Source organism: Salmo trutta, chromosome 30, assembly GCF_901001165.1.
Source record: "Salmo trutta chromosome 30, fSalTru1.1, whole genome shotgun sequence".
Lineage (NCBI taxonomy): Eukaryota > Metazoa > Chordata > Actinopteri > Salmoniformes > Salmonidae > Salmo > Salmo trutta.
Genome location: NC_042986.1, coordinates 21,347,996 through 21,461,156, shown reverse-complemented (window position 1 = coordinate 21,461,156; position 113,161 = coordinate 21,347,996). Strand labels below are relative to the sequence as shown.

At 42.6% G+C, this 113,161-nt stretch overlaps 3 protein-coding genes, 1 long non-coding RNA gene and 2 pseudogenes across 15 annotated transcripts; 2 read left to right on the top strand and 4 right to left on the bottom strand.

Annotated features, from left to right (window-relative positions):
• Positions 1-2,233: 2,233 nt before the first annotated feature.
• Positions 2,234-12,511, bottom strand: LOC115168234 (UDP-glucuronosyltransferase 2C1 pseudogene; annotated as a pseudogene).
• A 2,504-nt stretch (positions 12,512-15,015) lies between these two features.
• Positions 15,016-34,214, top strand: LOC115168878 (deleted in malignant brain tumors 1 protein-like). Its single transcript, XM_029724404.1, has 10 exons — positions 15,016-15,064; positions 17,139-17,474; positions 22,699-23,000; positions 25,472-25,832; positions 26,336-26,677; positions 26,791-26,844; positions 27,605-27,906; positions 28,145-28,219; positions 33,331-33,739; positions 34,192-34,214. The coding sequence occupies exons 1-10, from the start codon at positions 15,016-15,018 to the stop codon at positions 34,212-34,214; spliced, it is 2,253 nt and encodes a 750-aa protein (XP_029580264.1).
• Positions 34,215-36,360: 2,146 nt separating this feature from the next.
• Positions 36,361-71,801, top strand: LOC115168230 (plasma membrane calcium-transporting ATPase 3). Of its 6 annotated transcripts, none has more exons than XM_029723309.1 (23): positions 36,361-36,822; positions 38,936-39,574; positions 41,201-41,398; positions 41,745-42,002; positions 42,297-42,422; positions 49,596-49,727; positions 51,901-51,951; positions 52,288-52,326; positions 52,650-52,811; positions 52,998-53,212; positions 53,450-53,692; positions 54,446-54,687; positions 55,196-55,430; positions 56,068-56,247; positions 56,399-56,486; positions 56,590-56,696; positions 57,007-57,198; positions 58,474-58,687; positions 59,240-59,451; positions 60,021-60,128; positions 60,739-60,921; positions 63,258-63,344; positions 70,420-71,801. In XM_029723309.1, exons 2-23 carry the CDS (start codon positions 39,358-39,360, stop codon positions 70,843-70,845), a joined length of 3,915 nt encoding a protein of 1,304 aa, XP_029579169.1. In that variant the 5' UTR covers positions 36,361-36,822; positions 38,936-39,357; the 3' UTR covers positions 70,846-71,801. The 6 variants fall into 6 exon arrangements, with proteins under 6 accessions (XP_029579169.1, XP_029579173.1, XP_029579170.1 ...); XM_029723313.1 differs by having other exon boundaries at positions 63,258-63,411; positions 70,420-70,595; XM_029723310.1 differs by lacking the exon at positions 51,901-51,951.
• Positions 71,802-72,498: 697 nt separating this feature from the next.
• Positions 72,499-83,274, bottom strand: LOC115168232 (bile acid receptor). Of its 7 annotated transcripts, none has more exons than XM_029723321.1 (12): positions 83,171-83,269; positions 79,969-80,038; positions 79,682-79,802; positions 77,608-77,976; positions 77,290-77,430; positions 76,857-76,987; positions 75,717-75,815; positions 75,502-75,601; positions 74,941-75,057; positions 73,739-73,831; positions 73,227-73,340; positions 72,499-73,011 (listed from the first exon to the last, which is right to left on the bottom strand). In XM_029723321.1, the coding sequence occupies exons 3-12, from the start codon at positions 79,776-79,778 to the stop codon at positions 72,797-72,799; spliced, it is 1,476 nt and encodes a 491-aa protein (XP_029579181.1). In that variant the 5' UTR covers positions 79,779-79,802; positions 79,969-80,038; positions 83,171-83,269; the 3' UTR covers positions 72,499-72,796. The 7 variants fall into 7 exon arrangements, with proteins under 7 accessions (XP_029579181.1, XP_029579177.1, XP_029579175.1 ...); XM_029723317.1 differs by having other exon boundaries at positions 72,499-73,014; positions 79,682-79,823; positions 83,171-83,268; XM_029723315.1 differs by having other exon boundaries at positions 72,499-73,014; positions 83,171-83,268.
• Positions 83,275-86,200: 2,926 nt separating this feature from the next.
• LOC115168828 (uncharacterized) lies at positions 86,201-87,481 on the bottom strand. Its single transcript, XR_003870757.1, has 3 exons — positions 87,405-87,481; positions 87,044-87,081; positions 86,201-86,733 (listed from the first exon to the last, which is right to left on the bottom strand). It is a non-coding gene; the product is annotated as an uncharacterized LOC115168828 (long non-coding RNA).
• Positions 87,482-103,290: 15,809 nt separating this feature from the next.
• Positions 103,291-107,473, bottom strand: LOC115168229 (lysosomal amino acid transporter 1 homolog; annotated as a pseudogene).
• Positions 107,474-113,161: the final 5,688 nt, after the last annotated feature.

Genomic DNA, 113,161 nt, shown 5'->3' with positions numbered 1-113,161 from the left:
ATGCCCGACCTTAAATTAAGCCCAAAAAGCAAATATTTGTTTTCATGAATTTTTTTCAATATAGCCAATTTTGACTTTGCAGTTGGCCCATCTAGTGGAATTTACTCTGACATTTCTTACGTTAAAGACAAACGTTTTGAGTTCAATATTGATTCAATACTATCTTTGATCTGCTTTCCAAGTCATCTCAAATTTTACTACAATTGCTCATTTTGTTTTATGCAAATGTGCAAGACCAAAATAATAGATTTATTTTCAGGACATGTCTGCATTAAGGATTCTATTATGTTTGGCTGGCATAGATTCATCTTTGTCCACAGTTCAATAGCCTGCAATCAGACACAATTTAACATGGTTAAGTGCTACCCCAGTTAAGAGCCTCCAATACTTACTTTAGGAAATTAACATTGAGCAAAGACTGCCATTTTGACTATTTAATACAGTTCAGTTGGCTATACCTCTGGCATACCATGTTGAATACCTCAGTTTGAATTCTTTCTGATGACGTGGTTTTCTAGGCTACATTTTTTCTATAGGTTGTGTGGTTGGCTTTCATAGATGCAGCAAGGTCAAAAGCAGTGATGAGTGTGGGGAAGTGAATGTGATTGTTGCTGATTATTTTACACTTCATACTTGTTTGCATTGTAACACAATGTTCTCAGTGTCATATAGGCTACAGCAGGTGTCTGCCTCTGTTAAACAGTGTATACTGTGTACATCTGTTACGTTGAACGGATGTTCACTATCCAGAAGATTCCTCCCACATGAAAAGGTAATATAGTTAAATCTAGAGTGAAGTATCTGTAATTTTTGTATTCCCCTCATTTTTTAATTTGTTGGTAAATGAATGTTATAGCCTACAAGATGAGCATTTTTCACACTTTTGCAGAGCAGCAATTATTTTTTTTTTATGGAAGATGAAACCACTTTCAAAAATCACTCTTGATTTTAACTCTAGTTAATAAAATGATCAGTGACATTCCCCTTTACATGGTCATAGTTTAAAATAGCTAGTCCTAATTGGTGCTAAAATCAAATCTTGGTACATAAAAGGTTCTGTCTGGTAGTTTGAAGTAAGAACGCCAGACATTAAATTAGGATTGTTTAGCAATATGACACATGCCATCTTTTATTTTAGTATCAGTTTTACTGCTACCTTTTCTTGCTTTTAATAGGAGAAAAAAACATTTAAAAGGAATTCTAACCAAATTATCTTTAGATAGATAGTTGTATAAAAAAACTCCCCTCGGCCAACTAAAGTTATTGAGGAGTTTGCCATACCAACCCTTGGGCACATGTCAGAAAAGGACACACCACACTTTAAAGCCACTGTTACGATGGGATATGTTTTCCTAATGGAATATAGCAAAGTTGCAAAGTGGTATCTATTGTACACAGTGTACAAAAAAATTAGGAACACCTTCCTTATATTGAGTTGCACCCCCTTTTGCCCTCAGAGTCTCAATTCGTCGGGCATGGACTCTACAAGGTGTCAAGCGTTCCACAGGGATGCTGGCCCATGTTGACCCCAGTGCTTCCCACAGTTGTGTCAAATTGGCTGGGTGTCCTTTGGGTGGTGGACCATTGTTGATACACACGGAAAACTGTTGTGTGAAAAACCCAGCAGCGTTGCAGTTCTTGGCACCTACTGCCATACCTCATTCAAAGGCACTTAAATATTTTGTCTTGCCCATTCACGTTCTGAATGTCACACATACACAATCTATGTCTCAATTATTTAAAGGCTTAAAAATCCTTCTTTACTCTGTCTCCACCTCTTCATCTACACTGATTGAATTGGATTTAACAGGTGACATCAATACGGGATCATAGTTTTCACCAGTATTCACCTGGTCAGTATGTCATGGAAGGAGCAGGTGTTCCTAATTTTTTGTACACTCAGTATATAGGTTCTATATTAGTTTTTAAACATCTGACTTAAGATAGATTGCATGTCTGATCATGATCCCCGGAAACTTGAGACAACTTTTGTAACCTGTAGATAATTCGTTAGGTTATATTTAATTTGCTTTGCAACTTTTTTAATGCATTTTTCTTGCGTAGTGCAAGCAAATGGGACTGTTCTTAAATTGGAGAGATGTGTATTGTCAATACCATACAGCTGATGGGCACTTTATTTTTTAACTGTTTAAAATATTTAGCTGTACCACACAAACATTAGTCAACTCCACCACTCAGAAATCTAGGACATAAAAGCAAAAAATGCATCACATTGTTGTGTCGACCATTTTATTTTGTAATTATTTTGTGTTGACCAAGAAAGAGATTGTGGTATTATGTGAGTATGAACATGGTTATAGGTGATTGGTACATTTTAATGTCTGTAAAATAAAAAGTTATTTAAAAATCTATAAAGATGTTTGTTGTATTAGCAATATTGTGACATTGACAAGATTGCATTGATTTAACATTTGCTAAACTGCTGTTTTTGTTTTATTACAAGAAAAAGAGTGATTGATTAATCATCTATAGTCTCATTTTGATCAAAAGTTTCATGCCCATTTGTCTTGTAGTGGATTTCAATTGCACCAGATAATTTGAATGTACTGTCGAATGTAAAACAAATTCTTCAGAAATTACTCCAGTTTTTCCTTTTTCTTTCGGCAAAGAGCCCTGCCTAAAACCTTGCAAGTCATTAGCGTTAGTAACAGGACAGAGGCTACAACAGTCAGGAGAAGTACCAGCACATCCACATTGTGGTAAGCATACCAGGGCATCTTGTAGGACTCAGTGCGCAAGTGTGCTGCACCCTTGTGTCTCATAGCAAATTCTAGCCAGAAGATGGCGTTGTCCATTGGTTTGAGAGGTGTATCATGGTGGAGCTTTGACATCCTGCGCATATTGTCTCTATAGGGCTTACTCTCGTCCAGGATGTCTGTCAGTGCCTGTGTCATAGGCTCCACCTTTAGGGCCGTCACCTCGAGAACCTTCGCCACACCCCTGGCATGTAGACGCAGCATGTTGTCAAACTGGTCAAAGATGAGAGGAAGGCCTAACATGGGAACCCCATGGTAGATGGCCTCATAGATCCCATTGGTGCCCCCATGTGTCACAAAGGCTCTTGTTTTGGGATGGCCTAGTAGGTCGTTCTGAGGCAGCCAGTTCACCAACAGTGTGTTGTTGCCTAGAGTAGAGGGCTTCTCTCCCGTGTGTCTCCACACCACCTTCTGAGGCAGGAGGGCGAAGGCAGCTGCAATGACCTCTGAGATCTCCGGTAGGAGGCTACCCAGCAGACTCCCCAAAGACATGACCACGACCCCATGTTCCCCCGAGCTCTGCATAAATGCCTCTAACTCTGCGGGCAAAGGCTTAGAAGGCTTACACTGGAAGCCCCCCATGTAGACCACGTTGGGCATGGTGGGGCGTGGGAACTCGAACACAAAGTCCACTCTCATCAGCCATAGGTCAGCCCCCTGAATGAGAGAATAGATGTTGGTGTTTGGATCGATGAATTTGTTGATCACACCCTGGTATAAGGGTCTTGTTATGCCATAATCAATATAAAGAGCGATTCCATAATGCAAGAAGTTTTTCAGTTTGTTGGCAAAGCTCATTTTATCTGTGACCAGTGACCCGATAGTTGGTATGTAAGAAAGGGGCGAAGGTGCAATTGCAAAGTGTCCCTCTGCATTAGTGATCCAACGAACGTTAAGCACAATAGGAAGACCCAAGTAATTCCCTAATACAACTCCTCCTGCAAATCCAGGATCAGTCAACATTAAATCAAAGTTGGCTGCCTTTAGCTTCTCCATTAATTGTTTGTCCTCCATGGCTAAGAGGGCCATTTCAGCACTGCCGCGATGGGCCTCCTCCAGCAAATTAATAGTCTCCATCTGTAGCTCAATGAAGGACAAAACGGAGCGCTCTCGTGTCCATATCTCCAGGCTCCTCTTCAGGAAGTATGCCATGTACTGTGGGTCCTCCAGGCTGCTGGCCCCGGGCACCAGCACTGTGACGGAGGAGTAGTGGGGGGCGTGTTCAGGGATGTACCAGCTGGTGGACGAGCGGACCACCGTTAAAGAGTGCCCCCGCTGGTGCAGCTCTCGCAGGAGGATGTCCATGTTGAGCCAATGGCTGCCGTCCACAGGGTACACCAGGATGTTGCCAGCATGGCTCTGAGCTGGGAACACCCACAGGAGACAGGTCAGGAGGAAGAGAGCAGGATGTGGAGGGAAGCAAAGTGGGGCTGCAACGGTGACTAGCATGGTTTGTCTGGAGAGGACAAAGAATGTAACAAATATTGTTGCTTTCTGTGTTTGAACAGTCAAAGTGTTTTCATCCACCCCCCTCCCACCACACACACACACATTAAGTAATGCGACTAGTTGCTTACTATCTCTAACATGAATTCAATGCATTGGTTGCATATGTTCTTTTATCTTTTAGCTACATTGGTAACAGACTGCCATTGATAAAAAGATAAATCAGTGAGATACTGCAACTTTAAGATTGCCCAGCAGAAGAGGATATGAAGCAAGCTAGGCAGATATGTTGGTAAGTGAGGCCATTATTGAGAATAAATAGTGGTTAGGCCAGACAAAATTGATTCACTGTTTAACGGATTTAACCACCCAGAAAAGTGAGGCAAGCGGGGAAAAAAAAAAATACATTAAGTGGATAAGGAATAACTTTACCACATTGTCCTAGGCACTTGTGCAGGCTCTAGGCCTAATGTGAGCTTCAAGAGTTATATTATTCCATGGGAAAACCTACACTATTTTTCTTAAAAAGAATGCAGATGTTACAATGTTGTTATAACCATGAGAAATGAAACACAATGGGAAGTATAACTTGTAACAGTTTCTTTATTCCTGATTATAAAAAGTGCAATCCAATCTCATAATTGAATGTGATGTATAGGGCAATAGAGTAAACTATTTCAAAAAATCTAATTACAGAATGATTGACAAATGTGTAATAAAATAAATGTTTATGTATAATAAGTTAATTACCTGAATGCATCTCTATAGCCTATAGGCGTTAACAAAATATTCATACAAATATGATTAGGCCTGTCATAGACTAGGTCTTGTAGAAAGAGGGTCAATCAAGTTAGGTCTGCCAAATTAATGTAGCAATGTAAAAAAATACACATATCCAGCCGTAGTGTATAGCCGTAGTGTATAGCCTATCATTTTTTTTATATAACATGCACAATTAGAAGCATCAGTCTATATAGAGCAAGCTTGACTAAATTCGAGCCCAGTAACTTTGCTCAACGCATCCACCTTCGATTGTCTCGTCTGGCTGCCACGAAAAGGCCCCACCTTGGAGACCGTAGATCACATCATTGTGGATCTGCGCAAAGCGTGTGTGCACTTCAAACGCGTTCCGTCGTGGTGTGATCGGTTGACCTACTACTACTGGTAGTACCGGTAAAATTTAAGTTATGAATCGCAAATCACCATACAGCTAACACACTTAGATTTCATCAATCAATTTGACTTCAATTTGGTTGTCCAAAATACTATCAGTCCAAAATACTATCAGCTTGCACTGCGTCTTTGCTGATGAATACCCTGATCTCTGGCCAGTCAATTGGTTCAATGACATTGTTGTTTCGTCTATTAATCACTTCTAATATATCTGAAAATTATGCATTAACCATGCATTTAACCGACTGTTTGTTTATAATGAGGGACGTCCCACGTTTAACCTGGACACATAAATAGTAGGCATTTTGCGCTGGCTTCAGCCATGACAGCATGAGAGAGAAATGAAAGATCTGCAAGTGACCTGCATGTGCGAGCCTGTGTGTTTCACTGTCCCGAGACTCGAACATGATCTGAACACGTGATCTGAGGCTGTTTGTTCTCTTGAGCGTCAATTTGGGAAAGCCTCAAAGGAGAGCGGACAGTGCATTACAAGCAATACATATATTGCCCATATACTTGCGGGGTGTGGAGAAAAGTAAGGCGGGGCATCCATTAAACAGTAATTCAACTTTGTCCGGCCTTAGATTATAAAAAATGAGACTAACATTCAAATAGCAGTAGTTGTTGTCCAGTGGAGGCTCTTCCCAAAAGATAGAATTTGTAGATAACTGGCCCTCTTTCTGGGATTCACCCACAAACAGGACCAAGCCTGGCCTGCTGAGGAGTGACGGACTCCATCCTAGCTGGAGGGGTGCTCTCATCTTATCTACGAACATAGACAGGGCTCTAACTCCTCTAGCTCCACAATGAAATAGGGTGCAGGCCAGGCAACAGGCTGTTAGCCAGCCTGCCAGCTTAGTGGAGTCTGCCACTAGCACAGTTAGCGTAGTCAGCTCAGCTTTCCCCATTGAGACCGTGTCTGTGCCTCGATCTTGGTTGGGCAAAATTAAAAATGGCGGTGTTCGCTTCAGTAATCTTACTAGTATAAAGACCTCCTCCATTCCTGCCATTATTGAAAGAGATTGTGATACTTCACATCTCAAAATTGGGTTACTTAATGTTAGATCCCTCACTTCCAAGGCAGTTATAGTCAATGAACTAATCACTGATCATAATCTTGATGTGATTGGCCTGACTGAAACATGGCTTAAGCCTGATGAATTTACTGTGTTAAATGAGGCCTCACCCCCTGGTTACACTAGTGACCAAACCCCCCGTGCATCCGGCAAAGGCGGAGGTGTTGCTAACATTTACGATAGCAAATTTCAATTTACAAAAAAAAAAACAATGCCGTTTTCGTCTTTTGAGCTTCTAGTCATGAAATCTATGCAGCCTACTCAATCACTTTTTATAGCTACTGTTTACAGGCCTCCTGGGCCATATGCAGTGTTCCTTACTGAGTTCCCTGAATTCCTATCGGATCTTGTAGTCATAGCAGATAATATTCTAATTTTTGGTGACTTTAACATTCACATGGAAAAGTCCACAGACCCACTCCAAAAGGCTTTCGGAGCCATCATCGACTCAGTGGGTTTTGTCCAACATGTTTCTGGACCTACTCACTGCCACAGTCATACTCTGGACCTAGTTTTGTCCCATGGAATAAATGTTGTGGATCTTAATGTTTTTCCTCATAATCCTGGATTATCGGACCACCATTTTATTGCGTTTACAATTGCAACAAATAATCTGCTCAGACCCCAACCAAGGAAGATTAAAAGTCGTGCTATAAATTCTCAGACAACCCAAAGATTCCTTGATGCCCTTCCAGACTCCCTCTGCCTACCCAAGGACGTCAGAGGACAAGAATCAGTTAACCACCTAACCGAGGAACTCAATTCAACCTTGCGCAATACCCTAGATGCAGTTGCACCCCTAAAAATTAAAAACATCTGTCATAAGAAACTAGCTCCCTGGTATACAGAAAATACACGAGCTCTGAAGCAAGCTTCCAGAAAATTGGAACGGAAATGGCGCCACACTAAACTGGAAGTCTTCCGACTAGCTTGGAAAGACAGTACCGTGCAGTATCGAAGAGCCCTCACTGCTGCACGATCATCCTATTTTTCCAACTTAATTGAGGAAAATAAGAACAATCCGAAATTTCTTTTTGACACTGTCGCAAAGCTAACTAAAAAGCAGCATTCGCAAATGGAGGATGGCTTTCACTTCAGCAGTAATAAATTTATGAACTTTTTTGAGGAAAAGATCATGATCATTAGAAAGCAAATTACGGACTCCTCTTTAAATCTGGGTATTCCTCCAGGGCTTCATTGTCCAGAGTCTGCACAACTCTGCCAGGACCTTGGCTCAAGGGAGATACTAAAGTGTTTTAGTACTATATCTCTTGACACAATGATGAAAATAATCATGGCCTCCAAACCCTCAAGCTGCATACTGGACCCTATTCCAACTAAACTACTGAAAGAGCTGCTTCCTGTGCTTGGCCCTCCTATGTTGAACATAATAAACGGCTCTCTATCCACCGGATGTGTACCAAGCTCACTAAAAGTGGCAGTAATAAAGCCTCTCTTGAAAAAGCCGAATCTTGACCCAGAAATTATAAAAAACTATCGGCCTATATCGAATCTTCCATTCCTCTCAAAAAATTTTGAAAAAGTTGTTGCGCAGCAACTCACTGCCTTCCTGAAGACAAACAATGTATACGAAACGCTTCAGTCTGGTTTTAGACCCCATCATAGCACTGAGACTGCACTTGTGAAGGTGGTAAATGACCTTTTAATGACGTCAGACCGAGGCTCTGCATCTGTCCTCATGCTCCTAGATCTTAGTGCCGCTTTTGATACCATCGATCACCACATTCTTTTGGAGAGATTGGAAACCCAAATTGGTCTACATGGACAAGTTCTGGCCTGGTTTAGATCTTATCTGTCGGAAAGATATCAGTTTGTCTCTGTGAATGGTTCGTCCTCTGACAAATCAATTGTAAATTTCGGTGTTCCTCAAGGTTCCGTTCTAGGACCACTATTGTTTTCACTATATATTTTACCTCTTGGGGATGTCATTCGAAAACATAATGTTAAATTTCACTGCTATGCGGACGACACACAGCTGTACATTTCAATGAAACATGGTGAAGCCCCAAAATTGCTCTCGCTAGAAGCCTGTGTTTCAGACATAAGGAAGTGGATGGCTGCAAATTTTCTACTTTTAAACTCGGACAAAACAGAGATGCTTGTCCTAGGTCCCAAGAAACAAAGAGATCTTCTGTTGAATCTGACAATTAATCTGGATGGTTGTACAGTCGTCTCAAATAAAACTGTGAAGGACCTCGGCGTTACTCTGGACCCTGATCTCTCTTTTGAAGAACATATCAAGACTGCTTCAAGGACAGCTTTTTTCCATCTACGAAACATTGCAAAAATCAGAAACTTTCTGTCCAAAAATGACGCAGAAAAATTAATCCATGCTTTTGTTACTTCTAGGCTCGACTACTGCAATGCTCTACTTTCCGGCTACCCGGATAAAGCACTAAACAAACTTCAGTTAGTGCTAAATACGGCTGCTAGAATCCTGACTAGAACCAAAAAATTTGATCATATTACTCCAGTGCTAGCTTCCCTACACTGGCTTCCTGTTAAGGCAAGGGCTGATTTCAAGGTTTTACTGCTAACCTACAAAGCATTACATGGGCTTGCTCCTACCTATCTTTCCGATTTGGTCCTGCCGTACATACCTACACGTACGCTACGGTCACAAGACGCAGGCCTCCTAATTGTCCCTAGAATTTCTAAGCAAACGGCTGGAGGTAGGGCTTTCTCCTATAGAGCTCCATTTTTATGGAATGGTCTGCCTACCCATGTGAGAGACGCAGACTCAGTCTCAACCTTTAAGTCTTTACTGAAGACTTATCTCTTCAGTAGGTCCTATGATTAAGTATAGTCTGGCCCAGGAGTGTGAAGGTGAACGGAAAGGCTGGAGCAACGAACCGCCCTTGCTGTCTCTGCCTTGTCGGTTCCCCTCTTCCCACTGGGATTCTCTGCCTCTAACCCTTTTACAGGGGCTGAGTCACTGACTTACTGGTGTTCTTCCATGCCGTCCATGGGAGGGGTGCGTCACTTGAGTAGGTTGAGCCACTGACGTGGTCTTCCTGTCTGGGTTGGCGCCCCCCCCTTGGGTTGTGCCGTGGCGGACATCTTTGTGGGCTATACTCGGCCTTGTCTTCGGACGGTAAGTTGGTGGTTGTAGATATCCCTCTAGTGGTGTGGGGGGCTGTGCTTTGGCAAAGTGGGTGGGGTTATATCCTGCCTGTTTGGCCCTGTCCGGGGGTATCATCGGATGGGGCCACAGTGTCTTCTGATCCCTCCTGTCTCAGCCTCCAGTATTTATGCTGCAGTAGTTTATGTGTCGGGGGGCTAGGGTCAGTCTGTTACATCTGGAGTATTCTCTTGTCTTATCCGGTGTCCTGTGTGAATGTAAATATGCTCTCTCTAATTCTCTCTTTCTTTCTTTCTTTCTTTCTTTCTTTCTTTCTCTCGGAGGACCTGAGCCCTAGGACTACCTGGCATGATGACTCCTTGCTGTCCCCAGTCCACCTGGCCATGCTGCTGCTCCAGTTTCAACTGTTCTGCCTGCGGCTACGGAACCCTGACCTGTTCACCGGACGTGCTTGTTGCACCCTCGACAATTACTATGATTATTATTATTTGACCATGCTGGTCATTTACGAACATTTTAACATCTTGACTATGTTCTGTTATAATATCCACCCGGCACAGCCAGAAGAGGACTGGCCACCCCTCATAGCCTGGTTCCTCTCTAGGTTTCTTCCTAGGTTTTTGGCCTTTCTCAGGAGTTTTTCCTAGGGAGTTTTTCCCAGCCACCGTGCTTCTTTCACATGCATTGCTTGCTGTTTGGGGTTTTAGGCTGGGTTTCTGTACAGCACTTTGAGATTTCAGCTGATGTACGAAGGGCTATATAAATAAATTTGATTTGATTTGATTTGAAGGGGAGTACCATCCTCCAGTGAATTTCGTTTAAAAAATGGTTAAACATTTAAAAGGTTATCCTTTATAGATAAAACTACTAAATATATTTACGTCACCAAATAATTTATTAAACACACTTTTTTGCATTGAAGGTCTACAGTAGCCTCAACGGCACTCTTTAGGGTAGCACCATGTTGTAGCCGGAGGACATCTAGCTTCCGTCCTCCTCTGGGTGCATTTACTTCAATACAACACCTAGGAAGCTCATGGTTCTCACCCCCTTCCATAGACTTACACAGTAATTATGACAACTTCTGGAGGACTTCCTCCAACCTATCAGATCTCTTGCAGCATGAACTGACATGTTGTCCCCTCAGTCAAAGGACCAGAAAACGAATCTAGTACTGAAAGCATAAGCTACAGTAGTTGACTCAAAGAGAGAGAAAGACAATAGTTGAACAGTTTTGAACAAATTAATTTCTTCCAAAATGAAAGACAAGAAGGAGAGAGAGATTATTATTATTTTTTCACTTTAAGTTTCACTTGCTTAGCTAGCAAATGCAGGTAGTGAGTTTAGCCTACTCAAGCACCCTGCTCAAACAGAGGGATGCTATGTTAGCTAGCTGGAAATGACTATCCAACACAACACTGGAACTCCTCCAAGTCAAGGTAAGCTTTTGGTTTGACTAATTTATTGCCACCGGGGCCCGCCGGTGTAAGTGCTAAACTACTTACTGACTACACTAACGTTACTGCATGATCATAGCGGGTTTACTAATGCATTAGTTGTATTAGCTATGTTGACTATGACGTTACTTTAGCTAATATGGTGACAACGATGTAGGATGTGTGTAGAGGTTAAGATATGGTTTGGCTTGGAAAGGTTTTTTGCCTGGTCACGTACAACTGATGTGTTGTGGATTGAAATCCACAAGCAAAGGGAAAAGGTGAGAGGAGGAGAGCGCATAGATGCGAGAAGGAATACAACATGGCTGCTATGAAAGTGAACTGTGTTTACATGTGATCAGGGGTGCATTCATTCCGCTGATTCTGTTGAAAAACTTTTCTTAAACAGAAGCAAATGGAACAGAACAGGAATATACATACCTACATTTGTCCAATAGTAACTCTGGTTTGCAACTGTTGGATTAATGATTACACCCTAGATCAGCTAGATGCAGGCAAGAGTGTGCAAGGCAGTATTGAATGTATCACTGTCTGTCCATGTGTCACTGTCTGTCGCCTCAACATTTTCTCTCAACCTGTGTGCATCTACGTTGTAAACTTTCATTCATAGGCTAGGTTGTAGCAACTTCATGATGGGTATAGAGCAAATTTGAGTATCATGTAGTAGCCTTAATCTATTGTAGTTAAATTGAACTGGGTGAATGGAATATGAATGACAGTCACCCAATATGCTGTAATAGAAATAAGGCCATGCTCATGAAAAGTATATATTGTCCTCCCTCATCTTAAACTGCACTGACTGCCACTGTTGTAGTCATGGTGTACACTTGAACCGAAGTTGGATCCCTCCCTTCACCTGACACCAACCTTTGTGTGAGCCACAATGGACATGGCCAAACAAGTTTTTACAAGATAATGGACTTTTATGTGATGATATACACTGCACATAGATATCTCATTCAGTGTAATCAGAATTTAGTTGTTTGAGGGAGGGGAGAACAATGTGCTCATAAATGTGAAGCTCTTTAGGCTTGAGGATGTTATGTATAGGTACCAGTAGACCTTTGTTACTCATTTGCAGAAAATCATAACATTTTGCATCCACTTGTGTAACATAACTTTCCCTGAACCCAAAGTAAGGGCGGCTCTGCAAAAAGCAGGGGCTGGACCACATTTATTTTAAGTTATTTGATACAGTATTATGGATATTATTTTTCAAAGAACAGAATGTAACACACACACATACTATACCAAAATATAAGGCCACATCTTACCTTGGGTAGGAAGATATGATGAGCACCTTGTTGAAAGTGGCCCCAAAGAGCCCCTTTAAGTATAAGAGTACTTTGAAATAGGGATGAATATCTCCAAGGCAAAGAAAAATGCAATCCTATCAGTGGCTGTTTCTTCACTGCTGCTCAACACAGTTTTTCAGAGACTACTACACCAAACATATATGCCGCACTTTGACACACCACAGGAAAAGTACAAATGAACTTTGACCCAGATTTCTGACATTGTCTGGGCCATAGCCAAAGGAGAGAAGTTGTGCCTGATCTGAAGCATGTGTTCTGGAATACAACGCCTGCCCCAAAAACAGATTATGCAGAGGGGATTATGTACAATTCATTCACAATGACTCAGCCTCTCATAATCCAAAAACAATGTGATCGTGAAAAGTGCAAGATATGAGATTTATTCCCATGCAAGCATATTCATTCATAATTAAATATTGTTTCAAAACCAATAGTAAGAGCATTTGCAGTTATATGATCTCTAAAGGGGAATTATATATCTAACACGCAATTTGCGCATCACCAGTTAGAAAACAACTTTGCATAGAGCTTTTTATGACGGGTTTGAACTGAGTTATTGCGGGTGGCGTAATCATATACACTGCTCAAAAAAATAAAGGGAACACTAAAATAACACATCCTAGATCTGAATGAATGAAATAATCTTGTTAAATACTTTTTTCTTTACATAGTTGAATGTGCTGACAACAAAATCACACAAAAATAATCAATGGAAATCCAATTGATCAACCCATGGAGGTCTGGATTTGGAGTCACACTCAAAATTAAAGTGGAAAACCACACTACAGGCTGATCCAACTTTGATGTAATGTCCTTAAAACAAGTCAAAAGGAGGCTCAGTAGTGTGTGTGGCCTCCACGTGCCTGTATGACCTCCCTACAACGCCTGGGCATGCTCCTGATGAGGTGGCGGATGGTCTCCTGACGGATCTCCTCCCAGACCTGGACTAAAGCATCCGCCAATTCCTGGACAGTCTGTGGTGCAACGTGGCGTTGGTGGATGGAGCGAGACATGATGTCCCAGATGTGCTCAATTGGATTCAGGTCTGGGGAACGGGTGGGCCAGTCCATAGCATCAATGCCTTCCTCTTGCAGGAACTGCTGACACACTCCAGCCACATGAGGTCTAGCATTGTCTTGCGTTAGGAGGAACCCAGGGCCAACCGCACCAGCATATGGTCTCACAAGGGGTCTGAGGATCTCATCTCGGTACCTAATGGCAGTCAGGCTACCTCTAGCGAGCACATGGAGGGCTGTGCGGCCCCCCAAAGAAATGCCACCCCACACCATGACTGAACCACCGCCAAACCGGTCATGCTGGAGGATGTTGCAGGCAGCAGAACGTTCTCCACGGCGTCTCCAGACTCTGTCACGTCTGTCACGTGCTCAGTGTGAACCTGCTTTCATCTGTGAAGAGCACAGGGCACCAGTGGCGAATATGCCAATCTTGGTGTTCTCTGGCAAATGCCAAACGTCCTGCACGGTGTTGGGCTGTAAGCACAAGCCCCACCTGTGGACGTCGGGCCCTCATTCCACCCTCATGGAGTCTGTTTCTGACCGTTTGAGCAGACACATGCACATTTGTGGCCTGCTGGAGGTCATTTTGCAGGGCTCTGGCAGTGCTCCTCCTGCTCCTCCTTGCACAAAGGCGGAGGTAGCGGTCCTGCTGCTTGGTTGTTGCCCTCCTACGGCCTCCTCCACGTCTCCTGATGTACTGGCCTGTCTCCTGGTAGCACCTCCATGCTCTGGACACTACGCTGACAGACACAGCAAACCTTCTTGCCACAGCTCGCATTGATGTGCCATCCTGGATGAGCTGCACTACCTGAGCCACTTGTGTGGGTTGTAGACTCCGTCTCATGCTACCACTAGAGTGGAAGCACCGCCAGCATTCAAAAGTGACCAAAACATCAGCCAGGAAGCCTAGGAACTGAGAAGTGGTCTGTGGTCACCACCTGCAGAACCACACCTTTATTGGGGTGTCTTGCTAATTGCCTATAATTTCCACCTTTTGTCTATTCCATTTGCACAACAGCATGTGAAATGTATTGTCAATCAGTGTTGCTTCCTAAGTGGACAGTTTGATTTCACAGAAGTGTGATTGACTTGGAGTTACATTGTGTTGTTTAAGTGTTCCTTTTATTTTTTTGAGCAGTGTATATTTTTTTTGTGTTTTCCCCCTGCTTTATTCTCTCATTTACATAATGCATGTGCATGAATCCTAATTTAGAATTGGGTCTTTAGTGAAAAGGGAGTTTCCTTTTAAGGTGTAACCCTTTGAAATTTTGATCCCACCCCACTATCTATCATGAAACAGGTCTACCCCTCAAGGAATTGAAAGTGGGAAGAGGAAAGCACCTTGAACATACTCATTTGACTCTGAAACAACCATTTTCCAATTAAATTCATTATTTTTTCCAAAGCTTGTATTCTGTTTTGATAAACAGTGTGTTAGTCTTATTCCCAGAGAGGATGCCTTCATGTGGTTTCTTCAAATAGTAATCTTCACGGGTGTTATATAACGTGTGTTCAGTGATAAATAAATGCCACCTTTTGTTAGATATCAGTTTTTTTCTTTGTAGGAATCAGGTGACACACAACAATAGGTAACAAAATCTGTCTATAAAAAGGTTCATACATGACAATACACTCATTCTCAATATTGATCATGACTCTTACACCCAAGCGCAAGTGGTACCTAGCATTTGTGATAGCAGGTGAGCAAATTGTATTTTAACAATACCATTTATGAATATTTATGTTAACTATTTATGAATGTGTTTGTCCCATATGAGCAAATAGTGTGTTTCACAAAATACTTAATGCAAAATTCATATTTTGTGTACTACTTGTATACACAGGGCTCTAAGATTTCATGTAGTAGTTTTGTGCATAGGTTCTTGTGCATAGGACTTTTGACATGGCAATACAATATATCATCTTTACCTCATTGTATGTTTATCATTATTTTCCACTCATGTAGTTGTTTGCACCAATGAAGGAGCATCTCGAGTTCTAGATAGAAGTAAGTATAGTGAAGCAGACTTGTAATTATTTCTGTTATTAAGTTTAATCTTAATAGAAATACAAAATTAACTGTACAGTGCCTTGCAGAAGTATTCACCCCCCTTGGCGTTTTTCCTATTTTGTTGCATTACAACCTGTAATTTAAATTGATTTTTATTTAGATTTCATGAATTGGACATACTGTACACAAAATAGTCCAAATTGGTGAAGTGAAATGAAAAAAATAACTTGTTTAAAAAAATATATATATATTAAAAATGTAAATGTGGTGCGTACATATGTATTCAACCCCTTTGCTATGAAGCCCCTAATAAGATCTGGTGCAACCAATTACCTTCAGAAGACACATAATTAGTTAAATAAAGTCCACCTGTGTGCAATCTGTGTCACATGATCTGTCACATGATCTCAGTATATATACACCAGTTCTGAAAGGCCCCAGAGTCTGCAATACCACTAAGCAAAGGGCACCACCAAGCAAGCGGCACCATGAAGACCAAGGAGCTCTCCAAACAGGTCAGGGTCAAAGTTGTGGAGAAGTGCAGATCAGGGTTGGGTTATAAAAAATTATCTGAAACTTTGAACATCCCACAGAGCACCGTAAAATCCATTATTAAAAAATGGAAAGAGTATTGCACCACAACAAACCTGCCAAGAGAGGGCCGCCCACCAAAACTCACGGACCAGGCAAGGAAAGCATTAATCAAAGAGGCAACAAAGAGACCAAAGATACTCCACAGCGGAGATTGGAGTATCTGTCCATAGGACCACTTTAAGTCGTACACTCCACAGAGCTGGGCTTCATGGAAGAGTGGCCAGAAAAAAGCCATTGCTTAAAAAAAAAATAAGCAAACCCATTTGGTGTTCGCAAAAAGGTATGTGGGAGACTCCCCTAACATATGGAAGAAGGTACTCTGGTTAAATGAGACCAAATTTTTTGCTTTTGGCCATAAAGGAAAACGCAATGTCTGGCACACACCCAACACCTCTCATCACCCCGAGAACACCGGAGTGATGGCAGCATCATGCTGTGGGGATATTTTTCATCGACAGGGACTGGGAAACTGATCAGAATTGAAGGAATGATGGATGGTGCTAAATACAGGGAAATTCTTGAGGGAAACCTGTTTCAGTCTTCAAGAGATTTGAGACTGGGACGGAGGTTCACCTTCCAGCAGAACAATGACCCTAAGCATACTGCTAAATCAACACTCGCATGGTTTAAAGGGAAGCATTTAAATGTCTTGGAATGGCCTAGTCAAAGCCCAGACCTCAATCCAATTGAGAATCTGTGGTTTGACTTAAAGATTGCTGTACACCAGTGGATCCCATCCAACTTGAAGGAGCTGAAGTAGTTTTGCCTTGAAGAATGAGCAAAATCCCAGTGGCTAGATGTGCCAAGCATGTAGAGACATACCCCAAGAGACTTACAGCTGTAATTGATGCAATAGGTGGCTCTGCAAAGTATTGACTTTCACTCAAGTTTTCAGTTTTTTTGTCTAATTTCTTAATTGTTTCACAATAAAAAATATTTTGCATCTTTGAAGTGGTAGGCATGTTGTGTAAATCAAATTACACAAACCCCACAAAAATCTATTCTTATTCCAAGGCAACAAAATAGGAAAAATGCCAAGGGGGTGAATACTTTCGCCAAGCCACTGCCGTTCCATGATGGCAATCATACACTGTAGTTCCTATATATGTTACTATCATATAAATACCCAGTCACTTAATGTGGGACTTAACAAAACAATTATTTTCCAGCCTCCACAGTTAGTGCTGGAGGAGTACGTTTAGTGGATGGCCCAAACAACTGCTCTGGCAGGGTGGAGGTGTATTATGCAGGCCAGTGGGGTACAGTGTGTGATGATGACTGGGACCTTCTGGATGCCAAGGTAGTGTGTAGAGCGCTGGGCTGTGGGGTGGCGCTGGAGGCCCCGGACCAGGCTCACTTTGGCCAAGGCAGGGGGGAGATCTGGCTAGATGATGTGGAATGTTCTGGGAATGAAGAGGCACTGCTTGGCTGCAGCTCAGATGGACTGGGGTCACACAACTGTCGACATTCTGAGGATGCAGCAGCAATATGTGAGGGGCAGTCAGGTAAGTGTGTGGTTGAATTTTCTTAGAAGATTTATCTAAACTGCCAACACCAGCCAGGGGCTTGTGTAATGCTACCATTTCTCCTCTCTCTCTCTCTCTCTCGCTCTCTCTTTCACTCTCTCAGGTCCATCCCCTTCAGATTTCCATTGTGAGTAATTAAAAAATTATTCCCCAATGGGCACAGACATCAATTCAACGTCTATTCCACATTGGTTTAACGCAATTTCATTGTAATGATGTGGAAACAATGTTGATTTAAACAGTGTGTTCCCAGTAGGTCTTTACTTTATGTTTCAATTGCAGAAAACCTCACGATATGCAAAGAAATTATGGTAACATCAGATATCCTGTATATTCACACGTCATGAGAAGAAACCCCTTACTGCAAGGGCATATCGACAGATTTTTCACCTTGTCAACCCAGGAATGCGAACCACCAACGCTATTACCCGCTTGGCTACCTACCGCCTTTGACCTTTGACAATAGCAGGTGCTGTCACGGTTGTCTTCGTCCTCTGACGATAGTGCGAAATCGTCATCAGAAAATGTGGACCAATATGCAGCAGGTACGTGAATGCTCATCTTGACTTTTATTTACTATAAGAATGAACATACAAAATAACAAAATACGAAGACGAACAAATAACAGTCTGGCAAAGCATAGGGCTTTACACAGAACAATCACCCACAAAACACAAACACAAACACACCCTCATTTATGAGACTCTCAATCAAAGGCAGATAGACAACACCTGCCTTCAACTGAGAGTCCCAACACCAATTCACCAGACATAGAAACAGACATACTAGACTCCACATAGAAATACCTAAACATAAACCAACACCCGGAATTACTAAAACAAACACCCTTAAACCAAACACACCACCCTGAACCACATAAAACAAATACCCTCTGTCACGCCCTGACCAAACTACAAACAATTAACCTTATATACTGGCCAGGACGTGACAGGTGCTGTCTGTCTCTTCAGCAGTAGTTGAAGAGGAAAGATTCAAATCTAATTTATTGGTCACATACACGTGTTTAGCAGGCCGCTCAGCAAGGAAGAAGCCACTGCTCCAAAACCGCCATAAAAAAGCCAGACTACGGTTTGCAACTGCACATGGGGATAAAGATCGTACTTTTTAAAGATATGTCCTCTGGTCTGATGAAACAAAAATATAACTGTTTGGCCATAATAACCATCGTTATGTTTGGAGGAAAAAGGGGGAGGCTTGCAAGCCGAAGAACACCATCCCAACCGTGAAGCACGGGGGGTGGCAGCATCATGTTGTGGGGGTGCTTTGCTGCAGGAGGGACTGGTGCACTTCACAAAATAGATGTTATCATGAGGAAGGAAAATTATTTAGATATACTGAAGCAACATCTCAAGACATCAGTCAGGAAGTTAAAGCTTGGTCGCAAATGGGTCTTCCAAATGGACAATGACCCCAAGCATACTTCCAAAGTTGTGGCAAAATGGCTTAAGGGCAACAAAGTCAAGGTATTGGAGTGGCCATCACAAAGCCCTGACATCAATCCTATAGACAATTTGTGAGCGAAACTGAAAAAGCGTGTGCGAGCAAGGAGGCCTACAAACCTGACTCAGTTACACCAGCTCTGTCAGGAGGAATGGGCCAAAATTCACCCAACTTATTGTGGGAAGCTTGTGGAAGGCTACCCGAAATGTTTGACCCAAGTTAAACAATTTAATGGCAATGCTACCAAATACAAATTGAGTGTATGTGAACTTATGACCCATTGGGAATGTGATGAAAGAAATAATAGCTGAAATAAATCGTTCTCTCTACTATTATTCTGGCATTTCACATTCTTAAACTAAAGTGGTGATCCTAACTGACCTAAGACATGGACTTTTTACTAGGATTAAATGTCAGGAATTGTGAAAAACTGAGTTTAAATGTATTTGGCCAAGGTGTATGTAAACTTCTGACTTCAACTGTATATGTCAGAGTGGCATTGGACTAAGATACAGTGACATAGTATGGAAAACAGTATATACATATGAGATGAGTAATGCAAGATACGGAGATATTATTTAAGTGGCTAGTGTTTCACACCTCAAATGTGCTAGTGATGGCTGTTTAGCAGTCTTATGGCCTTGAGATAGAAGCTGTTTCAGTCTCTTGGTCCCAGCTTTGATGCACCTGTACTGACCTCACCTTCTGGATAATTTTGGGGTGAACAGGCAGTGGCTCGGGTGGTTGATGTCCTTGATGATCTTTTTGGCCTTCCTATGGCATTGGTGCTGTAGGTGTCCAGGTGGGCGGGAAGTTTCTCCCGGTAATGCGTTGGGCAGACCGCACCACCCTCTGGAGAGCTTTGCGGTTGTGGGCCGTGCAGTTGCCCTACCAGGCGGTGATACAGCCCGACAGAATGCTCTCAATTGTACATCTGTAAAAGTTTGTGAGGGTTTTAGGTGTTAAGACAAATTTCTTCAGCCTCCTGAGCTTGAAGCGGCACTGTTGCGCTTTCTTCACCACACTGTCTGTGTGGGTGGACTATTTCAGTTTGTCAGTGATGTGTACGCCGAAGAACTTGAAACTTCTCCACTGCGGTCCCGTTGATGTGGATAGGGGGGTGCTCCCTCTGCTGTTTCCTGAAGTCCCCGATCATCTCTTTAGTTTTGTTGACGTTGAGTAAGAGGTTATTTTCCTGGCACCACACTTCCAGAGCCCTTACCTCCTCCCTGTAGGCTGTCTCATCGCTGTTAGTAGTCAAACCTATTACTGTTGTGTCGTCTGCAAACTTGATGATTGAGTTGGAGGAGTGCATGGCCACGCAGACATGGGTGAACAGGGAGTACAGGAGGGGGCTGAGCATCCACCTTTATGGGGCCCCAGTGTTGAGGATCAGTGAAGAGGAGGTGTTGTTTCCTACCTTCACCACCTGGTTCAGACCCATGGCCTCGAGCTTGATGATGAGTTTGGAGGGTAATATAGTGTTGAATGCTGAGCTATAGTCAATGAACTGCATTCTTACACAGGTATGCCTCTTGTCCCGATGGGACAGGACAGTATGCAGTGTGGTGGCGATTGCATCGTCTGTCGATCTATTGGGACAGTAAGCAAATTGAAGTGGGTCTAGGGTGGCAGGTAAGGTGGAGGTGATATGATCCTTGACTAGTCTCTCAAGGCGCTTCATGATTACGGAGGTAAGTGCTACGGGGCTATAGTTATTTATCTCAATTACCTTTGCTTTCTTAGGTGCAGGGACAAAGGTGGCCATCTTGAAGCATGTAGGGACAACAGACTGGGATAGGGAGAGATTGAATATATCTGTAAACACACCAGCCAGCTGGCCTGCGCATGCTTTGAGGACGCGGCTAGGGTTACCATCTGGGCCGGCAGCCTTGCGAGGGTTAACATGCTTAAATGTCCTACTCATGTTGGTCATGGAGCAAGAGAGCCCACAGTCCTTGATAGCGGGCCGCATCGGTGTCACTGTATTATCCTCAAAGAATCGAAGAAGGTGTTCAGCCTGTCCGGAAGCAAGACGTCGGTGTTCCTGGTTTTCCTTTTATAATCTGTGATTGTCTGTAGACCCTTCCATATACGTCTTGTGTGTGTGAGATGTTGAACTGGGACTCAACTTTGTCCCTTTACCGATGTTTAGCCTGCTTGATTGCTTTGCGGAGGGAATAACTACGCTGTTTGTATGCTGCCACATTCCCAGTCACCTTGCCATGGTTAAATGCAGTTCTTTGCACTTTCAATTTTGCGCGAATGCTCTCTTCTATCCACGGTTTCTGATTGGGGTAGGTTTTAATAGTCACAGTGGGTACAACATCTCCTATGCACTTCCTGATAAACTCATTCACCGTATCGTTATATGTGTCGATATTATTTTCTGACGCTACTCTGAACATATCCCAGTCCGCGTGATCAAAACAATCATGAAGCATGGATTCCGATTGGTCAGACCAGCGTTGAATAGTCCTCACGACGGGTGCTTCCTGTTTGAGTTTCTGCCTGTAGGAGAAAGATGTAATCGTGGTCCGATTTGCCGAATGGAGGGAGGGGGAGGGCCTTATATGCATTCTGGAAGGTAGTATAGTAATGTTCGAGAGTTTTAGCAGCACGAGTACAACAATCAATATGTTGATAGAATTTCAGGAGCCTTTTCCTCAAATTTGCTTTGTTAAAATACACCGCTACAATAAATGCAGCCGCAGGATATGTGGTTTCCAGTTTACATAAAGTCCAGTGAAGTTCTTTGAGGGCCGTCGTGGTATCAGCTTGAGGGGGGATATAGACCACTGTGGCTACTATTGAGGAAAATTCTCTCGGGAGATAGTACTGTCAGCATTTGATTGTGAGATATTCTAGGTTGGGTGAACAGAAGGACTTGAGTTCATGTATGTTATCACAGTTACACCATAAGTCGTTAGTTATGAAACATATACCGCCACCCTTCTGCTTCCCGGAGAGATGTTTGTTCCTGTCGGTGCAATGTACTGAGAACTCAACTGGCTTTCGGAGTCAGACAGTATGTCCTGAGAGAGCCATGTTTCTGTGAAGCAGAGTGTGTTACAATCCCTGGTGTCTCTCTGAAAAGCAACTCTCGCCTTGAGCTCATCAACTTTATTATCCAGAGATTGGACATTAGTGAGTAAAATACTCAGGAGCGGTGGGAGGTGTGCAGAAGACCGCCTCGAGTACCTTAATTACTCTGGGGAGAGCAAACAAAGGATCTGCTCCATGCAAGTCGTAATCCTGGTCGTAATGCTGGAAGTTCTGGTGAGTTACCGCCGCTCTAATATCCAATAGTTCTTCCCGGCTGTATGTAATGACACAAAATAATTCCTGAGCTAATAATGTAAAAAATAGTACATAAACAAACAAAATGCTGCAGAGTTTCCAAAGAGCTAGTCGCGATGCTGCCATCTCCGTCGGCACCATCATAACACCATACCATACTCTTTCTCTGTCTCTCTCCCTCTCCCTCTCCCCCTCCCTCTCTCTCTCTCTCTCTCTCTCTCTCTCTCTCTCTCTCTCTCTCTCTCTCTCTCTCTCTCTCTCTCTCTCTCTCTCTCTCTCTCTCAGGTACGTACCCTTCAGATTCAGATTCCCATTGTGAGTAATCTACAAATTATTCCTTACTTTGTTTCAGTTGCAAAACAAGTCATATTATGTATTTGTAAAACAAAAAGTTGGTGCCTGTTACACGTTTCTCCCTTTCCCTTCCTCTTAACTCAAACAGCTGACTTGACAGTGCGCCTAGTTGATGGTCCCAACCGCTGCTCTGGCAGGGTGGAGGTCTACCAGGATGGGAGTTGGGGGACAGTCTGTGATGATAACTGGGCTTTGCTAGATGCCCAAGTTGTATGTAGGGAGTTGAGCTGTGGACCAGCCACAGAGGCTCCTCACCAGGCTCACTTTGGTGAGGGGAGTAGCTCAATCCTATTGGATGATGTGGCGTGCATGGGAAGTGAGGGATCTTTACTGGAATGCAGCTCAGGAGGGATAGGAAACCATGACTGTGGCCATGATGAAGATGCCAGTGTAACTTGCATGATGGGTAAGTCTCAGTATACAAATACAGTAGACAAAAATAGTTTATGTTCAGATGAATTAAGGATAATTTAATACCTGTTTTTCACAATATCTTACTCTCATTGTCAATGTCCCTTCTCCATATTTTCCTATTTTCATAACCTCCAATTCAAGAACAAGAAGACCCATTTAAAAACAGTAAGATCAATTCCATACAACTATATTATAAGTGTGTCATGGGGGGCAGGGTGTGTGATGATGACTGGGACGTGAGCGCTGCTGACAGCTCCACTGTATGTGGGCAATTTTTTTATTTTATTTAACTAGGCAAGTCAGTTAAGAACAAGTTCTTATTTACAATGACGGCCTACCTTGGCCAAACCTGGACGACGCTGGGCCAATTGTGCACCGCCCTATGGGATTCCCTGTCACGACTCCTACCGAAGGTGGCCCCCCCTCCTGCTCGGGTGGCGCCACTGATTCCCTTTTTTGTTTTTTCCCCCTTTTCGTTATTAGGTGCACCTGTTCTTAGTTGGGCTGATTAGCGGGCTTTATTAGCCAGTAGGCCCGCCTGCTCTTTGTGCGGGATTATTTTCATTGTATGCTGTGCGTGGTTACACACTTTTTGTTGCACATTTTCAGTGGTGCGTATGTTTGCGCAAGCTGTGTTTTGTCCCTTGTGTTTGGGGCACTTTGTTTTGTAGAGCTAATACCCTGAATCGCTGTTTTCCTGCACTTGATTCCTCGTCAGAAAACACCCACGCCTTACACTCCCAATCACAGCCGGATGTGATACAGCCTGGGTTTGATCCAGGCACTGCATCTCTTGCACTGAGATACAGTGCCTTAGACCTCTGTGCCACTTGGGAGCCCTTAGGATGGCACCGGATGGGCCGGGTTTGGTATGGGAGGTGGTATTCCCATTCTGCTAGAAAACATGGCCTGTGTTGGAACAGAGGACTCTCTTTGACTGCCTCTCTGATGTGATAGGTCAGTACAACACAACGTATTCTGAGGATGCGAGTGTGGTCTGCTCAGGTGAGATTGAATAGGAAGTTCCGTATTCAATTGTTAGATGGTTCCTGACCCTGAAAGTAGTTTATGGGCCAGGATAAATTGTAATTCATGGTTCAGTTTTCTTTTAACAGCCACGCCAAACTTCAGCTAATTTAAGGCACAGGTAGGTTTATTTATATATATTGCACTTTTCATGGTTATATGCTGTGGGGTCTGAATTTATTGACACCCTTGATAAAGATGAGCAAAAATGACTCTATAAAATAAATAATTAAAATTCTGAACTAAATTGTATGCTCAGAAAAATTGGGAAATTATATTATTTATACTAATAAAATTGCTTAGAGAAAGAGATTTTGTTTAACAAGTAATGTTTTTTTCTCTCAAAAAGGTAGGGGTCAAAATTATTGACACCCCTGTTTTCAATACCTTTCAATGCCTCACCTTGCGAGGATAATAGTACTGAACCTTTTTCGAAAATGGTTAATGAGTTGGAGAACACATTGGGAGGGATCTTACACCAATCACCATACAGAATCCTTCCAGATCCTCAATATCCTTCGTCTGAGCTTATGGCCTGCCCTCTTCCATTCAAACCACAGGTTTCCAATGGCTTTCAAATCCGGAGACTGAAATGTTGATTTTGTGGCCAATAAACAATTTCTTTGTGGATTTTTATGTGTGTTTGAGATTATTGTCTTGCTGGAAGATCCACTTGCGTCCTGGTAGAGGCAACCAGGTTTTTGTCTTAAATGTACTGGTATTGGGTAAAGTTCCTGATGTCATTGACCTTAACAAGGGCCCCAGGACTAGTGGAAGCAAAATAGCCCCATAACATAAAAAATACACTACCATATTTTACAATAAGTTTGGGCTTCCTTTCTGCTCATGCATTTTCATTTCGACGCCAAACCCCACCACTGGCGTGCATGTCCGAAGAGCTTTATTTTCATGTCATCCAACAAATATTAACACCTGGAGTTTGCTAAACGACATTGGCACTTGGATTAGAACCGGTGCTTTGGTCAGATGACATGAAAATAGAGCTCTTTGGCCACACACCAGTGGTGGGGTTTGGCGTCAAAATGAAAATGCAGGAGCAGAAAGGAAGCCCAAACTTATTGTAAAATATGGTTGTGTATTTTTTATGTTATGGGGCTATTATGCTTGCACTGGTCTTGGGGCCCTTGTTAAGGTCAATGGCAAATAATCCTGCAGCAATAGGAAATGTGAATTATTATGTGCATTATACTTCATTTTCATTTTTGTAGAAATTGTTACATATTTCGTAACGGCAAATCAAGTCTGAAATTTCAAAGTGAAAATTACAAACTTCAGAAGCCTTCTTAAACCTCAAATAAACTACAAGTTCTAAATTGCCTGCATTGCAGGAAAGTTCTCCTACAACAGGGTGATCAAATTAAGATCCTTTTCCATCTACAAAGTTTTCAACTCAACGACAGTCCCACACCCTGTCATGTTCACAGTTCTACCTGTCTATTACAGATGGTATTTCCAGAGTGCGTCTGGTCAACGGTCCCAACAACTGCTCTGGTAGAGTGGAGGTGTTCGACTCTGGCCAGTGGGGTACAGTGTGTGATGATGACTGGGATCAGAGGGATGCTCAGGTGATGTGCAGAGAGTTCGGCTGTGGAGAAGCACTTGAGGCCTTTGGATCTGCCAGGTTTGGAAAGGGCAGTGGCTCCATCTCTCTGGATGACTTGGCCTGTTCTGGCTCTGAAGACTCTTTGCTGCAGTGTCCCCACAGTGGCCTGGGTAACCATGACTGTGGCCACCATGAAGATGCAGGAGTCACCTGCGCTGGTAAGATAAATGTTTGTGGCAGGAAGTTTATACATCATTATATTGTATATGTTGGTAATAGGGCTAGTGTTACACTGTAAAAACCAAATTCTACAACAGGTATTTCTATAGACATCCAGCCATTAAACTCCCTGTGGACCATCTTATTCTCTTTTTGCAGTATTGGCTCGATCCAATATGGTATCTTACTTTATTAACTGGATCAAAACCATGTATAAAAAAACCTACCGCCATATTCACTAATGATGTCCTTTAAAAATAATTCCTTCAGTGTAGAGGAACCAGTCAAGTTTGCAGTATTTTGCCTTTGCTTTTTACAATGTTTATAAAGCTATTGTATATGCAAAGAAAAACAAAATGCAAAATGCAAAATTGATGAAACATGCACTCACCTCAGTATTGTTTGTTAACCCAATTGTTACTTATTAAAGCAGAACAGGGATGCACCTAATCTCTAATCAAACCACTTAGTAAATGGAGTTAACAGTTATCTTTGTTTACAGGTCCTACAGAGAACAACAGCATTTCCAGAGTGCGTCTGGTCAATGGTCCAAACAACTGCTCTGGTAGAGTGGAGGTGTTTCACTCTGGCCAGTGGGGTACAGTGTGTGATGATGACTGGGACCTGCTGGATGCCAAGGTAGTGTGTAGAGCACTGGGCTGTGGGGTGGCACTGGAGGCCCCGGACCAGGCTCACTTTGGCCAAGGCAGGGGGGAGATCTGGCTAAAGGATGTGCAATGTTCTGGGAATGAAGGGTCACTGCTTGGCTGCAGCTCAGATGGACTGAGGTCACACAACTGTGGACATTCTGAGGATGCAGCAGTGATATGTCAGGGGCAGTCAGGTAAGTGAATGGTTGAATTTTCTCAGACAACTTATTTAAACTACCAACACCAACCAGGGGCTTGTGTAATGCCACCATTTTTTCCTCCCTCTCTCTTTCTCTCTCTCTCTCAGGTCCATCCCCTTCAGATTTCCATTGTGAGTCATCTAAAAATGAATTACCACTGGGCACAGACGTCAATTCAACGTCTATTTCACATTGGTTCAACGTAGTTTCATTGTAATGATGTGGAAACAATGTTGATTTAAACAGTGTGTTCCCAGTGGGTCTTTACTTTATGTTTCAATTGCAGAAAACCTCACGATATGCAAAGAAATTATGATTCACATGTCATGTGAAGAAACCCCTAACTGACATAACCAGTTTGCCTCAGTGCAGTTTGTGGTCACTTATCACCATAAATCTGAGCATTGTTTATGGTAGGTATATTTTAGGTTCGAATAAGAGATTTACATTTACATTTTAGTCATTTAGCAGACACTCTTATCCAGAGAGACTTACAGGCGCAATTAGGGTTAAATGCCTAGCTCAAGGGCACATGAACAAATTTTTCACTTAATCAGCTCGGAGATTCAAACCAGAGACCTTTCGGTTACTGGCCCAAAGCTCTTAACTGCTAGGCTACCTGTCTCCTTTGACCTGGGGCCTGTAATTCAGCTGGCAGACAATGGCAGGTGCTGTCTGTCTCTCCAGCAATAGTTGAAAGGGAAATATTTAACACCATACGATATTCTCTCTCTCTCCCTCTTTCTCTCTCTCCGTCTCTCAGGTCCATCCCCTTCAGATTCAGATTCCCATTGTGAGTAATCAAAAAATGATTTATTACTTTATGTTTCAGTTGCAAAATGAGTCATAATATATATTTGTAAAAAAAAAGTTAGAGCCCATTACACTTTTCTCCCTTTCCCTTCCTCTTAACTCAAACAGCTGACTTGACAGTGCGCCTAGTTGATGGTCCCAACCGCTGCTCTGGCAGGGTGGAGGTCTACCAGGATGGGAGTTGGGGGACAGTCTGTGATGATAACTGGGCTTTGCTAGATGCCCAAGTTGTATGTAGGGAGCTGAGCTGTGGACCAGCCACAGAGGCTCCTCACCAGGCTCACTTTGGTGAGGGGAGTGGCTCAATCCTATTGGATGATGTGGCGTGCATGGGAAGTGAGGGATCTTTACTGGAATGCAGCTCAGGAGGGATAGGAAACCATGACTGTGGCCATGATGAAGATGCTAGTGTAACTTGCATGATGGGTAAGTCTCAGTCTACAATTACAGTAGACAAAAATAGTTTATGTTCAAATGAATTAAGGATAATTTAAGACCTGCTTTTCACAATATCTCACTCTCATTGTCAATGTCCCTTCTCCATATTTTCCTATTTTCATAACCTTCAATTCAAGACCAAGAAGACCCATTTAGAAACAGTAAGATCAATTCCATACAACTATATTATACGTGTATTATGGGGGGCAGTGGGGTACGGTGTGTGATGATAACTGGGACGTGAGCGCTGCTGACGTGGTCTGCAGACTGCTCCGCTGTATGTGGGCTATACAGTGGGGGGGAAAGTATTTGATCCCCTGCTGATTTTGTACGTTTGCCCACTGACAAAGAAAGGATCAGCCTAAAATTTTTATGGTAGGTTTATTTGAACAGTGAGAGACAGAATAACAACAAAAAAATCCAGAAAAACGCATGTCAAAAATGTTATAAATTGATTTACATTTTAAAATGGTTAATGAGTTGGAGAACACACTGGGAGGGATCTTATGCCATTACTCTATACAGAATCCTTCCAGATCCTTGATATCCTTTGTCTGCGCTAATGGACTGCCCTCTTCAATTGTTTTAGTATTTTACCCCCTTTTTCAATCTTGTTGCATCGCTTCAACTCCCCAAAGGGCTCGGGGAGAAAACGGTCGAGTCATGCGTCCTCCAAAACATGTCCCACCAAACCACACTTCTTAACCCGGAAGCCAGCCGCACCAATGAGTCGGAGGAAACATTGTTCAACTGATGACCGGGGTCAGCCTGCAGGCACCTGGCCCACCACAAGAGCGCAATGAGCCAAGTAAAGACCCCCCAGCCAAACCCTCCCCTTACCCGGACGAGGCTGGGCCAATTGTGCGCCGCCTTATGACAGCCAGTTGTGATACAGCCCGGGATTGAACCCGGGTCTGTTGTGACACCTCTAGCACTGGGGTGTAGTGCCTTAGACCGCTGTGCCACTCGGGAGGCCCTGCCCTCTTTAATTTAAACCACATGTTTTCATGGAAAATTTTGATTTTGTGGCCAATTAATCATTTCTTTGTGGATTTTGCTGTGTGCTTGGGGTTATTGTCTTGCTGAAAGACCCACTTGCAGCCAAGTTTCAGCCTCCTTCAGAGGCAACCATGTTTTTGGCTAAAATGTCCTAGTACTGGGTAAAGTTTCTGATGTCATTGACCTTAATTCACAAGGATCCCAGGACCAATGGACGCAAAATAGCCCCATAATATCAAAGATCCTCCACCATATTTTACAGTCCATACTGTATGGGTTATTTTCTGCTCATGCATTCTCATTTTGACACCAAACCTACCACTGGTAGGTTATTACATACAGCCGAGAAGAACTATTGATATCAGAGTTGCGGTAACTCACAAGCACTACCAGCATTACAACCAGGAATACGACTTTCCCGAAGCGGATCATTTGTTCAAACCACCCAAAGCAATTGAACTGATTCCAGAGAGCGACCCAAAACAACGGCGGTGAAAAAGAGGGACTGGAAGTGGTCTTCTAGTCCAACTTAGGAGGAGCGCACACCACCCACCACTTCCGAGTATATTACTCGCTAATGTTCAGTCCCTGGATAACAAAGTTGACGAGAACAGGGCAAGGGTTACTTTCTGAAGATACATCAGGGATTGTAACATACTCTGTTTCACGGAAACATGGCTCTCTCGGGATATTACTGTCGGAGTCGGTCCAGCCATCTGGATTCTCAGTTCATCGCACCGACAGAAATAAACATCTCTCCGGGAAGAAGAACGGCGGGGGTGTATGTTTCATGATTAACGACTCATGGTGTAATTGTAATAACATACAGGAACTCAAATCCTTTTTTTCACCCGACCTAGAATACCTCACAATCAAATGCCGACCGTATTATCTCCCAAGATAATTCTCTTTGGTTATTGTCCCAGCCGCGTATATCCCCCTCAAGCCGATACCACAACGGCCCTCAAGGAACTTAACTGGACTTTATGCAAACTGGAAACCATATATCCTGAGGCTGCATTTATTATAGCTGGGGATTTTAACAAAGCAAATTTTAGGAAAAGGCTACCTAAATTCTATCAGTATATCGACTGTAGTACTTGCGCTGGAAAAAACACTCAACCATTGTTATTCCAACTTCCGGGATGCATACAAGGCCCACCCCCGCCCTCCTTTCAGCCAATCTGACCACAACTACATTTTGCTCCTCCCTTCCTATAGGTAGAAACTCAAACAGGAACTATCTGTGCTAAGGACTGTTCAACGCTGGTCTGACCAATTGGAATTCACACTTCAAGATTGTTTTGATCACGCGGACTGAGATATGTTCTGGGTAGCTTCCGAGAACAATATTGACGTGTACACTGAGACGGTTACTGATTTCATCAAGAAGTGTATAGGAGATGTTGTACCACTGTGAATATTAAAACCTGCCCTAACCAGAAACTGGATAGATGGCAGCATTCACACAAAACTGAACGTGTGAACCACAACAAAGTAGTCATTCCCTCTGCAAAACAATCAAACAGGCAAAACGTCAGTATAGAGACAAAGTGGAGTCGCAATTCAATGGCTCAGACATGAGACGTATGTGACAGGATCTACAGACAATCAGACTACAAAAGGAAAACCAGCCATGTCATGGACATCGACGTCTTGGTACTGGACAAGCTAAACATGTTCTTTGCCCGCTTTGAGGATAACCCAGTGCCACCAACGCGGCCAGCTACCAAGGAGTGTGGGCTCTCCTTCTCCGTGGCCGACGTAAGTAAGACATTTAAACTTGTTAACCCTCGCAAGGCTGCCAACCCAGACGGCATCCCTAGCCATGTCCTCAGAGCATGCGCAGCTGGCTGGTGTGTTTACGGACATATTCAATCTCTCCCTATCCCAGTCTACTGCCCCCACATGCTTCAAGATGGCTACCATTGTTCCTGTACCCAAGAAGGCAAAGAAAACTGAACTAAATGACTATCGCCCCATAGTACTCACTTCTGTCATCATGAAGTGCTTTGAGAGACTAGTTAAGAATCATATCACCTCCACCTTATCTATCACCCTAGACCCACTTCAATTTGCCTACCGGCCCAATAGATCCACAGACAGTGCAATCGCCATCACACTGCACACTGCCCGATCCCATCTGGACAAGAGGAATACCTATGTAAGAATGCTGTTCATTGACTATAGCTCAACATTCAAGCTCATCATTAAGCTCGAGGCCCTGGGTCTGAACCCCGCCTTGTGCAATTGGGTCCTGGACTTCCTGACGGGCTGCCCACAGGTGGTGAAGGTAGGAAACAACATCTCCACTTCGCTGATCCTCAACACTGAGGCCCCACAAGGGTGCTTCCTCAACCCCTGCCTGTACTCTCTGTTTACCCATGACTGCGTGGCCATGCACTCTTCCAACTCAATCATCAAGTTTTCAGACGACACAACAGTAGTATGGTTGATTACCAGCAACGACGAGACAGCCTACAGGGAGGAGGTGAGGGCTCTGGGAGTGTGGTGTCAGGAAAATAACCTCTCACTCAACGTCAACAAAACAAAGAATATGATTGTAGACTTCAGGAAACAGCAGAGGGAGCACCCCCTATCCACATCGACGGGACAGCAAAGGAGAAGGTGGAAAGTTTTAGGTTCCTGCGTACATATCACTGACAAACTGAAATGGTCCACCCACACAGACAGCGTGGTGAAGAAGGCGCAACAGCGCCTCCTCAACCTCAGGAGGCTGAAAAAAATTGGGTTGTCACCTAAAACCCTCACAAACTTACAAAATTGAGAGCATCCTGTCGGGCTGTATCACCGCCTGGTACGGCAACTGCACCGCCCACAATCGCAAGGCTCTCCAGAGGGTAGTGCGGTCTGCACAACGCATCACCGGGGGCAAAGTACCTGCCCTCCTGGACACCTAAGGCACCTGATGTCACAGGAAGGCCAAAAAGATCATCAAGGGTAACAACCACCTGAGCCATTGCCTGTTCACCCAGCTATCATCCAAAAGGCGAGGTCAGTACAGGTGCATCAAAGCTGGGACCGAGAGACTGAAAAACAGCTTCTATCTCAAGGCCATCAGACTGTTAAATAGCCATCACTAACACAGAGAGGCTGCTGCCTACATACAGACTTGAAATCATTGCCCACTTTAATAAATGTAACACTAGTCACTTTAATAATGTTTACATATCTTGCATTACTCATCTCATATGTGTATATACTGTATTCTATTGTAACGGCCGTCGAAGGGAGTAGACCAAGGCGCAGTGTGTTTAGTGCTCATCTTGAATTTTAATGCAGAAATAGAACACTTACAAAAGAAACAAAATGACAGCCAACAGTTCCGTCAGGATTCCAAACTACTAAACAGAAAACAACCACCCACAAAACCCAAAGGAAAACAGGCTGCCTAAGTATGGCTCCCAATCAGAGACAACGATCTACAGCTGTCCCTGATTGAGAACCATACCCGGCCAAAACAAAGAAATACAAAACATAGAAAAAAGGACATAGAATGCCCACCCTAGTCACACCCTGGCCTAACCAAAATAGAGAATAAAACCCAGTCTATGGCCATGGCGTGACGTCTATACTATCTACTGTATCTTAGTCTATGCTGCTCTGACATTTCTCGTCCATTTATTTATATATTCTTAATTCCATTCCTTTACTTAGATTTGTGTGTATTAGGTATTTGTTGTGAAATTTTTAGATATTACTTGTTAAATATTGCTGCACTGTCGGAACTAGAAGCACAAGCATTTCACTACACCTGCAGTAACATCCGCTAAACACGTTTATGGGACCAATAATATTTGATTTGATTTAATTTGGTGTGCGTGGCCAAAGAGCTCAACTTTCATGTCATCCAACAAATGTAAACACCTGGAGTTTGCTAAACGGCATTGGCACTTGGATTGGAACCGGTGCAATGGTCAGATGACATGAAAATAGAGCTCCTTGGCCACGCACACCAGTGGTGGGGTTTGGCCTCAAAATGAGAATGCATGAGCAGAAAAGAACCCCATACTTATTGTAATATATGGTGGTGTGTTTTTTATGTTATGGGGCTATTTTCCTTCCACTGGTCCTGTGGGCCTTGTTAAGGTCAATGGCAAATAATCCTGCATCAACATGAAATGTTAATTGTTATGTGGATTAGAATTAATGGACATTTTTGTCGGGGTTGATACATTTTTCATAAGGGAAAATCAAGTCAGATTTCAAAGTGGAAATTACAAACTTCAGAAGCCGCCTTAAACCTCAAATACACTACAAGTTCTAAATGTCCTGCATTGCAGGAATGTTATCCTACAACAGGGTGATCTAATTAAGATGCTACATCTGTATATTTTCTACAGCTCAACATCAATCCCACCCCGACATCTTAACAGTTCTACCTGTCTATTACAGATGGTATTTTCACAGTGCGTCTAGTCAACGGTCCCAACAACTGCTCTGGTAGAGTGGAGGTGTTCGACTCTGGCCAGTGGGGTACAGTGTGTGATGATGACTGGGATCAGAGGGATGCTCAGGTGATGTGCAGAGAGTTGGGCTGTGGAGAAGCACTTGAGGCCTTTGGATCTGCCAGGTTTGGAAAGGGCAGTGGCTCCATCTCTCTGGATGACTTGGCCTGTTCTGGCTCTGAAGACTCTTTGCTGCAGTGTCCCCACAGTGGCCTGGGTAACCATGACTGTGGCCACCATGAAGATGCAGGAGTCACCTGCGCTGGTAAGATAAATGTTTGTGGCAGGAAGTTTACATATCATGATATTGTCTATGTTGGTAACTGTACTTACATTTGTGGCACAAATCCTATTCAAGTCATGGTACCTGATATTAAAATTTTTCCCACATCATGTTCAAATCATCTATAGGTGACTTTGTTGATTTTCACAATACATTTTAGATACTTTCGGATGATTTGGACATGATTTACAAAAAATGTCGGTGCCAGGATTTGGATTGGATTTGTGCCACAAATTCTAAAACATTAGCATTTGTAAAACAAGGCCAGGGAAATTAACCAAAGCATGGATTTCTGTCAAACCTTGTCCGTAGACTGTTTACAGGGTAAAGAAACCAATGTAATGTTGTACTATGGGTGAACTATCCTGTTAAGCAGAAATCAGTCAAGAAGTTTTTGCTAGCTCATACGTAGACGCTGTGTAAAAGTCTGTGTGAAAAGTAATCATTTTGATCATTTTAATATGTGGTGACCCTGTGTCAATGTTTCACTGTTTTTCTAATTTTAGGTTCTGCTTCCGGGGCCTTCTGAAAGCATGTACTGTAGAGCTCTCATCCATCCAGTCTAGTAGTAACAATGGTCAACCATAGATACTGTATGTACATTCGAATTCTATTTCTATGATACCAACCGTCTCCTCCTGGGACATACTGGTGTGCAAATCAAACACACTTCTAAAAATACAGTGCGGAAAACCATTATCTGTAACAATTGAATTCTGACCAGAGGGGATTTTCTTGCTTTCAGCAGGGAATGTAACTATTTAAACTAATGTAACTATTCCAACTATTTAAAATCCTGCCTCGTGTATCATTCATAAAAGCCCTCTTTAATGACACAATGCCAAGAAGGTTGCCGTGTCAGAGTTTCCAGACTGAGAAGGTGAAGACAACCCAGGCCAGCCAAGCACCAAAGGCCTTCTAAATTTGAACTCCAATATAATTCAAATGCAATCACATGAGGTATAAGATTAGTATGCATAAGGTGTTGGAAATTAGTTGTATAGTGTTGACAATACTGTAACTTCAATTAGGAAGTGAACTGAAATACAATTCCAAAAAATCATCAGCGAAAGTAATGGACAATTTTTTATTTGTGGTTTTAATTTCAATTCATTACATGATATTTAGACATTTAAAAGTTTGTGTTGACATTTTCTAGTTCTACTAAACATTGTATTTGTTATGGCCTTTGCATAGTTTGCTTCCTACAAGTAACAGGACCTTGAGTCATATTACCAGGCTAGTGTACGGTGAATTATTATAATTCACTATATCTTGGATTAAATCAAAGTAATGAATACTGTATTGTTCTTCCAAGGTATTTACCATTTCTTTATTTTCTTTGGAATTTTACACATATATTCACAAAGTTGCAAGAATAAGTTCACCTGCTAAATTCCTCTCCATCCACTCCATCAATAGAGAGCAACAATAGGTCATTGTTAGATGATCAAGGTATCTAATTAAGCTTTACAATATAGGCTAACTTGAACATTAGACTTTTCCCAAAATATCAATAGGAATATATTTTTCAAAGGCATTTCTATTACATTCTTTCTTTATTGTCCTCCTATTTCTCACCCACAATCACCATAATGGTTTCACATTGTCACGTTAGGCTTATGGGAGGTGCACTGCTGTTTAAGGAATAAACATTAGTCTGACAATCACATTTATGACACGAAAGAGGCCCAGCAACTCAGCGCTTTTCACAGGGTGAGCCTTAATAATCTCTATTTACATTCTGAATATGCAATCAGGAAATTCCATTTTATGCCAGAAGAGGGATACATTCCAGTTGCAGTATGCTAGAGCCGGCAGATCTCAGTTCACATCTGCTACAATTCTGATAGGACATTTAAAGGATTTCAAATTAATGAATTGATTGTGTAAATTGTTGTTTGGGCGTTGCTTAAAAAAGATGGTCTCTTTTTATAGAGGGATGAAGAGACCAAGTGTATGCCAGACTCGTGCAGGTGAAGGTCATGGACTCAATAACTTCCTTCCTCCTTCCTCTTCCTTCTTCCTCACCCCACTCCTGTGTTGGCACTGGGCTATGTTTTATTAATGGGGAAGTTGCTGGCTACATGGCTACCTCTATAATTAATGTAGTTTAGCATTAGAAGGCAATGTGTTCTGGGGAGAAGGACAGGAAAAATCTGATTATGATGAATGGACAGTGCATATCAATGAGACCAGAGAAACAACCTGTCATTTTGTCTATGTGTAGTAAACTACGTAACACTATATGCTCTGATTGTCTATTACATGTTCTGTAGACAAAATGCTTAGCTAATTATTATGATGATAATAAAAACATTTGATTGTGATGAGGCAACATAAACATGTGACAGAGCCGTTTTCAATGTAGGGCTATCAAGTAGCTTATATAGGCCTATCTACCTCCATGAATTGATGAAAGTCATTCTGATTATTATTTATTCTATGATGATTTGATTATTATTTTTTATTATATTGACATTTTGTTTTACCAATGGTTGTCTAAAGCTCAGACAGTCTATATAGGGATATTAGTACCATTATTCTGGACTAACGTGGTTGTAAAGTCTGTGTGAGCAAGGGGAGGGGTTGCAGGGAGGGATAGCTAGGAGCGTCAGCTCGGCAGTCGCAGCATCCATCCACCCCTCCCACTCTTACCCGTCGCATAGAACAGCCCATTTTAATGTTGCCATCATCACAGGACGAGTGCGGTAAGCGAGGAATCGTTTCAGCATGTAGACCAAAATTCTTGCTCACCAATTGGAGCTTATGCTATATTATCAATTAGACGAACAAATTACAGCAACGAGAATAATTGGGACCAACGACCAGAATAACAGTAATAATATCAAATAGCTACCTGCGGTCCTCAACCGTTAACTTATGCAAACACGCTAATATCTGCCTTCCATCATATCATTTTATTCCGCATTAGAGGAATTAGACATAGACGTCTGCACAATTCGGTGCTATACATTGTTATCTCCTGACCAGAAACAACAGATGGAACATCACGTCGGTATAGTCTACATCCTTCAAACGTTTTTGTCTGTCGGATATGAAGTCAATTTAAAAGTAAAGAACATTGGATTTCTTCTTTTTCTAAACTCTCCTTTGACGTCCTTGGACATGGCCGGGTGAGTATTTTTATCTCAGTTCAATGGTGTTCTAGCATTATGGTGGACTAAGGATAATATGGCATCAAAATGCCTCATGATATTGGAGTGACCTGTGAAAATGGCGAATATTTGCACCATTTATTAGACCTAGGCCTATTATTATAGCCTATACCTTTCTCGGTAGAACACTGGTATTGATAGCAGTCATCCAAAATATTATGGTACAGGTAAGCTATAATAATGAGATAAAATGTATTAATGAATCCAATATAGTGAATTGGCTACGTTATCTTTATCAATACGAGATGCTATAAAACATTTATTTGTCAGTTATTACAGGCAATTATAATTGATTACCGGGTAGACTAGGTAGGCTACATTAATGTTGTGGGCAACAGGAATAGATTATTATTCATGGTAGGGCAGCACTGCCATCTAGAATATATAAAATCCCGATTTGGCGTATTCTGGGAATAGGGTATAGGCCTACCGGTCACTTCTATGATTTATATGAGTATGCCGTTATTTTATGTCTGAATGAGTCAAATCCGTACACAGAGATAAATTATTCCGCAAATGAGCCAGTCAACACGGTTATAACCTTGTAGTAGGCCAGCTCACAGATTAAATGTAGCACATTCACTCGGGCAAAATTGTATAATTGACCCACCATAAAGAAACACACTATGTTCCAATCGTTTTTTTCCATGAGCTGCAATTCCTCTGAAATCTGTTGCCTCGAAAATATGTTCTCATTCATATTAGGCCCATCATATCCCCATTCACCTCTGGAAAAACAATTATAAAAATTATTAATATAAGGAAAGGTGTTATTTCCCTACTTTAGTGTGCATTTCTATCGTAAGGGATGGATATCGCTGACATGAGAGAGAATTTGTGCAGACCAAGGTTAACACTGATATCTGAAGGTTACAAGTAAAGGGCATGGTGGATTTTGACAATGTACTAAAACATGCTCCGTCTTGCAAGGGAAATTGATGATTTTTTAAGTTATGATATATAAACACATATGTTTCCATTCACTTTTTGATACTGTGGAAATATGAAAACATCTTAATAAAGCCAAATGCTTCGTGCCACGATGGAGGCAATTTTCGCCTCGCATCACTCGGAGGAGAGTATCCTCTGTATCCCAGATCGCTGAGCATCATGGCTGTGCGCGTCGCCTTGGTAAAAGCCCATTCTAGACATGGATTGGCTATTTCCATACACGCGTCATGACGCTCGTTCAGGAGACTGTACTGTGATAACAAATATATTCTGGAAATGTGTTTAACCTTAAACATGTTGTTGGGATTTTGATGATTCCTGGGCCCATATAGCAAGTATGGGTGGAATAGCATCAAGGGAATGCGATTCACTGTTTGAAGATGAGGAGGAGAGGGGTTATTATGCGAAGGTCATTATACAATACTCAGAATAGTGTAGGTCTGATGCATTACCTAAAGGCTTGTAAAATTCACGAGGAGACAAAATAATCAGATAATTCCATGCACACCTTCAGATTATTTACAAGTGCCTATAAAACATTGAATAGGGCCTACAACGTATAAAATCATAAGGAAATGTACACATTTCTTTGTGATGATTACAATTTGATGCCACGATTCAAAGATGTAACTTAGAGTCATAGATAAATAACATTATGAAGATATTGTATATTTGCATGGGTTTTCATCCCAATGCCTTTCTCCTCCTATTTCTAGTATGAACGTTCATTACGGTTAAGTATGTTCCCCTGATCAGAGAGCCAACCCGCTACTAAGCAGTTAGAGAGGCCATAACATCCTAAATCAATAAACTAAAAATCAATAGACTTTTTATAAATAAATGATGTCTGTTTTTTTGTTTCGTTTGATTTGTGTCCCAGTGAGGGAGGGGTGGGATTGCAGCAACTCCTATTGGCTCATTAATAATTCTCTTTGGTGCAAATTATAGATCACATTTTTATGACAGAGTGAAATCCTGTCATGATGCTGAAATCCTTACAATCTGAGAGTTATTTTCAGACTTGGGTTTATAGTAGCAAATGTTGACAACTCAACATCTAGATAGGGTTTAATGATGTAAGAATATTCCCTACAAAACCCATCTTCTCCATCTTCTCCAGCCTTTAGGTGAATCCTACACTCCACCTGCCAAAGCATCTTTCTCTTCACCTCCAAACGCTTGAGCTCTTCTTTCTGTTTCTATGGATTGGTATCCCCCTTATCATTTTGTTTGATTCTCTTTTCTCTTCCGGGGTTGTGAGACAGACCAGATTAAGGTCTTTGGTGGAATAAACCTCCGTCAAATCACGCGACAAAAACATTTCCAAATGTTCTTCCACACATGCCCTGATATGGAGAATCATAGAAGGGGCAAAGGAGGGAGTGGCATGGGGGAACATTAATCTAAAAATCACATAGTCAAGCATTTCCTACCCTGGCATATCCTGGCCTATCCTGGCCTACCCTGGCCCTTTTCAAAGAAGTCCATCAGAGAATCATTGTTTTTTGAAGAATCAATACACTTCTATTACCACACATAATCATGGGGGACTTAGCCAATAGTTCGGTGGAGTTCAAACCCAAGAAGCGAGGTAGTGGAGGGGGAACAGAGGTCAACCATGCAGGGGACTTTGGGGCCACCCTGGAGGACCTGCGGGACCTTATGGAGCTGAGAGGTGCAGAGGCCATTCAGAAGATCCAGGAGAACTACACGGACACAGAGGGCCTCTGTCAGAGACTGAAGACCTCCCCAGCCGATGGTGAGAGTCTCACTCAGACACACCACTCTCAATGACATACTTCACTGGAAACATACAATGCACTTTATTAGTCTACCTTACTAATAAAATTCAAACTAATAGGTCAAATCAACTGGATTTTTTATGAACAACCAGTTGATGATATTTTATGCTATAGCGCCACTACCATCGTGTTTGCATAGATGGTTTCTACCAGATGTCCTCATTTGTACTGTCCTCATCCGCCTGGTTTTCTATCTGTATTTGTGCATTCCCAACTCAGTCTGCCCGAACAGGCTTTCATGTTATGTTGCTAAGCTACAAAAGCATCAGCAATCTGGTGGGTGTGAGGCAGAGAGACAGACACCTCCTCTCATTCATCATGGCCTCCTGCAGCAAACATAAAATAGGCCTGAGGAGAGATGCTCAAACCACTATTTGAGCGGTTAATGTTTTCAGCATATTGCTATATTTTCACCATTATAGTTTAAAATGAGGTAATTTGTCACTTTTTAGATGATGTTAAATTATACAAGCGCCTATGATTCAACAAACTTCTAATATCTGCACACTTTTATGATGATTACAAACTATTTTTATAATTCAGTAGAGATAAATGTAGGCTGTTTCAGTTAGAGAGATGAAGGGGAATTTGTTCATGAACCTTTCATTACCATGGCAACTGTGAGAATATTGTCTGAATGAGTAAAATGTGACTTTTCACAGAGAGTCAGATTAATTATTAATTTGCATATCTCATCGCCCTGAAATGTTCCTACTCACATGTCTTTTTATCACCAGACTGTTTCACACATCATTTCTGAACTCGGTTATAGTGCGACTACATTTTGACTACCCCCCAAATGGGATTGGGTGAAAGAAAGAGAGAGAGAGAGAGAGAGATGGCTGGGTTGACAGTAGCAGCAGGTGATGTTTGGCAGGGGAGGACATGAGGTGGGTGTGCCAGAGCACACACCCCACAGAGAAGCAGACACACACTGACTTAGCCATCTGTGCCATTCCCACCCCATCTATCTCATTCTACTAAAAAAGCACCCAGCACCCAGTGTCAACACTCAAACATTTATATGTCTGTTATATGATTCATGTGAGTGAGTCTATTGCAATGTATTTTTACAGAAGTAATTGAAAGATGGTTATGCTGTGTTTTGTCTGCTCTAATGTAGACATTTTGAAAGTATTTTATTTGAATGCTCTGTCATAATGCTTACACAAGGTTGTAAGAAACATGGCCTAAACTGTAACTATCTCAAGTTCTATGACCATGTCCTATATAATGTAGTGACTGTTTATGACAACAGTATTTCACATGGCCAGTTTCTAATATGAACCTATTATGAAGTGTTACAGACAAATTCTCTGAAGCATGATGCGCTGAAACGGATTCAGATTCATGGCAGAGACCTGCAATTGGACAAATGTTTGGTTTATGTAGGCATCCTGATAGAACATCCAAATAACGTTTCCCTCTACAGTAATCTTCAACAGTTTCTTAGCTACCCACTTACCTACTGAATTCACACAAGAATCTGATACCCTCTAATAGTGTTTTAAATTAAATCCAGTGAGGTGGATGAAGGGATGCCATGCATCATGTTCAGTAGCAGCATTCCCTGTCCTCTCTAGGCCTATCGGACAACCCGTCAGACCTAGAGAAGCGTGGCCAGGTGTTTGGCCAGAACTTTATCCCTCCAAAGAAGGCCAAGTCGTTCCTGGAGCTGGTCTGGGAGGCCCTACAGGATGTAACTCTCATCATCCTGGAGATAGCTGCCATCATCTCCCTCGCACTGTCCTTCTACCAACCGCCTGGAGAGGAGAGCGAAGGTAGGTGTGACTGACTGTCCAGGTATAAGACTTTGGCCTTCCGCATGCCTTAATAAAGCATTAATGAGCTAAAGCCTAGGCATTAGCTATGGGAGTTAACACAGGTTTTCAGTTCTCTCAGTTAAGGTAACTCATCAGGTGAGCAGAGTTCCCTCTTCCCTCACTTCTCTGCCCTATCGCTCTCTTTCTCTTTCTCTTTCTCTCTCTCTCTCTCTCTCTCTCTCTCTCTCTTTGCCCTCTCTCTCTTTGCCCTCTCTCTCTTTGCCCTCTCTCCCTTTGCCCTCTCTCTCACCTCCTTTCTTTCTCTCTCTGCTCTATCTTTCTTCCTATTTCTCTCTCTCTGCAGCGTGTGGGAATGTGGCATCCGGTGCAGAGGACGAGGGCGAGGCGGAGGCTGGCTGGATTGAGGGCGCGGCCATCTTGCTGTCTGTCGTCTGCGTAGTGCTGGTGACGGCCTTTAACGACTGGAGCAAGGAGAAGCAGTTCCGGGGGCTGCAGAGCCGCATTGAGCAGGAGCAGCGATTTGCCGTGGTGCGGAATGGCACCGTCATCCAGATCCCTGTGGCTGAAATGGTGGTCGGGGATGTGGCCCAAATCAAATACGGTCAGTCCAGGATCAGGAGAGGTCCCCTGATGTAGTATACCTGGTTGGACAATCTATGTAGCTACCTGTGTATAATGCATTTGTAGTTCCTTTTTCTGTATCTTACCGAAAGTCTATTAAGAATCAAACATTCATAACAGCTCAACCATAAATGCATAAATAATACATTAAACATATCTGGTTTTGTGTAGATTTCTATTAAGCAGTCATAACGATATTTGGATCCTTATAATTCCTTATAGATCCTTATAAGTCTCTGGTCCCTTGTCTCCTGCTGCTTCCGCTCCCACACAGGTGATCTCCTGCCTGCTGATGGGATACTGATACAGGGCAATGACCTGAAGATCGATGAGAGCTCGCTGACCGGAGAGTCTGACCATGTAAAAAAGTCTGTTGACAAGGACCCCATGTTGCTGTCTGGTGAGTTGTTTGCATATATTCAGTAGTCATGTTACAGTCGGCCGAAAGAGGCCATGCCAGGGTGTTTGCCTCTGTGCCTCTGTGCAGTATGTGTGTGTGTGTGTGTGTGTGTGCACCCCCCCAATGCAAAATCCCACTCATCTGACTGTAAGAAAGCTTATTGCCTACTGCTCAAAGAGAGGGCAAAGAGGGGTAGGCTATCAGCTGATCACAGAGATAGTAGATTATGTAAACCAGCTACTTAGCTAGCTAGCTAGTTAGCTATGCTGTTGAAACAATCTAACTAGTCTTTGACCCGTGATTGGAGTTTGTTGTGCTGCTGACACCTGCCTCTTAAGCCTACTAACAAATTGAAACCTTCCCTGTTCCTGACCGTGATATGACACATGCAACTCAAAACAGAGCCACTACTTACACTACCGTTGGGCGCCTGTAGCTTCTGCCTGCAGGATGAGTGCTGTCAGTGGGCAGAGGAGCGGGGGAGGGCGACTTTGTGTCTCTGTGTGCTGGCTGCAGTGCCGAGAGGGGAAATCTCATTGCCTCTCCCAGTGAGAGAGTGACTCCTCCCTGTTCCCTGGAGCCTGACAGGGCTAATCGGATTGTAGCCCCTGGTCAGCATCCTGAGCACCGGGTCATGAATCCATTAGACCCACAGGGGACCCTCACTCATCCTCTACCCAATAATGATACTCGGAACTGGACTCTGCTACTCACTCCATAGGTCCACTAGGCTAGGTCTATGCAGAGATCTAAAGGAATCACGCTGTTGTGATGGTGATGTAGACGCCTAATCCACATTGGTGATGGAGCAGGCTAATCCACATTGGTGATGGAGCAGAAGATCAAATATTGAAAGCATTCAGCTGCAGGTTCAAAAATCTCTGAAACTGGAAACACTTATCTCCCTCACTAACTTTAAGCACCAGCTGTCAGAGCAGCTCACAGATCACTGCACCTGTACATAGCCCATCTATAATTTAGCCCAAACAACTACCTCTTCCCCTACTGTATTTATTTATTTATTTTGCTCCTTTGCACCCCATTATTTCTATTTATACTTTGCACTTTCTTCCACTACAAATCTACCATTCCAGTGTTTTACTTGCTATATTGTATTTACTTTGCCACCATGGCCTTTTTTGCCTTTACCTTCCTTATCTCACCTCGTTTGCTCACATTGTAAATAGACTTATTTTTCTACTGTATTATTGACAGTATGTTTGTTTTACTCCATGTGTAACTCTGTGTTGTTGTATGTGTCGAACTGCTTTGCTTTATCTTGGCCAGGTCGCAATCGTAAATGAGAACTTGTTCTCAACTAGCCTACCTGGTTAAATAAAGATTAAATAAATAAATATGTATGATGTGATTTCATCAATCAATATACACAATTCCCTTTTCTTATCATTGATTGTTTTTTTCCCCAGTATCTGTCACACTTACCTCTTGAGGTGCTCATACATCACTTGATGTTTAGGCCACCACACATTGGATGAATGCAAACTCTGTAAATGCTGTGGAATTTTTTATTTATTTATTTTATTTATTTATTTTATTTAACCAGGTAGGCCAGTTGAGAACAAGTTCTCATTTACAATTGTGACCTGGTCAAGATAAAGCAAAGCAGTGCGACAAAAACAACAACACACAGTTACACATGGGATAAACAAACGTACAGTCAATAACACAATAGAAAAATCTGTATAGAGTGTGTGCAAATGAAGTAAGGAGGTAAGGCAATAAATAGGCCAATAGTGGCGAAGTAATTACAGTTTAGCAATTTAGACTGGAGTGATTTCTGCAATTCGTTCCAGTCATTGGCAGCAGAGAACTGGAAGAAAAGGCAAACAAATTAGGTCTTGGCTTTAGGGATGACCAGTGAAATATACCTACTGGAGCGTGTGCTACGGGTGGGTGTTGCTATGGTGACCAGTGAGCTGAGATAAGGCGGAGCTATACCTAGTAAAGACTTATAGATGACCTGGAACCAGTGGGTTTGGCGACGGATATGTAGCGAGGACCAGCCAACGAGAGCATACAGGTCACAGTGGTGGGTAGTATACGGGGCTTTGGTGACAAAACGAATGGCACTGTGATAGACGGCATCCAATTTGCTGAGTAGAGTGTTGGAGGATAATTTGTAAATGACATTGCCAAAGTCAAGGATTGGTAGGATAGTCAGTTTTACGAGGGTAAGTTTGGCAGCATGAGTGAAGGAGGCTTTGTTTGCGAAATAGGAAGCCGATTCTAGATTTAACTTTGGATTGGAGATGCTTAATGTGAGTCTGGAAGTAGAGTTTACAGTCTAGCCAGACACCTAGAATATGTGGACAACTATAAATACCTAAGTCAGAACCGTCCAGAGTAGTGATGCAAGTTGGGCGGGCGGGTGCGGACAGCGATTGGTTGAAGAGCATGCCTTTAGTTTTACTACCATTTAAGAGCAGTTGGAGGCCACGGAAGGAGTGTTGTATGGCATTGAAGCTCGTTTGGAGGTTTGTTAACACATTGTCCAAAAAAGGGCCAGGTGTATACAGAATGGTGTCGTCTGCGTAGAGGTGGATCAAAGAATCATCCGCAGCAAGAGCAACATCATTGATATATACAGAGAAAAAAGTTGGCCCGAGAATTGAACCCTGTGGCACCCCCATAGAGACTGCCAGAGGTCTGGACAACATGCCCTCCGATTTGACACACTGATCTCTATCTGAGAAGTAGTTAGTGAACCAGGCGAGGCAGTTATTAGAGAAACCAAGGCTATTGAGTCTGCCGATAAGAATGTATCAGTTCCAGTTGAAATACATTCACTTTACTTGTTATGACCATTTACATGCTGTGGTTTAGTGCACAAGTTCATAACAGTCCCAAGCCATTACATATGTAAGCAATCATCAACATCAAACATATTTAGCAGTATGCTGAGCTATTCCACTCCCTGGTATTAGGCAGTGTGAACAGTGTTATTGAACAACCCCTGGTCTCTTGTGATAAAGTATTTTAATTAATGGGAACATAATGGAGCTCTGCTGTACAAAAGTAATTAGATCACCGGTCAGTAGGAGAAACAGAGGAAAGTGACCTTACTCAGTGATTAAAAACACAAACTACAGTAGCTCCAGAGTATAATTGGTGAGTGTAATTCTGCGTTGCCTCTGGATACCAACCTGCCTTCCCAATGGCACACCACACTCAAGCCAACCATGCAAAACTCTAGAACAAGAGTCGAGCTTGTCACTCCAGGAATGAGAATAGGCTTTTAGGTCTCAGCGAAGATGACGTCACTATGTAATGTGAGCTTAGCAGTCCACTATGTTTACATCATAGAAATAAACACAGATTTTTCCACAATAACCTTCTTTGAACAGCATATTGATTGCAAACAATATTAATGGAAATTCTCCCTTCTGTTTGAGGTGCGACATGATTAATACGGTGCATTCGGAAGTATTCAGACCCCTTCACTTTTTACACATTTTGTTACGTTACAGCCTTATTCTATAATGTATTAAATTATTTTCCCCCTCATCAATCTAAGCACAATACCCCATAATGACAAAGCACATTTATTCTAAATAAAAACAGAAATACCTTATTTAAATAAACATTCAGACCCTTTGCTATGAGTCTCGAAATTGAGCTCAGTTGCATCCTGTTTCGATTGATCATCCTTGAGATGTTTCTACATCTTCATTGGAGTCCACCGGTGTTAAATTCAATTGATTGAACATGAGGTCCCACAGTTGTTAGTGCATGTCAGATCAAAAACCAAGCCATGAGGTCGAAGGAATTGTCTGTAGAGCTCCGAGACAGGATTGTTGTCACGGCTGTTTAAAGGATCGGACCAAGGCGCAGCGTGTTTGTAGTTCCACATCTTTATTAAACCGTGAAACTAAATGCAATACACCAAATACTTGAAACAACAAAAACAACAAACCGTGACACAGAGAGAAAACACATTACTCAAAATTAACAACCCACAAAACCAAATAGCAAAACCCCCTACATAAATATGATCTCCAATTAGAGACAACGAGAACCGGCTGCCTCTAATTGGAGATCATCCCAAAAACCCCAACATAGAAATAGAAACCTAGAAAAACACCATGGAAACAGAAAACACGAAAATAACCCAAAAACACCCCCTGTCACGCCCTGACCACTCTACTATAGAAAATGACATCTTACAAGGGTCAGGACGTGACAGTACCCCCCCCAAAGGTGCAGACTCTGACTGCAACCAAAAAAACAAAACAAAAAACACAAAACACAAAGGGAGGGTAGGGAGGGTGACAAATGTCTATAGCGGCTCTAGTGCTAAACCCAGAACCTTACTCTCCCTCCGATCCTCCAGCAACGGAGGTGGCTCCGGTTCAGGGCGTAATCCCCGTTCCGCCCGCAGATCCCTCCGCTTCTGTAACACCAGCCCGTGGATTGTTATCGGAGGAATCGGACTGTAGATCATTACCGGAAGCTCTGTGCTGCAGACCGCCGCTGGAGGTTCTGGGCTACAGGCCGCCGCTGGAGGTTCTGGGCTGCAGACCGCCGCTGAAGGCTCCGGACTGGGAAGCGTAACTGGAGGCTCTGGACTGTAGGCCGTCTCAGTAGCTTCCGGACTGTAGGCTGTCTCAGTAGGTTCCGGACTGTAGGTCGTCTCAGTAGGTTCCGGACTGTAAGCCGTCTCAGTAGGTTTCGGACTGTAGGCCGTCTCAGTAGATTCCGGACTGTAGGCCGTCTCAGTAGGTCCCGGACTGTAGGCCGTCTCAGTAGGTTCCGGACTGTAGGCCGTCTCAGTAGGTTCCGAACTGAAAAACGTCGCCGGAAGCTCTGGATGGGGAACTGTCGCCGGAAGCTCTGGACGGGGAACTGTCGCCAGAAGCTCTGGACGGGGAACTGTCGCCAGAAGCTCTGGACGGGGAACTGTCGCCGGAAGCTCTGGACGGGGAACTGTCGCCGGAAGCTCTGGACTGGGAATGTGCACTGGAATCCTGATGGGTGGTACTGGCATGGGTGGCGCCAGACTGATAACCCCCACCTCAGGACGAGTGCAGGGAGCAGGAACAGGACACTCCGGACTGGGCATGCACACTGGAGGTCTGGTGCGTGGAACTGGCCTAGGTGGCTCCAGACTGGTAACACGCACCTCAGGGCAAGTGCGGGAAGGAGGCACAGGATGTACTGGGCTATGAAGGCGAACTGGAGACCAGGCATGCTGAGCAGGCCTACTCCTTCCTGGCTGAATGACCATCTTCGCCCTACACCGGTGAGGAGCTTGCACCGGGCGCACCAGGCTGTGAGTGCGTATGGGCGATATAGAGAGCATCACACCATAACCCATTGCTCATTCATCCACTCGCTCCTCAGCACGCCCGCTCCGCAGTGCTCTTAACGCCAGTACCTCTCTCCGGAATCTTGCGTCGAGCTCCGAGCTTGACTCCCTGACTGGCTCCGGTTCACTCCACAGCTCTCATCGGTAAGCACGGGAAGTTGGCTCAGGTCTCCCCTCTGACATTGCCAAACTCCCCGTATGCCCCCCAATTTTTTTTGGGGGGGGGGCTGCCTCTCTACCTTGCCTCTTGGTGGATATAGCGCCTCGTAGTATCGTCGCTCCCTCTTTGCTGCTTCAATCTCCTCCCTCGGGCGACGATACTCCCCAGCCTGCCTCCAGGGTCTTTTCCCATCCAAAATCTCCTCCCAAGTCCATTCCTCCAGCTGATCCCCACCACGCTGCTTGGTCCTTTTTTGGTGGGTAGTTCTGTAACATGGGTCGTTTAAAGGGGACCAAGGCGCAGCGTGTTTGTAGTTCCACATCTTTATTAAACCGTGAAACTAAATGCAATACACCAAATACTTGAAATAACAAAAACAACAAACCGTGACACAGAGAGAAAACACATTACTCAAAATTAACAACCCACAAAACCAAATGGCAAAACCCCCTACATAAATATGATCTCCAATTAGAGACAACGAGAACCGTCCCAACAACCCCAACATAGAGATAGAAACCTAGAAAAACACCATAGAAACAGAAAACACGAAAACCACCCAAAAACACCCCCTGTCACGCCCTGACCAGTCTACTATAGAAAATGACATCTTACAAGGGTCAGGACGTGAGAATTGTATAAAGGCACAGATTTGGGGGAAGGGTACAAACAATTTCTGCAGCATTGAACGTCCCCAAGAACACAGTGGCCTCGATCATTCTTAAATGGAAGAAGTTTGGAACCATCAAGACTCTTCTTAGAGCTGGCCGCCCGGCCAAACTAAGCAACGGAAGACGGAAGCCACTCTTCAGTAAAAAGCACATGACAGCCCACTTGGAGTTTGCCAAAAGGCACCTAAATACTCTCAGACCATGAGAAACAAGATTCTCTGTTCTGATGTAACGAAGATTGAACTCTTTGGCTTGAATGCCAAGCGTCACATCTGGAGGAAACCAGGCACCATCCCTACGGTGAAGCATGGTGGTAGAAGCATCAAGCTTTGTGTGGGGGGGGGGGGTTCAGTGGCAGGGACCGCAAGACTAGTCAGGATCAAGGGAAAGATGAACGGAGCAAAGTACAGAGAGATCCTTGATGAAAACCTGCTTCAGAGCACTCAGGACCTCAGACTGGGGTGAAGGTTCACCATCCAACAGGACAACGGCCCTAAGCACATAGCCAAGACAGCGCAGGAGTGACTTCGGACAAGTCTCTGAATGTCCTTGAGTGGCCCAGCCAGAGCCTGGACTTGAACCTGATCAAACATCTCTGGAGAGACCTGAAAATAGCTGTGCAGCGATGCTCCCCATCCAACCTGACAGAGCTTGAGAGGATCTGCCGATAAGAATGGGAGAAACTCCCCAAATACAGGTGTGCCAAGCTTGTAGCGTCATACCCAAGAAGACTCAAGGCTGTAATCGCTGGCAAAGGTCCTTCAACAAAGTACTGAGTAAAGGTTCTGAATACTTATATAAATGTGATAAATCCGGGGGGGGGGGGTTGGCAAAAATTGGCACAAATTTCTAAAAACCTGTTTTTGCTTTCTCATTATGGGGTGTGTAGATTGCTGAGGGAAAAACAAACAAATAATTTAATAAATTTTATAATAAGGCTGTAACGTAAAAAATGTGGAAAAAGTGAAGGGTTATTCCCATGTCTATTTAGGAATTTCATCTTTGTATCCCTTTAGGAACTCATGTGATGGAAGGCTCAGGAAAGATGCTAGTTACTGCTGTGGGGATCAACTCTCAAACTGGAATCATCTTCACTCTACTGGGGGCTGGAGAGGGGGAGGGGGAGGATGAGAAGAAAGACAAGAAAGGTAAGATAATAAGACAGGCTGAAGGTGTAATGTCATTAAGATGTTCGGTATCATTTTTGTGAGTATGAAGCAAATATAGTACATTTGAAACACAATACATATACCAGGGATGCTTAAAATGGATATGAAGAGTTTCATTCCAAAACGCTATATATCCATTTTCAGAAATGTTAGTAAATTAGCTTAGTAGAGAGAATGATTTATTTCAGCTTTTATTTCTTTCATCACATTCCCAGTGGGTCAGAGGTTTACATACACTCAATTCGTATTTGGTAGCATTGCCTTTACATTGTTTAACTTGGGTCAAACATTTCGGGTAGCCTTCTACAAGCTCCCCACAATAAGTTGGGTGAATTTTGGCCCATTCCTCCTGACAGAGCTGGTGTAACTGAGTCTGGTTTGTAGACCTCCTTGCTAGCACACGCTTTTTCAGTTCTGCCCACACATTTTCTATAGAATTGATGTCAGGGCTTTGTTATGGCCACTCCAATACCTTGACTTTGTTGTCCTTATGCCATTTTGCCACAACTTTGAAGCCACACATTTTCTATAGAATTGATGTCAGGGCTTTGTGATGGCCACTCCAATACCTTGACTTTGTTGTCCTTAAGCCATTTTCCACAACTTTGGAAGTATGCTTGGGGTCATTGTCCATTTGGAAGACCCATTTGCGACCAGGCTTTAACTTCCTGACTGATGTCTTGAGATGTTGCTTCAATATATCCGCATAATTTTCATTCCTGCAGCAAAGCACCCCCACAACATGATGCTGCCACCCCCGTGCTTCACGGTTGGGATGGTGTTCTTCAGCCTCCCCCTTTTTCCTCCAAACGTAACGATGGTTATTATGGCCAAACAGTTCTATTTTTGTTTCATCAGACCAGAGGACATTTCTCCAAAAAGTACAATCTTTGTCCCCATGTGCAGTTGCAAACCGTAGTCTGGCTTTTTTATGGCGGTTTTGGATCAGTGGCTTCTTCCTTGCTGAGCGGCCTTTCAGGTAATGTCGATATAGGATGTGTTTTACTGTGGATATAGATACTTTTGTACCTGTTTCCTCCAGCATCTTCATAAGATCCTTTGCTGTTGTTCTGGGATTGATTTGCACTTTTTGCACAAAAGTACGTTCATCTCTAGGAGACAGAACGCATCTCCTTCCTGAGCGGTATGACGACTGCATGGTCCCATGGTGTTTATACTTGCGTACTATTGTTTGTACAAATGAACGTGGTACCTTCAGGCGTTTGGAAATTGCTCCCAAGGATTAACCAGACTTGTGGAGGTCCACAATTGTTTGTAGAAAGTAGATGTCCTAACCGACTTGCCAAAACTATAGTTTGTTAACAAGAAATTTGTGGAGTGGTTGAAAAACAAGTTTTAATGACTCCAACCTAAGTGTATGTAAACTTCCAACTTCAACTGTATATCGTTTTGCAACAAAACTTATTTTAATACAAGAAATATGAGACCAGTGATATTTTACATATCCATAAGCATTCACTTCTGATGAAAAAACACAAATGTGAAAAATCTGTGCATATAACGTTTTGGAAATGAAATGTTCATATATACATGGATGTATTTACATATGATTGACTCACAATGTCTGTTTCTTATACTATATATACACAGACAGATGTATATAAGTATCATGCATTGGCAGTTTCAATAGGTGTGTTGAAGAGATGCTCCATTAAGCTGTGTCATTCAAGGCCTGATGTTACTTCTGCTTATGAGAAAGAGAGAGCAGAGCATCTCTGAACTGTACAGTGTGCATTTACAGTACATGGGCAGAGACTTTTCTCCCTGTCTCCTTCTCCTTGATATGAAGAGTGGTAGCTAGCTGCTTAATAATTATATCTAAAAGCATAGGAGTCTCCAAAGCAATCAATACTTGAATGGAAAGAGGGAGAGCAAAATGGAGATGGGGTTACACAGAGGGGGAAGCCTCTGGTTAGGACGAAGCTTCACAATGAAGACCACAGAAAGAGATGATGCAATGGTTTACTTATTTGCTGCTCCTGAGGTCTCATACATTCATTTTTTTTCATTCCTTGTTTGTTGTTTCTGTTGCTCATCCTTTTTACTGTTTTGATTGTTTTTGTTTCTTAATTTGATAAAATCTCTTATTGTCCCTGTCCCTATCTCAAATCCCAAACCACTATCTCATCAGAGGGCAATAATACCCCTGCAGTCGAAGCAAAACAGATCAGCATCACGAATGGTAGGTGTTTCCCCTACTAGACTAGTTAGATTGCTGAAGGGGTTTGCTAGAGATATTCCATGGGACTCCCATGGGAAATTGTGGACTCCTAATGTAATTGAAAAAAATAACAAACTGTAAAATATTTTGAAAAGTAAGTTTAACATGTTGATATAAGTCATGGCGATTTCTTCACACGTTTCTGTCACTTTCATTTTGTCTATTCATTTTCCCATTCGATTTTTACTCCTTTAGGGGGGTTAAAATGGGAGCAATGTTTGCCTCCCATGCAGCAATATGTCTGTCACATTCAGCTGTATCAGTCTAGATATTTCTCTCTCTCTCGCCTAATCACAGGCAAGCAAGATGGGACACTGGAAAACAATCAGAACAAAGGTAAGAAACAGGGGGATTCCAAGGCAGAGGAATCATCCATCATTTCAAGTAGGCTACTTTATGTCAATCCTTTGGGGAACTATGCAAACAACAGATGGCATGAGGTAATAATTTATACAAAATATTTTAAAACATTTTACTTCTCAAATAAGATGGAAGCAGTATCTTGATTTATGTTACATGTTACAGTTGCATACTGTAGCTGTAGAACCCACCTGGGGGAAGCATGGCAGCCATTTTACGCCGAAACGCCCACTACACCTCTTAGCTTTTCTCTAACCATCCTAACCACTCCCTAACTTTGTGACAACCCCCAACCTTAGCCAAGAAACAGGATGAGGCTGTTGCCATGGAGATGCAGCCCCTGAAGAGCGCTGAAGGTGGGGAGGTGGAAGCGGAGAAGAAAAAGGGCAACGTGCCTAAAAAAGAGAAGTCTGTGCTCCAGGGCAAACTCACTAAACTGGCCGTGCAGATCGGGAAGGCAGGTGAGGGCTGACTCTAAACGTTCAGCGTTCATAATACATTTTTTTGCTGGCCTGCTTATTCACTCTGACTTGACCTATGTATGCACAAGGTTGGCTAGCAGTGCATACTCTGCTACCGACAAACTCTTCACATTGTTCTTTGATCTAAGTAGCCATGTCTGTGTGTCTGTCTGTCCTCTTCCTCAGGTCTGGTCATGTCAGCCATCACAGTGATCATCCTGGTGATGTACTTTGTGATTGAGACCTTTGTTGTGCAGGGCCGGGAGTGGCTCACTGAGTGTACCCCCGTCTATGTGCAGTACTTTGTCAAGTTCTTCATCATCGGCGTCACAGTGCTGGTGGTGGCTGTGCCTGAGGGGTTGCCACTGGCTGTTACTATATCACTGGCCTACTCTGTCAAGGTAAGGGTAATAAACTGTGTGTGTGTGTGTGTGTGCGTGTGCGTGTGCGCTGCTGTAGACATTATGTGACAATCATGTTAAATCGTGTTTTTGCTCGAATATCCCCCATATGGCAAAATCAAGGCACGATTACACTATACTATATATTGTACATGCAGCTGAATTGTATTGTAGTTTCTCAGGTGGAGGCCTAACAGTAAGATCCCTCTCCGTCTGTTTCCTCCTCCTTCCCTGTAGAAAATGATGAAGGACAATAACTTGGTGCGCCACCTGGATGCCTGTGAGACCATGGGCAATGCCACGGCCATCTGCTCCGACAAGACAGGCACCCTCACTACCAATCGAATGACCGTGGTGCAGGCCTATGCGGGCGACCAGCACTTCCACAAGGTCCCACACCCTGACCAGATGAATCCTAAAGTGCTGGACACGCTCGTCAACGCCATAGCTGTCAACAGCGCCTACACCTCCAAGATTATGGTGAGAGGGTGGATTATGAAAGATAGATAGATACCTGCACTGTCAAGAGCGGGTAGAACTGTTTTAGGGTGAGTCAAGCGCAGGAGACTGAGGTCCGTTGGAACAAACTTGATTTAATAAATCCAAAGGCAAAATCCATATACGGCTGGGAGCACAACAGTCAAAAAGACTAAAAGAAGCTCCGCTCAAAAAGGGCAGACGGGGCGCAGCCCGGCAATAAGTCGTAACCCAAACAATGTAACAAAGAACAATCCCGCACGAATCCTAACTAAACACAGACAGACTAAATACCCCCCCACTAATGACAAACACGAAACAGGTGCAATCAAAAAACAGACTAACAGACACTGAAACACAGATCGGTGGCAGCTAGTAGGCCGGCGACGACGAACGCCGAGCACCACCCGACCGAGGAGAGGCGCCACCTTCTGTGGACGTTGTGACATGCACATTGTTGAATGCTCCCACATTTTTATTGTGGATAATGTCTGCAATGCGGAATGGTAAAGGGACACAACTTTATCTTTTCTGGTTATTTTCTGGTTAACTGGCAAAGACATTTACATCTTTATTGGCCATTTGGATGGAAATGTATTTTGTTCATGTTAACACAATATATATAAACCATTCATAGAATTCAGAATTTACATACAAATTTACATACAAATGTGCATTTTGCTCAGTCTCCTATTCTGTCTTTTTCCTTCACACCTATTGAGCAGAAACATGGTATCTTCATCTTTTATCCCTTAGCCCCCGGATAAGGAGGGAGGCCTACCCAAGCAGGTGGGCAACAAGACAGAGTGTGCCCTACTTGGCTTCATCCTGGACCTGAAAAGGGACTATGCCCCTGTGAGGGAACAGATCCCTGAGGAGAAGCTCTACAAGGTCTACACCTTCAACTCTGTGCGCAAGTCCATGAGCACGGTGGTGCAGCTGCCTGATGGATCCTTCCGCCTCTACAGCAAGGGGGCCTCTGAGATCCTGCTCAAGAAGTGAGTCTGACTCTCAGGCTGGAGACGGCCTGCCTTGTCATGACATTTACATTTACATTTAAGTCATTTAGCAGACGCTCTTATCCAGAGCGACTTACAAATTGGTGCATTCACCTCATGACAAGTAGGAAAAGTAGTTTCCCTGTGAATCACGCATACAAATAAAGGGCTCTATTCAATCAGTATTGCTGAAGCTTGATAGAATTGTAAAGGTAAATTCCGATTGAGCCAACATATGCAGCATTTACTGTGAATGAAGTCTCCTCTAACGCGGGAACATTGCCTTTAAATGTTAAATCACGCTTTAATGCGGAACCTCCGCAATACGGATTGAATAAAGCCCAAAGTTGGATTTGATAGAGGCTACAGCTTTGATAGAGAAAGGGGTGGTAGGGGCCTCAAGATAAAGTGGGCCTTGATTGAGAATTGATGATCAAAACAAAATGACAAACATTAATATTGTGCCCTAACATACAGAGCATCTGTGTCCTGACTCTCTGTCTGTCAGATGCTCCTCTATCATGGCTGGTGGTGGCGACCCACGGGGTTTCCGCCCACGGGACAGGGACGAGATGGTGAAGAAGGTGATCGAGCCCATGGCCTGCGACGGCCTGCGCACCATCTGCGTGGCCTACAAGGACCTGCCGGCCAGCCCTGAGCCCGACTGGGAGGACGAGGCTGGCATCGTCAGTGACCTTATCTGTATCACAGTGGTGGGCATCGAGGACCCTGTCCGCCCAGAGGTAACCAAGAACATACGCAGAGGGATTCTCTATTGGAGTGCATTTGTTTTCACAGATGTAGGTAGATTTGGAGTGGAGTTTTTCCACAGGGATGACAATTGCCTGTTTCTTGCTCTTCATTTCAAGTGGATAATTGTTGAAAAATGTGTAAATAAGAACTTGTAAAAACCTAGGATTAGAGTGGGGAGAAGCAGGCCCTTATGGAAGGGCAGGCACAGTAGGATGACACAACAGGTTTTGTTATACTGTAGGTATATAGTTATAGGTATTCTAATCTCTCATGGACAGACGCACATAACATAAATGGCACCGTAGCGTCTGTCAACAGACTGTGGGATGTGACAACTAACAAGGAACTTTGTTCCAGTGCCTTGATTTTTTGTCACTGATCATTTTGACAAATCACAATGTTGCAAGATTTTAATTCTGGGTTTCCAAATGATAGGTTTTGTTATAGTTGTAGGTTTAGTAAATATTCAATAATTGCTCTGTAGTATCATGTTTGTAAGTCGCTCAATTTGTAAGTCGCTCTGGATAAGAGCGTCTGCTAAATGACTTAAATGTAAATGTAATGTACATCAGCTAGTAAGAGGGTGTGCCAAGGCTTTAGCAAAACTCTGGTGTCTTTTTTAACCAGGTCCCAGATGCTATCAAGAAATGCCAGCGGGCCGGTATCACCGTGCGTATGGTGACAGGTGACAACATCAACACAGCGCGAGCCATCGCTGCCAAGTGTGGCATCATCCAGCCTGGGGATGACTTCCTGTGTATAGACGGGAAGGAATTCAACCGACGAATCAGAAATGAGAAAGGAGAGGTAGAATTCATCATTCATGTATTGTTTGATACTCTTTTACTGACAAAAAATGCAAGTGCCCTGACTCAATTCATTAGCTTCATTAACTCAGTGTTACAAGACTCAACAGTTTCTGTGGATACCCCTATAATACAGGCTTTATTTCTTACAGGTTGAGCAGGAGCGCATTGACAAGGTTTGGCCCAAACTAAGAGTTCTGGCTAGGTCCTCACCTACAGACAAACATACACTGGTCAAAGGTGGGTCAGAGATACTCCACTCAAAGCTACAGTACTATTTTTGTAAACAGATGGTAAACCATGCAGCTGTATAATTTCCAATGATAACTTTCTCTTCCTGCAGGCATCATAGACAGCACCGTACTGGAGCAGCGGCAGGTAGTGGCAGTGACAGGGGACGGAACAAACGACGGACCTGCCCTAAAGAAGGCCGATGTTGGCTTTGCCATGGTGAGTCATCTAAATGATGATTATGATGATGATGATGATGATGATGATGACACACATCTTTAGTAATTTTAGTACATTTGGGGAGATATTAAATCCCATACTTAACGCTACATATCACAAATTATAGTTACATAGGCATGGTATGTACTTTAGTATTGTTACATTAGTACTTACAGTACATTACTACTATGTAACTATCATGCACATAAATAGGAATTACTGACATGTATTGTTTTTTTAATGTGAGACCTGTGGATACTTTTCAAAGCAGTGTACATTTAAAGTGGCTCTTTTTTGTGGCTCTGTGTAGGGCATCGCTGGTACTGACGTAGCCAAGGAAGCCTCTGACATCATCCTGACTGATGACAACTTCTCTAGCATTGTGAAGGCGGTCATGTGGGGCCGCAACGTCTATGACAGCATCTCCAAGTTCCTCCAGTTCCAGCTCACTGTCAACGTGGTGGCTGTCATTGTGGCCTTCACCGGCGCCTGTATCACACAGGTACTCACTCCATCTCCCACTCTCGCACTCCACACCACACTACACTTCACTGTTGTGTAAATTCCAAATGGACCACTTACTGTAAGTAACTCAGTAGGAAATGGTCAAAGATGTACACTACTGTTCAAAAGTTTGGGGTCACTTATACATTTCCTTGTTTTTGAAAGAAAAGCAAATTTTTTGTCCCTTAAAATAACATCAAATTGATCAGAAATACAGTGTTGACATTGTTAATGTTGTAAATGACTATTGTAGCTGGAAACGGCTGATCTTTTATGGAATATCTACATAGGCGTACAGAGGCCCATTATCAGCAACCATCACTCCTGTGTTCCAATGGCACGTTGTGTTAGCTAATCCAAGTTTATCATTTTAAAAGGCTAATTGATCATTAGAAAACCGTTTTGCAATTATGTTAGCACAGCTGAAAACTGTTGTTCTGATTAAATAAGCAATACAACTGGCCTTCTTTAGACTAGTTGAGTATCTGGGAGCATCAGCATTTGTGGGTTTGATTACAGGCTCAAAATGGACAGAAACAAAGACCTTTCTTCTGAAACTCGTCAGTCTATTCTTGTTCTGAGAAATGAAGGCTATTCCATGCGAGAAATACAACGCTGTGTACTACTTCTTTCAAAGAACAGCGCAAACTGGCTCTAACTAGAATAGAAAGAGGAGTGGGAGGCCCCGGTGCACAACTGAGCAAGAGGACAAGGACATTAGAGTGTCTAATTTGAGAAACAGATGCCTCACAAGTCCTCAACTGGCAGCTTCAATAAATAGCACCCGCAAAACACCAGGCTCAACGTCAACAGTGAAGAGGCGACTCCAGGATCCTGGCCTTCTAGGCAGAGTTGCAAAGAAAAAGACATATCTCATAAATAAATAAAAATAAAAGATTAAGATGGGCAAAAGAACACAGACGGACATTCCAAACATGCTTTAAAGCAAAATGATCTCTCCCTACCTCTCTTTGTCTCTCTTTACCTGGACAGAGGAACTCTGCCTAGAAGGCCAGCATCCTCTTCACTGTTGACGTTGAGACTGGTGTTTTGGGGTGACCACAAACTTTTGAACGGTAGTGTAGGTAACGGTCTACGGACATTCCAAACAAGCTTTAAAGCAAAATGATCTCTCCCTACCTCTCTTTCTCTCTCTTTGCCTCTCTGCCTCTCTCCTTGTTATCTCCCTCTCTCTGCCTCGTTCTCTCCCTCTTCCTCCCTCTCTCCTTACCTCTCCTTCTCCATATCCCCTCCCTCTCTCTCCCCCCTCCAGGACTCTCCCCTGAAGGCTGTCCAGATGTTATGGGTGAACCTGATCATGGACACCTTTGCCTCCCTGGCCCTAGCCACCGAGCCGCCCACTGAGTCCCTGCTCCTGAGGAAGCCTTACGGCCGCAACAACCCCCTCATCTCCAGGACCATGATGAAGAACATCCTGGGTCATGCCATCTACCAGCTCACCATCATCTTCACCCTGCTGTTCGCAGGTATGCACAAGGGAGGAGGAGGTGGGAGGCTGGAGACTAGGGGGGAGGGTAGGGGCCTGCAGGTGGGGGTGGGGGACGGAGACTGGAGATGGGAGCAGGGACAGAGACTGGAGATGGGAGGAGGGACGGAGACTGGAGATGGGAGGAGGGACGGAGACTGGAGATGGGAGGAGGGACAGAGGCTGGAGATGGGAGGAGGGACGGAGGCTGGAGATGGGAGGAGAGACGGAGACTGGAGATGGGAGGAGGGACGGAGACTGGAGATGGGAGGAGGGACGGAGGCTGGAGATGGGAGGAGGGACTGAGACTGTAGATGGGAGGCGGGACAGAGGCTGGAGGTGAGGGATGAGGAAGGGAGGGTAGAGGTAGGTAAAGGCAATTGTGAGAGACAAAAGGTTGAGGAAAAGCAGTCATGGAACTGTAGTGCTCTATTTAGCTCGTAGCGTTTTACATGATCATTTAGTATACCTTTGCTTGGAAGTAGGAAGTATATCTTTAACTACATGTGACTCTATTGTCTAATTATCTTTTTTGTGTTCCTCTCCATCTCAGGAGAAAAGATCTTCAATATTGATAGTGGACGCAACGCCCCTCTGCACTCTCCCCCCTCCGAGCACTACACGATCATCTTCAACACCTTTGTGCTCATGCAACTGTTCAACGAGATCAATGCCCGCAAGATCCACGGTGAAAGGAACGTTTTTGATGGCATATTCCACAACCCTATTTTCTGCAGTATTGTGCTGGGGACTTTTTTAATGCAGGTAAGAGGACCATAAGCGTTTCCTTCTTATACGTTCAGGGATAGGCAACATTGATGGGGGTGAGGGCCACAAAAAATCTGAACTCATCATGAGGGGCTGTAGTTGCTCACAGGTCTACGTACCCATATCCATACCCCTCTGCTATTCTAACTCACAACAGTAAATTCAGACCCTGCATGAGTTCCGAGGGCTTTCAAAAGGGGAGCATGCGGCCCACAAGCCGCCAGTTGCCCATCCTTGCTTTACATTATAGCAATACTAGTAATGTTATTCAACCATGTCATACACTGTACATAATAATCATTACTAGCTCAGTTGGTAGAGCATGGTGTTTGCAACACCAGGGTTGTGGGTTTGATTCCCACGGGGGGCCAGCACAGAAAAAAAAAAAAAATTATGAAATGTATGCATTCACTACTGTAAGTCACTCTGGATAAGAGTGTCTGCTAAAATGACAAAAAAAAAAAAAAATACTACTTAATTATTGTCTCACAGGATATGTTGTGCTAACCAATGGCAACCACTTTTTGTGATCAAATCTCTCTCGTCCTGTGTCTTGTTCTGTACAGTTTGTGATTGTGCAGTTTGGGGGGAAACCTTTCAGCTGCACACCACTCAATGTGGAGCAGTGGCTGTGGTGTCTGCTCGTGGGAGTAGGAGAGCTGCTGTGGGGACAGGTACTTATGCTGGAGTTAATGTGTAAATGTGTTACCCAAACTGTGGTTCTAAAGTGGTTTTGTGTCAAGAACCAATTAAGGTCTTTGACATAGACAAACCCACATATCCATAACCTAGTCATAGTTGGCTTTTACACAAGAAGGACTGCCTAACATGCTGACCAGACTGCAGTTGTTTTTGTCCACCCACACCAGACGCAGAAGAAGAAGAAGCCTGAAGGAGGAGAGATTCCTAGAAATTAACTTGGTTTACCCTTTTATCTATAGATTAATTGTCGGAGTAGAGGACCTTGTGCATTTCAGGTAAAATAACAACCCAATGTTTATATCCCAGGACAAATTAGCTATCAAACGCAAGCTAGCTAGCTAGCTAAATTGCCATAAATGTTTAATGCTTTTCAACATGTCTCCAAACTAATATAGTTGGTTCAGAGTTTGTTTTGATATTTCAACCTGCGTGTCCTGATTGTGTCTGGTGGACAAAATCAACATGCGCACGATGGCGCATGCAGACGTCTGGTCAGCATGTAAGACCCAGCAGACCGAAACCCTTTGTTTTACAAGTTGTGTTCTTGTCCTTGTCAACTAACACTGACCCTGACCCAAACAGCTCATCACCACGGTACCCACCAGCCGCCTGCCCTGTCTGAAGGAGGCGGGTCATGCGCTCGGTAAGGAGGAGATGATTGATGACGACATGGCAGATGATGAGCAAGAGATTGACCATGCCGAGAGGGAGCTGCGTCGAGGGCAGATCCTCTGGTTCAGGGGCCTCAATCGCATTCAAACTCAGGTACAGTGCATTGGGCTCCACAATTCCCTGTCCCTTGTCTTTCTCCAACAAGGGCTGTAGTATGTACTGTACTGTCCTATGAAGAGGAGGCCTGTTTGCTTGCTCGACTCATCTCTGTTGATTTGTGTCTCTCTTTATTCACCTTTTGATGCCTTAATTCATTTCACCACAATTAATTCCTTGTTTTTTTATATGATATGAACACAGTGATATGAACAGCGTAAAACATGCACATAATATTCTCATTCAAAAAAGTTATATTTTATGCAATCTTATTTAAAATACAATGGGTTTGGATCATTCTGTCAGATACCAAAGACGTTTTCCTATACAGTACCTTCAGAAAATATTCACACCCCTTTACTTTTTCCACATTATTTTTGTGTTACAGCTTGAATTTTGTGTGTCTTCCCTACACACAATACCCCATAATGTCAAAGTGGAATTTTGGTTTTATATATTTTTTTGTATTAATAAAAAATGAAAAGCTGAAATATTTTGAGTCAATAAGTATTCAACCCCTTTGTTATGGAAGCCTAAATAAATTCAACAGTAAAATTGTGCTTAACAAATCACATAAGTTGCATGGACTGTTCAATATTATTATGTTCAATAATAGTGGTTAACATCCTTTTTTATGACTACCCCCAGCTCTGTAATCCACACATACTGTACAATTATCTGTAAGGTCCCTCAATCAAGTAATGATTTTTAAAACACAGATTCAACCACAAAGACTAGGGAGGTTTCCAATGCCTTGCAAAGAAGGGCACCCAGTCACTACAAAGATACAGGCATCCTTCCTAACCTTCTTTCCAGTTGCCGGAGAGGAAGGAAACCGCTCAGGAATTTCACCATAAGGCCAGTGGTGATTTAAAAACGGTTACAGAGTTTAATGGTTGTGATATGAGAACTGAGGATGGATCAACAACATTGTAGTTACGCCACAATACTAACCTAATTGACAGAGGGAAAAGAAGGAAGCCTGTACAGAATCAAAAATATTACAAAACATGCATCCTGTTTGCAACAAGACACTTAAGTAAATGTGGCCAAGAAATAAACTTGTTGTCCTGAAAACAAAAATAGAATACACCTAAGCACAGGCAAAATCCTATAGGAAAACCTGGTTCAGTCTGCTTTCCAATGGACACTGGGAGACAAATTCACCTTTCAGCAGGACAATAACCTAAATCACAAGGCCAAATCTAACCAAGAGACTTGCTAACCAAGACGGCATTGAATGTTCCTGAGTGGCCAAGTTACAGTTTTGACTTAAATCGGCTTGAAAATCTATGGCAAGACTTGAAAATGTTTGTCTAGCAATTATCAACAGCCAACTTAAGACAGCTTGAAGAATTTGGAAAAGAATAACGGGCAAATATTGTTCAATCCCGGTGTGCAATGCTCTTGAAGACTTACCCAAAAAGACTCACAGCTGCAATCGCTGCCAAAGTTGTTTCTAACATGTATTGACTCAATGTTTTATTTTGTATAAATGTTCACATTTTTCTTCCACTTTTAACATTACAGAGTATTTTGTGTAGATTGATGACAAAGCATTACAATTAAATCTATTTTAATCCCACTTTGTAACACAACAAAATGTGTTGTGTTACAAAGTTTCAAGGGGTGTGAATACTTACTGAAGGCACTGTATTTATCGATAGGACAAACATCATTATTTATATTGTTGTAACCTATAAGAGTAATTTTGATTCCATTGCATGTTCAGATTTCTCACTATAATACTTTTTCTCCTTCTTCCTCATGTCATTGCTATTATTACAGATTCTGTCATTATTTTTTGATGTATCCTTTGTTCATTGTTAATCAATCCTAAAAACAAGTATGTAAAATATTTCATAACAGTTGTAATTGTTGTCTTTCTTGTACAAATCAAATCAAATCAAATGTATTTATATAGCCCTTCGTACATCAGCTGATATCTCAAAGTGCTGTACAGAAACCCAGCCTAAAACCCCAAACAGCAAGCAATGCATGTGAAAGAAGCACACACCAACATCTAGATGAGACAGAAAACAATTACCAGTCCATATTTTGAGGGCAACATCATTGATTAAAAACAGAGGTCAAAATTGGATTACGATTGTCTATTAAAATGCCTTTTTGTATCTAATACATGCTTTGATGCCTCCATAGTGGAACTTGACCTCCACAAAACTACAAGTTCTACTATACCATCCCTTTAAACGTGATTCATTCTGCGTGCTGGTTCCCTCCAATATGCATCACAGGGCCCCCTACCAACTGACATGAGTTACTGCACGACTGTCATGTCCTCTCTTTAATATCCTCTCTCTCTTCTCCAACAGATGGAGGTAGTGAGTACCTTCAAGAGAAGTGGTTCCTTTCAGGGTGCTGCGCGACGTCGCTCCTCAGTTCTCAGCCAACTCCATGACGTAACCAATATTTCTACTCCCACTCACGTAGTTCTCTCCACTGCCAATGCAACTGGTGCGCCTGGGAGTGAGTTTCTGCCATCCATTAACGGCACACAACAAAAAACAGTCCACTCACCATCATCAAAATGAGCATGTTGAAATGCACCTTTGCCTGCCCAGAAATGCAATTAAGCATCAAAGATACGTGTGTTTGTCTATGTGCGTGTTTGTGTGTTGGGGAGTGGGGGAGCCAAAACTGAGGCGCCTGACCCACTGACCTTTTCATTTGACTTTTTGTTGTTGTATCAGTTGTTAATTTAATATTTCTTTACATCCTTTTCACTACTACCTCATGATCTTAGTCCAGGATTCAATCAGAACCATGCTAGCCGACAACCGCATGACTCTTGTTCGAGAGTCAGGCTGCATACTCGTTTGTCTTCATAATTCAGTATAGACTACTTCACTTCTTCAAACATGATCATTAGCTGGCCAGCAGTGTTTAATGAACACATAAAGAATATGCTTGTTTTTTGTTATATATTTTTTTTATGTGTGAACATTTTATAGTCCTGAATGTTTTCTAATTTCTGCTTTTCTAATGCACAAATAAGGAGAACGTAGGCTATGAATTTCGTTGAATGATTTTACATTTGAGTGTCATTCTTTTTATCATTGATATAGTCTACACATTAAATCACCGTTTTGAACTACTAATGCGGTAGGGAAAGAAGGGGTGGTTTGTGACAATGACCACAAGAGCAGCAGCTCACTAATTTGACAGCTCATACCCCAGTCATACCTCCAACACCGCCTGAACAGCTCATACCCCAGTCATACCTCCAACACCGCCTGAACAGCTCATACCCCAGTCATACCTCCAACACCGCCTGAACAGCTCATACCCCAGTCATACCTCCAACACCGCCTGAACAGCTCATACCCAGTCATACCTCCAACACCGCCTGAACAGCTCATACCCCAGTCATACCTCCAACACCGCCTGAACAGCTCATACCCCAGTCATACCTCCAACACCGCCTGAACAGCTCATACCCCAGTCATACCTCCAACACCGCCTGAACAGCTCATACCCCAGTCATACCTCCAACACCGCCTGAACAGCTCATACCCCAGTCATACCTCCAACACCGCCTGAACAGCTCATACCCCAGTCATACCTCTAACACCGCCTGAACAGCTCATACCCCAGTCATACCTCCAACACCGCCTGAACAGCTCATACCCCAGTCATACCTCCAACACCGCCTGAACAAGAGCCATGCGTTTGTCGGCTAACACGGGTTACCCTTAATCTGATTTAATCCTGGCCGTAATCTATTTCTTTATCTTGCTGCTTTGTTTGGCTTGACACAGTCTGTGGTCAATTGTGTTTCAAACTGCCCAGAGAAGACTGTCTGTATGCTCCTTATTTTCAATGAGATCGACATTTTATTCAGAGCATTACAGTGACGCAGCCATGCCAATTTCTGAGATGACAAACCAAGGTAAAAAGGGACACACAAAAGAAAAATAGTTACATGTATTTTCCAGTGTGTGCGCTTCTGGAAAGTTGTAATCCTTCGAGTATAACCTGCAACAGTGACATTTCTAAGATATCCGTTTTTGGTCACCTTACCAATAAAACAATTTCTCTGTCCCTAGGTTCGATCAGACTGCCAAATAAGTATCTGCAGTGTTGCTTTGTACAAATAACTACCCTCATTTTACTTGGTTTCTTTCGTTCTCTCTCGTTGTAGGTTCTGCATCTCATGAAGGAAGACATTTTTATTTCCTTTCTATTTCCTAACATAGGCCTACTTTTTTGTGTGTTTTTTTGTCAGGTGTAGATGATTAAAAGACTAATTGTGATTTGATTGTGATTAGATCTTCCTGAGCACCTCCGGTGGTAGTCAAGGACCCATTGTATCTGGATATCAATCAAGTGTAAACAGATCTGGATGGTCAAATCATTTAAATCATCATTATATCGGCCACTAAAATCATTGACCGCTAGCACCATTGACTTATAGCATCAGTAATCATCTTAAAAAATAAATTAATTCATATTATTGTGAAAGAATGTCTGTCAAATAATTAGCATACAGGAAGGCACCAGGAAATCTGGTCAAATTGTCGACACAGTTGACGGATAAGAGACACATTTTTACACCATGTATAGACACGACAAACATTGATCAGATAGTGATCCTATTGATCAGATCACAAAACCCACATGTTAGCGCAAGGTGTAAACCATGCAAGAGACAGGATTACACATCAGACTAGATTGTATTTCGATGTGTAAAAGGTGTGATCTGGCTGTTTTTCTTTCCTTTGATCTGCCAACTTTGAAGGAGGTTAATTTGGATGTATGTGGTGTAATTGGTATAATGCAATATCCATGCATTCAGCCAACCAACCCACATAAAAAAAACAGTCCCTCAAGTGTTGTGCATTTTGCGTCATCATTTCTATTGAGGACTTCTTTATTTATGTTTCTCATTTATAAACAGCTTCAGATTTCTTTGTCTATAAGGAAGATTAGTAGACATCTGAATGTAGGAACTCTAACTTCTAACTCTAACTATAGAAGGAATTTGCGTTGATCCAAGCAATGTCATTTACTTATTATTTTGCTCTTCAGCTTTATAGGTACTTATCATTTCCCCTTAATGTTCTTTACTTTCCGGACGCTGTGGTTGTCAGTTCAGTGATCATAGGTAGCTCTCTATGGGCTGAATCCTAACTTGAGATCCATACGTGTACAACACTCCAAACACACTTCCCAAATTAGGAGTCTGACCTATATGTTTATTACCACAATATCTGTTTTCCTTGTCCTATGTTTCTGTTTCTATGTTTTTACTCCTGTCCTATGTTTCTCATGGCTTTATGAAGAATCACACTCAAATTAATCTGATCACTAGCTGAATGTCTTGGTTTAGAAAAAGGACTCATGAAGAAAATCCTAAATGTTGTGTCAGGGTTGGGATCATTTCAACTGAATTCAATTCAGGAATGGAATGTACATTGATGTACATTGATGGATGGTCCATTATCTTCACTGAGAATTGTTTTATCAATTCATGAATTTAATTTCCTCTTTGTTCCCTGAATTGACCGAGTGGAAATTAATTGAGCCCAACCTTGACTAGCATTAATACCTGTCTGTCTGTCCTCCCCTCCAGCATCCTCTCTTCCTTTGTCTAGTGTCATTCAATACGTCTGGAGCGTCCATGGGATTCAACCTCCACCGCAAAAAAACAGGCATTCTCATTTTTTTCTCAAAGTTAGGTGGCCCATTTAAAAGAAACCAAGTGAATACATTGACTTGAATAATATTTCATTTTCAACAGCTGTTTGGTATTGACCATTGTGGGACCTATACTCGAAAGTTTACAACTTCCGCAAGGGGACATTCATTCAGAGGGTACCTAAGAATGATCTGTTTTTCTAAATAATTTACTTAATGGAAACAAACAGCTATTAGGAGAGAAAAAGAATTAGCACAAGTCAACCTTAACCTTGTCTCTGTGTTGCCTCACTCCCTCATCACAACATGGTTATTGGGTCATGTCGCTTCTTGTCCAAGATCTTTGTGGTCATTTTCAGAGGTAGAATGGGTCTTTTTTGGTTGTGCTTGCTACAAAAGTTGGTCTTTTTGGATGTGCTTGCTGAAGAAATGTTTTTTTTTTATGGCTATGCTTGCTGGGGGAATAAACAAACAAATCTTATTGTTTGTGCATGCTGAAGTACAGTACACTGAGCAAACAGAATTCCTAATGCTCATCCATAACTCTGACTTTTGCGCGAATCCCTCTTTTTAAATCAATGTATAATTTAAACAAGAGTTACTTGCATGTACACTATATATACAAAAATATGTGGACACCACTTCAAATTAGTGGATTCAGCTATTTCAGCCACACCTGTTGCTGACAGGTGTATAACAGCAAGCACACAGCCATGCAATCTCCATAGACAAACATTGGCAGTAGAATGGCCTTACTGAAGAGCTCAGTGACATTCAACGTAGCACCGTCATAGGATGCCACCTTTTCAGCAAGTCAGTTCGTCACATTTATGCCCTGCTGGAGCTGCCCCGGTCAACTGTAAGTGCTGTTATTGTGAAGTGGAAATGTCTAGGAGCAACAACGGCTCAGCCGCGAAATGGTAGGCCACGCAAACTCACAGAACGTCACCGCCAAGTGCTGAAACGCGTAGCGCATAAAAATTGTCTGTCCTTGGTTGAAATTCTCAGTACTGAGTTCCAAACTGCCTCTGGAAGCAACTTCAGCACAAGAACTGTTCATCGGGAGCTTCATAAAATGGGTTTCCATGGCCGAGCAGCCGCACACAAGCCTAAGATCATCATGTGCAATGTCAAGCGTCGGCTGGAGTGGTGTAAAGTTTGCTGCCATTGGACTCTGAAGCACTAGAAACACGTTCTCTGGAGTGATGAATCACGCTTCACCATCTGTCAGTCCGATGGACTAATTTGTGTTTGGCGTATGCCAGGAGAATGCTACCCGCCCCAATGCATAGTACCAGCTGTAAAGTTTGGTGGAGGAGGAATAATGGTCTGGGCTGTTTTTCATGGTTCAGGCTAGGCCCCTTAGTTATAGTGAAGGGAAATCTTAACACTACAGGATACAATGACATTCTAGGTGACTCTGTGCTATCAACTTTGTGGCAACAGTTTGGGGAAGGCTCTTTCCTGTTTCAGCATGACAATGCCCACGTGCCCAAAGCGAGGTCAATACAGAAATAGTTTGTTGAGATTGGTGTGGAAGAACTTGACTGGCCTGCACAGAGCCCTAACCTCAACCCCATCGAACACCTTTGGGATGAATTGAACTGCGAGCCAGACTTAATCGCCCAACATCAGTGCCCGACCTCACTGATGCTCTTGTGGCTGAATGGAAGCAAGTCACCGCAGCAATGTTCCAACATCTAATGGAAAGCTTTCCCAGAAGAGTGGAGGCTGTTATAGTAGCAAAGGGGCGCCAACTCCATATTAATGGCCATGATTTTGGAATGAGATGTTCGACGAGCAGGTGTCCACATACTGTTGGTCATGTAGTGTACCAAGTTAAGATTCACCCCGAAGTGTCCATCGCAACGTAATAGTTCACATACTTATTTGCTTTACATCAAATTCTCCGTGGGAATGAATGTATTATTATGATTTGATTATACTTCACAATATGCACATCTCTTTACAATTTAGGACCAGTCATAGTAATTGCAGGAACACCTTATTTATGTTTTCCTCATTAACAATATTAAAGTCAACTTCACCATAATGCCTTTAAGACCTATGTTGAGTTCTGTGTGAATGGGTCCTGACTTTGAGTGGATGAATAACCCATCATTTGTTATTATTTTTGTACAGGGACAGGGGTACACTCTTAGAAACAAGGGTTCAAAAAGAGTTCTTTGGCTGTCCCCATAGGAGAACCCTTTTTGGTTCTAGGTATCACCCTTTTTGGTTCCAGGTCAAACTCTTTTGGGTTCCTTGTAGAGCCCTCCGTGGAAAGGGTTCTACTTGGAACTATAAGGGTTCTACCTGGAACCAAACTGGGTTATTCAAAGGGTTCTCCTATGAGGACAGCCAAAGAACCCTTTTAGGTTCTAGATAGCACATTGTTTTCTAAGAGTGTAAGTTGTGGCTGGACACAGAAAAACTGGTGGTATATCATACATGTTTCACATGCTTATTATGTGACTATGAGAAAAAGTTTTGATACATTTGTTCTGACATTGGAGGTAATGATTTGTTGTACAACACTTGCAATTCCAGTGTGGTGACTATTGTGCCTTATGAAATACAACCATTGTCTACTATATTGACATGTTTGTACTGATCTGGTTGACTGTATTAATGTCCTTAAATCTAAAACACCCGACTTGAGATATACCCAAAACAACTTACAAAGTACATGTTCAAGATATTCAATAGAAAGATACAATTCACTTACAATAATTATTTTAAAAAGTTGAACTGATTACTTCACATACACTGTTATTACTGTGGCTGGTCTGTATTGTGGATGATTTACCCTTTGCTTTACTGGTAGCAGGTAGCATTATGGCTCATTGGACATTGCAACAGTCAATAGATACAGTAGCTCATCCAACTGCGCCCATAAGCATTTTCTTCTGCATCAAGACAATCTCATGCACGACCACATTGAATGTGTTTTTTTTTACAGCATGGCAGTAAATGAGGCTCTCACATGATCAGCCTGTCAGCATGTCAGTTGTTGTTTGGTTTGCAAACTGGTCTCAATCCCATGCTCTGTGTTCTAGTTGTTTCACCTGTCTTGTATGTACGTTTTATAGCTCTGTACAAAAAGGTTTCTATATATGTGTGTGCGCGTGTGAGTGTGCGTGTGTGTGTGTCAGACAATGTTGTACATCCATCAATGAGTATTTGATACATTTAAAATGTCTTATATTGAACTGACAACAGCAACTTTGATTTTTCATTATTTAAGTTACCTTTTTATTTGTTTTACTTCCCCTAAATTGCTTTAAAGTTATAGAGTATTCCCAAACGGACATGTACATATTGTACAAGTACAGTAGGCTTAATCCGGTCAGTGAGGCATTTCAATTCATAGGTAATTGATTGCCTTTAAAGAGACTATACAGAAATGTTGCATCTGGGCATGCTCCTGAACAAAAGGGGTCCCCTAAATCAGGGTTTTCCAAACTCGGTCCTGGAGGGGGAGGGGGGGGGGGGGGGGGGGGGGGCTAGTTTGGGAAACCCTGCCCTAAATGGACAAAAATAATATCTAGGAATTACCTCAATGGACAGAAAGAAGCACGCCTGCCCATACCCAGGCAAACCTACAACAATAAAACTTTTGACTAAGAATTTAGCTAACATTAAGTGGAATTTTCAGAAGAATCAAAAGTTGTATCTTTTCATAGCAACTTTTTCAGGTAAGTTTAGTCAGATAAATCTACCACTGTGACGCTTTTTAAATGCTAAATCTCTCTCCACTTGTTTGTCCCATCTATTCCCTTTTCCGTTCCGCATTTTCCCCCTTGTATGACCATTATTATACCAAACTCAACATAGATCCAAGTGGTGAAAGCATTCCGTAGTCCACTTTATGATGGCATTGAGAAGCCGGAATCCAAGAACTCCATCCACGACTTCATGGCACACCCGGAATTTCTCATCAATGACTCGGTCCACAACATCCCCTTGATTGACGAGACAGACATTGAAACCGAAGAATCAGAGCGCTCAGACTGCAACAACGTTCGCCTGGCTCTTCGTCAAGCTCCTCCCCTTGCCAAGCCCCCTCAGCCACCCTCTCGCCACCGCTCCGCCTCCCGTCCCGCCCCCTACCGCCAGCAGAGCCTCCCCGTTACACTCAACTGCAACAACAACGCCACTGCTGAGAATGGAGATCATCTGACCCCAAAAGATGCAAGACTACCAGCTGCTTCTCTCTGCCGCCCCACCAGCCCATTGCACAACGTGGAGACCTGTTTATAACTACGATCTGGGGACATGGTTGATAACAAGGGAGAGGAAACACCAATGACTTTGATGGACATGGATGTAACCCAACAAAGAGGGAATGAAGATGAACTGGACACGGAAAGAGAAAGCATTACCTGGAAATGACATTGTATAGACCGATGGTTTTATGGATTGTTTCGTTGCCCGACCTTTCCCCCCACAGCCACTGCTTTTAGCCTGCACTCTCTGCTTCAAAGCACTCTCAAATCCTCTCAAAAAGCTCCACAGTCCAACGATGCTAACCCCACCAGACTCTGATAAAGACACTTTTGAAATGTATATCTAGGCACGCAATAGAGGAGTGATTGGTGTAGTAGAGACAAGAATGAACTGGAATTGATTATTTTCCTTTTGATTGAAATGATGAAAGACTCAATGGAAAGTGAAATGGGGTTAATTCATTCGGCTTTTTAAAAATATTATTGTCCAAATTATTACTGTTGTTATTACTACTGCAATTACTACTACAATTATTATATTCCAGTTAATGATGCTTCATTGATTAGCTTTATCTATCCACGTATGTATGTATGATGTATGTTTGTATGTATTGTTTGTTTGCTTAACTGCTGTATTTGTCTCCTTGTATTTCTGTTTTTATATACTCCTTCTGGTCATGTCCTTTTCCTTTTCTGTGTTTACATGTGTTGTGTATGTCTTGAAAAAGAAAACAAGAAATATAACTATAGAAATACATTTATAAACACATACAACAACTTCAAAACACAAAAAGGTAACAATATAGTACATCTGCTATTAAAACAAAGTCACAAATTAAAAGTAGTACTCATGGTTTTGGTTCTTCTCTTCATGTAGATATGTCTTGAATTAAGTTATTTATTTGGACACTACCATGAACAGAGGGGACAACTTAACTGAGTATTCAAAATATTAAGTTGCGCATAAAGATTAAAGGAATTTATTTAAGTGATTATTTTATTAATCCCTGTTCATTCTCTTTATTTGGGTTTTTCATAACACAAAATGAAAAGGAAATTATTACTTTATGTACTTTAGAATCTATGAAACAATATCAGAGTGTATGTTTTATGTATTTCTACTCGACTATGCTTTAATGCTGTCAACTGTGATCAATAGTGACAGCTTTCACAGGGGCACAGATAGATATCCATTGAACATACATCTTTACTTTTACGTTTTACTTACGCTTCTACACTACATTGTTTTAAGAACATTTTAGTTTTTTGAATGATGCAAATAGGATGTCTCCCAGCTTTGTGGAGAACTTATTAAAGCCGTCTGAAAGTTTATATTTCAGCAACCATGAGAAATAATTCCTTATATCACAGTGTATGTTCGCAGGGAGTGATGTGGTTACAATAGAAGTTGGACAACTGAGGTATCTGTAAGGTGTATTAACATTGTTTCTGATGTGAGCCACAATTGATGCCAATGCTGTTTTGCACTAGTCTGCCAAGCTACTACTGTCAACCCACAACATCCTAGGTAAGTGTAAATTCATGAACATTTATTTTAACAAACTTCCTCTTTAAACTCCAAGAGAACACTGTAACAGACCTACCAGAGCACTGTGTGGCAGTATAATGACCAGGTGGTTGATTCCGCTTCACCATGAAAACAACACAAACAGGATGACTGCCAAGGTATGATAAAATACTTTTTTAATACCTTAATCTGTGTTCTCCATATAGCAAAACTCACGTTGGTTTCATACTGGTCGGTGATTCAAACTTTACAGTAGAAACCAATCACTTAGAAGAATGGTATTGGTATTTTTCATTATAAACATAATAATCCTAAATGGCCAATAGTGTTACCTTAAATTGTTTGGTACAAACTTGATAAATCATTGAACATTAAGCCAAAATGTAGATTGTTTAAACCATTTGTTTGTGTCTCTGTCTCTCTGTTCTATCTCTGTTCTTCGTACTCAGTGTCTGTCTCAAGGCTGACTGTCCCAGAGCTGCTGTCGGAGCAGGGTGAGGTGGTTGTGTCGTAGCGTGCGCAGCTCTGTGAGTCTCCCCAGCAGGCGAGCGAAGCGCTGGGCTCCCTGAGGGCCCTGGGCTCCATACCGGGCTCCGCACACCCTGGACAGAAGCTCCATGGTCAGCTCCTGTAAGCTCTCCACACACGCCACCGCCCGCAGCAACGCTTCGTCTGCTAACAGAGCCAGATGACAGAACGACATAGAGTTGGTCGTCACTATCTGGCCAAGCTAGAGGAGATATTCAGACACTCTTGGAGGAAAATGATAAGTCAATAAAAAGTGTGTCTTTATCAACTAAATATCTTGTGTTATAGTATTTTAAATAAATTAACAAATACATTTAGCTTTTCATACAGTAATGTGTCAGGCATAGAGAGCCAGTCACCTGAGCATAGCAGTGCTGTAGCAGTGAGCAGAGCATATTCAGCCTCTGTCACCCCCAATGCAGCCATACTGTGGAAGAAGTTGAGCACCGGTCCTAGCAAGTCCTCATTGACTCCTGCACACAGACACACTACCTAAGACTCAACATGGAAGGAAACAGGACAAAACCCAATTTCCCTTATTATTCACTGTACGCTTCATTTTAATATCTTTAAAGGGATAGTTCACTATTTTGAAGTTATAGCATATTTTCGACCCACCTGGGGTGTTGTGGTTTCATCCAAACAGTTTTTACGTTTTTTTGCCTGTTATTTATCAAAGTCCAGATTCTCAGGCTAGGATTTTTAAAGCCTGTAACAATACTAGTGGAAAATAAGATAAAATGTCAAAAACTAAAATCGATCTTATCCCTTTAACTTGAACCTCTCTTCAAATAGTATTGTAAATAAAGCTCGTAAGATGGGATACTATGGTGGTGAGTATACTGTATTTAGATAGGACAGTGTGCCTTACCTGAGTTTACAGGGCCGGTCCCACTATGAATGTTTTCCTTGGACTCTAAGGTTTTCAGCCAATGATGAGTTGAGATGTTGAAAGGTTGTAGTGCTTGTAAAATAAAATAAAACAATGAGCTCTCTGGCAAAATCGGCCCGGTTCCATTTCCATCCCTAGGTCCTACCTCTTTAGTACACAGTAAATCAAGGAGAGTTGGAATCATAGTGTTCACTGGAGTTATCTTAACCCTCAACAGAGTGATTTGCTCCCTGGAGTGATAACTGGTGTTCATTTGGATGTGTACTTTTAACTTCATTAAGAGTAACCAGAGAGAGGGATTGATATCTATGGAGGATCCACAGCCCCCTTACATTGCTTTGGAGTACAGTGCAATAAGTGCTATATTCACTGTTAAAGTTTTCTACCTGATTTTTTTTACCACATTTTCAGAGTTGATTCAGCAGTGTTAATTTCCATTAACTCTCACGGGGGGGGCCTCATTATATTTCCCAGCATGCTCTGTTGCGGGTTGATTTTTAGAATTATTTGTTTCTATATCTGTGTTTTCGCATGTACTTTGATTGTTATTGATCTTATGCTACACAAAGATAAATAACTTACAGTTTTATAAACGAATCTAATCCGTAAGAGGTTACTGAGATGGTTGTTCCAGTTTAGGTGATCTAGGTGTTCTCAATATACTCAGTCTTTACTCTGACAATCATTCTGAATGCAGGTTGCGGGTGATGAAAAGATCAAATTGTTGGATAGCCTTGCTAGAGATCACTAGACATCACTTAGCAAGCCAGCATAACATAATCATTTACTCAAAAGGCACACTGGGAAATATGCAAATAAGGCTTTACACCCTACAGTAAAAGGTAGTGAACTGCTAGAGTAATGTACTCTGATGGAGTTGATTGTTAATTTAAAACACATAAAAGTGTGAAATGGCATGTAGTTACATTTAATCAACCCTGAGAGTTTAATGTGATTGGATATGTACTCTATTTAGTGGACATGTACAAAACAATTGTCATCTACCCCATGACCAGGTTGGTTTTAACAAAAAATGTGGGTGGAACTATTAACCCCCAAATGGTGTTGAATGTGACTCCATGGGAGTTAAATGAACTCTTGTAATTGTACTGTGTAGCATGCTGAAATGGAGCCAGGACAAATGAGTCAGACACCCACAAACCTCATGGTGGTGTCAATACCTGGGCTAGAGGCTGCTGGGTTCTGTGTGAACTGCTGAGCTGATAGCAGAAACATGACTTCCACAGATGAACTAGAGAGGAGGGTGGTCTGGTCCGAGCAGTCCAGGAGCTCAAAGCCTACATGGACAGCAGATTAGTTTACACTACAGGAGGTATCAGACACAGAGTGGCCTCAGAAAGAGAAACAGGGCTGTTTTATTTATTTTTTATTTAACTAGGCCAGTCAGTTATGAACAAATTCTTATTTACAATGACGGCCTACCTCGGCCAAACCCTAACCCGGACAACGCTGGGCAAATTGTGCACCGCCCTATGGGACTCCCAATCACTGCCGGTTGTGACACAGCCTGGAATCGAACCAGGGTCTGTAGTGACACCTCTAGCACTGAGATGCAGTGCCTTAGACCGTCGCGCCACTCGGGAGCCCTTTTGATTTTGGTTTTGATATGAAAACATATGGTAGGTGAAAGCAACATGGTGTAAGCTTAGCAGGTATTTGCTTTCCATATCACTGCAGAAACAAGGAGAGAAAGCTTATGTATGAGGTGTGGCCCAACTCACCAGGTACACTCTTGGCGAACTGCAGCAGCCTCTGAGAGGGAGGGCATGCCATGTCTGTTAGTCTGTCTCCACCAACCTCTGTACAAGTCCACTCAAACACCTGCAGAAAGAAACTGCCTGAATAAGCTCTCTTTGAGATTAGTAGAAAAATGACAACATATCTTTAAAATCTCAATCCACAGATAACAGAATTACTATTCTTATCAGCGACCCACCCTACAGTGTGTAGTGTCCTGCGCACTGTACTGCCGATGAGCCTCCACCATCCTGTCCAGCACATGCTTCTGTTCTACTGACAAATTTGCAGACACTACCTGTTACAGGAAAAAATTCATTACAAACAGATCATTTGATGGCTGAGTGAAATTACCCCACTGGGCACAGACGTCAGTTCAACGTCTAGTTTTGATTTACATTTGGATGAGTTGTAAAAAAAAATATGTCACCATGTCATTGGATTTAGGAAATTCCCTTACGTTGAGGACTTTTTGCAAATCCAATCTGGGGTGTACACATTATGCCGAGTCTGTTGCAAAACGTTTCTTAAACAGAAGCAAAAGGAACGAAACGGGGAGGGACCTACCTGAATTTGTCTAATATAAACTCTTGTTTTGCACTATTGGCTTCCATTGGGTTCTTAAACGGTAAACTGTTTCCGTAATAAATATGCCCCAGTTTTCCATGCTGATTTATCGTCATCACATTGAATGTTTTGGTTGAAATTAAGTGGAAACAACGTTGATTGAACCATTGTTTGTCCAGTGGGACCATTCTGACACAGACTTGGAGTATAAGCAGGGTCGTATTAAAGGGCACCCCAATAAGAAATCAATCAAAAGTGTTACAGGCTACTGGTCCAGCCTACTATTAAGAGGCCATTCCAAAGACCTATGCAATGTTAAAAAAAATGTATCTGGGACATCCCCCTGATGGTCCCAGAACTTAAACACAAAATCCAAGAAAGTGATCTGGGAGAGATCCTATGAACTATGAACTGGGAGCGAGCCTATGAACTATGAACTGGGAGAGATCCTATGAACTATGAACTGGGAGCGAGCCTATGAACTATGAACTGGGAGAGATCCTATGAACTATGAACTGGGAGCGAGCCTATGAACAAAAATAAGGAACAGATCTGTGGTTCTCCATTGATAGAATCCATCTGACAAGATGATCATCCAAGGGTCTGTAACTATCTAGACCCTTGGATATTTGATCTTGGGGTATCTTTCAAAAAGCGTCAAGCTACAATGTCCTTGCCATTCAGAATATCCAAGAAAGTTAACACAATAGTGAAAGGTCAGAAAACTAGAGGAGAAGGTTTGAATGTAGGAGGAAAGGAAGAAGTGATATACCTGTCCTGGTAGCCTGCTGGTGGAGCTAACTCGCCTGCTCCTCATGTTCTCCTCCTCCTCAGGCCCTCCTCCTCTGTGTTTGGTCCCCTTCCTCAGCCTCTTGGACTGGCACTGCACCTCCGTCAGCAGACCTGGCAACACAACTGCCTCTGTCAGACTCACATAGTCAAATATATTTTATTTACTTATTGTTTATTTATACAAGGGTATTGAGATCATACACATTTTTCCAAAGGATCCCTGTACAAGGTATTTTGGTTGTCTTAGCAATTAAATTAAGTCCGCCTGGCTATAAATTGGAGATATGAAGATTCAAGATTCAAGATCGTATTGTTAGCTTACTCTGCCTCTCTTCAAATTATTGACATTGCTTTCAGCTAAATACAGTTTCAAATATCCCTACAGCCTTTTTGATATGGTATGTTCCCCTCACATTCAGCCAGCATGCCCACAGCACGACATTTCTGTAGACGGCAGTCCTGGCACTTTCTCCGCATGTACATGTCCATCTCACAGCCTCCGCCACTTTTACACCGGTACACTGCTTTCTTCGTCACACTCCTTCGGAAGAAACCTGAAACACAGGAGTATAACCACCTCTAATTGGGGTCCATTTCAATGAAAGTTTTTTAAATTTAAATTCAAACCCCATATTCAGACAGATACCGGAAGTGACGGGCTCCGTGATAAACTTTCAGGTTGACCTCCCAAATGTTGTTGTAAACTTTGACATAAACACTGCCTCCCCTACCTTTGCAGCCTTCACAGGTGAGGGCGTTGTAGTGGTAGCCAGAGGCTTTGTCCCCACACACCACACACAGCTCATCCTGGCCCCTCACCCTTCCTCCCGGACCCAGCCTGGTCCTCTTGACCAGGGACAAACCTCCCCCACCTCGCCCCTTCCCCAGGCTTCCACACTGGGGCTCAGGGCTGGGCTCGCAGGGAGTGTCCAGGCAGTGGGGGCTGTAGGGGTGGGTGGAAGGTGGGTGGAAGGGCTGGGAGGACGGCGGTCCATAGACGGAGAACTGCACATTGATGGGGCTGTACTGCTGCTGGCTGAAGGCTAGGCCCTGTAGGTCTGGCTCCTGGAAAGGGTAGCCCAAAGGGTCCCCCAGCACATCTGTGTGATGAGGAAACAACACAAAATAAATGGATTTGGTGCTTTGATCCTGAACCCACCGGTTAAGTTTAAGTGCCCCACAGGGGTGGACCTGAGAACGTCTAGTGGCTAGAGGGTCCACCAGAGCCATTATCCCAGTCACACTGGTTTCAAGTCAAAGTGCATCACAAGAATGTGATCCTTGTCCACCATCTTACGGGATTCATGCATGACTTAATGTCTTTTATTGGTCCTATGGGACGTAATAAAAAAACGTCAGAGCGAGACCTTGTGAACCAGTTTGGACTGTGGAAACAAGATGCAGCTAAGAGGTTACAGGGGCATTTTACCATTTACATATTTTTATAGTTTTATTCAGTATTTTATTGCCGCGTAGATTGGTAAAATTTGAGATTTCAGCTGATATACGAAGGGCTATATAAATAAATTTGATTTGATTGGTGTCTGATGATATCTTATGAGCGTAGCGGGGGGACCGGTGAAGCATTTAGCAAATTCAAGTCCCGTCTCCACAGAGGGAACATGTGTCACCACTGGTCACAGATCAGCCCTAAATCAGTCACTCTGATCAGAAGGATCCACTTCCATAAGCTGAGTCTCTTAGTGTTTTATTAGTTCAGATAAGAACTGAAATAATGAGAAGTTATTTATTTTAAGTACAAAAAAAATGGAATGATTAATGTCCATCCTTTCTCAAAATGCATCAATAGTACTGGATGTATAAGTTACATTGTACTCAGGTGCACATCGAGTGTCTTCATACCATATCAGCCTGGATATTCATCCATCGCTATGAGCTCTTAAGATGTCCTGACATGTACTGAACACCACAGTGACCTCTGGAATCCAACCCATGACCCTTCCTTTCTGAACAACAACACTCACCCCGCCTCACCCCGCCTCACCCCGCCTCTTCTAGAACCTTGACTCTCTCTATTTTTTCTCCCCTCTATCCTTCTCTCTCTCTTTCTCTCCATCACCGCTTTCCTCACTCATCCCGTCTTTCCTCTACGTCTCACAGATGTTTCCTGTCCTGGCGAGGATGGAGGCCAGTACTGAGTTTGTGCTTGCGTGACAACACTGTGGTGAGCTCTGTTTGTAAACCGTTTCAGCACTATCTAAACACCCAGGCCTCCCTCCCTCTGTCCCACGCACACTAACGCTACCCCCCATTATGTAGCCATATCATATCCACCCCTCAGCCAGGAGAGGAGAGGACCACAATGTGAAGAAGCCACATAATTAGGGTTAGGTCACAACACTCCACTGCAACCATTATAAATAGGCCCTAGTTCCAATGCAAATTCTTTGTTAGCTAACATCCTGTGTACTGGAAATGTGGCAGGCTATCCTGTAAGTATTTTTCCATTCAGATTTTTTTAATAAAAACAGTTGTTTCTAAATGTATAAGGTTACGCCCACACTTTATGTATTCTTGCAAGTCTCCCCCTCTAATCTACAGGCCTATGGCACTACAAATGATAACAGAAAAGCAACACACAAACTAAAGCAGAACAAAGGAAGCATAAACATATAATATAAATTAAATATAAATGTATAATCATGATATTTTGATTTGATTATGTCATCACCATACAATTACAGAGTATGTATCAGGATACATTGTGTTTGGATCAGCACACCATCAAATCGGACTAGATTGCTTTAGTATAATTGCAGAGTCCAGATAAAAAGAGTCCCTCACCGTAGTACTGCAGAGGCTCGGTGATGCCATATCCATCAGAGGCAGAGAGGTAACCACCGGCAGACATGGTCATCTCCGACTCACTCCACTCTCTCATCTGGACAGCTGATCCACAATCAGTCTGTAGGAACACCCGCTTAATCTATTAACACACATATGGGGAACCACACATCTGAGGAATCTGCAACTCTCCAAACATTTCTTTATATCCATGCTGACGACAGGTCTCCTCAGTCTCCTAGCTGTGATATCATTGCCTATTTTAAGCTACCCTCTGAGATGCAAACCTAAAGGTTACTGTTGTCCACAGTGAAGGCGTGCAGCTGAAGTCTGTGGCAGTGCGATGGATCTCTGCTCCTTTGGGAGGCATCAGGGGGAGACAAGGGACAGAGAGGAGAGTGTGAGAAGAAGAGAGAGATTGGACTCATGTCCAAACAGCTGTCCTGGCTTGGAGTTCAGAGGAAAGAGAGAGGTCCTGTCATATGGGGGCCTGTCCCTGGTGGGGAGCTTAGGTTTGGCATGGGTGGATGGATCCCACCCCACCACGGACCAGGAGTTCACAGAGTGGGAACAATGAGTTAGCTGGAGCTGGCAACTCACCGCAATCTTGTCTCTGTACCAACATAACTGGACATGACCAGTGGTCAATCTTTATAATATTTATTATATTTTCCATAAACATCTTGATACCTTAAATACTCTTCCCCATCTACACTATATACTATTAGTATGCTGTAGTTACTCTTCCTGGGTAGTGTGTAGTAGTGTGTGTGTGGGTGTGCATGCTTGTTGTACGAGTGTGCATGTGAACACAATAGAGTGTATGTGTTCATATGAATGAATGAGTGTGTTGTGTATGTGTCTGAGAGTAAATGTACGTGGATATGTGTGTACATGTGTGTGTGTTGTAAGAGTGTGTGTGTGAAAGCTCATCTTTGAGGCCCCCAGGGAGTGTTTACTCTGATTCTGTTTGCTCTGTTTGTGTTGCAGTTAATATTTGACACTAGTCAGGTTTTGAGTTTGGGAAACTCGCCCCCCCCCCCCCCCCCCCCCAAAGTTGACTGGGTCATGTCGAGCCCTGGCGAAAGAGAGAAGATCCTAGATTTGCCCTAACCTCTCCCTGATGGGGTTTGACATGTAGCATGATTCTAGCAAACTAATGGTGTCCTTCCCACCCTGACCCCATTCCTCAACTGTCTAATTACACTGGCCTGTTTGTGAACGAAGCCGACCAACGAGCAGCATTTCATTCAATTATCTACCCCACGTGCTGAGCGTCTGTGCTGAGCAAGCAGTGCAAAGGAGAAGGTACACCGTAGGTAGGATGCATTTACAGTATGCACACATGCATAACATTGAGTATTAACAGTGATAATAGTTATGGTGACTATTTAGTTATGTTTCACTAATTCATGATCGGGCATGCAGTCCTCTGTTCATCTCTAATGGGCGATTCCAAGCCAGGAAGGCCCAAAAATATTTGAAAGCCTTTTAAGACCAATGTATGCCTCTTATAAGACAGTATGATCCCTGAACCACAGACAACATCTTGGTGTCATTATCCTCTTTATAGTGTGCTCGAAAATATGGAGTATGTCTAGATTCTGAAATAAAATCACATGGATTTATTCATCATAAAAAATATTCATATGAATATCTCAAAGCACCCTTTTCGATTTAGCCAATTTTTTGGACATATTGTTTGGAACAACATAGTCTTCAAACACGTCACACGCCTCAAATTAACATTGTGTCGTCTTTGGATCCTACTAATCTCACTCCATCTGATACCTAGGCACAACTGACTAGCTAAGGCCCCTGATTGAAAGAAATTCCAAATACACTATGTCATTATTACATTTGTTTGAATTTCTTTGTCATTGTACAGTTACATTAACAAATCCCAGGAGAGGCTTCTGTTGTCATATTCCTCTGTCATGTGTATTGTTGCATTAGTCATGTCTTCACAAAGCTTGCTATCCCTTATACTGTACTCTACCTCCAAGAGAGTGAGAGAGCATGATAATGGAGGGAACGCATACACTAGAGTGGATGTGGCTGCACATTCATTAATTTCCCTCATCACAATGAGTGATGGGGACAATTTCTTGGAGTGTATACATGTGGCCATGGATCTTCTAGTGTGGCCCAGTTGTCACTGTTGGACAAGGGCCTGAGCATGTACATCCCCAAGGGAAGCTTTCTGGAGGAGGAGGAGGAGGGTAAGGGTGGGATAAACACTTTACCCTTGATTCACTCAACGTTTGGACTGAAGGCTGTAAGCACACAATAAATATCTCTCTTTCTCTAAACCTCTAGCACGTCTTCCCAGCTTGGCTCTTTATCGCTGCACACTGTTTGCTGGTAGCCTGACTCAGATAGCACAGTGTTTACTGATTTAAACAGGAAACTGACGCTTAGATTAGAGTGGCCTTGCAGGGAGGGCCAGGGGATGGATTTGTGGTTAAAGTCCAGTGCTAAAATAGGGGGGGTATTTACATCACATGATTTGTAAATACTTGTAAATACTCTAAATGTTACTACAGTTAATGCGAATTGACTAGACCGTTGTTGTGAAATGTGAAAAGGAACATAAATGCTTGCTTAGTACATCACATTTTCACCTCTTGAAGTTATCGCCCTAACTAGATCCAAACAGTTTATAATCTGTTTTAGAAATACATTCTAGGAACGCGAAGCGAGGCGGCCATCTCTGTCGGCGCCGGAACTCTGAACATACTGAACATACAAACATAATATACACAATGAAAGCCTTTGATTTCAGCTTATCTGTTGTCGCTTTAGAACGCTTGAGCCATTTTCACTATAGTACAACTGCAGTTTTCAGAAAATGTTTCTCTCTCAAATGGATTCCACGGAATCAAGATTTTTGTTTTTCCCCCCTACGTACTGTAGATGCAAGCCTACCAACTTCATTTCCCTTATCTATTACTTGTTTGTAACAGCAGGTCTTAAAAACGTTCACAAATGAGTTAGGATACTGTTGTCATGACTAAACGGACACAGAATCAAATCAAAACACTGGCTCGACATTGTGGCAAAAATATTTTAAAAAGTCCAAGTGTAACCACCAAACCTCTCTAACCTATCCAATGTCAGTTCCTTAATGCGTGCATCAATAATGTTTTTACATTTTTTATTAAGACTTAGTTGGAGTTGATTACCCTTCCAAAGCACACTGTTAAAACTTCTTAAATCTCTCTGTAAGTCTGTAAGATAAGATGCACTATGGCACCTTGGCACTTCATCTCTCAGGTAGCAGGTTACTCAGGAGAAGTAGGACAGCTAAGCCTCTTCACATCAACAAGACAACTTCACATCAACAATTAACAAGGAACATGATAGTAAAACTACATTTTTCAAATACACAGTCCATAGTAGAGTTTGAATAACGGATCATATTGAAATAAAATGATAAATATACTCTTCATCGAGTAAAATGTATTAAAAAGAGTGATATGAGCTCACCAGGGGTGGTCTTCTCCTCGTGTGTTGACTTCTGATAGCCTCCTGATTTTTCCTCCCCTTACATTTGTAATGTTGACTTCAGTCCAGCCTCTGGCATCCTACACTTACCAAACATGCACTCGTACGTACGTACGTACGTACGTACGCACGCACGCACGCACGCACGCACGCACGCACGCACGCACGCACGCACGCACGCACACACACACACACACACACACGCACACACACACACACACACACACACACACACACACACACACACACACACACACACACACACACACACACACACACACACACACACACACACACACACACACACACACACAAACAAGAACTTTCCCTCTCAATCAAGAGACCGTCACTCACTCATGCACATTACCTTGCTTAGGACCCAATATCAGAAACATTGTATGAGGTGGATAAGGATATTAGATACCATGGATGTCTTTCAAGAAGACAAGGGGCACTCAAAGTAGATTTTGCACAGGTATCTATGCAATATGTTATTATAATGGTCCTTTGTAGCTCAGTTGGTAGAGCATGGCACTTGTAACGGCAGGGTAGTGGGTATGATTCCCGGGACCATTCATACGTAAAATGTCTGCTAAATGGCATAAGGTTATTATTAAACTGTGTAATGTATGCAATTATTTATAGAAAGGAGTAATGCCTGAAAAAATATATACGCACCTACTACTATGCACTTCTACAAAGGTCACAGTAGGCAAACCTTACAATTTAGCTCAAGTGAAAGCATCACACTTTTCTGAGAAAATGCACACCTAGGCTTTGGCCTACTCCATGAGGTGAAATCTTAAACAGTAGTTGATACCTCCCTCAATTAATTGCATTATGTTAAACTAGAGAGCATAGAGGGATATATATGAAGTATGTGGAGCAGAGGGGAATGTGTGTGTGATGGTGTGAGCTCTGGCCCTGCAGTGAGAGAGAGCAGGCTCATTAAGACATTCCCAGTATTGTGTGTTTATAAACAGCCTCTTGTTCATCCCAGTGATGGATGATGGCCCACTATCACTGGCTCTTCCTGCTGTCCTCTGTAAGAAGCCCTGGGACTGCCTAGGAACACAACCTCTTTGCCACTGTTTCACAACCGACTACAACTACACGCACACACACACTCCTACTCCCTCACTGTCACTGCATGAAATCAGCCCCCCACACAGTTCATCTCCTTATAGAACCCATCGTGATAGTTTTGTTCTGACCTTTCCTCCCTCGCTGGGTGGGCCCTCAATGTCACTTATATGTGTGTACGTGTGTGAGGGAGAACGTGTATGTGTGCGTGTGAGAGGAGGGTTTCTCAGGGTCAGAATTCCATAACTAGTTTTTTTCAATAACAGGACAGTAATAACAATAACTGCACTAATAAAGAGAAACAACATGGCTATGTCTTCCAGGAACATTAGAGTCAGTGACAGGTCTACCAGGGTCCCCTAGGGTCTATCAGAGTGTGGAGTGGAAAGGTCAGAGGTCAGCTTGACCTTCACATGACATGATAAATTAAGGTTGAATGTACACGGGATAAAGTCAAGGTTACAGTTGGGTAATATGGTGAAATACATGGTACTATTGAAATACAACATACTATTGAAAGGGTGCTGCATTGCGTCTAATTCTAGATGTTTGATTATGAATGTCTTAAATATATACTTTATTTTAGTTTTTGCAATCAACAGTAAAATCTACAATGTACATTTTTTCTGTTGTAAAAGGACAAGTAAAATCCACACACACACATACATATATATATATATATATACACAAGTAAAATCCACATACATATATATATGTATGTGGATTTTACTTGTCCTTTTACAACAGAAAAAATGTACATTGTAGATTTGACTGTTGATTGCAAAAACTAAAATAAAGTATATATTTAACACATTCATAATCAAACATCTAGAATTAGATGCAATGCTGCACCCTTTCAATAGTATCTTGTATTTCAAAACAAGGACATTTCTAGTGACCCAAGTATATATACATATATATTTCCCTCATTAAAATGCAAATAATTTTATAACATTTTTGACATGCGTTTTTCTGGATATTTTTGTTGTTATTCTGTCTCTCACTGTTCAAATAAACCTACCATTAAAATTGTAGACTGATCATTTCTTTGTAAGTGGGCAAACGTACAAAATCAGCAGGGGATCAAATACTTTTTTCCCCCACTGTATATATACACTTGGGTCAGTAGAAATGTCCTTGTTTTTGAAAGAAAAGCACCTTTTTTGTCCATTAAAATAACATCAAACTGATCAGAAATACAGTGTTGACATTGTTAATGTTGTAAATGACTACTGTAGCTGGAAACAGCAGATTTTTTCTGGAATATCTACATAAGTGTAAAGAGGCCCATTATCAGCAACCATCACTCCTGTGTTCCAATGGCACGATGTGTTAGCTAATCCAAGTTTATCACTTTAAAAGGCTAATTGATCATTAGAAAACCCTTTTGCAATTATGCTAGCACAGCTGAAAACTCTTGTGCTGATTAAAGAAGCAATACAACTGGCCTTCTTTAGACTAGTTGAGTATCTGGAGCATCAGCATCGGTGGGTTCGATTACAGGCTCAGATGGCCAGAAACAAATAACTTTCTTCTGAAACTCATCAGTCTATTCTTGCTCTGAGAAATGAAGTCTATTCCATGTGAGAAATTGCAAGAAAATTATGATCTTGTACAAAGCTGGGTACTACTCCCTTCACAGAACAGCGCAAACTGGCCCTAACCAGAATAGAAAGAGGAGTGGGAGGCCCCGGTGCACAACTGAGCAAGAGGACAAGCACATTAGAATGTCTACTTTGAGAAACAGACGTCTCACAAGTCCTCAACTGGCAGCTTCATTAAATATTACCCGCAAAACACCAGTCTCAACGTCAATAGTGAAGAGGCGACTCCGGGATGCTGGCCTTCTACTGAGGAGTATTTCTGTCTGTAATAATGCCCTTTTGTGGGAAAAAAAACTCATTCTGATTAGCTGGGCCAGGCTCCCAATACCATGATTACTGTATATATGTGATAACCTTTGTATGCTTGCAATGCTCAATGATGGAAAAATACTAGGTAATGGAGATGTACTGCTTTAGTTCTCAGACTGAGAACTAAAGCACCTGCTGATAGTCACGCAGCCTCAAGGCCGAGATAGTAGAGTGAGAAACCACAGTCTAGACATGTTTTTCTCATCTTAGATACTTTGTATCTAATCCAATGCAACAATGTTAATATATGATTGACGGTAGGTTGTATAAAGAGTGTAGTCTCCTGTTTCGCCACACAGATCTTTACTATAGACTACTGAGGTACTCTGTATGTGAATCTCTGTCTGTAATTGCATTTTATTACTAAAGAGTTTTATACCAAGGTTCCTGTGTCATCTATCTGGAAGACTGATTATTGAAGGAAACTTACATCACCCCATGCAAAGGACCAACCAACATTTGGCGAGCTTGCCAGGAGTGAGTGACCACCGCGTCTGGATGATCTTTGTCCCACTGTGCAGCGCATCAAATTATAAGGTAAGCAGACGCCTGTTAAACCAAAAGTCTGAAATTAGAAAAAGCACTGTGTGGTTGATGACTCATTCCAGTATGTAAGTGGCAGCTCACTCATGGGGTTGATAATTACAGGAACAGTCTATTCCTACATATATTTACAAGCCCGTAATATGATGTATATGTGATAAATGACACAGAACCCCAGGTGTAATAGTTAGAAATTCCTGAGGGTCTAATGGAACCTTGTGTGAGGAAATTGGTTATAGATTAGGACGAACCAAGTCAGTACTGAGGTACTGGGTGGCAAGTGATTGAAAGTGTTATATGCACATGGTGTTCTTACCTGAGGGAAGACACTGGATTTATGTATGGTCACCTTACCTGAGAGAAGGCATTAGTTTAGTTTTGATATATGTAAACTCAGCAAAAAAAGAAACGTCTTCTCACTGTCAACTGCGTTTATTTTCAGCAAACTTAACATGTGTAAATATTTGTATGAACATAACCAGATTCAACAACTGAGACATGAACTGAACAAGTTCCACAGACATGTGACTAAAAGAAATGGAATAATGTGTCCCTGAACAAAGGGGGGTTCAAAATCAAAAGTAACAGTCACTATCTGGTGTGGCCACCAGCTGCGTTAAGTACTTATTACATACAGCCGGGAAGAACTATTGGATATAAGAGCAACGTCAACTTACCAACATAACGACCAGGATCCTCAGTTTGGACCACCATCCAGGACAATGGATCGGATCCCAGTAGGCAACCCAAAACAACGGCGCTGCAGAAGGGGCAGACGAAGCGGTCTTCTGGTCAGGCTCCGTAGACGGGCACATCGCTCACCGCTCCCGAGTATACTACTCGCCAATGTCCAGTCTCTTGACAACAAGGTAGACGAAATTCGAGCAAGGGTTGCCTTCCAGAGACACATCAGAGATTGTAACATTCTCTGTTTCATGGAAACATGGCTCACTCGGGAAACGTTATCAGAGTCGGTACAGCCACCCGGTTTCTTCACGCATCGCGCCGACAGAAACAAACATCTCTCTGGTAAGAAGAAGGGTGGGGGTGTATGCCTTATGATTAACGAGTCGTGGTGTGATCATAACAACATACAGGAACTCAAGTCCTTTTGTTCACCTGACCTAGAATTCCTTACAATCAAATGCCGATCGCATTATCTACCAAGAGAAATCTCTTCGATTATAATCACAGCCGGGTATATCCCCCCCAAGCAGACACCTCAACGGGCCTGAAATAACTTCATTGGACTCTATGTAAACTGGAAACCACATATCCTGAGGCTGCATGTATTGTAGCTTGGGATTTTAACAAGGCTAATCTGAAAACAAGGCTCCCTAAATGTTATCAGCATATCGAATGCGCGACCCGGGCTGGCAAAATTCTGGATCACTGCTACTCTAACTTCCGCAATGCATACAAAGCCCTCCCTTGCCCTCCTTTCGGGCAAATCTGAACATGACTCCATTTTTTTGCTTCCAGCCTATAGATAGAAACTAAAACAGGAACCGCCCGTGCTCAGGTCTGTTCAATGCTGGTCCGACCAATCTGATTCCACGCTTCATGATTGCTTTGATCACGTGGACTGGGATATGTTCTAAATAGCCTCAGACAACAACATTGATGTATACACTGATTCAGATTACTCATCTTATGTGTATATACTGTACTCTATACCATCTACTGCATCTTGCCTATGCCGTTCGGCCTTCGCTCATCCATATATTTATATGTACATAATCTTATTAATTCCTTTACACTTGCGTGTATAAGGTAGTTGTTGTGAAATTGTTAGATTACTTGTTAGATATTACTGGACGGTCAGAACTAGAAGCACAAGCATTTCGCTACACTCGCATTAATATCTGCTAACCATGTGTATGTGACCAATAATTTTTTGGGGATTTGATTTGATTACTGTAGTGTATGTAGCCTCGCTACTGTATATAGCCTGTCTTTTTACTGTTGTTTTATTTCTTTACTTACCTATTGTTCCCCTAACACCTTTTTTGCACTATTGGTTATAGCCTGTAAGTAAGCATTTCACTATTGTATTCGGCACACGTGACAAATAAACTTTGATTTGATTTAATTAGTGCATCTCCTCCTCATGGACTGCACCAGATTTGTCAGTTCTTTGGATTTTTACGAATTATCTTTGAAAAACGTTCTTTTTTTGCTGAGTTTATAATTGGTGGGATTATAGATTTGTTGTATGAGTTGAGTGTATTTGATAACAGTGAATGGATATATGCTAGTCAATATCAATAATTTCTATGTACTGAAATAAATCTAGTCTGGTATAGGACTAGTACAAAAAGGCATATATTTGCTAATTGCGTATTGGGACAGACATGTTGTGACTTTACTCTTCCATTATATCCACAAGAGAGGAGACAGGGAGACCCTGTACTGAAGTGAAAATACATTTGAAACCAATTGTGGTTATTTACCACACATATGTGGAACCACTTACAGTAGCGTGGTTATTGAATAAATGTAGTGAACCTAAAGAAGAAGAGGGGTTAGAGAAAATAGAGCTGCGTTGGGTATATCATCCTATGTTAGGTTCTACTACCCGTATACAGGGATAGAACAGGTTTTTTTTACAGTACCATACAGATAAGTCACTCAGTCCACATTACATAGAACCTGATTAAAACAAATCACAGGGCACCATGTGTCACACCCTGATCAGTTTCACCTGTCCTTGTTATTGTCTCCACCCCCTCCAGGTGTCCCTTGTTATTCCTGGTGTATATATCCCTGTGTTTCCTGTCTCTCTGTGCCAGTTCGTCTTGTATGTTCCAAGTCAACCAGCGTGTTTTTCCCATGTGCATGTCTTTTCTATTCTCTTTTACAAGTCCTCCCGGTTTTGACCCTTGCCTGTTTTCTGGACTCTGTACCCGCCTGCCTGACCATTCTGCCTGCCCTGACCTCGAGCCTGCCTGCCACACTGTACCTCCTTGACTCTGGTTTTGACCTTTTGCCTGTCCACGACCTCTTGCCTACCCCTTTTGGATGTAATAAACAGAGGTGTGGACTCAAGTCACATGACTTGGACTCGAGTCAGACTCGAGTCACAAATATGATGACTTGCAACTTGACTTTGACTTTAACACCAATGACTCGTGACTTAACTTGGACTTGAGCCTTTTGACTCAAATTGACTTGATACCCTCTCCAAGCCCAAATATAAAAATGATGCTATTAAAAAAAGTGTGCAGTGCATCAACTCTTCCTTTAACGGATTACAGTTTGAATCGGACAGCAGCCAATCAGCTGAGAAAAAGTTACGCGTGGCATTGCAGAGGAACGTCGGCGGGTGAATTTAGATGGAGCCCTTGGAAAGATGATACCCCAAATTATTATTTTTGGATATAAATACTACGCTGTATCAACAAAAAACTGATTGCAACTTAATAACATGCGGGGAAAAAATGACAGACTGAGGCACAACAACTTCCAACTTTGTTCGACATTTGAAGCTGCACAAAGAACAGTAAGTCGTGGATAATATAGCCGACACCTATATCATTCATAACTTTACTAGTGTAGCATGTTTGCTAACGTAACGCTAAATCAATGAGCCTCCACACAGTCAATCAGTGCGGGAACGTGATCATTGCACCCAAGATTGAGCTACAACTGGTTAGGCAGTTGGTAGCCTAAATCCTGCCTGATGTCAATGGCTTTAGGAACAGCAGTAACATATGTTACAGTAGGCTAACACACACTGTGTGTGTGTGTGTGTGTGTGTGTGTGTGTGTGTGTTAAGGTTGGGCGATTGTGTGCAAGCCTACATCGCCCGATTGCGCCCCATAGCGATCCTCAATAGTCGATCGCTATGGGGGGGCTTTTCTCATGGCTACCCATGAAATTCCATGGAAATATAAAGTTTATTTGGAAAGTAATAAATATATTTTTAAAAGCATTCATGATTTGCATAAATGTAATATACTAACTATTACTCTTGTTAAAAATATGAAATGGTATTACATTTGGTGAAGAGCACGTTGTGACTTGTTTAGGACTCAAAACTCAAAGTTTAGGACTTGAGACTTGACTTGAGACTTGTTGGTCTTGACTTGAGACTTGACTCAGAATTGACTGGGGACTTGAGTGCTAAGACTTGAGACTTACTTGTGACTTGTAAAACAATGACTTGGTCCCACCTCTGGTAATAAATATCAAAGACTCAAACCATCTGCCTCCCAGGTCTTGCCTTGTGCCCTTATACCATGACAGATTCAACCAAAGGCAATGCAGAGACAGGTCCCACACCAATTAAACATATTAGTCCTAAACAATATTTACAGGACAAATATCCCTGCTTGAAAACCGACCTGGACTGGGTGTTTTGTAAATGGAATAAATGGACAAACAAAGAAGAAAAGTACAGATATTCGCTCACAAGAACATTGGATAAGACTACGTGTGATGTGATAAGTCACATAGTCAAGGGAAGGCAAGCCAGTAAGAAGAAGAGTAATAAGAAGGTTACCATACTGTCAGCCACTATATTGGGACTAATTCGGACTGAAGGACAGACGTTTTATGCTCAAAGTCAGTTGAAACAGTTGAAAAGTAAATGGGTGGCGGAACAATGGAAAAAGAGAGATCCAAGATGTGGGCCGCTTCACCCTACAGCTCCCCCACCTTATAAAGATAAAGAAGGAGGTGTGGAAGTACTGGTACAAAGGTAATTATTAAGGGGGAACTAATGAAAGAAGGAGAAGAGGGTGAGAGTCTACAAATGGAAAAAAAATAATAAAACGAGACGGAGAAAAAAGTTTCGGTAATTGGCAAATTGCGGAATTAGGGTCCCCCGGGTCCTTGTCAACCCCTCTAGGAAACCCAGGCAAAGACAAAGACAGGAAGATTCCGCATATGGTCAGCAGTCCATGTAAGGGCAGTAGTCGACCCTGGGATCCGGAGAAGGACTGGGAAACAGGCAGTAAGAAAAAGATCTCATACAAACCAGTGAGAATTGCCAGACATATGATGGAAGAACAAAGTTTGGAACAAGTAAAAGAATACTGTGTTTTCGAATAACAATGGAAAGACTTAAGGCGTAAAGTCTGCGAACACCGAAAACAACTGAGGAAACTACAGGATGACGATTCTGAGGAAAACAGGAGACAATATGACGAACTAAGAGAACAACTCACGGAAGAGGAAAGAATGGAAGGTGATATAGAAGGGAAAATGGAAAGAATGAAACTGGAAGAGGAAACATGTAGAGGATATAAAGCAAGAAGTTTGGATGATGACCCAAAGGGCGTGTTCCCTCTAGTGTACAAACAAGGCCCGGGGGGGGGGGGGGGGCAAATGCATGCTGAATACAAGCCCTGGAGTTTTGGAGATATTGCAATTGCTGCTAAATCCCTACCAATAATGTCGAAAGGAGCCGAAGTCTGGATAAGAGAATTTGAAACAAGGCAAGGCCACCAGACCCTATGCCTTGGAGATATGAAGGCAATTTTATCCCGGGCACTCACCCATGGACAGTTCACTGATGTAATGATCCGTTGTGGGTTAATGGCTCAACCCGCTGAGCTAGAGTTAAGCCAGTGCAGACAACACCTATGGGACTGCTTGAGAGATATGCTCCCTACCATGCGAGACATGAGTAGACTATCTGACTATAAATTTGTACCTAACTCAGATTTCGGAGATTGGATAGATAACCTGAAACAGAAAAGGCTTGAGGAATTGGGAGAGCGCCATGACCATTCTGAAGCCACAGAGAACATGTTTTATGACAGAGCCTGCCGCAAACTCCCAGAAAAAGTACAGATGCAACTGGGGGATGTCGTGGGCTGGAATAGAAAGGCAGGTGGGGAATGCGAGGATTATGAGACACCACTACCAGAACTGGCTTTGTGATAAACAAGCAGAGAAATCAAGAAAACAGGGGCTTGATGGTGCAGTAAAAAAGGGCCAATGGGCTCAATATGAGAAGAGTAATAAAGGAGGTGAGCCTGACATGGTGATGATGAACACTCCTGCTCCTACAGCGTCCCCAAGTGGACCTGTGCCGCAACCACAGCCCATAGTGCCTTTTGTACAATTTCCCCCTCAGCCCTATGGAAACCCACAACCATGGGCCCACCATCACCCAGAATGCCAGCTATGCAATGCTGGGGTGTTGACAATTTGGACACATGAGGAACCAATGTCCACAAAATCCTCAATATCAAGGATGTGCTACTACACCTGGAGTGAACCGAAGAGGGAGAGGAAATTTCAGAGTAGGAAACAGAGGATACCAACAACAAGGTGGATATCAGCAGCAACCCCAAACCTATGGAGGACCTCCCCAGCAGGCACAAGGAGGTTACCAGCCTGGTCCTGGCCACCAAGGAGGAAGCAGAGGAAATCAACCACAGAGAGGGGGAAGAGGAGGTGTCTGGCCACAAGGAAATCAGAAAACCAACAGTTCCTATTTTCCTGACAATCAGCAATGAAGAGGCCCAGACACTTCCTCCAGTGTCCCCAGTACATATTCGAAGATGGGGAAAAAGGACCCAATAATCAAACTTCCGGTACATGGAAGAACTATCCCATTCTTAATTGACACCGGAGCCCACTGTTCTTGCTTAGGTGCACCAGCCTGACCTCTCTGACAGCCTGACATCTGCCCTGACTGATGCTGACTTTTTGTTGACGGTTCTGCATATATAGATCAAACTACAGGGAAGAAACATGCAGGGTTTGGTATTGTGACAATTGATAGAATCACTCACATACAACAACCATTACCAGATACTTTCTCAGCTCAACAGGCTGAACTTTTGGCGCTAACCACTGCCTGTAAACTGGTAGAAGGGAAAAGGATTACAATTTTCTCTGATTCTGCTTATGCAATAGGGGTTTGTCTCTCCTGGTGTGGTGTCTGGAGGAGTAGGGGTTTTCACAATGCTTGTGTAAGTCCTATTCGTAATAAAACTATGGTTTTAGATCTCTTGGAGGCTATGATGCTGCCCTCTGCTTTGGCTATTGTGAAGGTTGCTGCTCACACTGGGGGGAAAGATTTTGTGAGTATGGGTAACGCCATGGCAGATGAGGTGCTAAATTGGCTGCCTCAAAGTGTCATAGCCACTCCATGTTCTTCTCTGCTACTGTTGGGAAAGACACTGATGATTTGGCATCTAAACAGGCTCTGGATGCTGGTTCTCATTTGGTATGGCAACAGCGGGGTTGAAAACTTGACCCCGTTTCTAAAATTTGGAGACAGGCTGTCTGGCAGACCATGTCTGCCAGCTTGTCTTATCGCCTCTGTTTGCCAAGTGGCCCATGGTATGGCCCATTTGTCAAGGGGGATATGATAGAGGCAATTTCTTTGGATTGGTTTTGTCCAAATTTGACTCAGCATGTGAAACAGTTTCTGTTTCGATGTGATACGTGCATGCAATTTAACATTGCCAAAGAAACACCTCTGAAACCAGGTCATTTCCCTACACCAAGAGGACCATTTGTCTATCTTGCCATGGATTTTATAGATCTTGCAGAAAGAAAAGAAAGGAAAAGGTACTGTTTAGTCATTATTGACACGTTCACCAGGTGTGTGGAGGCATTTCTCACCACACACTGTGATGCTAAGACATTAGCAAAGCTACTAGTGAGGGAGAGAATACCTAGATTTGGTGTTCCTGAGGTTTTATCTGCAGACAATGGTACCCACTTCACTGGTGATGTAGTGAAGCAGGTAGCCATAATGATGGGAGTGGACCAGAAGTTTGTGTCCATCTACCACCCCCAGAGTAATGGGGTTACTGAGAGAGCTAACGAATCCATTAAACAAGGGTTAGCTAAGGCATGCCACTCCACCAAGAAATATTGGGTGGATTGTTTACCACTGGTGTTAATGAAAATGTACAGTAGTGTTAATAAAGGCCTGGGGTGCACACCACATGAAATGTTGACAGGAAGACGCATGAATGTTCCCGCACACAGACCCATGACTGACAGACAAATAGACCTCACTCTAGCTGAAGTAGAACACTTGGAGTACATGAAAGAGCTAACTACTATTGTCAGATCTCTCCACTCTCTCACTAGGAAAGCTCGGGAGGTACCAGGTGAGGACCCCGACTACCTGCCTGTGGAGGTTGGAGACTGGGTCAAAATCCGGGTCCACAAGAGAAAATTGAACCAGCCAAGATGGATGGGGCCATTCGAGGTAACCATGGCAACACCAACGGCGGTCAGAGTTCGGGAATGGTCCGGCTGGCACCACCTGTCCCACTGCCAGAAGGTGTTCAGCCCACAGGAGATGATGAAGCCAGACACAGCCTGAAACAAGAGGCAGAAGCAGATGTGAGTCGAGACCAAAGACTTGAAAAAGATGAAGGGCAAGACCAAAGCCCTGAAGAACCAAGTGTTTTACATGATCAGCAAGGTTATGTTGTAAATGAACAAACCCTTAGGGGGTATAAGAGAGGGAAGATGACAGCATGTGGTCGTTGGTGGTTGACTGTGTTGGCTCTATCCACACTACTTGTTTGTGTGGGTGAAGCCAGCCCCGTCAACACGTGGGTTAAGTTTGTTCAAGACTTAGGTAGAAAAGTGTCCCCAAACGGGACTGCGGTGTTAATTTTGTCTAAATCCAAATCCATGAGAGAGTTGTTTGGTTCAATGAGTAGACCAATGGCAGAGAAAGATCAGGCCTGTGGACCAAAATCCTGCTTGATATGTCTAAGCTCTCTAATACTCTCAGCCCTAGTGACGATGATGTTCTGACCAGAATGGGTATATGGTTCACTGGGAAATTTGGAAATGTTATGGACCAGATTTTAATGGGTATCTTATCATTTGTAGTTCCTGTGTTGATAGGCTTTTGCTGTGTTTTGATTTTTTGTTGTCTTGGTAAATGGGCAGTGAAGAAGACCATGTCTGGTTTAATGGTATTGGCTTTACCTGCCTCCTATGATAAATACTATGATGCCACTGGTGTTGACCCCCAACTATGACCCTCATGCTTGCCCAACTGACCCAGAGGATGATTACTATACTACCTATATGGGAATGGTTAAAAGTTCCAGATGTCTAATGTCGATTTCTGTACATGGTTATATGAGACTAGGTAGCCTGAAAGGGGGGAATGTTGGGGGTTACCCTGGGGGTCGGGTGTGGGGTTACACCAATACCATGATTACTGTATGTATGTGATAACCTTTGTATGCTTGCAATGCGCAATGATGGAAAAATACTAGGTAATGGAGATGTACTGCTTTAGTTCTCAGACTGAGAACTAAAGCACCTGCTGATAGTCACGCAGCCTCAAGGCCGAGATAGTAGAGTGAGAAACCACAGTCTAGACATGTTTTTCTCATCTTAGATACTTTGTATCTAATCCAATGCAACAATGTTAATATATGATTGACGGTAGGTTGTATAAAGAGTGTGGTCTCCTGTTTCGCCACACAGATCTTTACTATAGACTACTGAGGTACTCTGTATGTGAATCTCTGTCTGCAATTGCATTTTATTACTAAAGAGTTTTATACCAAGGTTCCTGTGTCTGTGTCATCTATCTGGAAGACTGATTATTGAAGGAAACTTACATCACCCCATGCAAAGGACCACCCAACACACCCTTTGCCTTGATGACAGCTTTGCACACGCTTGGCATTCTCTCAACCAGCTCCATGAGGTAGTCACCTGGAATGCATTTCAATTAACAGGTGTGCCTTGTTAAAAGTCAATTTGTGGAATTTCTTTCCTTCTTAATGCGTTTGAGTCAATCAGTTGTATTGTGACAAGGTAGGGGTGGTATACAGAAGATAGTCCTATTTTGGTAAAAGACCAAGTCCATATTATGGCAAGAACTGCTCAAATAAGCAAAGAGAAATGACAGTCCATCATTACTTTAAGACATGAAGGTCAGTCAATGTGGAAGGTTTCTCTAAGTGCAGTCACAAAAACCATCAAGCACTATGATGAAACTGGCTCTCATGAGGACCGCCACAGGAAAGGAAGACCCAGAGTTACTTCTGCTGCAGAGGATAAGTTCATTAGAGTTACCAGCCTCAGAAATTGCAGCCCAAATAAATGCTTCACAGAGTTCAAGTAACAGACACATATCACCATTAACTGTTCAGAGGAAACTGTGTTAATCTGGTCTTCAGGGTCAAATTGCTGCAAAGAAACCACTACTAAAGGACACCAATAATAAGAAGAGACTTGTTTGGGCCAAGAAACAGAAGCAATGGACATTAGACCAGTGGAAATCTGTCCTTTGGTCTGATGAGTCCAAATGCTCCAGGCGGTGTAAAGGCTATTTGACCAAGAAGGAGAGTGATGGAGCGCTGCATCAGATGACCCGGCCTCCACAATCACCTGACCTCAACCCAATTGAGATGGTTTGAGATGAGTTGGATCGCAGAGTGAAGGAAAAGCAGCCAACAAGTGCTCAGCATATGTTGGAACTCCTTCAAGACTGTTGGAAAAACATTCCAGATTAAGCTTGTTGAGAGAATGCCAAGAGTGTGCAAAGCTGTCATCAAGGCAAAGGGTGGCTACTTTGAAGAATCTAAAATCTAAAATATATTTTGATTTCTTTAACACTTTTTTGGTTGCTACATGATTCCATATGTGTTATTTCATAGTTTTGATGTCTTCACTATTATTATACAATGTAGAAAACAGTAAAAATAAAGAAAAACCGTTGAATGAGTAGGTGTGTGCAAACTTTTGACTGGTACTGTATATACACATTGAGTTCGAAATGTTTTCAGACCTTGACTTTTTCCACATTTTGTTACGTTACAGCCTTATTCTCAAATTGATTAAATAAAAAAAATGTTCACCAATCTACACACAATACCCCATAATGACTAACAAAAAACAGGTTTTTAGAAATGGTTGCAAATGTATAAAAGATTTTAAACAGGAATACCTTATTTACCTAGGTATTCAGACCCTTTGCTTTGAGACTCGAAATGTATCTGGTGCAACCTGTTTCCATTGATCATCCTTGAGATGTTTATACAACTTGATTGGTGTCCACCTGTGGTAAATTCAATAGATTGGACATGATTTGGAAAGGCACACAACTGTCTATATAACGTCCCACAGTTGACAGTGCATGTCAGAGCAAAAACCAAGCCATGAGGTCAAAGGAATTGTTGGTAGAGCCCCGAGACAGGATTGTGTCGAGGCACAGATCTGGGGAAGGGTAACAAAATATTTCTGCATCATTGAAGGTCGCCAAGAACACAGTGTGGCCTCCATCATTCTTAAATGGAAGAAGTTTGGAACCACCAAACAGGGGACAAGGGCCTTGGTCAGGGAAGTGCCCAAGAACCCGATGGTCACTCTGACAGAGCTCTAGAGTTCCTCTGTGGAGATGGGAAAACCTTCCAGAAGGACAACCATCTCTGCAGCACTCCACCAATCAGGCCTTTATGGTAGAGTTGCCAGACAAAGCCACTCTTCAGTAAAAGGCACATGACAGTCCATTTGGAGTTTGCCAAAAGGCACCTAAAGATTCTCAGACCATGAGTAGCAAGATTTTTTGGTCTGATGAAACCAAGATTGAACTCTTTGGCCTGAATGCCAAGTGTCACATCTGGAGGAAACATTGCACCATCCTTACGGTGAAGCATGAAGGTGGCAGAATCATGCTGTGGGGATGTTTTTCAGTGGCAGGGACTGGGAGACTAGTCAGAATCGAGGCAAAGATGAACAGAGCAAAGTACAGAGAGATCCTTGATGAAAACCTGCTCCAGAGCTATCAGGACCTCAGACTGGGGCGAAGGTTCACCTTCCAACAGGACAACAGGATTCTTCAAAAACCAGGGATGCGACACTAATACATAAGCATTGTGTGGAATTGGAGTAAGTCAGCTAAACGAAACAATGGACGGATCTAAAAGAAAAAGTAAACAAGAGGACGCTACCACAACTTCAGGTAAGATACTGTATTTATTGTTAGCCCACTTTTACGAATCAGACTCACTTTGAAATGTTAGTTTTCTTGTGTAACAACACAGTGGGGCCTAAATGTATTTGTGACAGAAATGTAAAACAAACTATCATACATAATAACTAATATCATTTTCTATATTGCCTTGTCTTAAGGTCCTTTGAAAAAACATAAAAATCAACTTAAAGACGACAAAATGTTGCTACTCGTCGGGAGCGTTTCAAGACTGGAGGCGGACCCCCACTAAGACCAGAGACAGATGTGCTGGGGGACTTGTTGCCCACGATCATTGATAGCCAGCAACCCCTGGAACCCCTGATGATGATAATTTGGACAGTTCAGATGGAAGACCATTCCAATCCTCATTTTGTTGGACACATTCGTTTAACATGTGCCATCCCTGTAATGTTGTCAGTCATCTCTTGCACTCCCATAATACAAATTATGTAAAGAAATAATGTTCTCTAATGCAGTAATATAATCATTTTCTAGAGGCAGATCACCATAGCTTGGAGGGAATAAGCGCAAACTAATGTATTTAAAAGAAGAGCATGATACACTATACATAGAAAGTATGTGGTGTTGGTAAAGTAGGGGTATAGCTTTAAAACACCGAGGTGCATGGTGGATAATGTAGTAAGGTAACTTTCGGTTTTGATGCAATTGTGTGTGACGGGGATGTAGCCGAACTGTGAGCCACGCTCTTTTTTCTCCGTTAGCCCACTATTTTATTTTGTCATTCGGACTACCTCAAATTATGTACAAGTTTTAATAAAAGTTAACAACTTCAGTGGAATTCTAGACTAACTCTTCATTACCAGCGGATAAGATCCCCAAATGTGGGAATTACCCCAGAACATCCGTAAACTGCTCAGGCCCTGGAGCTAGCAAGTGAAGGCTCCCCTGAGCCGTCCCGACTACGGTCTGGAGGCGAGGCAGGAAAGATAACGGTGGATACCAATGTTCCCTCTAAACTGATACCGATACTGCCACGCAGCTCCTCCGGGACTACTGCGCAGAATAAACTGAATATCAACCACAAAGAGAAGCACGAGATTGAATATCACTCAATTTTCTAGAGCAGTGGTCACCAACCGGTCGCTCTCCAAGGCATTCCTTGTCAATCGCCAAACATTTATGTAAAAACTTGTTCCTATTTTTTTATTCGTCTTGGGCTGTTGACGGTAGGTGCAACCAATTCAGCTGTCATGCGCGGTAGGTAGGGGAACTGTTGCCATTTTCAACCATTGCACGAGTCTGAAGGTACAAACTCTGTTTTCCCGGCGAGCCTGGAGAGCAAATCAAGTGCACTATAGGGTTACCCGCCGCTAGCCAATCGGATGGCCCAGATTACGGTGTCTGGAGTAATGTAGCAGGCATAAAAGAAAGCTACAGCAAAATTGATACTGTGAGAAACGTTTAAAACGATGACTAGAGAGAGACTGTCAACGAATACAGCAAAGAGCTTCTGTTTTTTTTGAGTGAGTTCATGTTTTAGTTCTTACTCAGCATTAGTCAACACTTTTATAAGCCACTTCCTGTTTCCACTCAGCGCTACTACAAAAAACACTACATTAGTAAAGAATGACTAGGAAAGTCAATATATAGGCTTGCGTTGTACTTATTATTAGCATCTTGAGTCTTTTTTAATATCAAGGAATATTTCACTTTCTCTGTTCATAGGAGTAACAACATGAATTTGTGCATGAGGCACAAATTATAGGGTGCGACTCATCTTCCAATTGGTGTCCCTTTTCGGTCAGTGTCAGTGGAGGAAAGGGAGAGCGGAGGGATGTTGCAAGGCGGACCCTCAGTCTGCTGTTCTCCCTCTGCTGAGACTGACCATCAGATGCAGGCACCATCAGCCCAGTAAAATACATTTAAATGTATGCTTCCTCAGCTGTGCATCACAAGTAATACAACAAGTGTGATCATATAGCCTACCTCAAATTTTGAAATATGTTTTATGAAATGGCCCCAACAACAATGCATTGGCAGGGCAATTCAAGCAAAGCCAATATGCGGTGATAATGTATTGAGCCTATAGCTTACTGCATAAACATTGCTACAGTACCGTTTTTAATTAGTTAATGTTGCCGAGGTGTAACAGTATAGCTTCTTTCCCTCTCCTCGCCCCAACCTGGGCTTGAACCAGGGACTCTCTGCACACATCAACAACTGACACCCACGAAGCATCGTTAACCTTCGCGCCACAAAAGCCGCGAAGGTTGTCCCCCTTGCAGAGCAAGGGGAACAACTACTTCAGTTCTCAGAGCGAGTGACGTCACCCGATTGAAGCACTATTAGCGCGCACCACCGCTAACTAACTAGCCATTTCACATCGGTTACACTCACCCCCCTTTTGACCTCTTCCTTTTTCCGCAGCAACCAGTGATCCGGGTCACGGCACCAATGTAACAGTATAGCTTCTGTGTCCTCTCCTCGCCCCAACCTGGGCCCCTCTGTACACATCAACAACTGACACCCATGAGGAATCGTTAACCATCGCGCCACAAAAGCCGCGGCCCTTGCAGAGCAAGGGGAACAACTACTTCAGGTCTCAGAGCGAGTGACGTCACCCGATTGAAACGCTATTAGCCCGCACCACCGCTAACTAACTAGCCATTTCACATCGGTTACATAGGCTTACATTTGTTTACATTTTGACTCAAAGTGATCTTGACTCAGAAAAGGTTGGTTACCCCTGTTCTAGAGTTTTCTCTGCTAACACTAGCAATGTTTCCCTTTACAGCGCAATTGTGATCGAATCAACGCAATATTAGCCACTTTCAATGCAACATACAGACACAAAAATAACTATGCAAGAGATTTTGTTGTAGGCATAATGCATCGGAGTAGGATTCTATTGTATTGACACGCACGACTCAGCCAATAAGAGATGCATATATGGATCTGTGCCATTTACTTTGAACTGGACTGTGTTTACAGCATAAGCGGTCTTGAGTAGATGTGCTTGTTTTGAGATCAAAGCAAGAGCTGCATGTCACCTGTGTACATTTTGTTTATATCCTTTGGTAATTAGTGAGTTATTACTGAAGTTATACAGTGCATTCGGAAAGTAATCAGACCGCTTGACTTTTGCCACATTTTGTTACGTTACAGCCTTATTCTAAAATGTATTAAATAGTTTTTTTCCCCCTCATCAACACAATACCCCATAATGACAAAGCAAAAACATGTTTTTAGAAATTTTTGTAAATGTATTAAAAATAAAAAACAGAAAAATTACATTTACATAAGTATTCAGACCTTTTACTCAATACTTTGACAGCGACTACAGCCTTGAGTCATCTTGGGTATGACGCTACAAGCTTAGCACACCTATATTTCAGGAGTTTCCCCCATTCTTCTCTGCAGATCCTCTCAAGCTATGTCAGGTTGGATGGGGAGCGTAGCTGCACAGCTATTTTCAGGTCTCTCCAGAGATGTTTGATCGGGTTCAAGTCCGGGCTCAGGCTGTGCCACTCAAGGACATTGAGACTGTGTTGTCTTGGCTGTGTGCTTAGGGTCGTTGTCTTGTTGGAAGGTGAACCTTTGCCCCAGTCTGAGGTCCTGAGCAGGTTTTCATTACGGATCTCTGTACTTAGCTTTGTTAATTTTTCCCTCGATCCTGACTAGACTCCAAGTCTCTGCTGCTGAAAAACATCCCCACAGCATGATGCTGCCACCACCATGCTTCAACATAGAGATGGTATTGGCCAGGTGATGAGCGTTTGCCTGGTATCCTCCAGATGCGATGCTCGGCATTCAGACCAAATAGTTCAATCTTGGTTTCATCAGAACAGAGAATCTTGTTTCTCATGGTCAGAGTCCTTTAGGGGCCTTTTGGCAAACTCCAAGCGGACTGTCATGTGCCTTTTACTGAGGAGTGGCTTCCTTCTGGCCACGCTACCATAAAGACCTGATTGTTGGAGTGTTGCAGAGATGGTTGTCCTTCTGGAAAGTTCTCCCATCTCCACAGAGGAACTCTGGAGCCCTGTCAAAATGACCATCGGGTTCTTGGTCACCTCCCTGACCAAGGCCCATCTGCCCCGATTGTTCAGTTTGGCTGGGTGGCCAGCTCTAGGAAGAGTCCTGGTGGTTCCAAACTTCTTCCATTTAAGAATGATGGAGGCCACACCGTTCTTAGGGATCTTCAATACTGCAGAAATGTGAGACAGGTGTGCGTCTTTCCAAATCGTGTCCAATCAATAGAATTTACCACAGGTGGACTCCAATCAAATTGTAGAAACATCAAGGATGATCAATGGAAACAGGATGCACCCAAGATCAATTTCAAGTCTCATAGCAAAGGGTTTGAATACTTAAGTAAATAAGGTTATTATTTGTAGTACATTTTTTTTTTAAACTTGTTTTTGCTTTGTCTTTATGGGGTACTGTGTGTAGTTTGATTTTTAAAAAAATACATTTTGGAATAAGTAATAAAATGTGGAAAAGTGAAGGGGTCTGAATACTTTCCAAATGCACTGTATATGAAATTTCCATGTCTTATGAGTGATTATATAATCTTTAAATCCAGTCAAAAACAGTATAGGATATGGAAGTAAGGCAGCAAATGACATCACTTTATCAGCATATCTAGCAAAGTATAAATCAGAGTTCCATAGCCATTTTCAGTTGCATAATAAATCAAGTTTTTAAATGAAACCCATTGAGCGTGTGGGTGAGGAATAAAAACATGAAAATGAAATACACATTCCAGCAAATCATTTCTTTAGGACCATTTTTTTTATATGGTCTAAAATGTAGCAGTATGTAGGGAATGAGACACTATCAATGTGATAAAAATCACCCAAATCCTTGCTATGCATATCAGTAGACGATGATGCACCACCATGTGTTTAGGGAACAGGCTAAGAAAAGGAACAAAAAATAAAAAACAGGACCATTCAATCACCAAAACTCTTTAGTGAGCATCATGATATGCTTACACTGAACAAACAGGTCAAGTCTCCAGATCTGAAAACATACCAAAAATGTTTAAAAATAAAAGACATGGAAAATGTAATCCAGTCTCCTTTTCACCTCATTTAGCACCCGGTAATCTAAATAGGCACATCTCAATAGGTAGTCTAAGTAACTCATTACTTATCCCAAGTACAAATACTTATGCTATCACAAAAAATATATAAAAATCACTGGAATACACCTTTAAGGCAATTGACATAAATGATCAAATATAATTAAAAAGTACAGTACTTCAGACATTAACACTTTAGTTACAATAAATATACATTAACATATTAAGACACTAGGATTTCCATGTCTTTGTGTACTCAGAAGACAGGTGAAGTGATCTGCAAAAAATATTTCTAGTTAAATCACTTCTGAAATACAACAAGACTATTCCAATACAACCACAAGAGGGTTCCATGCGGTGACAAGTAGCGTAACGATTGTCAGAACAGGTTTGAAGCAAACTACAAGTACTTATTGAGTAACGGGGGAACGGTCTGTCACTAAATGATAGAGCCATTAAGAACAGTAAACTACAGCTGCATCCCAATGAACAATGTGGAGTCTCTCGAAACATTAAAAATTACAAAAACACAGATCGTATAAATAACAAATACAACTAAAATCTAAAGAAAAGAGATTTCCTGTGTTTGCCAAAACTGTTTAGGAATGTGAATTGAGAGTCCATTTGGTGGGGATAAGTGTCTATACTGCTAGATCCAGCACCCAGGGAGTAGTTTCATTTGTCCAGCAGAGCAGCTCTCTCACCGTGCTGCGATTCCAACTCTAGAGGGGCGTTATTGCGGTATATCAAGAACTGTATGGAGATCTGATGCTGTGAGTCAAGGGAATTCAAGAAGTTTATGAAATTAAATAAAAATATTCTTATTAAAAAGGCACTGGAAAAGAAATGCATCCCAAAGACTGCAGGCTTAAATATAGGATAATGTACAGGTAAATACTTACATCATACCAGTCACAAACCAACCTGAACCAATTGCCTTTAGGTAAGTTCATTACGGTCATGTAATACAAGGACAGAGCCAAAATCAGAAGCTAAGTGTTAAGTCAAAGCAGACTAAATGTTACAAGTACACATGTGATTGAAGAGGCCAGAGGCCCAGCAGGCATTGTAATGAGAAGGATACCAGCAGGTCTAGAGAGAGGGTGCCCAGGCTGCCTACGAGCCAGGGCAGGAGGTGGATGATGTAGCTTCCCTCTCCCTGGCCCTGCTCAGGGTTCTTCAGCAGCACACTCAGGCCGTACATGGTGTTACCCAGGATGACTAGGGCAAACAGGAAGTAGGACACACCCTCCGTCGACTTTCTCGTATACTACAGAGAGATAGTAAAAATATGAGAGAAAGAAAATATCCATGCAGCACTTTTACAGGTAGGAAGCCTACCCAGTACTCATTCACTCAACAACCCTTCCCAACTCCCCTTTTTCAGACTCACATTAATGTGCATCTGTGGCAGTCTGGAGCAGAGGTAGAGCACTGAGGATATGGAGCCAATGATATACCCAATGATCTCCTTGGTGCTGAAAGCCTGGACACAAGAAAAAAAAAAAAGTTTGCATGTCACACAACAGTTAGCCAGGGGCCAGTGTCATATCAACGCAAATTACATTAGCATCCACTGATTGCTTAAAGACCACGTCACCTTAATACTGTCCACAGTGGTTGACAGCAAGGCCCGCCCTTTAAACCCAGAGGGGACCACATCCTGTTGGGACGCAGGTAAGGCCACCAGAGAAGCCCAGGACATAGACCACACCCACCACATTTAAGACCGACCTGCCTGGGTTGAGGAATGGGAAAAAAAAGAAAAGAAAAAAAGGGCTTAGTCTTCATTAGTCTTCATTTTTGGAAGACGCTGCCTCAGCAATCTCCTACAACCATGAGTCGCTGCGTCATCAGCTGCCACAAAAATAAGGAAACAAAAGAACAGAATGTTGTGGTGATGCACGGTATTGCTGACATCAGTTTTGCATCATTTTCTCCATTATTGGACAATTGGAAAAAAATTCTGTTAATGTAGAATAATTTGGATCTGGCAGTGTACTAAAAAAGCAAAGTTAGGGGACTTTTACCATCACAAGGTCTAGTATCGAGCAGTGTTTCTCAACACTAGCCTAATCCTAGGGAGCCTCTATGTATAGACCAGAACAGTCCAATCTGAAGCTATTCCCATACTGAAATACATACCTGTTAGGTTCACTGAACTGTTAAATAACAACTGTAAGCCTATATTCAATTAAAACAACTTAGCAATGTTTTTTGGAATAATGAGATATTTTTACAAAGGCGTCTTGGAAAGAACATTTGCTGAGTCGGCAGAACATGGACAAGCCATACCCTGTCATGCGTGTGTGAAAGGGCAGTGTTTCCCAACTCCAGTCCTCAAGTACCCCCAACAGTACACATTGTTGTAGCCCAGGACAAGCACACCTGATTCCACTTCAACTAATCATCAAGTCCTCAATGAGTTGAATCAGGTGAGTTTGTCCGGCGCTACAATGTGTACTGTTTGGAGTACTCAAGGACTGGATTTTGGAAAGACATACACACACACAAAGGCCCCTCGATTAAGTCAGTGGGTGGAACGTACACTGACCAGTGGCCTTGATTTAGTACTGACAACAAATCTCACAGCAGATAATTTGACAAAAAACAAACTCACTGTTATTCATCCTGTTCTTAGCCACATAGTAAAAGTACATTCCCAGCATCAGTAAGTCAGCCAGGACAAAATACACTGCTGTGTACATCTGTATGAGAGAAGGGGGGAGAGACATGTCAGTGGGGTGGACAAGGGGAATACTTATGCCTAACATTAAAATGTCATTATCTTTACATTAGCATCTTGATGAGTTGACCATTTCAGTTTATCCCTATTCTCATTAGACTGACACCAAAACAGTTTTATAATATTTTTCAAAGCATTTCAGCAATCTTGATTGACCCAGACAGCCGTCACTTACCTGTAGCGGCAGTTGGTCAGCTAAGAATGAGCCTACAAGATTGCAGGAGTCACCCCCCAGCCACAGCAGCAGAAACCAAATGGACAAGACACTGTCCATATTCCCACTCTTACAAGAGTTGTAGTACTGTCTGCGTTCATGAACATAACGGGAAGAGTAACGGTGTTGTCCATAAGTCAGAAATGGGCTGAAATAATGTAAACCCAATCAAGACTTACGGCAGAGAAGAGACCATGAAGCACATTATTGACAGCAGACCCAGGATTACACTGGCCATGTCCCTGGCGTCCTGGGTACATTCCCGCAGCCCTTCCCAAACCCATCTAGACCCATTCCGGCACACAGCGCTGAAGTTTCCATCAGTGTTCCATCCAATGGACACCAGCGTGAGAACACCATCAGCCGACCCCAAATTCAGACTCATTCTAAGCACAGAGGAAAGGGTTAAACGCAAAAGCTAGACAAAATAGCTAAATAAGCAACAAAGTACAGGTAGATATGTGCTTATTATTTCTGTAGGCAAAACTTTTTATACCTCAGTCTCAAATGTTACTATCTACTATGGAATTCAGACTCGAGTGACCTCGGTTTGTACTAAGAATGGACTAACTGTTTCCAGCTGGGCAATAAAACAAGTTTGCTAGCTTACGTTTCCTTGCTTGTTAGCCGGCTGCCTTCTCAAGGTTGTGGCTGATTCAAACGTCTAAAACAAGGTAAAGCCGGTAGAACATTCAAAATAATGATCTTACCTGATTCTCGGCCAGTTAGTGAAGTGTGTCCAGGAGTCTAAGTCTGTTTACCGACTGGCTTGCAAAGATAAAGAAGAAAAAAAAAAAGCATAGACCTAAAAACAATTGTGTTCGGTGTGACCTAGTTAGTTATGATTGGAAGATCAGTAGGGAAAAGGCGGAGCTAGACGACAGATTGAGGGAGTTCTATTAACCTGAGCCGCGGTGCACCGTGAACGAGCAAAAGCGGTCAGGGAGGAGCGCCTTTCTCAAATCGAACCGTAATATGCGGTGCTCGCACATGTTAACGAGGCAGTGTAGTGCATAATTTAGAAACATATATTTTCCATAAAATATGTTTGAATTTTCAAACTAGTTTTCATTGGGGAGGCAGATAAAGCGTTTATATCAAAAGCAATCTCTGTTGCATCTGAAAACACAGAATCCTACTCATTACTCCAAGTGCTTAAATGGATACTTGGCAATGAGGCCATTTATCTATTTCCGCAGTCAGATGAACTCGTGGATACCATTTTATGTCTGTGTGTCCAGATTAATCCAGGTCCTGCAGTGCCTAGCTCCACTCCCACTCCCATTTGTTGACTTCTGTAACCGTAAAAGCCATGGTTTCATGCATGTTAACAATAGAAGCCTACTCCCTAAGTTTGTTTTACTCACTGCTTTAGCACACTCTGCTAACCCGGATGTCTTAGCCGTGTCTGAATCCTGGCTTAAAAAAACACCAAAAACCCTGAAATCTCCATCGCTAACTATAACATTTTCCGCCAAGATAGAACTGCCAAAGGGGGCGGTGTTGCAATCTACTGCAAAGATAGCCTGCAGAGTTCTGTATTACTATCCAAGTCTGTACCCAAACAATTCGAGCTTCTACTTCTAAAAATTCAGCTTTCCAGAAACAAGTCTCTCACTGTTGCCGCTTGCTATAGACCTCCCTCTGCCCCCAGCTGTGCCCTCGATACCATATGTGAATTGATTGCCCCCCATCTTCTGAGATTGTGCTACTAGGTGGCCTAAACTGGGACATGCTTAACACCCCGGCCATCCTACAATCTAAGCTCGATGCCCTCAATCTCACACAAATTATCAATGAAACTACCAGGTACAACCCTAAATCCGTAAACACGAGCACCCTCATAGATGTCATCCTAACTAACTCGCCCTCCAAATACACCTCTGCTGTTTTCAATCAAGATCTCAGCGATCACTGCCTCATTGCCTGCATCTGTAATGATCTGCGACCAAACGACCACCATCACTGTCAAACGCTCCCTAAACACTTCTGCGAGCAGGCCTTTCTAATCGACCTGGCCGGGGTATCCTGGAATGGCATTGACCTCATCCCGTCAGTAGATGATGCCTGGCTATTTTTTTAAAGTGCCTTCCTCACCATCTTAAATAAGCATGCCCCATTCAAAAGATTTAGACCTAGGAATAGATATAGTTCTTGGTTCACTCCAGACCTGTCTGCCCTTGACCAGCACAAAAACATCCTGTGGCGTTCTGCATTAGCATCGAATAGCCCCCATGATATGCAACTTTTCAGGGAAGTTAGGAACAAATATACACAGGCAGTTAGAAAAGCTAAGGCTAGCTTTTTCAAACAGAAATTTGCATCCTGTAGTACTAACTCAAAAAAGTTCTGGGACACTGTAAAGTCCATTAAGAATAAGAGCACCTCCTCCCAGCTGCCCACTGCTCTGAGGCTAGGAAACACTGTTACCACCGATAAATCCACTATAATTGAGAATATCATTAAGCATTTCTCTACGGCTGGCCATGCTTTCCACCTGGCCACCCCTACCCCGGTCAACTGCCCGGCACCCTCCACAGCAACCCGCCAAAGCCCCCACCATTTCTCCTTCACCCAAATCCAGATAGCTGATGTTCTGAAAGAGCTGCAAAATCTGGACCCATACAAATCAGCAGGGCTAGACAATCTGGACCCTCTCTTTCTAAAATGATCTGCCGAAATTGTTGCAACCCCTATTACTAGCCCGTTCAACCTCTCTTTCGTATCGTCTGAGATTCCCAAAGATTGGAAAGCTGCCGCGGTCATCCCCCTCTTCAAAGGGGGTGACACTCTAGACCCAAACTGCTACAGACCTATACAGTGGGGGGAAAAAGTATTTGATCCCCTGCCAATTTTGTATGTTTGCCCACTGATAAAGAAAGGATCAGTCTATAATTTTAATGGTAGGTTTATTTGAACAGTGAGAGACAGAATAACAACAAAAATATCCAGAAAAACGCATGTCAAAAATGTTATAAATTGATTTGCATTTTAATGAGGGAAATAAGTATTTGACCCCCTCTCAATCAGAAAGATTTCTGGCTCCCAGGTGTCTTTTATACAGGTAACGAGCTGAGAATAGGAGCACACTCTTAAAGGGAGTTCTCCTAACCGCAGCTTGTTACCTGTAAAAAATACACATGTCCACAGAAGCAATCAATCAATCAGATTCCAAACTCTCCACCATGGCCAAGACCAAAGAACTCTCCAAGGATGTCAGGGACAAGATTGTAGACCTACACAAGGCTGGAATGGGCTACAAGACCATCGCCAAGCAGCTTGGTGAGAAGGTGACAATATTTGGTGTGATTATTCGCAAATGGAAGAAACACAAAAGAACTGTCAATATCCCTCGGCCTGGGGCTCCATGCAAGATCTCACCTCGTGGGGTTGCAATGATCATGAGAACGGTGAGGAATCAGCCCAGAACTACACGGGAGGATCTTGTCAATGATCTCAAGGCAGCTGGGACCATTGTCACCAAGAAAACAATTGGTAACACACTATGCCGTAAGGGACTGAAATCCTGCAGCGCCCGCAAGGTCCCCCTGCTCAAGAATACATATACATGCCCGTCTGAAGTTTGCCAATGAACATCTGAATGACTCAGAGGACAACTGGTGAAAGTGTTGTGGTCAGATGAGACCAAAATGGAGCTCTTTGGCATCAACTCAAATCGCCGTATTGGGAGGAGGAATGCTCCCTATGACCCCAAGAACACCATCTCCACCGTCAAACATGGAGGTGGAAATATTATGCTTTGGGGGTGTTTTTCTGCTAAGGGGACAGGACAACTTCACCGCATCATTTGACGGGGCCATGTACTGTCAAATCTTGGGTGAGAACCTCCTTCCCTCAGCCAGGGCATTGAAAATGGGTCGTGGATCGATATTCCAGCATGACAATGACCTAAAACACACGGCCAAGGCAACAAAGGAGTAGCTCAAGAAAAAGCACATTAAGGTCCTGGAGTGGACTAGCCAGTCTCCAGACCTTAATCCCATAGAAAATATGTGGAGGGAGCTGAAGGTTCGAGTTGCCAAACGTCAGCCTCGAAACCTTAATGACTTGGAGAAGATCTGCAAAGAGGAGTGGGACAAAATCCCTCCTGAGATGTGTGCAAACCTGGTGCCCAACTACAAGAAACGTCTGACCTCTGTGATTGCCAACAAGGGTTTTGCCACCAAGTACTAAGTCATGTTTTGCAGAGGGGTCAGATACTTATTTCCCTTATTAAAATGGAAATCATTTTTATAACATTTTTGACAAGCGTTTTTCTGGATTTTTTTGTTGTTATTCTGTCTCTCACTGTTCATATAAATCTACCATTAAAATTATAGACTGATCATTTCTTTGTAAGTGGGCAAATGTACAAAATCAGCAGGGGATCAAATACTTTTTTCCCCCACTGTACAACAACACAGAGTTACACATGGAATAAACAAAACATACAGTCAATAATACAGTAGAACAAAAGAAAACAAAAAGTCTATATACAGTGAGTGCAAATTAGGTAAGTTAAGGCAATAAATAGGCCATGGTGGCGAGGTAATTATAATATAGCAATTAAACACTGGCCCAAAACACAGTCAGGCGTTTACTTCACATTCTAGACCCCCATGGACTGCGCATTTGGGCGGGAAATCTCTGGTAAGGAGATTAACTAGCTACTTTACCTTCACAACCAAGAGGACATAAAGGAACAGTTTAGGTAAGTGTCCTTTTTGTCTTGTACTTTCACATTTGGAAGGCGCTTCGAAACAATTAGCTTGCATGATTATATATTTTCAAGCACAACCATCCCATTAACTAGCAAGCTATATCTGAATGATGCACTGAAATTAGGTCCTCTCAAGGGGATCACTATAGTAGCTTGCTATGGCTATTCTCAAAAATAAGCACTGTGCTTGGGCAACAAGTGAGTAAGAATGCCGGATATCTCAACTCCTCCCTTTCCTCTACGCGAAACAGACTTTTTTTTATGTACAGACGTGTAGCCTAAACCGGCATTGGGGGAGGCAAACCGTCTTTCGAGACTCTAGTCTAGAGAGACTACTATCGTATGTATTATTGATTGATGACTGTTGGAACTGGCTAACAAACAGAAAGTGCCAGTGGTTTTAATCTTGTAATTTAAAGAGAAACTTGTAGTAAAATTAAATATTTTTGATAAAGTGTTGTTTGGTTCATTGTAATGCTCAGAAGTCATGATCCAACTTAATAGGTGGCCTGTCACGAACCAGTCTTCCTATGGTTGAGGTGTTCCCCCTCAGTAAAAAGGAACTGCCGTAGTCTGGTAGTGGTGCCATTTTAGGTAACCATATAGGTGGCATGTGTTACGTAGTCATATGGCCAATACTGTATTCTGTAAATATAATTACAATACAGACTTGTACTTGCTCTTTAGAGAAGTTCTGTGCATCTTATGTTGGAAACCATATTCACAGAAACCTAGTTGCAGACTACTTATAAATGTGTAACCTGTTTCATGAACACCAGCGCTCTTTTAGGACAAGAATGACTGTGTAACCTTAAGGACAATGTCTCCATCACAGGTCCCAAGTGTAATATTATAGTAAGGGTATATCGTTAACATAACTTGTGATGGTTTAAATGTTCAGATTGGGCATGTCAAATCAATGAACTATATCAACGTTTTTATTTACATTTTACCTCACAAACTTTTGATAGTGGAAAGGAAAAACTTGATATGCATTGAATGTAGGATTTTCACCCTTGTGAAGTAAGATGTATCTTTAAAAGTATTGACTCAGGCAACAACTTTATTGTTCAAGCAAATATGGTGTAAACAGTACTGGAGGGGCAGAGCAAGCAGGCGGGCTTCCTCCAACTTTGGGGATACACTGAGGGTGGAGTTTCAGTCCCCGTCTGTGCCGGGGTGAAGCCAATAATGGTGGATAAAAAAAAGATAGTTCACTCAGGCTGTTTACCATTGTCTACTTAAAGGGGTGGTTCGCCGATAGAAACCCAATGCGATAGCAGCTGGGTCAGGTCTACTTAGTTCATTGACTTCAATTGAAACAGAAGAATAGGGAGTGGGATGTCACGCTTCCTCTTCCATCTCTGGTGAAGCTCTTCATTCACCTGGCTACCCAGAGGTTATGTGGTAGGGTGCAGTTGAGGCCACTATAAAGTAGATGGGAGACAACGTGGTACCTAAGGTGGAGAAAGGGAGCTTAATGGGATGGGAAGGGAGAGGCGGGTACCTGTGAGTCGAGTGTTGTCAATATAAGGTCAAGTCAAATGTGAGTGTGCGTCTGCCTGACTGCCTGTCAGTCAGTTGCTATTCAAAGCATAGTCTACCTCGTCAGTGGAGCGTTGCATGGTGATGAACAGGGCTCCTGCTTCGGCTGGCGGACTTCTTCCTGGCATTAACTATGGTCAGCAGACTGCATCGAGGGGTGAAGGACAGCAGGAGGATCTGATAGGTGCTCATCTCCCATGTGGCTCAGTTGGTAGAGCATGGTGTTTGCAACGCCA

Coding starts and splice junctions, on each gene's coding strand:
- LOC115168232 (XM_029723319.1), bottom strand. CDS start 79,778: ATGAGAGAGTGGAGTGAGTCGGAGATGACCATGTCTGCCGGTGGTTAC. Junction 75,058..75,501: donor GTTCGCCAAGAGTGTACCTG/GTGAGTTGGGCC, acceptor CTGTCCATGTAG/GCTTTGAGCTCCTGGACTGC. Junction 73,832..74,940: donor CCCAGCAGCCTCTAGCCCAG/GTATTGACACCA, acceptor TTATTTTACAAG/CACTACAACCTTTCAACATC.
- LOC115168230 (XM_029723309.1), top strand. CDS start 39,358: ATGGGGGACTTAGCCAATAGTTCGGTGGAGTTCAAACCCAAGAAGCGA. Junction 42,423..49,595: donor GGACCCCATGTTGCTGTCTG/GTGAGTTGTTTG, acceptor GTATCCCTTTAG/GAACTCATGTGATGGAAGGC. Junction 56,697..57,006: donor CCGATGTTGGCTTTGCCATG/GTGAGTCATCTA, acceptor GGCTCTGTGTAG/GGCATCGCTGGTACTGACGT.
- LOC115168878 (XM_029724404.1), top strand. CDS start 15,016: ATGACTCTTACACCCAAGCGCAAGTGGTACCTAGCATTTGTGATAGCA. Junction 15,065..17,138: donor CCTAGCATTTGTGATAGCAG/GTGAGCAAATTG, acceptor ATTATTTTCCAG/CCTCCACAGTTAGTGCTGGA. Junction 28,220..33,330: donor GACTGCTCCGCTGTATGTGG/GCTATACAGTGG, acceptor ACATCTTAACAG/TTCTACCTGTCTATTACAGA.